The 144,179-nt window shown below is 39.3% G+C and overlaps 3 protein-coding genes and 1 pseudogene across 5 annotated transcripts; 2 read left to right on the forward strand and 2 right to left on the reverse strand.

The window, feature by feature from the left end:
* Window positions 1-18,230: 18,230 nt before the first annotated feature.
* Window positions 18,231-23,684, reverse strand: LOC118801726. Of its 2 annotated transcripts, XM_036562087.1 has the most exons (6): window positions 23,549-23,684; window positions 23,231-23,284; window positions 21,802-22,290; window positions 21,660-21,695; window positions 21,478-21,552; window positions 18,231-20,197 (listed from the first exon to the last, which is right to left on the reverse strand). In XM_036562087.1, the coding sequence occupies exons 1-6, from the start codon at window positions 23,557-23,559 to the stop codon at window positions 19,138-19,140; spliced, it is 1,725 nt and encodes a 574-aa protein (XP_036417980.1). In that variant the 5' UTR covers window positions 23,560-23,684; the 3' UTR covers window positions 18,231-19,137. The 2 variants fall into 2 exon arrangements, with proteins under 2 accessions (XP_036417980.1, XP_036417981.1); XM_036562088.1 differs by lacking the exon at window positions 23,231-23,284.
* Window positions 23,685-24,054: 370 nt separating this feature from the next.
* Window positions 24,055-27,231, forward strand: LOC118801720 (annotated as a pseudogene).
* A 5,821-nt stretch (window positions 27,232-33,052) lies between these two features.
* On the forward strand, window positions 33,053-56,163 carry gtpbp1 (GTP binding protein 1). 2 transcript variants are annotated; one of them, XM_036562082.1, is made up of 13 exons: window positions 33,053-33,572; window positions 36,903-37,014; window positions 37,418-37,598; window positions 38,557-38,905; window positions 39,284-39,407; window positions 41,697-41,811; window positions 43,062-43,206; window positions 44,265-44,447; window positions 44,575-44,710; window positions 46,470-46,648; window positions 48,336-48,500; window positions 49,891-49,941; window positions 54,911-56,163. In XM_036562082.1, exons 1-13 carry the CDS (start codon window positions 33,381-33,383, stop codon window positions 55,007-55,009), a joined length of 2,031 nt encoding a protein of 676 aa, XP_036417975.1. In that variant the 5' UTR covers window positions 33,053-33,380; the 3' UTR covers window positions 55,010-56,163. The 2 variants fall into 2 exon arrangements, with proteins under 2 accessions (XP_036417975.1, XP_036417976.1); XM_036562083.1 differs by lacking the exon at window positions 49,891-49,941 and having other exon boundaries at window positions 33,054-33,572.
* A 2,548-nt stretch (window positions 56,164-58,711) lies between these two features.
* On the reverse strand, window positions 58,712-99,813 carry sgsm3 (small G protein signaling modulator 3). Its single transcript, XM_036562085.1, has 21 exons — window positions 99,651-99,813; window positions 87,553-87,605; window positions 86,421-86,506; window positions 86,070-86,133; window positions 85,016-85,227; window positions 83,090-83,197; window positions 81,825-81,968; window positions 80,390-80,585; window positions 79,748-79,893; window positions 75,863-76,096; window positions 74,754-74,936; window positions 71,281-71,436; window positions 70,796-70,850; window positions 70,663-70,712; window positions 70,392-70,544; window positions 69,234-69,304; window positions 67,927-67,975; window positions 67,757-67,842; window positions 65,301-65,423; window positions 64,081-64,141; window positions 58,712-60,050 (listed from the first exon to the last, which is right to left on the reverse strand). Exons 2-21 carry the CDS (start codon window positions 87,557-87,559, stop codon window positions 59,967-59,969), a joined length of 2,268 nt encoding a protein of 755 aa, XP_036417978.1. The 5' UTR covers window positions 87,560-87,605; window positions 99,651-99,813; the 3' UTR covers window positions 58,712-59,966.
* Between the last annotated feature and the right edge of the window lie 44,366 nt (window positions 99,814-144,179).

The following is a 144,179-nucleotide window of genomic DNA, read 5'->3' on the forward strand; positions in this document are numbered from 1 at the left end:
TAGTTTTCTATAGGAAATACCTTTAAATATAAGGAACTTTAGCTGTTTAACTGGCAAAGAAAGTGAAAATAGTTCTCTGGTTGTAATTAATGTAATTACCAGAGAAATATAAATCAGTGTAAAAGGCCTAAACTGGATAAACTGCTGTTGTTGCTAATTATTGTAATGGTAGTAATGTACTATACATGTGTCAGTGAATTTAACAGGAGTAGATCAGTCATTAATAATGACATCATTAAGGGAGTAATAACTGTTACTTCTTAAGTCTTAAGTAATCAGTTTTAATATTTGTGTTAGATTATGCAGATTCTGATAAATCCTGCTTAATGAGACCCTCTCCTGTTTACCATCACTACCTTGTTAGGAGTTGAGTAGTTGTCTACAGTTTGTCTGAGCTCTGACAGAGACGGTTTCCTGTGTGGTTTCTCTGTTGTAGATTCTAACTGACAGCCTTCTTGCAAGTATGAACTGATCTTAGTCGAGGTGGTGAAACTACACAACAGAAAGAAAAGCAAAACGTGATGAGCTTATTTAACTGGGTCAGTCTTTATGTCGGCTGGCTTCTTCATTAGCCTCTCTGCTGAGCAACGCTGGACTAGTAAGTGTACAATCTTTTCGTTTTATCTCTGTGTATCTTGTAGTGGTTACTGTATTACAGATTAAAAACTAAAGGTTAAATCCCTGTGGTCTGTTTTTCTGACATGCCATGAATGCATCATTTGTTACAATGCTTTATGAGTGTTATGGAAAGTGCTGTTGACAGTACAGTCACATGCAAAAGCTTACATGTTTTATTGATCCTCTACAGGGAATAATGTTAAACATGGTTTATTTCTACAAATTTTATTTCTATTTATTTGCTAAGGTTAACATACAAAAATAAAAGGCAACATAACTTTTGCGAGGCCACATTTCATGTTTTTTTTCTTTTTTTAATATGTGAAATTTAGCAAATAAACACTGATGGTGCATCAACATTTAACATTCGCAGTCTCTCTAGAGTCTCTCACCTAGAAAATCAATAAAACATATAGTTTGACCAGGGGTGGCCAAACTTTCACATGCACTTTTATGTTTTGGAAAGCATCTCATACCCCGATCAGGCATAACATTATGACCATGTCCTTGTTTCTACGCTCATTGTCCATTTTATCAGCTCCACACCTCAGTGTCACTGCTGGACTGAGAATAGTCCACCAACCAAAAATATCCAGCCAACAGCGTCCTGCAGGCTGCGACTTGTGACCACTGATGAAGGACTAGAGAGAGGATGACCAACACAAACTGTGCAGCAGCAGATGAGCTATCGTCTCTGACTTTACACCTACAGGGTGCACTGACAAGGTAGGAGTGTCTAATAGAGTGGACAGTGAGTGGACACAGTGTTTAAAAGCTCCAGCAGCACTGCTGTGTCTGATCCACTCAGACCAGCACAACACACACTAATACACCACCACCACGTCAGTATTAGTGCAGTGCTGAGAATGATCCACCACCCAAATAGTACCTGCTCTGTGAGGGTCCATGGGGGTCCGGACCACTGAAGAACAGGGTAAAAGGGGGCTAACAAAGTATCAGAGAAACAGATGGACTACAGTCTGTAACTGTAGAACTACAAAGTGCACCTATATAGTAAGTGGAGCTGATAAAATGGACAATGAGCGCAGAAACAAGGAGGTGGTCATAATGTTATGCCTGATCAGTCTATATTATGGTTGAACATTCTGGTAACAACTTTATTGTGTTCATAATCGTTCCTCAGTTCCCTGTAAACACCTGTAGTTTACTCTGAGGAAACTTCTTCTCTACTCCAGAGTTAAACAGTCTGATCTACATCTCAAGATAAAGATCTGACAAAGAACTCAAGCAAGATGGATCTTCCTGAATGTCCAGCAACTGCGATTCAAATAGAACCAGAAACCAGGTTAGTAGTTTAAGCTACAGGTGGGTCATCTCTTGTTTTCTTTTCAAAAGTGTATATAACCTCTTTCCGCCGCCCCCCAGTGGCCATTCCACTGGCAGAATGGAAACTGATTCCATATTTTTAATGAACATCATCAAACAAAATATTTTCCCTGTAACTCTGTTTTCAGATGAATTAGGATTAGGTTGTTTTTGTGTGTGACTCTGTGTTGAGCTGCTAGTGAGCAATTAGGGGTGAAAAGGGAGGGGTGAGAACATCCTGCTGTGAAAACTGTTCACACCTCTCAGCAAAGACAGACATGCCGAGATAAAACAGACAACTGCATATCAGAGAATCCTGCGAAACATACTCATTACCATTAAAATACATTCCATAAACATAACTGAAGAAAAAATACATAGTTTAACTGAGACTGCATTTTATTGCTACTGTGAAAAGGAAACATACTTTAAAACATTTTTAAATGTACTTAATTTATTAGTTTGGAAGAACTTTTGAGAATATTTAAATATTAAAATAATTAATTATTTATGATTTTGATTTACTTATGATTAAAATATACATAAACCTAATTCTAAAAATGTTGGGACAGTGGGTACAATGCAAATAAAGCAGAAAGCAGAGATTTATAAATCTACTTTAACCTGTATTTGAACAAACAGTGTACAAAGAGAAGACGTAATGTTTTATCGTACCAGTTTTGTTGTTTTATTGTAAATATGTGCTCATTCTGAAAGTCAATTTTAAAAAAAGTTTGAACAGGAGCAATGTAAGATTAGGAACATTGTTAAATATTCAAAATCATCTTAAACAGGTGATTCAATTGTACTTAAGTTTAAAAGAAGCATCTAGGAAAGGCCGAGTGCTTTATGAGCATGGATGGTCGAGGCTCGCCACTTTGCCAAAAAATGCATCAGCAAAAAGTCCAACAGTCCAATAACACTTCTCAGCCAGTGATTACAAAGATTTTACATATTTCACCTTCTACTAGGGGTGGGAATCTTTAGGCACCTCACGATTCGATTCGATTACGATTTAGAGGGCTGTGATGCGATTATAAAACGATTATCGATGCATCTCGACGCATCTTTTTTCTCTATACAGGATTTCTATCTTCCTACTGTCTGAGGACTTGGTAGTTTTAAAGCAAAGTATTTGTAATGATCCATAACGTAAATGCATTATGGATCATTAGAAATACTTTGCTTTAAATATCTAAAATATCTTTTATTAATAAATCAAATGGAAGTGATGTGGCAAGTGAACTAGAAGGCTCTCATTCAGAGACGCTGCTGCCACTCATCTGCGATAAAATTCTGATAAAAAACTCCGGTTTTGGTCTCGTTGTAGAGTGTGTGTGTGTGTGTGTGGGTAATTTCGAGACTGGACGCTGAATCTCGGCTCCAAAGTGTGCAGCATAGCGCGAAAGCCCTGCTTCTCAACGACCGAGAACAGACAACAGACAGCAGGTCACATAGCCCCGAGGTCCGGCCTCGCCAGTAGCGAACGAAAAAACAGAGATTAAGACAAACTTTTGCAGGACTTATTCACATTTATAAGCAGCGCGGTTGGTTAAATCTGCTGAGAGACTGTCTTTCTCTAAAAAGTTGTGAAAATGAACTCGCTTCTCTTTCGTATTTTCCCGTTCCACCTTAAATGGTGCAGCAGTTACAGTCGGCGCCTAAGGCAGAATTTAAGGTGGAACGGGAAAATTAGAATAAGAAGCTGGCGAATGAGAAGCGACTTCAGCCTCGTAAAACAGCCGGACGCTGAGACATTTTACAAGAAACTCTTCTAGATTTGAAGAACAGTTTCCTGAGAAAGATGAGAGGAAAGCGGCTATAGCTGAAGCTTAAAGCAGAGCGAAGTGAATCTGCACTCTCGGTTATATTTTAGCCCATACTACGACATCAGCACACACTGAGACACACTGGACATTAAATGTTGTGGCTCCCAAGGTGGTTTGACTTTGCATAAAGGCAAAATGGCTCTTCTGATCATTTGTGTTGTGACTCCTGATCTAACCTGGCTTTAATGCAGAGGGAGCCGGTCGGGTTTCACGCTCCTTTCTCGTAGTGTTTTTGTTATGTGCCGCCGCAGACTGTCCGGGCGCTGCACTTACCCACTTCCAGTTCAGCCTTTTGCGTTCCGTCAACATTACGTTATAAATTAAATATTTAGAAAATCGATTTTTGACGTTGAATGAATCGATTCAGAATCGTTCACGTCCGCATCGCGATGCATCTAAGAATCGAGTTTTTCCCGCACCCCTACCTTCTACACTGCATAATATCATCAAAAGATTCAGGGAATCCAGAGAAATCTCTGTGTAAAGGAATTCCAAAAAAACACAAATGAATGCCTGTGACCTTCGACCCCTTTAGACATCAATGGATATCACCACATGGACTCGGGAATAGAAACTGTTGTCAATAGTCCATCGTTGTATCCACAAATTATTTTGCACGTGACACAGCAGCATAGAATCAGAGAGTGCGGGTGCTGGACTGGCTTGCTTGCAGTCCAGGACTGTTTCCTTTTGAAAACATTTATTAAACTCAAAATATGATGAAGGCCCCATATGGCTGCACAACTAAAGTCTTGTAGAACTGAAGAATGGCAAAAAATTATGCTTTCAAATCTGTATCAGTTTGTGTCAGTCCCCAAACAATGATTACGTGCTGTTAAAAGGAAAGCTGACACAGTGGTAAACATGTTCCTTTCCTAAATTTTTAGGTGGGCCTAAAGTTTTATTGCACACTTCTATAACAGAGGAATAACTCAGTCAGTTTACAGCCTTTCTCAGTACATCTGAAACAAAAAAAGAAAAAGAAAGCGATTTGAGGGGTGCTAAGTAACATCTAAGCTTTGTATGATATAAATATACTAAAAAATGAGACAAAAAATTAGACTGAATGAGACAATGTGCTGGACACTGACAACAGCTGTGAGATGTGCCTTAAGATCAGTGCCCAAGCCCAAAGAATCATGGGAAGTGGCACGACCTGGCTGGCTACACAAGTCTAGTTGCTTGAAACCAACATATAACTAATTGCATCATGAGTTGCATCATGTAAAGCTTCTTGCAACTCATTTGAAACTCAGCCGCAACAGTTGCAAGCGTCTCAAATTCTTGAAACAAGTTGACAAATGTCACAAGTTTGTTGCAGGAAAATGGCACTGATTTGTGATAAGAACATCCCAGGGCTTTCAGTTTACAGGGTTGTTGAACCTCCCCTCTCACTGATCTTTCTTTTTGATGTAGCCCAGATCTACTGGAACAAGTGAAAAAGTACATCACTGACACCTTCACCGACATCAAAACAGTGAAAGACTTTTGTGACAGAGAAACAGAATGGACCTGTCAGAGGGAGTTGGAGATAGAGAAGATGAGCGCCCCCAAAAGTTGTAAAGATGCATTCTTACTTTTTTTCGGCTCCAATAAACTGAAGGACAAGCTGGAGGACGGTCTGAAGGACACTCTGGAGGGTCTGAAGGAACTTCGTCGCTTCCTGGGTGCACTGGAAAGGCTAGCAGTCACCTCACAGTTTGTGTTCATGGATACGAGATTCCCATTGGAGGGAGTGAACACTGAGGCTGTACGATCAGTGATCTCAGCAGCCAGAACTGTGTCTCCGCTCCTCATCCACTTCAAGAGAGATGATAGAGCTTTCTTCTTACCCGAACTTGACAACGTGGACCTTCTGGTCCATCAGCTACACAAATACATCTGCATCACAAATTGGCTGTGCAAGAAAATGAAGTGAGTGACTAATTTAGTGAAACCACATATGTTATTATATATCATTTTGCAAAATAATAGTGTAGTAGTACAATCACTATCGGCTTAGATGAATAATAATAACTATTGTTATCCGTTATGTCATTTTCTTCATCTTATTATTTTTATGATAGATTTTTATTTAGATTTTTATTTTTATTTGTTCTGGAATACCATAGCAACCATGTAGTTATAGTCTAACAACTACCTTGCAAACACCATAGATACTATAGCATTCACATAGCAAACTCTAGCAACAACCTGGGATACTGTAGCAACCATTTAACAGAACCATGGAAACCACTTGGAACACTATAGCAGTCATCTAGCAATTATTGGACATGTCATAGCAACCACCTAGTAACACCCTAGTAACCACCTGGAACACTATAGAAATTGCCTAGCAACCCAGGGACAAAATGGCAACCTCATAGCAACACATTCGCAATACAGTAAGCACCTAGTAAATCCCAAGCAACCACCTTGGATGCTATAGAAACCACTAAGCAACTGAAAAAGCCATAGCAATATCCTAGCAAACACCTGGAACACCATAGCCACCACCAAGCAACACCCTACAAACCACCTAGTAACATTCTAGAAATCATTTAGCAACACCCTAGCAACGACCTAAGATGCTATACAACTACCTAGCAACAACTTAGTAGCTACCTGAAATACCATTTTAATCCCATAACAAACCTTAACGATCGCCAGAGTTACCATAGCAACCACTGAACAACACCTTAGCTATAATGGGGAATTGCTTAAGCTGCTCATTCACTCTGCATTCTCTTCAGGAAATGCACTTCTCTTTTTTCATCTACAGATCTAAGAAGAAATTGCAAGACACAGGCATTCCAGAGTGAGTTTCATCGAAACATACAGATTTTTCTTTTTGCTTCAATAAGATTTCAAAATATAAACCAAGCTTTCTGATTTTTTTACATGTAAAAAATCAGCGACCCCTCACAGCTCAGCTTGAGTACAAGTAGGTTCACAGAAAATGTGGGTGATCACCTGAGCCAGCTGAGCAGAATCAGGTAAGAGCACCTCATGTCATCAAAGTTTAGTCGAGTATTGCTCCTGTTGGATAGTTTTGATTTCACATTCTGTCCTCCCAACGGTAGTTAATAACTTATTCCCTCTCTTTCAGAACAGACGAGTCATTCCGGCTGACGTTCTTAGTTAATGCTCAAGAGTTCAATGCTCAGGAGTTCAATGCTCAGGAGTTCAATGCTCAAGAGTTCGATGCTCAGGAGTATCACCGTGAAATGTCCAAGTCTCTGGTAAACCTAGAGGAGAATGCAGCTGGGCTGGACCGGATGAAGGACAGGTCCAGCATCTTCACTATAATAGGTAGTCTTGTTGGCTTTATAGGGGGTATCTTGTCCCTCAGTGGCCTGGCTATTCTCCCTGCAGGGAAGTCCCTGACCCTCACATGGTGGGGGGGTGTGCTGGGGCTCATAAGTGGAGCCATTAGCTTGCTCATAAGCACCACAGAATTTGCAGTCAATAAATGTTGTGTAAAAGACGCCAACAACAACATCAACAACTTTACGAAGAAGATGCAGAAAACTGTGGATTGTCTAGAGCAGGCAGCTAGTAGTCAGCGTCCAGCGCCACACCTGGACGAAGGTAATATGGAACTTGGAGCCATGAAAGCGATGAATTATTGTCGGACAATAATCAAAGGTTTCGATGCCATCACGGATGGAGCTTCAGTTCTGGAACCACTGGACTTTTCCAAACAAACCACATTTGTGCTTCTTGCAGGAAATATTCCATCCATTCTTATAGATATTGTTTTCTTTTGCAAAGAATTTTGGAGTATAGCCAAAAAGAAGAAAAGCGCAGTGTCTCAGTTCATCTGCTCCAGAACAGCTCTGTGGCGCTCAGAAATAGAGGCATTGAAAAGGATTTATGACAGTCTGTGTGAAGGGAAAGAGAGGTTCCAGGAGAACATGAACATACTAGAAAGAGACATAAGGGAATTCTAGAGTATTTACCACTAAAATGTCGGTAAGAGTAAAGGGTGGTTTAATATGAGTAACAAGTGGTTCAGTTTGATGAATTTCCACCGATCCCAATTTTGATTACCTTGAGGTTTATTTCTATGCTTTATTTGCTGTCTGATTAGATTGTTGGTCTCCTTAGTGCATTTTAAATTGTGCTCTGGTTTGATGTGGTAGTTGCTTGTGTCTCTTTGACACACATATGTATTAAAGGTAAATATACATGCCTTGTTAAGATACCTGGGGTGTATTTTGTGCTTTCAGTGGTTGTTTACTGTCCTAAACTAGTTTAAATCAAGGATTTTTTATGTAATGTTTTGAGAACAGGATGCAGTAGCCTCTGCCAATGTGGTGATAGACATCATTTTCAGTGTGATAGCACTGGATGAGGACAAAGACTGTATTTCCTCGGCGTCCGGCTGTCACGTTTGAGTTATAATTGATGCCATAGCTAATTTGCTGCTTCGCCTTATAACTCACAAGCGATTTTGCCTTGCTTGCTAGGTCTGTGCCGTTTATAAGGGATTTGCTTGTCTTCCCTGTGTAGCTGTAGAGTTGGCTCCTTGTATCTGTTTTTTTTTTTTCCATTTGGAAGCTTTTGGTATCTTAGTATTTAAAAGAGGAATTCCACAGATGTCACCAATGTCTGCATGATAAAATAATTAAGATGTGAACAGAGTCATTCACAATGGTTTGGTGTGTCTAGAGAAAGTTAGTCAGTCAGAATTGTTCACAGTGGTGATGATAGGAACCAGACGTCTGAAGAGTTTAATGCACCTAATGCATGCCAGCCAATGCAAGCCAGATGCCTGAGATGTTGATTTATGATGTTATATGATGTTAGAAGATTTTGACCTATATTTTTGGTGGAGAGTCCTGAAAGTTAATCTAATATTTCAGATTCATCACTGTTTCACATTATATCATCAACATCACATACATAATCTCAGAAGACATCGCTGGTGGTTGTGAATAGTAAATAAAATGTCTATATTTGTGTTGTAGACATGGTGACCCCTGGTTCCTATCACCACCACTGTAAAGTCTCTACAGTCAACCATTGCACACCAACCACTCTGAATGACTCTGATTACATCTCAAAGATTGAATTATACATGCAAAATGCAATTTCCTATTAACGACCTATGTTCTATATTTCTTTGTCTTTTTATTTCTATTTGAGCTCTTCTATTAATTATTACATTTGAGTTCTTTTATTAATTATCACACTTTTTTCATTATTGTTTTTCCCTTTCTTTTCATTAGAGACGCATCTAATGACAGCTCCCTCAAATCCTTTTTATCCCAGTGTGTTTCATTTTATTTTTGACCAATCACTAACAACAACATAATGGAATTTTCTTGATTTGTGTATTATAATTTTTAGTGAGCTGTATATGTGCGTCTCTGCTTTCTCTTTCCATACTTGCCCATGCTGGGAACCCTTTAGTGACTTTAATTCTAAAGTTTAAAATTAATTAAATTAATTATTCTTTGCAGTGCGATTTGGCTGCTGAAAATGAATATGATATGCTAATTTTGCCTGCATTGCGTTTAGCAAATCAAGCTAGAGTAAACATGACTTAGGTAGCAAAGGGGAAACAACTGCTGTCTTTCTCTTCTTTAAATCCATCACAGTTTAAGGTAATAATGAAAACATCATGTTCTGTAGATGAAAGTTCTCTCCCTCTCTCCCACTTCTCCCTCACAATTCTTTTCCAGCAGGGGGCAGCTGTTTTTTTTTTTTTTCCCTTACCCTTCAGGGATCAGGTGACCAGAAGAAATACTTAGTATTAGCATGCGAATTGTTTGCTCCCCAGTAATGTTTTCATGAAGGACAGGGGAAAAACAGCTGCTCTCTTGTGGTTGAAGCTCCACAGTGATTATTTATTTTTTTTTTGTATGGCTCCCAAAGGATAAGAGGAAAAAATAGCTGCCCCCTGCTGGTGAAAGCTGGCGTAACATACTAAATGTTATCTGGCACACTTATGAGGGAGATTTTTATTCAAGGTTTTTGATGGGTGAAATTGTTAAAGTGATGCTAGAAATATTTTATAGTCATAGGGAAAGAAAAATAAACAAAGGCGCACACTTAAACTTTTCTTTTTACCTCATCCTTCAGGGTTTCCATCTTGATGACAGTGACAATTGGAAGAGAAAATATTTGATTGGATAAAGTTTATATGTTCTGAGTGGGAAGGCAAAGGGTAAAGTAAATGTAGCTCTAAGGTTACTACCCAAGGTAGCTTGCTGTGTCTGATCCACTCGTACCAGCACAACACACACTAACATACCACCACCACATCAGTGTTACTGCAGTGCTGAGAATGATCCACCACCCAAATAGTACCTGCTCTGTGAGGGTCCTGACCACTGAAGAACAGGGTAACAAAGTATGCAGAGTACGGACTACAGTCTGTAATGTAGAACTACAAAGTGCACCTATATATATATATATATATATATATATGGTAACTTTACAGGAGAAGGAAAAAACCTACTTTACTTTTAATGGAAGTCAATGGAACCAGACTTCTTTCCAAATTCTTCGTAAAATTAACACACAACAAGTATTTTCAAATTATGTCAAAAACTGAAAAATCACAAAAATGGAGGTTTTCTTCTGACAGCAGCAATATATATATATATATATATATATATATATATATATATATATATACACGCACATATAATCAATCAAATATAATCTTCAAAAGCAAAAATGTGCAGAACTTTGAATGGAAACATAATTTACTAATCACTGCTTTCTGTTTTTATTACCATTTTACATGCTGTCTGAACTTTTTGGGAATTCAGCTTGCACACTGTTTTGAACTTCAGTAACAAATATGCTAAAAATCATGGTTTGTTATGAAATATGAATATGAAATATTATCATTTTTAAGGCTGATTTTGAGAAAGAGTATTTGAGTCCTTGTTTATAAATACCAAGCCTGTAAATCACTGTTGGGGCCAGTCCTAGTCCATACACAGCATTGATAAAAGCAGACTCTCCCACACACACTACAGCTGCCACGTCTGTCTGTGCCCACACCACAGCCCCCACTTCTGAATCTGTGTACTCTTTCTCACGCTTTGATGTTGTTCACTTCATGAACCTTTGACCAAACTTCTACGCACGCAATGCACAGCTGTGTTTCTCAGTGTCAGCCTTGAGAGCCCATGCACAACAAGCAGCCACAGAAAGCTGCAGAAAAGGCTTAACAAAGCCTCTCACAGGTATTGTGAGAGTGCAAGGCGCACGCTAACTCACACCCTACTGTAAGGTAAGTTTTCATCCATTGAGGAAAATGTATTTTATGGGCCTTATTGCTGATGGGTGCCCTCAACATAATATTCAAATTTAGAAATGTTTTTAAACTTTTATACTGGGCACCATTGACTTGCAAAAAAAACACATTGGTCCATCAGGTAGCTATTTTTTTTTGTTGTTGTTTTTTTTTTTACAAAGTATTTTCACACAAGCCAAGGATATCGGCTCTGTTACCATCACTCACTGAATTTTTTGTGTCATGATTTTATCTAATAATAAAAATCAGTAATTGGTACGATCGGTGGTATAATTCCATGGTATAGCACTCCCTCTCATGTATTATTGCATGAATATTTTCAGCATATTTTGTGATTTACTGATATTAATACCATAATGTCTTCACTACACAACACAGGTGACAAATGTTTGGGTGTCCCTTGTTAAATTCCATGTTGTGTTGATCTCCTAATTGAAAAGAAGGCAACACATCCTCCAGAGAACACACTTCTGCTTGTTTTTTTTTCTGAATGTAACATTTTGTGGAAAAAAACATGTAATGTGGAAAAGTTATGGCACATTTTGTATTGTGTGTTTTTTCCCCAAAATGTTAAACTCAAATAGTTAAAAGCAAATATATAGACGTGCATTAAAATGTGCAGAATTGTGTTCTGTGTAGAGGATGTGCTAATTTATTTTCAATTAGAAAATCTACAAAACATGGAATTTGTCCAGGGGTGCCCAAACTTTTGCATACGACTGTATTTCTCAGTATAGCACTCCTCATGTATATATTTTCCTCATATTTTGTGATGATTTTATTACCACAGTGTCTGACACAAGATAACTGGGTTGACATCAGTAACAGAGTTGTTGATCATGATCTGCAAATGTATAACTTTTCAACTATTCACAGTAAACTTGATGGATACAGTGGATTTGAAATGTATTCATTTTTTTGAAACTTCTACACACAATAAACTCATAATAACCACTAGAACTGTAAATCCCATTACTTTACAGGGTTGACAGTATATTTTCAGCCTCTGCTGGCCAATACGCCTAATGTGATGAAGGACATGGGAGCCACTGATGTAGTTTCACATGTATGAAATCTTCCTATACTGTCTGAAATATAGTTAACAGCACTGTGTGATTGTTACCAGCAACTAGCATTATAAAACATAATAAATTAGACACAACAAGGCTGGAATCTTACTTGCTCTCTGCAGTTGCATTCCCTCCATAGAAATGATGTATCATAATTTTTCAAAGTTTTTCAGAGTAACAAGGTTGACAGACGATGTAGGGACATACTTATATTTAGTCATTTGTGATATTATGTATGAATTAAATATAGGACGGCACGGTGGCGCAGTGGGTAGCTCTGTCGCCTCACAGCAAGAATGGCCTGGGTTTGATTCCCGGCCAGGTGACCAGGGTCATTTCTGTGTGGAGTTTGCATGTTCCCCCCGTGTGTGCGTGGGTTTCCTCCCACAGTCCAAAGACATGCAGTCAGGCCGATTGGACATGCTAAAATTTCCCCTAGGTGTGAATGTGTATGTCTGTCTGTCTGCCCTGCGATGGACTGGTGACCTGTCCAGGGTGTATCCTGCCTTCCGCCCAATGACAGCTGGGATAGGCTCCAGCGACCCAGAAGGATAAGCGATTTAGATGATGGATGGATGAATTAAATATAAAAAACACATTATGGAAGAAAGAAGTTTGGATGAACAAACTGTTCTCTTGTTTACGTATTTGTTAAAATTACTAATACAAATCTGGCCACACATCCTTTTTTTGTATAAGCTGTGTAAAATCACTTTGGAAGTGAAGATAAGTTCTACAGACTGAAGAGTCTTGTGCCCAAAAAAACTTTCAACATTCTTAGTGGTTGTGTTCGTTTGTGTTAATTAACTCTTAATTTATGAATATAGTTCATAACCACACCTTCTGTCTGTCCTTTCCAACCTTGGAATCACTGGCTCTGTGTGGAAGTGGTTTGAGTCCTATCTGGAGGGTCACTCTTATCAGGTAACATGGAGAGGGTCCACATCCTCTCCATGCAGGCTCTCCACTGGTGTCCCACAAGGCTTGGTGCTGGGTCCTCTTCTCTTTTCACTGAACACTCGTTCTCTGGGTGATGTAATATCCTCTCATGGCTTCTCTTACCACTGCAACGCTGATGACACCCAACTTCTGCTATCTTTCCCACCTTCTGACACTCAGGTCTCATCTCGGCATGTCTGACTGACATCTCTTCATGGATGGCAGCTCAACACCTGAAGCTCAGTCCTAGCAAGACTGAGCTGCTACTCATCCCTGCAACTACAGTTCCTCATCATGATCTTGCCATCTCATGCCAGTTATCGTTCTTAGCTTATACTATGAACCTGACTCAGTCATGCAGGTTTCTCCTGTACAACATCCGGAGGATTCGACTCTTTCTCACTCAAGAGGTCACCCAGGTGCTCGTTCAGTCTCGTGCCATCTCAAGGCTTGACTACTGCAACTCGCTGTAATGTCCTGTCGTGCTTTGTCCTTGTCTTTCTCTGTTTTAGCGTTGATATCTTGTTTTCCTTTGTCTTAGCTCCACACCTGTCAATGTTCTCAGCTGTGTCTCATCTTGAGCGTTTGTATATATACCCCTTGTTTCGGTCTTGTCTTTGCTTGGCATTGAATGTGAATGTGTTCTGGATTGTTCTGGATTGTGCACAGATCAGTTGTAGCTTTATGTTGTTGCTTTAATTTTGCTTCTTAGTTCTGTTTCTTTTCTTGTTTTATTCGTGTTCTAGCTTGTCCTGCTTTTGCTCCTGTTTCTGCCATGGACATCAATGAAACCAACTCGCTCTTGCATCTTGCTTCATCTCCTGCTCACCCAACGTTACATTCACTCTTGGCTGGCCTTCCTATGCGGCCATCAGGCCCCTGCAACTCTTCCAGAATGCAGCGGCATGGCTCGTCTTCAATCTTCTTAAGTTCAGTCATGTCACTCCACTGCTGCGCTCCCTTCACTGGCTTCCCGTAGCTGCCCAATCAGATTTAAAACCCTGATGCCTACAAAGCCAAAAACAGACCAGCCCCTCCCTCCCTGAAGGCAATGGTCAAAACTCAAACTGTACCTCGAGCCCTTCGAGCTTCGAGTACAGCTCGGCTTGACCCGCCCTACTTCAAGACGTGTGGAAGACGAGCATCAAGGCTTTTCTCTGTCCTGGAGCCCAGGTGGAGGAACGAACTCCCACTGGCTGTCCGAAGCAGAGTCTCTCACTGTCTTCAAATGCAGACTGAAGACACGTCTCTTTACACAGCACTTAAGTGAGCACTAATTTAGGTACTTATTGAAATTGTTTTGTACTTTGTACTTCTATTTCTTTTTCTCTGGGTATCAACATCAGCAGCAATATCTGAGCTCAGGAGAAACTTTTACTCCTTTTAACCTATTTGTGCTAGCTAAGATACTTTCTCTGAGTAGACAACAAAGCACTATTGTCGCTCTGGATAAGAGCGTCTGCTAAATGCTGTAAATGTAAATATAATTCACTTTACCAAATGTTATTTTTGTGGCATAGCATACTCTCATGTTTGGATGCATTTTACATGTAATTCTTACCATGATGGTGTTTTGTGTTTACGTTTACCAGTTTAGCCTGGAGCCATGAATGCGAACAGAATGGCAAACATACATTAAGCTGAGTCCTCAGAAATGGCTGATTCTAGTCTTATCTAAGCCATTTATTTATATTATTTATATATATATATATATATATATATATATATATATATATATATATATATATATATATACATATATATATATTATTATTATTATTATTAAATAATATATTATTTATATATTTATTATTACTGTACAAAACAGTCCATTTAATATAATCTGAATTGTTTTAATCAATGCCAACTCATTACACAAGGAAGAGTATTTTGCATGAGTTTTTGATTCCATGATTTTTTAAACTAATTTAAGTTTACAGTGTAATTATTTGCAATAAGCAATTTGAATTTAGATTTTCTAAAACATTTAGAGAGATAGTGACCCTTTAACATCTCAGGGCTTTCAGTTTACAGGGCTACTTGAGAAATCCCCCTCACTGGCCTCTCTTTTTGATGTAGCTACAGGAACAAACAGAAGAGTGCATCTCTGACACCTTCACCTACAAAACAACAAAAGACACATTCTTAATTTCTTTCTAAATCAAGAAAATGAAGAACGAGCTGGGGGAACTTCTGAAGAACACTCTGGAAGGGCTGGAGGAGCATCACTTCCTGGACAAAGTAGAAAGACTTGCAGTCAGCTCACTGTTTGTGTTCATGGATAAGAGGTTCCTGCCAATGGAGGTAAATGCTCATCTCAGCACAGAACCGTGTGCCTGCTCCTCATCCATTTCAGGAGAGATGCGGTCTTCTTGTCTGAGGATGGGGTCCTTTTCTGCATGGCTATCTTCATGTCCACGCCAAACCCACCTCTGGTGTTTGTTGCCAAAAAGCTCTATTTCGGTCTCATCTGAGCATAGAATACAGGTCCCACTGACAGTTCCAGTAACGTTTGGCCATAGGTACTTGAGTTGTGTTGGTCCTCAATGGCTGAGGCTTTCTTCTAGTAACCCTCCCAAACAACTTGTGGTTATGTAGGTGGAGTCTGAGTGTAGTTTTGGAGATGTTCTGACCCCAAGACCTAACTTATGTCTGCAATTTGTGGTGGTTGAAGATTCTCCAACACAACCATCCTCGTCACTGTGCGTAGGGGCAAAATAGACATACATCCTCTTCCCATCAGATTCATAACATCTCCAGTTGCATTAAACTTCTTCATTAGCTATGAAGGCATTAAACTGTTTAGCTCACCGTTGAAGAACAGGGTGACAAGGTATGCAGAGAAACAGATGGATTACAGTCTGTAACTGTAGAACTACAAAGTGCACCTATATAGTAAGTGGAGCTCATATAATGGACAATGAGCGTAGAAACAAGGATATGGCTTTAACGAAGTAGCCAATTGGTGTATATACAAGGTTCCGAAAGAACCCCAGGAAGATAAAAAAAGAATCCTTTATTTAGAGTCAAGTCAAGTGGTCTTTACTGTCATTCTCAGTATAACTTGTATACAGTGGAACAAAATGTTGGTCTTCAGGCCTCACAGTGCAACAACGGTGAAAGAAGCGACAGTAAATACACAGAACAATCAATCAAAGCTGTTGCAGAGTCTAGACTTGGTGCAACAGATGCTCCAGTACCTTCTGCCAGATTGCAGGAAGATGAAGAGCCCATGGGTGGGGTGGGAGAGGTCGTCCACAATGCTGGTGGCCTTGTGGACGCAGCCCTTGTGATAAGAGGTGTCAATGGTGAGTAGAGACACCCAGAGAGTCTGATTTTGTTTGAATCTTTTAACACTCCACAGTTCACCTGCACTGGTTCCTCTGTGTGTTCCTGAGTCCTTGATTAGCGACACGGCCCACCTTCAAACTGTAATTGACGTGTCTTAAACAAATCCTAAACAAAAGTGGCAAATTTTACTGCACAATTTCTATTTTTTTTAGTTTAAATATTAAATGTGCCATATACAGGCCACATTTTACATTTTATACATTTTTTCCAGTACATTAAATAAACAGTAACTATTTATTAAAATTTGAAAAGCATATGTATATAATGTATATACTTCTTTGCAATTACAATTTTATATGCTCATGTATCTGTCACTATTAAATAAGCATAAAATAAATCATAACTGTGATACATAATCCATTTTAATGCTATTAAAAATACTCTGAACAGGTTCTGAACAATCCTGTTACTGAGTTTGCTTTAGCCAGGAGTGGACTCTTCTTAGCTTAGCTTATGTCCAGTTAAAGCATGAAGATGTTCTCCTCTCCCCACAAGAGGGCGTCAGAGTCAAACATTTAGAAACCTAGACTTAGAACAGTTTTTCTTATTCTTAATGTTTTAGATATTTTAGATATTAGATATTTATTTATTATTTAGTATTTTATACATTTAATGTTTTACACATTTCAGAATAATGCTGAAGGCTCAAAGTTATGAAATAACGTGGAATTGAGCTGTGTCATACACTGATGTGCAGTGGGGATTAAAAGTCCGAGACCACTAGTGAAAATGCTGCTATTTAGCATTTCTTTTTATTTTACATGAAAGGTTTCATTACAAATTTCATTAGCAGCATAAAAACCTGAGTGAATCGTAGAATCACTTTTAATTAATTTTAACATGAATTTCAGAATTTAGTTTGTCCACCTTTTACTTTAACGACAGGGTGCACTTGATTTGGCACGACTCTGATCACAAAAGCCTCTGAAGAGCAGATCAAAACCACCTAAAAGGTCTAAACATGAGCTTCAATAGAAGAGATAAGGAAAGCTGACCTTTTTGTAGAAAGGCCTCAAAATGGTCAGCGTTATTTGCTTAAATGTGAATAGTGACCAAGAAAGAGTGTAGGATTGTCAACGTCTTCTTCGTTTTATTTGTCAGAACTTTTCTTTGTTTTACATTTTTCATAATTCTAAAATGTTCTGTTCATTTCCAGGTTCATTTTAAATAAAAAACAGTCCCACATTTGTGATGTGGTCTTGGACCCCACTGTACAACAATGTACAAATGAGCTTAATATGCAAATGAGTTAGTTACATGTTGCATAATCAACACAGAAAAGAACACGGCCAGTTTCAGTAGAAAGGAAAACTAAGGACAGAACTGAAGGTCACGAGGAAACAACACAGCGATGCATCACCCAGAACGAGAGGTACAGTAGTTTTAGCATGACTTGGCTAGAAAACAGCTGAACTAAGAGGGACACAGCAGAGGAATAAAGTATCTTTGAAGTATCTGGGATTTGAAGGTTGACATGGAGGTAATGTGATGCCCACCACCAGCGCTGCATGTGCAGAGCATCATCAAGGACTCCTCCCACCCCAGCCACACACTGTTTAACCTCCTCCCACCTGGGAGGAGATACAGAACCAGTTGGCTCAGGTCCAGATTCTTTCCCTGCTGAACTCCACACCACTCCATTAATACTCATACTTGTATGTTGCACACAATATTTATTATTTATTATCCTTTGCATTTCCATACAACAGACTGTTCACTATATATAGAATACAACACACAACTGCTTACCCTAACAGTGCGTAACATACCGTATATATTGTATTTGTAGTATTATGCATATATATATATATATATATATATAAATGATTGTGTGTATACTGTTCATATAGTTATATATTCTCATAGATATGTCATACTTATGCCTGTTATTGCACATTTGCACTATGCTACTACTTCTGGTAGATGCTAACTGCATTTCATTGCCTTGTACTTGTACTGAGCAGTTATATAGATTTTATGAAATAAAATGTTCAGCTTAGGTTGTGGATTTTCATGTTTGGTATCAGTTAACTGACTCTTCACAGGCTCACTGTTTTTCAGTGAAAAGGTACGAGGTGAAGTAAGTTATGCTGAGACTAGGCAAGCAGTGTTAGCTGAGGTGTTAAATAGTGAAATATGGCAGTAACTGAGTTAACTGAGTTGGATGGAAGGTTTTATGAATCTTCTCTGGTTAAATCTGTCAGTGTCTGAGTGAAATAACCCTTTGTAAACAGTACATGGGCCTTAAGTGACTTAGGCACTTGATAGGCACTTAAACACACCAGCTAGGAAAAACAACTGTGAATAAAAGTGGAAGTTAAGTTAACATATTCAGATCATTTACTCCACTTATTGTTTGGGAGTTTCTATGGATCCAGTAAGGCTAATTTTATCATTGTTTCATTGTTGGGCATCACTCTTGAGTTGGTTAACCCTTAGAACCCGAAGCCCGCAGGTAAATTTGTGATCTAAAATTAGCCTAATACATAAACATATCAAAAAAATCATTTACATGTCAAATCATGGTATATCTGAGTAGCCCAGGGTCTCCTGCAAATAACAACATATGGCATGTGTGACTGAAATACTTTAATACTATATCATTACAATTGTAATAGTAACTGACCCAAATACCAAACAATTACGCCAAATTACCCAAGGTTCTAAGGGTTAAGATACCCCCCCCCCCTTTTCATCTGATTTAAGGTTAAGCATGACAAGTCTAAAAAACCACAATAAATTCTTTTTAGGGACGCGTAACGTATGTGACTATTTGTAGCCATATGCAGTATAAGTACAGCTGGCAATACATTAAATATTCCATTAATGCTGAATGCCACTTGTTCATTTGTGACCTAATCATTTCAATAATGCTAAAGGATTGCTGTAGAATTTCAAGGTTGTCCTGGAACGTCTCTTTTCCTTTACACAGACGGTCATGGATCCTATCCCATGCCTCTAACTCTGAGCGCCACAGAGCTGATCTGGAGCGGATGAGCTGAGACACTTCACTTTTTTCCCCTTTGGCCAGACTCACACCTTCTTTACAGATGAACAGAACATCTATACCAATGAAGAGGGCGTTTAGAGTGATAAACCCGGCCCTGGCTGCTTTTGTCATCGCCAGAGGAGTGCCCTTAGCCAGCCGACCAATGTCAGGCAGGTCTGCAGCAAGGTTGGGGATGTTCCGAGCTGCTTTAGCTTCCTGAAGGCCCATACTGACCGCAGTCCTCGCTACCTCCTCAGTCTTCAGAGCCTTCATGGCTGAAGCTCCATCCACAAGGGCATCAATACCTTTACTGACTGTTCCAGCATGAATGATTGCTTTCGCAGATCCAAGTGCCGTATTACCCTCATCCAGATGTGGTACAAAACGCTGACGTCTAGCTGCCTGCTCTAGACAATCTAGAACCATCTGCACATCCTCCATGAATCTCTGGAAGACATTGTTGGCATTTGCCCCATGATGGCTATTGACTGCCATTTCAGTGATGCCTGTGACTAAGCTAGTGACCCCGCTGGTGACCCCTAACCCAACCCCAGTGAGCGTGAGGGCCAGGGACGTTCCTGCAGTGACGGGGGCAAGAGCCAGGCCTACGATGGACAAGATACTTCCAGCAATGCCCACTGAACTGCCCGCCACAGTGGAGATGCTGGAACCCATCTTCATCCTATCCAACTTAACTGCAGTCTCCTCTAGATCTGACAGGAACCGGAACATCCTGGAACGACGTCCCCTGTATGTCTCACTGAAGCGCTGACCTTTCCCATTAAATAAGAATGACATCCTGAATGACTCGTCCACTCTGAAAGAAAAGGGTTACATTTAAAAAAGCAGAGTAAATGCAAAACCATGCAACAGGACCAATCATATCATGGAAAACCAAATTATTTTAAAAATAAAGATGTAATATTCACACCATTTTGTTCGTACTGTCCATAAATGCAAACTAAGCTGCAAAAACAGCTTTTGGAATTCACTGTTTTGTGATGTCAAGGAAACCAACACATCTACATACACTATATAGCCAAAAGTACGTGGACACCTCTTCTAATTATTGAGTTGAGTTGTATCAGCTGCACCCTTTGCTAACAGGTGTATAAAATCAAAGACATAGTCATGCAATCTCCATAGACAAATGCTGACAGTCGAATGAATTCGTAGTGAAGAGCTCAGTGATTTTAAACATGGCATTGTCATATGATGCCACCTTTGCCACAAATCAGGTCATGCTAGATCTGCCCCAGTCAACTGTGATATTATTGAGAATTGGAAGCATCTAGGAGCAACAAGAGCTCAGCTATGAAGCAGTAGACCACGCAAACTCACAGAGCGAGTGCTGAAAAGTGTAGTGTGTAAAAAAAAAAGTTTCCAAACTGCTTCTGGAAGCAACATCAACACAAAAACTGTGCGTCAGGAGCTTCATGAAATGGGTTTCCATGGCCGAGCAGCTCCAGATAAACTTAAGATCACTATGCGCAATGCCAAGTGTCGGCTGGATTGGTGTAAAGCACGCTACAACTGGACCCTGCAGTAGTGGAAACGTCTGCCAGTCTGATGGATGAATCTGGGTTTGGTGGATGCCAAGAGGACACAACCTACCAATATGCATAGTGTCAACAGTTAAATTTAGTGGAGGAGGGATAATGGGCTGGGGCTGTTTTTCAAGGTGATTTTAGGACATTTTAGACAATTGTATGCTTCCAACTTTGTGGGACAGTTTGGGGAAGACCCTTTCCTGTTCCAGCATGACTGAGCCGCAGTGCACAAAGCAGCTCCATAAAGACATGGTTTGAGGATTTTGGTGTGGAAGAACTCCAGTGGCCTGCACAGATCCCTGACCTCAACCTCACTGAACACCTTTTGGATGAACTGGAACATTGACTGCAAGCCAGATCTCTCGTCCAGCATCAGTGCCTGACCACACTAATGCTCTTTTGACTGAATGGGTACAAATTTTGGTACGTAAACCCATACAAACATTTTAAATGGACTACAGAGGGAAAAATAACATTCAAGAAGAATGTAGGATTTGGGTCCTTTAAAATTTCAAAATGAGCTTAAAAACAGATGAAATACTCTTACCTGATTTTGCTCAAGCGGCCAATTGCATTTTTCATGGATCCATTTATGGTGAAATTAAATCTTGATGAAGATTTGCTGTTTTTCCACATGTAATAAACCAGACAGAATATACGTTAAAATATGTATTTAAAGAAGAAAAGAAAGAGTGTGAAAAATGTTACATTTATATTGATGACACTTACTCCTGTAGGTCTATAACATCCAAAGTGCTTTTGGACCTGTGGAGAAGAAAACATGAATATTTGAATATTTTCATTAGAATAATTGCAATATTCAGAAGAATACTGTAAAATATAGTGTGGTATATTTGACTTAGTTGCTTACTTCATTCTCTTGCAGAGCTGTTGTGTGATGAGGACGTATTTGTCCAGCTGGAAGGCCAGGACGTCCACATTTCCCAGCCTAGGCATGAAGAAAGCTCTATCATCTCTCTTGAAATGGATGAGGAGTGGGGACATGGTTCTGGCTGCTGAGATCACCGATCGTACAGCCTCAGTGTTCACTCCCTCCAACAGGAAGCTCTTGTCCACGAACACGAACAGTGAGGTGACTGCTAGCCTCTCTACTGCGTCCAGGAAGTGATGAAGTTTCTTCAGCCCCTCAAGAGTGTCTCCTAGAACTGCCCCCAGCTCGTTCTCCAGCTCCTGCTTTCTGATACAGCCTAAGAATTCGCCTGCACGGCTTTTGATGTCTCTCATCTTCTTTAGCTCTGTCTTCCTCTGAGTGGTCCATTGTTGTTCTGCGTCACAGAAGTTCTTGGCTGTTTTGATGTAGCTGAGGGTCTCTAAGATGTACTTTCGTAGTTGTTCCTCCCTGTGCAAAAAAAGGGGTTCTTTAAAGCAATCATATAAACTGACCACCCTGAAATATTACACTATGTTCTGGGCATGTACTGGACATATATCAGTGCAGTATTTGCATGTAGAAGCCATGCAGCCCAATTCAATACCACTTTTAACAGGCCCTCGTCCACTTGGCCTTGTTATTTCTCCATAAGAGAACGTCCAGCGCCATCTTTAGGGCTGTTCTATTACGTTATCAGCTCGAGTGAAGTTTATTAGATTAGCCCCCGGAAAGGCGAGGGACCGAGTGAACACAAGTGACGACTTCAGCGTCAGAGTTTGCCCAGAAATCATTATGATCTGACACATTTTCCTTTTCAAATCTGTAAATAATGGCAGGCAGAGATTCATAAGCCATAGCAGTAAAATACTTAGTCAAAATGCTTAACACTTCACAATCAAACATTTGACCTGTTGGGCTACAATCACTCTGCTAGCTTGCTACTTAGCATGCTAAAGGCTACATGGCTAACAACAACAACAGTAAAGGCACCCCATCAACGTTTATAGCCAGACAAACTAATTTTTCACACATTTTAGGCACATTATGTATGTGATCCTCAAAAGTTTTGCATTGCAAGGCTTGCTTGCCTTGCTGATTAGCTCACTGAGGCTAAACTAGCCAAGGACTAGCTATAATCCACTCTATATAGGGAACAGGGAGCCACAGCTGCTTTCAAAACCGCATACTACTTTCATGAACAGCAGACCACCTTTAGAGCTGCATTCATTAGTATAGGATCTACAGTACAGTGGTGTGTGGTTTTGGATGCAGTGACAAAAAGTAGCCTTGCATCACACCAGTATTTTGGAAAGTGTTGGGTCAAATGTCCACTCACACTCATGGTTCCAACAGCCGTATTGGAATTACACATTCTAGTTGTACAAGACTGTTTTCTTCAACTACTCACCTGGTGTCCATTTGATTTCCTCTGGATTTGAAAAGACTGAAGAACTTCACAAAACTGAGAAAACACAGTTGAGCTTTAATGATAATGTTCAGTTGTTTTCATGTTTGCTTGTTATTAAAACAAACCAATAACTACAATATAATCAAAACTATTTGGTCATAGTGATCCTACAGCAAGCGCCCAAAATTCTTGGAAAACATGATCAACAACATTTTAGGAGATAACAAGCAGTGATGTTGAATATCTAAATGTGTAAAGGCAAGTTGTCATGTATTATATGATTATTATGATTAGGCGTATGTAAGTCTGTGCACTTACTGTTGTCCCATTTTGTCCAGCTAGAATGGGAATATTCCTTTGGATTTTCTGTTCTGACGGTGCGACTCTCTTTCACGTTGTTAAACTGAACAACGTCAGTTTCACTTTCCGTCCTGTTATTATCTGCTTGCCAGGCTCTCAGCTACACCTACTGATAAGCGACTTAACCTTTGTTCTCTCTTTTATAGCTGAGGTTCTGAGCTTTGGTCTATGATTGAATGCTGGAGTATTCCATGTTCTCCCATTAGCTCTAGACTTATTATTTGCTTTACTATTTAAACGCAAACAATTTTTCTTTTTTCCGTTAAAAACCTGTATAATTCAGTTACAGTGCTGTGGTGTACCTCTGCTGGCCTGATTGCAGCATTACGGTTGTTAGATGTATGAACAGTTTATCACTGTGATAAGTCATTCCACAGCACAGTGGTGTTTACCCACGGTCTAAAACCATCCAGTCTTGTGGACGATATTGAATATCTGCTCGAGTCCAGCAGCAAACATGGAAAATGGAAGGCGCAGTTAGCTCCCAAGGTCAGCAGACCTCCTCAAACAACCAGTGGGAAACCTGCGCAAGCTCTGCTTGGACTTCAGTCTCAGATTCCTGCCCAGGCAAACCATAATTAAGCCCAGCCAATTATTATAGTCAATTATATACTCCCTAAATATTCACTCTCATCAACAATTGCAGGGACTGGTGAAGAGAGTGACATGGAGGTTTCCAGAAATTCCACAGCCACCAAAACAGCCGCCAGTGCAATTTCAGTTAAGACAACCAGTCCCTCAAAACAGTGTGGCAGCTGAGTGTGGGGAGAACACAGTTTAGGTGGAAGTGAAGCAGGATTTATTTGGAACTGAGCAGCTGCTAATGCCTTCTGCTTTCTTGCTAGGAGGCTGTGGTCCATCAGGACAGGATGTTGCTGCAAATGTTCTTGTTTTGGAGTCTGAACTGCAGGCCTGTAACAGCGCTTTAAGGCCTTGGCTAACAAATGGCTTCCATTGTTAGTGTAACCAAATCTCGTTTGCATTGCTTGACCAAACATGTTAACATGGCTAACCATGACAGAAGCTGGAACAACTCCTTATGTTTTCCAGATGTCTGAAGATGAGCTAATCTATAGCTTTGTGCTAACCTTCACCCCAATGACTATTCCAGGCACTTCCATCATTAGAGTTAGTGGTGATTCATTTGTTTTGCAGCACTATTTCACGGAAATATTTAATTCTGGAACTACAAACGTGTCTTTAAACTGATACAGGACAATGAATGTGAGCAGAAATGCACTGATGCCTGCATGGACACCCTATGCTGCTACTAAGGTGGTGAAAGAACAGCTTGTTTTCTCCTTGAGGGTCATGACAGGTTTGCTGAAGTTAGTCTATTTATAAAGTGTAGCGTCTTGGCTAAAGACTAATTGGTATAGTGGTGATGTTGCCTGTACCTACCTTGTTGTCCACTATGCTATCCTTTCAATCTCATTATAGCTGTAGTATATACAGTATATATAGACGTGGCTTCTTGCAGATGACTGGAAGTATGAGTGGCCATCCAACCAGTATTTCCTAGGAGACCTCTTTAACATTCAGGCATTGGTGATGCACTGCAACCATGTACCTCTCTATGTGTTTGTGGATAGCTGTGTGGTCACACCGGTCAATGATGCAAACGCAGTCCCTCGATACTCAATAATTGAGAACCATAGGTGCTTTTAATTCCTCTGATTTGACTAACTGTACAGTCCTCTCACTAGGTGTCTGGATAATGCAAATATTACAGGCTCAAGCTCCTGTTTATATTCCAAGATCAGGATGACAAGCTGCAGTTTCAGTTAGAGGCTTTCAGGTTCCAGCAGGACACAGTGGTAATGCATGCAATGGTGTACTATGGGTTCACAAACCCTGTTTTAATGTTCCTTATGACTTTCTTGGCTTTGCTTCATGACTAAGTTGCAGGAGATGATAAAAAGAGTTTTTTAATAGGAACAAGCTCGGCTTTGCTAGGCAACTGCCTATAAAGTACCTGTGTAATTAAGAGACCCTTAATAGTCCCACAACGGGGAAACTTCACCTCTGCATTTAACTCATCTGTGCAGCGAAACACTACATACACACTAGTGAGCAGTGAGCACACTTGCCCGGAGCGGTGGGCAGCCCTATCCGCAGCTCAAGGTTAGGTGCCTTGCTCAAGGGCACTTCAGTCACGTACTCTTGGCTCTGGAGATCGAACCGGCGACCTTCCAGTCACAGGGCCGGTTCCCTAACCTCCAGTCCACGACTGCCCTTGTAGCCTGTTTGGAGTCCCTGTGCAATGTGTGTAACTTTTTAAAGTTGCTTTGGCTTAAGCTTCAAGTTTTAGATTAAAGAATGGTGGATTGCCTTTTTTCTGCTAGTAGTGTAGCCTTTAGCTTGCTAACTAGCTATCAGACCAAAGCTGCATCAGTAGTGTTGTATAATGCCTGGAGCAGTTTGCTATGTAAATCCCAGTTTGAACATGGCAAAATCAGTTCTAAAAAATTAAGCATTACGTGGCTTGGACAGTTTATTTTATGCTAGAAAAGAAAACTGTCTTTTGGTTTATTTATTTCATACATGTGTAAACTTGTGTTGGATTTCCCCAAGGAGAAAAGTTAATGGTCATGCTTCAAAACAGTATTGAAATGGAGATCATGTGTTAACATCTATTGAACACTGCTGGGGGGAAAAATGCTTAGACCAGCATGAAGTCTGTGCTGGTCACCCAGCATGGCCATGCTGAAATACTGGCATCTGAAAAACGACACAGCTTTGCTGGTCAGTGCTGGTTTTTCTAGCAGGGATGGCCTGATCAATCTCTCCTTTCTGCAGCTCTGCATCACATAGTTCCTGAAGGTTACTGATGCTGAGAGCAAGGCCTGTTCCTGCTAAGAGGAATGTTCTTGCTTAACCCTTAGTAGTGGTCACCAACCCTCCTCCTGGAGACTCTTTCCTGTGAAAAAAACATCAGGGTCCAAAAAGATGACACCAAACCAGTAAGGTACTTGAATCATGTAGAATTGTCTATGATCATTTTACTTCAGATTTCTTAGAGCTTGTGTTGAAATTCTTATTTAAAGTCAGAAAATATCACTGGTTTAAGACATTGTGGCTGGATTTAAGTATTTGATCAGATCATAAAATTAGCAGAACCCAGCAAGAATCATACCTAAAGAATATTTACAACCTTATTTGGAACATTTTCTTGAAATGAGAATGCTGAGTTCTGAAATGTTGAAAGTGCAGGTGAAGGGGAGGAACAAACCGAGCTGCTAATGTGGTCCACACGGGTGGTGAACATGGCACAACAGCGCCTCCTCTACCTCAGGCGGCTGAGGAGGTTTGGCATGAACCCCCACATCCTCAGAACATTCTACACATGTACTGTGGAGAGCATTCTAACAGGCTCCATCACCACCTGGTATGGGAACTGCACTGCCATCGAGCGGAAAGCTCTGCAGAGGGTGGTGCAGACGGCCCAGCACATCACCGGGGTCCAGATCCTGAACCTTCTGGATTTTAAAGGACTCCACCCACCCAAGCCACTGTCTGTTCTCACAGCTGCCAAGCGGGAGGAGGCACAGAAGCATGAAGTCCAGAACCAGCCGGTTCCCAGACGGTTTCTTCCCCGGGCCATCAGGCTGCTGAACAGCCAGGAGTGTATCGGTCTATAGGGCTGTCACTACACTTCTGAATTATCATCATCATCATCATGATGATCTCCACAGACAATCCACACCACATCCACACCTCAAACAGACTCATTCTGATCTTACTGTATTTATAGCACATCTATATCTGCACCCTACACACATACATATATATATGTATATGAGATGCAGAGTACACAGTGGGCAGTGTGTATATACATGAGAAGCATTCTAACTGTGCATCACTCCGCTGTCAGTTGGTAACCTATTACCAGTTGGTATTCTATTGCATATATATATATATATATATATATATATATATATACACTGCATATATGTAAATGTGTACAACTGTACATATTATAGCTTTTAGTTCATAACTTATATAACTAACTGCACAAAAACTGTACAATGGAATAATGCAATACTGTGTACTGTGTACTGTGTGCATACTGTGTGTATTGTGTGTTTATTGTCTGTGTATGTATGTTAATATATATATTTCAAAATGGTAACTTTACAGGAGAAGGAAAAAACATACTTTACTTTTAATGTAAGTCAATGGAACCAGACAAGTCATTTTGTGCCGTTTCTTTTGGTCCATTCATCTTGAAACAATGTAAAGGACAACACGTGTTTTCAAATGATTTCAAAAATTTAAAAACGGCAAAAAATGGAGATATGAGGTTTTCACCTGACAGCAGCGATATATATATATATATATATATATATATATATATTATTATATTTTGGTAAATATTTTTGTATATTTAAGTACTACAAGGGGTTACGCACCTAAGATTCTCACTCACCTTCACGTTTGTGTAAATGTGATGTGACAATAAATGTGATTTGATTTGATATTGTAATGGAAAAAAATGAAATTAGCAACCCAGACAATCATGAAAATGAACAACAGATCTTTCTTTAATTTTGAGTAACAGTTTGGTTCATAGAGCTAAACCTGATTTTTGCTTTTAAAATGCCTTTTTTCCTTGTGTCCAGTAGCCAAAAGGAATGATGGGAGAAACACTTCAAACTACTTAAACCTGCAGCAAACCTCCATAGAAGGAATTTAGCTTCTAGTGCCCCCTATAGGCCGTCATAAAAAGCACCTATGAGGATGATGCAATACATACATTGTCACCTGAAAAAGCCGGTGTTAAAAGCTTCCTCTATTATGACTTATTTAGTAGCTGAATTGCTTCCCAGAGACGCATAAATGCTTCCTAACTCTAGTTTGGGTTGCAGTTTGGAATTGGCAAGCCTTATATTTTGCAAGTGGGCCCACTGTGGAATGAAATGTGAAGGTATTACAGTACATCCCGAGCATAGCCTGGGGGTTCTGAGCATTTCTGGGTGGAACTGAAGGTCTGGTTTCTTTAGGAGATCAGCAGCATATGGTGATGACCAGGTGTGTAGCTGCTGTGAGACAAACTGTGGCTTAAGAAAAGAAAGATATGTGTTTTCTGGAGGCAAGTCTACATAAAGGCACATTTACAGACGCAGCTGACCTTGCCTGATTCCAATTTTTCTTTGGCTTCCTCCAGAGCTGCAGATGGGTGCTAATGTTTTCCTGGTCACAGAAAATGCTGTCATTATTTGGCCATAATTCCTTTTTTTAAGATACTAAGTCAAAATGTCTAGAGGCAGGATTTAAAAGAAAGAAACCATGAAGTGTGTTACTGTTTGGTTTAGTTCTAAACTGAAGGGCAATATCAGTTTGGATGAGTAGCTATAGCACAATCAATGACAACAGCCAATTAAGGAACAGGTAAGCAGTGGATTTAATGATGTCATTTGATCCCTCTTTCCAGTGTTTGTAAGAATCATAGCAACAGCATTTTGGACAGGTGGTTCTGTGACAGTTTATTGTTGTATGTGTTTCATCATAGACAGGGTTTTGTTTCTTTAGGCTGCCTTAATAAAGTGTCATAACCAGACTACGGTGATGAAACAGCAGCGCAAGTTTGAGTGTTCACATGAAGGAAGAGCGAACATGAGTATTTAGATTTGAACAACATGAAAGCCCATTCCTGCCAGGTAGAAGACAAAAGTTGACATTCTGGCAACAGTATGTCAACATTCTGATTTAGGATCTCGACATAATGACTTACTATGTCCAAATAATTTCCTTGATATTTTGACTTATTTTGAAATAATGACTTACTGTGTTGAAATAATGGCTTAGTAATTTGAAATAATCACTCACTTTTGACATTTTGACTTATTATCTTGAAAAACGACTTCTGTCACACTAATGACTTAGTGTCTCTAAATAAACGAATTACTGTGTTTAATGGTTTAACATCTTGAAATAATTACTTACTTTCAACTTGACTTTTAAATATCATAAAAAATGAATTATGTCAAAATAATGTCTTAGTATCTTGAAATAGTGAATTACTTTTTCAACATTTTGACTTAGTATCTCTAAATAATGACTGACTTTATCAACAGTTTGACTTAGTATCTTGAAGAAATGCATTACAGTGTCAAAATAATGACTTTTTTTCTTAACATTTTGGCTTAGTATCTTGAAATAATGACTCACTATGTTTAAATAATGGCTTAGTATCTTGAAAACATTATGTACTTTTTCAATGTTTTGACTAGTATCTGGAAATACACTGGAAATACAATACATTATTTTACAATGTCAAAATAATGACTTACATTTCAAAAAAGTAATTCATTACTTCAGGATGAAAAGTCATGTCAAGATACATACACACACACACACACACACACACACATCATCTAAACGGCTTATCCTTCTGGGTTGCGGTGGGGTGCTGGAGCCTATGTTATGTCAAGATACTAAGTCAAAATTTTGAGTAAATAAGGCACTATTGAGCATATTTTTCTTCTCTACCTGATAGGAATTGACTTCCATTGAACAGTAACTGTCACTGTGTTGTGAAACGCTACCAGCATCACCCTTTAGTTGTTTATGTTTCAGCACTCCTCACTGCTGAAGCTCTTGGACATCTGTATTTGTAGCAACAGCATATTAGATATGTAATTTGGCAACACTGTATTGTTGTATGTATGTTTGTGGTCATAGCAGAATAGCATAGCAATGTACAGTCTGTTTCATCAGACAATAGTGATTGGTTGCAAGTCTGTTTCATCAGCTGATTGCGACTGGTTGCAAGTTTGTAGCTAGTTTCAGTGTCTGGTGGGTGGGGTTTAAGCAGACTTTGGGTTGGAGGTTTTAGCTGGACTTTAGTTCTGAGCTGAGATATTGTTCTTGGCTCTGATTGGAGGAAACTGACATATTATGGCTGACTCAGTTGGAAACGTGACCTTTCCCTTTAATTTGACCTACCATATGTAAACACATTTCAGTCCTTCAGAGTGGTTTGATACTAAATTGTTCACAGTGGTGGTGATAGGAACCAGAGGTCCACCTCTGAAAGCTCCCTTAGAGAAAGTTATTAGATGAAACGGTTATGAATTCACTGCCTGATGTCTGAGACACTGTTTTATGTAAATGTGTTTCCTAAAATCCATTCATGGTGGAGGTGTACATGCAGGGTGATGTGAGGCAAAATAGTTCCCAAAGAAAACTTATTTCTGTCAGACTTATCACTACCATCAACATTCCATATAAACTCAGAGGACACGTGTAGGTTCACTGCTGATTTTGGATAGTAAATAAAATGGCTCTATATGTGTTCCTGTCATTTGTGTATATTTGGTTCCCATCACCTCCACTGTAAAGAAATCTGAGTCGATATGTTTCTCTACAGAGAACCATTTCACATCAAACTACTCTGAATGGCTGTTTATACTGAATTTTATGGAATTCCCCAATGAGGAAAGAAACCAGGCCCTTCATAAGCTGGTTTAAGGTGATTGTGTGTCATCATTCATTATTTAGTTTGAGTGACTTGAGTGTCTTAAAGGGGAATTCCATAGATTTTTAAAAAGTTTTGCATAATTCTGTCACTGCGATGTAACCAAAGTCATTCAGAGTGGTTTGGTGTAAAATGGTTCGTTGTAGAGAGACTTACAGACTCCGATTTCTTTACAGTGGTGGTGATAGGAACCAGGAGTCCCCATGTCTACAACATAAATATGGTGTGGAATCAGCGAAGATTAAGACAGGGCAACTATTGCACTTTAAAGACAAACACTCTTTTATCGCATGGGCGGCAAGAGAGAACCAAGTTTTTTTATATGGAATGTTTAATAATGGCAAAAATGTGGAAAACCTGAAAAAATAAGTTTTCTTTTTAACTATTTTGCCTCAAATGCCCTGCATGTACCCCTCCACCATGAATGGTTTAAAAGTAAACTTATTAACAAGACATTTTAGGACAAAGCTAGCATTAAACAATGTCTCAGGCATCATATTCATTACTGTTTCGTGTAGTAACTTTCCGTGAGGGAGCTTTTAGAGTTGGACGTCTGGTTCCTAACACTGTGAACAATTCTGACTCGGTAAGTTTCTCTAGAATGGAGCGTTTCACACCAAACCACTCTGAATGACTCTGTTTACATCTTAGTCATTTAATTATGTAGAAATTTTGAAACATTGGCGGAGTTGCCCTTTAAAAATTTCTGGTCACTGGGAAATTTTATTCCATAATGTGCCACAATAAAAGTGTCAGCATCAAAGGTGTCATAATAATACAAATCATTATCATACAAACGGTAATAATCGCCTCACCTCAATGTTTTCTTAGCTAAACATAATTTATTTATTGAGTCTCATAAATGCCGTATTTATTTTTATTTTATTTATTTTATCATTTTCCTTTTGTTTAGTTGATGTCAGTGGTAGACGGTAACTAAGTAAATGTAATTCGTTACTGTACTTAAGTAGTTTTTTCGTGTATCTGTACTTTACTGAAGTTTTTCCATTTTGGGTGACTTTTTACTTTCACTCCACTACATTTCAAAGTCAAATATCTTACTTTTTACTCCACTACATTTTGTGAAATCTGCCGTTCCTTTTGGTTTATGTGTGTATAAAAACGTAACATTGGCACAGCGCACTTTGTTTTGAGCTTGTTTTGACCTGTTGGACATACCGACCCAGTGCAAGCAAACGGTTCAACATCACTGCAGCAGTGTAAAATTTTGGGAGAGTCTATTCAACATAAATGATGAACTAACCTAACTTTGTGTAAATAGACCACAATATAGAAATATGTACACATATGCAGTTGTGACTGACGTGTCTTTTTTCTGAATTTATACAAACACTATTTCATTTTATAGCAAATTTGTTTTTGCTAGTTTATGTTTATGAACAGAGACCTACAGATGCAGTTTAGTAAAGGAAACTCATTTGTGAAGTGAGTTGTGAGTTTAAAGCAAGTTTTTATTAAACTTGTAACTAAGTTGCGTTAAGTTAATTAATCTTTTAGTACTTTTACTTTTGATACTTAAGTACATTTGAAGGCAAATACTTTTGTACTTTTACTCAAGTGGAGGTCTAAATGGAGGAACTTCTACTTTTACTGGAGTAATATTTTTCCTTGGGTATCTCTACTTTAACTCAGGTACATGATTTGTGTACTTTGTCCACCACTGGTTGATGTTGAATATATATGTCCGTAGTGATCTTTAGTATGGATATCCATGTTTGTAATATTATGTGTATGTTATTAAAAAAATTATTATACCCAATTATAGAAAATACTGATTTCGGATGTTTGAAATCGCCACTAAATTAGGTTCACACCACAACAATCAATCAATAAATAAATTTGAGAATATGTAAATATTATACGTGCTCTGATTGGATGTCAGGGGTCCGTGTACATGCGTCACCGAGCAAAACGACCACTGGCCAATGCGGCGGCTGAATAATAAATAAAGGGGCGTGGCTTAGACGCTACACATGCTAGCTGTTTTTATCTCCAACTACAAAAACAGTGAAACGGCGGGCGGCGGGTCTGTAGTTGTCAGTTCGCGCTGTAATGTCACTCACTATGTAACCAACCACTGATAGTTATAAATACTCCTTTTCTACAGTTTTTAAGTTTGGTAGCGGTGTTTGGATCTGACCGTGCGGCGGCGGGCGGGCCGGCAGGCAGGCAGCTGTTGGAGCGCAGCTCGGTTCACAGGAGGCGGATTTGCTGCATCAGCTCATATTCGGCTTTCAAAGCAGCAAAAAAGAAGTCGGTTTGAACTTCTTGCACGCTTTAAACTGAACAATGACCTCGTTAACGGCCGCCGAGCCCGGCTTGAGTCCTGTCCCGATGGCCGCCGCTGAGTCTTTGGTTCCTGCGAGTATGTTTGCTCCACCGAGCCGGGCTTGTGGCGAGGACGGCGGGCCGGAGTGCTTCGAGGACGGCGAGGCTCTGAACGGCGAGGCCGGGGATCACGGAGTGGACTTCTCCAGCAAGGTCGCTCACTAGGACGAGGCTTGCTGTTCGCCAGCTTCTTGTTCGAAATTTGAAATTTCCCGTTCCACCTTAAACGGCCTCAGGCGCCAGAATGTAACTGCTGCACCATTTAAGGTGGAACGGGAACATTTGAACAAGAATCTGCTGTTAGCTTCGTCTCACTAGGCCTCTGTAGCCGGCTTAAATGAACGCGGGGCCAAAATTAATTGAACACTGCTTTTATTCACAACACATTAACATGTTAAAATATACAGTCTTAACATTTTTCATCATTTAGCCCGTTTGTTTACTTTGTTTACAAACGAGCCGGATAGGTGTGTTAGCTAGTTAGCTTAGCTGCTTTACACCGTTTAGCTGTAGGCTAAATAGCATTAGCTGTGTCAGCTAAACAAAATACAACCGAAAATCGTACACGTCACTAAAAGTAGTGGCTTGAATGGGACCCGTAAAAACTGCACTTGACCCCATGAACCAAGTTAGCTCACGTTAGCTTCCTGGCTAATGTTGGATAAAGTTACTTAACAGCGCAAACATTTACTGTTTCATATTCATCCAGCTGACCGGCCACAACTGACCTACTGCTTCTTTAGGCTACCATAATAAAGTGCTGTCTTAACCAGGCTACAGTGATGAAATAGCAGCGCAAGTTTGGGTGTTGACGTGGAGAAAAGGCAGATAGGAGTGTTAAGATGGGAACAGTATGGAATTCCATTCATTCCTGGTGAAGGGAAAAATCTTTTAATCCTCCTTCTCTGTTTCTGGAAATAATATGTCAAAATTTAGACTTAGTATCTCAAAATGTTGACTTGGTATCTTGGAATAATGACTTACTTCCTTGATGTTTTGAACTTTGTGGCCCGAAATATTGACATGTCAGTATAATGATCTTGACATGACTTGCTATGTCGAAATAATGACTTAGTATCTCAAAATGATGACTTGGTATCTTGAAATAATGACTTAGTATCTCAAAATGATGACTTGGTATCTTGAAATAATTAATTACTTTCTAGACATTTTGAACTTGGTGTCCCGAAATATTGACATGTCAATATAATGATCTAGACGTGACTTACTATGTTGAAATAATGACTTAGTATCTCAAAATGGCTCTCTGTCTTGACAGTTTGACTCAACATCTTGACTATATTAAAAATAATGCCAAGAAAGTAATTAATTGTCTCAGGACAGTAAGTCATTACTTCGAGATAATTCAAAATATTGAGAAGTCATTATTTCTACATGGAGTGCATTTACATGCACATAATAATCTGATAACTGCAGAAAATCTGATTTTGTCAGTAACTGGTTCAGCGCGTTTTGAATGCACTTGGGTGATCAAATAATGGGGAAACTCCAGGTCTACATGAGTCAGGCGGTAATCGTATTTCTGCTCTGCAACCAGCCAAAAAACGGACAGAATAAGACGTGACATAAATGTAAAACGCAAACATCACTTTTATACAAAAGTCACTTCACTGGAAAATGTGCATATACATCATCTAGAATATTAGATGAATATTAAGAATATTCAGCTTCTTGATTTCGTCAAGCATGTGGTTGAATTCAGCATCACTCCAAAAGTGCTTTGTTTTCGCCTCACGGGTGCTGTGTTTCCGGCACGGCGCTCTGGACATTTCGCTCATGTCCAGGCTGAGAAAAACGAAATAAATCGGAGAAAGAGTATACATGCACTATACTGAGTTAAAGTCCCCTTTACATGATTTCTAGGCCTTAATCGGGTCTCAGAAATCAGGCTGTGCTGTTTATAAGATCACTTGAATAATCAGTATGGAGTGTAAACACACTGATTATAAGTAATTTTTGAAATACTAACAAAATTGAGAAATATGTCACAACGACAAACAAAAAACAAGTCATTATTTTGAGTCAGACTGTTGAGAAAGAAATTAAGTCAACATAATAGGTCAAAACTTTTGAGTAAATAACACAGAAGAGTTCTTAAATGCTATCAGCGTCAACATTTTGTTGATTTTGTTGTTTCCTTTTCAGCACAACTCAGTGTTGAAGCCCATAGACAGCTGGATTATTAACGTTGGTTCACTGTAACCTGTCAATACCCTGTTGGTCCCATGGTCATGGGAACTCAGCCAGGTGTTTTGAGATTAACTGTGAAGTGTATGACCACCTCAGTATCTCAGAGAAGAAGCCAAGCTCTTTTACATCCATTTGCATAACATATGATTCACTGGTAAACAATACAGTTGAGGAAGTGATGACATCTGATGCAATATACTGGAATGAAAGGCAAACAGGGTCAGATTCCTCCAAGTGTGTTGTGTGTTATCAGTCTCCTTAAAGGACAAGCCTGTAGGTTTTCTTTTTCTCATAGATACGTATGTGTGAAAAAAAAATCCCGTATTTCCAAAAAAGTAACTTTACAGAAAAAGGAAGAAATATTCTTACATTTATGCAAATTAATATAACTAGATTTTATTCTTGTTCCATGAACTTGCATTTAAAGTTGAGAACATTTCTTACTTCTCCTGTAAATTTACCATTTTGACAATATAAGTTTTTGTCACAACATAAAAATAACAATTTTGAAGAGTTTGTAGAGTTTTTGAAAAGATATGTGTGTGTGTGTGTGTGTATATGTATGTATGTATTTGTATGTGTATATATATGTGTATGTATGTATGTATGTATGTGTACGTGTGTGTGTGTATATATATATATATATATATATATATATATATATATATATATATAAATGCACACATGTATCTTTTCAAAGACTAAAAACTTTAAAATTATTTATATATATATATATATATATATATATATAGATAGAGAGAGAGAGAGAGAGAGAGAGAGAGATACATACATACACTTGTTGTTGGGACCAAACCATCTCCATTTTTGTCCTTTTTCATTTTTTGACATGATTTGATAAATGCATTTGCCCTTTATCTCGTTTCATGATGAATTCATGACGAACAGGCCAACAAAAATGGTCCAGAATTACGTGAAAATAAATTTCTCCATTTACTTCCATTAAAAGTTAAGAACGTTTTTCATTCTCCTGTAAAATTAGCTTTTCAGACGAGGTTTTGTTCTAACAGCAGTGATATGCAAGTGTCTGTGTATATAGTTACACAGACAGACTGACATAATTTCAAAAGACCTGACTTTTCGTGCTTTTCTTTATATGCACATGAGCTCACTATGGTACAGAACAGGACTTCAGGGACTCATGAACAAAGTCTCTGCTGACCGGCCACATAAAAGCTGCGGGAATGCTTTGAACTGCAGTGATGGCAAGACTTGAAAGTGACACTCGATGTTTTTTCACTGTGTGTTTTACAGTTGGCACTTGTCAGCCCCAATGGAGAACAGTATGACTCGTTACTACGGCAGCTTCGTGAGAGGATGGACGAGGGCTGTGGGGAGACCATTTATGTAGTGGGAGTGGGCTCTGGTAAGGAAATGAATGAGTTTAGAGTAACGACCAAAGACTTACCTTTTAGGTAGCTGATGACGTCTTTCTGTATGTAGTGACATGAAGCTATTTGGCCACTGTATTTTAGTCCCTCCCATGTTGTAAAATGTATGTAAAAGTGTTATTTTTATGTTAATTTTCAAACCAAAATGTATTATGTTTAGAGATAGCATATCAGTGTTGATTGGTGTTGCTATGGGGTCGATATCAGCAGAAATCCTGTAACAGAAGCAGCACTCAGACACACCGTGTGATGTGATGTTAGCTGTCTGGTTCTTCCAGTGAGGTGGTGGAGTGTTTGAGTAGATTCAGCATCACAGTCATGCTTTTACATGCTCGTCTTCAGTGAAGTGCTTTGATTAAAAATAGCTCTGTTTCTCAGATGGAGGGGACTACGGTCTGAACGAGAGCGATATGGAGGCGTCCGTGGCCACAGTGCAGTCTCTGTGTGAGCAGATCGAGGCAGACCTCATCCTACTGAGGGAGCGTACTGAGGCGGGCGGTCAGGTCAGAGATTACCTCATCCGACGCCGAGTCGGAGAAGCTGACTTCCTGGAGGTCCGGTGAGTGCTCGTGCTGGAGGAAGACACCGGTTCTGGGGCTATGCAGACAGTTATTGTTTTTCTTTAAGGGGCCGTTTCCTGCATTTTTCTAGTATTTTATTTTTTCTTCTTGTGGTCCACTTAACGTTTGTGTGGATTTATAAAAAAAATAAATTGTGTGATTAGGAATTTTTTGCATGACTGTTTTCCAACCAGTTTTTATTACTTTACCTATGAATGATATATGTAAATGAGCTCTGTTCTGATTGTCCCTGCATTTATAACTTTAGTGTGAGTGTGCGGGGCTAAGCTGCCTTAGGCAGAATAGGTGGATATATGTAAATGAGTTGGTTCTGACATCAAAGAAATGATGGTGTCAAAACAGGCTGTTTTTCCATATATGGAAACAGTAGGTTTTGAAACTTTGACAGTGTTTACATATTACTGTAAATGCTGATTTTAAAGAAGTGGGGAAGGTCTGATTATCTATGGTACGGGGCCTATAAATTGAGCCTTTGGGGAGAAACAGGAGTTAAGGGACCGTGTGGGCTTGGAGTGACGGGTGGTGGTTGTGGCATAGGCTTCATATGGAATAATGCACATGTTCATGGATGCTGTACTCATACATGCTAGTTTTAAACATGAGCCTGCATTTAATTTATTACATACATATTTATATATAATGCTAATTACAAATTAAATTACATTTCAAAAAAGTTTCTTTCCTTAAAAAAGACAACACTCACTTCTGTTCAAATTTAAATTATAATAAAATATCTCCTCTTCTACTTTAGGACACATGTGGTATCATTTAGAATTTGTACTTTTGGGAGAAAAAGAAAATATGAGATGGTTTCATGGTTTTTACACTTATAGGTTCAAGGAAAAAAAAGAAAATTAACTAAAGAAGGTAAGAAAGTACAAATGAACCTTCAGAGTAACTGTGCGGCTGATGTTCCTCTCTGGCTGTTTCTGTCAGGGTGGCTGTGGTCGGGAATGTGGATGCGGGGAAGAGCACTCTTCTAGGCGTGCTGACGCACGGAGAGCTGGATAACGGTCGCGGCTTCGCTCGGCAGAAACTCTTCAGGCACAAGCACGAGATGGAGAGCGGCCGCACCAGCAGCGTGGGCAACGACATCCTGGGCTTTGATCAGGAGGGACAAGTGGTCAACAAGCCGGACAGCCACGGAGGCAGCCTGGACTGGACCAAAATCTGTGAAAAGTCCTCAAAGGTGATCACGTTTATCGACCTCGCCGGCCATGAGAAATATCTGAAGACCACCGTGTTCGGCATGACCGGCCATCTCCCGGACTTCTGCATGCTGATGGTGAGAACCGTTTTGTTTTTCATGTGTCAGCACTGCACTGTAGAGACGAAATACTGGTATAACGATTTTATTAATACATTTTAAATTGTACTTTGCGTTTATGTTAAAACGCTTGGGTAAATCAGTGATGTGGTAAATATTCGCCTGCACTGTTTCACTCAAAATAATTTACTTTAGTTGGATTACATGAATACTTTGATTCCTCAGAATGCCCACACAAAGTCATCTGCAGCTGTGATTGGTCAAGATGCGTACAGTATACACTGATTGTTTTGATTTTATTAGAGCAATGCTGTGAATTAGAAAATTCTTGAAAATATCTAGAAAACTGGGGGAAAAATGTGTTTTTCAGTTATTTTTCTGTGAAACCCCTTCCAGGTGGGGAGCAATGCAGGGATTGTTGGCATGACCAAAGAACATCTGGGTTTAGCGCTGGCTCTCAACGTGCCCGTGTTTGTGGTGGTGACCAAGATCGACATGTGTCCGGCCAACATTCTTCAAGGTGAGCCTCATATATTGCCATTACTTCTTTGTGATAATGTTTTATTTTATTTTCTGTCAAACAGCTCTTTATCACAAGATTACAAAACAGAAGCAAAACAAAAACAACCCCTTTCCCTTCCCATTCCACCAGTCTGTCCAGCCATCCCCTCAGTCTGTACATTACATTGCTGACAATACATGAAATAAGGTTTCAGTAAATGGAATTAGATGAAATAAAAAAAAGAAAAAGAATTATGACTGTTTTTGTGCATAAAACCACACATAAGTAGAAAAAAAAGAAAAACACAAGGAAAATGTTGGTTATGGGCTTTTATATGCTGCCACTTTGCTCCTGTCAGCTTCAGTGTTAGTGATGGGCTCTAAACTACCAGAAGAACAAGTGCAGCCTTTGTTATTGTTGTTGTTAATTTTATTAACATTATTATTATTAATAATAATAATAGTATTAGTAATAGTAGCAGTAGTAGCTCTGTTAGCACACATGCTGATACATTTGGACACATTATCAGTGATAGTCCTGGAGGTGTCAGCAGATGGTCTAGTAATGAATGGTTCCTAACTCTAAGCAGACAAGCTTAATCTTTGACAAATAAAAACTAAAGTAAAAGGGGTGGGTGACCTTAACAGTGTACTGTGGAAATTCACCACACAGTCACCCAAATAAAGCCCTGTTGGAGGTGTATTAGTTTTGCCAGAGGATGTCCGGTGACGTAATTTGTACATGAATGATTTGAACGGCTGATTCGTATGGGATAAAGGATTATCATCTCATTAATGTCAGCATTATGCAACAGGTGCCATACTTCTAAACACATTGTGTGGCCAAATGGCATGTAGACTAGGGTTAGGCTAGTGAAGTGGGTTCATTCAGCTTATCAAATGCCACCCAACAAGACAAAATGCCTTGTGAGAGGTACTTTCGAGACATTTAATTTTTCCTATGCTTGTAATTCAGCCATCACCAGAAGTGTTGTGGATTTCAGTCATCTAGTCATAAACTTGAGGATTAAGGAATTGAGTCAAATCAAGCTCCATTTTAGCTGCTAGCCTTGTTTTCAGGTCACAAAAAAAAAACAAAAAACCAGACAGATGCTGCTGTTGCCTGGTTTTGTTATTACATTACTGAGATGTGGACTCGAGCAGGACTGCAGTAACTGAAGGAGCTCAGAGTTCAGCTTACTTAGCAGGCTTAAAGACTACGTGCATGGCAGATTTCTACTGGATTAAAATCACTGATCTCATTGGTAATCAATCAGATTACAGCAGCTCCCCAGATCAAACTGATACAACTGTAGTGGATCTGTTTCTGGCACAGGCCTACAGCTGATCTAACTCAGGAAGGGACTGATGATTGTCCTGTTCAGGCTCTGCCTACAAAAGTGTTCTTTCATAGCTGCTGTTGGGAGGTTGGACAAGCTTTACAGAGTGCTGGCAAAAATCGCATTGAACCTAATGAGAAACTGTAACATAAAAACCTGTACAAACAAATGTTGAAACTAAAACAACTCAATTTAAAGTTGGTAATTTCAAATGATATTTATTTTCTATGCATATGAATGGTCCACACTGAGGTGCTAGCACTGTGACATATTCATTGTTGTTTCCAACCTGATTAGCTACAAAAACATTGTCCAGCTTGACTCCAAATAAAGCCCATGGTTTTCATTAGGATTTCTAGGTTTTTTTTTGTATCGTGGGTCTTAACCTCTTATTCTCCAGGGTATATTTAGTTTTTTCCATCTGAATTTTCATGACCAATTCGTAAGGCAAATTATGCAGTAACTGTGTGAAATAAATGTAAATTTTGATTTTATTTATTTATTTATTTTTTGGTAAAAGCCCCCCTCAAATGAACAGAACATGTTTTATGATCCAATATATTGCTATGTCCTTACAGTTTACTGCTGAAAGCCAAAAATCTTAGACACTCTTTGTATTTTTTTTATAAAAATAACAGAGGAGATCACTGAAGAGACGCCATCTGTTTATAATTTATAGCCCAGATTTGTGGAAAAATGGGTCGACTTTCAGTAGAAAAAAAAATTGTGAGTTCAGCTTCTTTTACTATAAGGGTTTAAAATTACATCACCCATCTATTTGACTGGAAAGAAGACAGTTACAGCCCTCATACAACCCCCACCTTTAGAATGTAGCTTATGAAATATGAAAGTTATGAAGAATATGACTAAGTGTGTTTTGGAACCACCGGTGGTCTCAAGAAGTTGCGACCCCCTGGTGTTGGGACATTCAGTAAGTGCTAAACTAATCAGTGGCGCTCGTTTCACAGAGACCCTGAAGCTGCTGCAGAGATTACTAAAGTCTCCCGGCTGCCGAAAGATCCCGGTCCTAGTCCAGAACAAAGATGACGTCATAGTCACAGCATCCAACTTTAGCTCTGAAAGGTAAACTGTTCTGTCCTCATCTTTTCTAGGGCTGCACGATATACCGTTTTATCGACGGAGCAGTATCAGCCCACAATACTGATACCACAGGAGGCTGCATTATTTAAATGAGCCCTCTAACATCGTAACACTGTCTTACTCTGTGCTGTGAGAATCCTGACCAATGGGTCATTCCACAGAAAAGTCCACTTTTCTGTCTGTCCATAGGAGTCACTGGTGTTACTGATCCTCATTGGTGTTACACATAATAAAGGAACACCAGAGACATTTTTAATGAATAATGCATTTTACTAAACGGCTGCTACAGATCATCAAACCACATGTTGTCAATCATGGAATATCCACTAAAATATGTAATTTAATCCATTTGTATTCTATTTTTTCCACAATTACCTCAGAATAAAGTCGGTCACACCAGTGACTCCAGCTAAAAGCTTCATATGAAATCATGAGCTAAATGAGAAAATCTCTGATAACTGAAAGACACAGTGGACTCACCATGAGCTTTTCTTCATAGATCCTCAGAAAATAAGTAAAAGGAAGTCGAGTGATGTCATCAGTGTGACTTTTATTTAAAAATAAGAGATTTTTTTGTTACGCAGTAACACCAGTGACACGACTCCTGGGGACCACAACTTTTATTGTATATTTTATAATATTAATTTGGAATTTGTTTTCTTTGTCATTTAATTTATATATTCTATAGTCATGTATAGATTATTGTATTTAAAATTGCAGAAAAACGTTTTAAACTTCAAAATATGGCACTCACCATTTACACATGACTGTGAGGATGAGCTCTTCTGTGGTGCTTGGAATTCTCGATAATTGATTTAAAAACTAATATTGCTAAATTGATGGTTCAAGAAGGCGTAATTGTTAAAATAACTTTGTTTTATTTTAAAATATATAAATAACTTGTAACCCTAACGTGGGTTTTAGTGTAATATATTTGTAAACGCTAGGGACACAAAAATGGACGTTTCTGTAGAATGACCCCCGTCACAGATGTTCCGCATGAGTGTTCTTTCAGTGTTATTACACAGCAAACATCGTTAACTTTGGTCACAGTAACGCAGGCCAGATGTTCACCAGTGTCAGTATATTGCACGACACATCGCAATTACAACACTTATAGAAGTCTAAACACAGCACTAGTAGTTGTGTCCGTATCGTGCAGCCCTACTGAGGCATTGTTCATCTCTGCGCTGTCTGTCTTCAGCCCTTGTGTATGTTTGTTTGTCTTGCAGAATGTGTCCAATTTTCCAGATTTCTAACGTCACAGGGGAGAACATGGACCTCCTCAAGATGTTCCTGAACCTGCTCTCCTCCAGAACGTCATTTAAAGATGACGAGCCTGCCGAGTTCCAGATAGATGACACCTATTCAGTACCGGTTAGTGCGTTTTCTTTATTTATTCTGTCCTTGTAGAGGTGTAAACAAATCTCCAAACAAGGGATGTCCAAACTTTTTTCAAAGAGGGCCAGATGTTAAAATACCTGAAGGCCGTCATATTATTCACAAATGATTAAAAAGATTACGTTTTCAATATATCAGCGCACAGAATCTGAGTTTTGATGCATGAGGCTTCTTCTATTGTTGGATTGTTCATTCAGAACAGTTTAGATCGATAAGCATTTATAATAAATAATTAAGTTGTTTGAGTAACAATATATCATGTCTAATGTATTAATCATATTACTATTTAAATGTTTTTTATTTGTTGAAAAAAAAAAATATATATAAACAGAAATCTGTAAATGTTTGGTTTTGTTAATGTTTTTTATGTATCAAATAAACGCAGTGTAGCCACGTTTTTGTTCGACCTTAAAGGGTTAATATGTACTGAACTACTGAATTTGCTCTGATAAGTTTTCCATTTCGCCAAAATCACCAGTTTTCAGTGTTTAGCTTGAGCTTTATGTCTGTAGTCTTGACTAAATTCATTCACTAAATGAAGCTGCAGGTCTGGTCAGCTGCCACCATCAGGTGAAAGGGAGAACTGCAACGTAGTGGCTGGTGGACCACTTAAAATGCATTGTAAAACGGAAGCCGGGGGCCAATTAAAATCTGTCTGTGGGCCACATTTGGCCCTCGGGCCGGACTTTGGGCGCCTCTGCTCTAAACTCACAACAATTCAATTAAATTACAGTCCTTTAGCAAATGAATCCTAATCTCACATTCCAACATGATATGATTCAGTTATTTTGGTGCGATTCAGCAATATGTTTTAAAAATACTCAGAATACACAAATATGACTTCAAGGATTATTCACATAGTAGCAGAATATAGAAAATACAATTGGCAAATTTTTGGCAAAAAAAAAGAGTGTTATTTGCTTTCATTTCAAAATGGATGCAGTTGAATCAGTGCAACCTAGAGATGAATGAAAACGCCTACTGTATGCGAACACAGACAGAAATGCACTCTAAACAGCCTGTCTCTCTGTTAGGGTGTGGGGACTGTAGTATCCGGAACCACTTTACGCGGATTGATACGGCTGAATGACACCATGCTGCTGGGGCCGGATCCTCTGGGTGCCTTCATCCCCATAGCTGTCAAATCCATCCACCGCAAGAGGATGCCCGTGAAGGAAGTTCGTGGTGGTCAGACTGCCTCCTTTGCTTTGAAGAAGGTATCAACGTGGGCAGTTAACATTAATGGTTGGCCTGAAATGTTACATATATCATCATATCTTCTGTATGAAAGGCACTCTTATGTCTTCACCTCTTAATTTTCCTCTTCCTCCTCCTCCTCCTCAGATAAAGCGTTCGTCTATAAGGAAAGGGATGGTGATGGTGTCACCCAGGTTAAACCCACAGGCATCGTGGGAGTTTGAGGCAGAGATACTGGTGCTTCATCACCCAACGACCATCTCACCTAGATACCAGGCCATGGGTGAGAGACTATAACTTGTTCATTTTGAAAAATAAAAAAAGGGAAAAGACTGGTAGATGCTGATGATGGGCATGTTGGGATGGCGAACTAGCAGGACTTTAAATTTAATTTAATTTTAAACAGTAACTGTACAAGGAACAGTAAAAAGTTTTTTAAAAAAAAAAGCATTAGTTAATAGTAGCAGTAAAAATATATAATGTAATATATATGTAGTGGTTTATTCCTTTTACTCTGACAACAATTAAGTGACCCCTCAATCAATCAACGTTTATTTAATCTTGGACAACATTGAGGTTGACCCTCATTCACAATGTTGTCAAGTTGATACAGAACAAGTTATTGATAATCAATCAATCAATCAATCAATCAATCAATCAGTGGTATTAAGTGACCCTTATCAGTCCCAACGGGGAAATTTCACCTCTGCATTTGACTCATCCATGCAGCGAAACACCCACATACACACTAGTGAACACACACACTAGGGGAGCACACTTGACCGGAGCAGTTGGCAGTCCTATCCACTGCACCCGGGGAGCAGTTGAGGGTTAGGTGTCTTGCTCAAGGGCACCCCAGTCGTGTATTGTCGGCTCAGGGGATCAAACCAGCAACCTTCTGGTCACATGGCTGGTTCCCTAACCTCCAGCCCATGACTGCCCCTAAAGCCTGTGACTGCCCCTGTCCATGGACTATTATGGACCATTAATTGGCCTTTAGGTTACAGTAGAGTAGAATTTCTGTGTGTACCTATATGACAGGAAAAAAACTTTCCTTTTTTTGGGTTGTGAAAATAAGTTAACATATCCTCTACAGGGAACACACTTTTTCTGTAAATTTTAGTGCACAGTTTCTGTTTATTTGCAGAAAAAAGTGTCTTCCCTGTAGAGGATATGTTAACTTATTTTTATAACCCCAAAAAAGGAAAGTTTCTTTCCTGTCGTATAGGTACTCAGAAATGTTACTCTGCTGTAACCTAAAGGCCAATTAATGGTGACAAATGGATGTGGCTTTGGAACTCACTCACTCATCCATGTTTAGTATTCAGTTCTCCACAAGGGGGAGCTATTAGCATGCAAGTTGCTTTTGAAGAGTAGAAACTGCAATGAACCCACACCAGCAGGATCTTATAAACGCACGAGTCACAACTTTCAAAATGAGTTTAAATGCTTTGTTACAAAAAGGTGTCGAGTTACTTAGTGTTTGATTGCTTCGTGTGTGATTTTTAATGAAAAACTTTTAAAAAATTATTCGGTGGTATTAAAACATAGTAATACTATCTTTTATAAACAAGAAAATAATGCATGTTGTCATCTTCGTCGATTAAATATGATACTACATAAATGAAGTCAATGAAAAATTAGATTTTATTGATTAAATTTGATTAATTTGTGCTCCACCTTACATGCAAATAAACACTATAGATACATAAAAAGACATTCAAGAAATCTTCATTACTGCTTGAAGTTTTCTAACAAAAAAACAAGCTGTGACTGAACTTACAGGATGCAGAGCACAATAACCAAACAGAGAATTACTTAATTAAGGTGAAAATCAACATTAGTTCACTGTGAAAAGTCTACAGTTTCTATTTTTGCTCTTCATATGACGACTACTGCTTCTTTAGATTTATAGACTTTTTTTTTTCAGATGTCTGTGAGCAGAAAAATGTACTTTTCTGACTGCAGCTTTACATTTTCACAGCTTTCCATAAGTTACCTGGTGAAGCCTTTCTAAACATATAATCCTTTGTTTGTTGCAGTGCATTGTGGCAGCATTAGGCAGACAGCAACTATCCTGACCATGAACCGAGACTGCTTACGAACAGGGGACAAGGCCACCGTTCACTTCCGCTTCATCAAGACCCCCGAGTATCTGCACACAGACCAGAGGCTGGTCTTCAGGGAGGGCAGGACCAAGGCTGTGGGCACCATCACTAAGGTCAGTGTCGCTGAAGAAAGGGTGTATTTGAGGCTGTAGGAACTGATTGTAGTCTCATTTCTATGACGTTGCCAGTTCATTAGGTACACTGTATGTATCACTGCTGGATTGTGAATCGTGCACCAACCAGACGAGCGTCTCTGGTCAGAAACTGACCATTGATGAAGGGCTAGAGGATGACTGCCACAAGCTATATCAACAGATGAGCAGTCAGTCTCTAACTGTACATTAGATATATTGCAATATCAAAGATGCACAGTAACTTTATTATGGACCCTTTAAAAAATACCATCACTGCAATGTAGTCAAACAGGTTGCCGTTTCAGTTGAGGTGTTTTTAAGATATGCAGAGTTTCTCTGGCCTCGAGCATCAATATAGAGGTTTGTTTGTTTATTTATGAATCAATTTATTTATGAATTTATTTATCAGTTATTTTAGTGCATGTGTATAACTGCCTACACAGTAAGTAGGCATTTAAAAATGACATTGAAAATATAGTTTGTTTAGCTTTAAACATGTAGTGTTTTTTTGTTTGTTTTTTTTAAGTACAATATTGTGATGTCATAAATCTGGGGGTTGCAATATGGTCCCACTCGTGTAGCACAAAGTGGTGCAACAAGACATATGAGGGGATCGCAAAAAAAGGTTTGCATCATAAAAAAGGTTAAGAACCTTTCTTAAACTATGATAAAAGGTCAAGGAATTGTGAAATAAAAATTTCATATCAACTTTGTCACTGCTGTGCTGAGAATGGACCACCACTCAAATAATATCTGGTCAGCGGTGGTCCTATGGTGGTCCTTTTCCTTTGTTTAATGGAGTTGAGGGGCTAGTAAACTGCATCAAAATGTAGGCTACAGTCTGTAACTGTAAACCTCCATATATAGTAGAAGTTCCTGATGAAAGGATAGGTGTACTTGAGCCCAATCACACTTCTTCTTTTTACCCCTACCCCTTGTTTTTGCATGTTGCCCTACAAAATGGGACCCTCAAATTAAAAAAAAAAAGAGCATTACTTTATTAACAGCTACTAGCGCTGCTCTGTAGGCGACCCTGCCAGTCTGCAGTGACAGCAGAGGAGGGTAAAGTTCAGCTCCTCACTGCTGGGCTTTAGTTACATTTAGGGAATCATATGCCTTCAAATAGGGGCAATTATTTATTATCACCCACCCCTAATTCTTCAGTGATATGAAGCTGAAGTCAGATATTCACCAACTTCTTGTTCAAACCTTAAATGGTGCAGCAGTTACATTCTGGTGCTTCAGCCGTCAGAACTGCTGGACTATTTAAGGTGGAACAGGAAAATTACCTAGCTAGCTTCCGAGACATTAGCATGCTATTAGCATTTTTTTTAATGCTAGTAACGAAGAAAACGACCATAATACACTGAAACGACATTAAACTAAGATAATACAGTGGTTACTAACATTTGTGGGTTTCTCATGCAGCCATCTTGCTGGCTTTTCTTTTTTTCTCATAACGCTCCGTTTGGAGGTCCATGTAGCCCTAACACTTCGCCCTACCCCTCTATCTCAACAAGAATCGGGACAGCCTACCCCTAGACGAGAACGTGCAAAACAGAGGGCTAAGGGCTCCTCTTTACATCTCCCACCATGATCTGTGTTATTGTTTCATCATTTTTGTAGCTACTTGTTGTTAAAAGTTCCTTTTTCTTTCCCACAACAGCTTCTTCAGTCAACAAATAATCAACCGTCAAACTCAAAACCTCCACAAATCAAAATGCAGTCAACAAAGAAAATCCCACCCAAGAGAGAGGACGGAGCAGCGCCGGCCAATGAGGAGGCAGCGAGCACCGGGACAGTAGCCAGCACAGTAACAGCGCAGCAACAAGTAAGTCTCAGAAGGAACGTGGTGTTTCGTGGAATAAGGAAAATGAATCATTTTGAAGGTGTTTTTCAAGCTAATCTCCATCTGCTGCATCTGTAGTGCAAGATCAGTTAACATGGACTGTTATTTTGATGGCCTTTTATGTACTTCGGGACAAAAGGACAGAAAATGACTCGAACCACACTTACGCCTTCGGTTCACTGCACGATTTTTGAAGTTTGAACAGATTATAAAAGACTGGGTGTCTCACACTATTCGACTGGTTTTTGCAGATTTTTTTTTTTCTTTTTTGGCGACTGAAATATTGGGGATCACTCACTAAACGATTAGGGATCACACACTACTCAACTTTTAAGCTGCAGCTGAACCGAACAGAGCTCACTGAAGTCGCGCGAACTCACGCAAACTCTCGCGTTCTCCTGTTACTAGGAGACCCAGATAAACAAACGTGGAGCTGTTTAAATGAGGTTTACGGATTTAAAAATGTGATCAGTTTGGTATTTTTAGAGTTTTGAACATACATAAACTCGATTGCGCTCGTGCCTTAAACTCAGCTCATTAAAAAGCTTCGCTCCACACGTGAGAGACTTTACGCCATTTTTCTTTGTTTACTTGCTGTATTTTCTTCTTTTGCGCTCTGTTTTCATTGGTTGTTGCAAGAATCCGCTCAGATTGAGTCATTGACCAGTTTACACTAGATTACACTCAGAGTCAGGTCAAAAACTTTACTCCAACTGGTCTGAAACGCGATCGGGAGGCCAAAATCTGAGCCTGCGCCCCTCACGCACGACTCGACTCCCTCTCTGACTGTCAACTCTGACTGACTCAGAAATCTGCAGACTAGAGCCAACCAGCACAGACTCAACCTCTGAGAATCTGGACTAAAACTGGGGTGAAAGCCGTGTAGTGTAACCCCGGCTTTATGGAGATTTGTCAGCACCCCTGCCCCTTGGCTTCTATTATCGGTGTGATTTGTTGGTGTAGTACAGGCAAATGCTTCGAAATTGTCCATATTAACTGACCGTCTGATGGAGATTAGACTGAAAATCACTAGATGTTAATTTAATCACCAAAGGGAGTTAAATGTTTTTTTTCCAGGTTTGTTGATATGCATAGCTCTAAGCTTAATAGTCAGCTGCTAGTAACTTTCAGCCATGCTGTCGTCTGTTTTTCCTGTTTCACTAATGTGTTTGTCACTGCTCCTCTTTTCTTCACCCGAAAACTCCACAAATTCTCTTATTTTATCATTTATCCATCTGCCTTACCCCAAATTTTTCACTATCCACTATTTTTGCACTCCTTGTTTTGGCTCTCCGTTCGTCCTTCTTTTGCCCCTTCCACTCGTTTTGTATTTTTTATTTTTTTTCGTCTTAAATCCTTCTCGCTGCCTCAGACAGAGGGGGAGGAAGACCCTCAGGCTAAGGAGGGCAACAAAGAGAACAAGGTAAAGTCTAACCATAAAACGACTCACTCGTTTCCAGCATGAGTGAGAAGATAACAGTACTTACCTGAGCACAAGACGCCAAACTTCAGTTTGACGTTTTAAAGGAATATTCCAGCATCTTCACAAATCATATCAGATCTCAGACAACTTGGATAATCAGATCATTACAGTATATAGTGTTTCATTTTATTCATGTTTTCCTCACAGCATCTTCAGAAATGTCTCGATTTGGCCTCAACACAGCATGATTGATTGGTGAACAGGTTTAATTTCACTACTCTATTAGGAAGCTGATTAAAGCTCTTATTCAGAGTGTATTGTTGGAGTTCGGTGTTTAATCCCGACGACGGCCGTATTTGATAATGTCCAGTAATACTTGATCAGGTTAACACAAACTATGCTGCATACTTACGCTGTCCTAAGAAAGGAAGAACAAAATCATACTGTAAGATTGAACAGTGAGCGATTTGAATGTTTTTACCAACATAAAGATGTCAGTTTTCTTCAACAGCGTCAGTCCACCTCTCCTCCGAGACCTGTCTCATCTCCGAGTCCGGGAAATGATGTCACATTGTTTTTGAAAGTCGCTTGCTTATAAAATTAAATTCAACATGGCGGACTGCACAGTGTAAACTATACAACAAGCGAAAATATTTTTGCAAAACGACTTTCTTTTCATATTTTTGATACGATTCTGTAGAATATTTAGACGTACGCCAAACTTCAGTCACAAGTATATATTTGTGGAATTTTAATATCACTATGGTTGATTAGTGCATCTGCCCAGCTAATGTTACCGAGGCCATTCTCAGAACCTCCATCAGGCTGACCGGGGTGTAGGCAATGTTTATGTTAATTATAAAACATTCAGTGACTAAGAAAACCAGCTAGATGTTTAGATTGCTAGCGAATTTGCGTTACATTTTCAGTCGTTTACTTTTAGGGCATCTCTTTTGTCAACAAAATCACGTGTTTGTTTTCTTACTGTATTTACTAATAACAGCCTGGCTTAAGTGTTTTAATAACAACATTAAAATCGCTCATTTTAAAAACTGTTTACTTAACTACGCCATAAACAACGGAAAAATATAATTAAAGCAAGCATTTAGTTTTTTATTCAAGAGAAAAATCTCGGGCTCTATTTGTAATACCACACCATGGCAATAATGGCAACAGCGCCACCTCCTCTCTGGGGCCTCAGATAGGTACCACAGGAGAGGTGAGCCTCAGGAATGAGATCTGTGTACAGACTGTTCTCGTTTTCTTGGTATTAACATTTTCAGTTGGCATGAATTATTCCTGAAGAACAACATAATACAGTGTTGTTTTCAAACTGATCTTTGCTTTGCATGTTGTTACTGTCTAAATCAGCTAAAGCCGCGGTTACACTGCACGACTTTTACCCCAGTTTTAGTCCAGATTTTCAGTCTGGCCGAGTCTGAGCTGGTTGGCTCTAGTCTGCAGATTTTTGAGTCAGTCAGAGTCGACAGTTGGAAAGAGAATCGAGTCGTGTTTGAGGGGCGCAGACTCAGATTTTTGGCCTCAGACTCAATCTGAACGGATTCCTGCAACAACCAATGAAAACTGAGAGCACGAAAGAAGAAAATACAGCAAGTAAACAAAGAAAAATGGTGTAAAGTCTCTCACATGTGGAGTGAAGCTGGTTAATGAAGCTGGTTTAAGGCACAATAGAGTTTATGTACATTTAAAACTCTGAAAATACCGAACTGATCACATTTTAAATCCATGATTCTCACTTAAACATGTTTACCTGCTGCTTCTTTACTGTGAAGCGCAAACGGCAGAGAAAACAGCAGCAGCAGCTCCACCTTTGTTTGCGTCTCCTAGTAATGGGAGTTTGCAAGAGTTTGCGAGAGTTCAGTGAGCTCCCTTCGGTTCAGCAGCAGCTGAAAAGTTGAGTAGTGTGTGATCCCTAATATTTTAGACACACAAAAAATCTGAAAAATCCAGTGGGACAGTATGAGATGCTCAGTCTTTTTATAATCTGTTATGACTTTAAAAGTCGTGTGGTGAACCGAAGGCTCGACATGACTCCTTTTTCCCCTTCGAGCAGTGGTTATATACTGTAAAAGAGTTGCCACTTTATCAGAAACACTTGCCATTTTGGTGCACGGTGTAGGTTTACAGTTATACACTGTATCTTTGCGTACTTTATCACCCTCCCCACCCCATCCATCAGTGGAAAAAAGACCACCACTGACCAGAGATGGTTTGGGTGGTGGTAAGGGTGGGCATTATGGCAAAACGTGTAACATCTAATACTGGATCTTTTCACAGTAACATAATATGCATCACAATATTTAGTTTTTCTGAGGTTGAAACGGACGAAAAGCAAAAACAAGTAAAGCAGCTTAGTCTGTTATTGTGAACCTACACAGTGAACCTATATGGTGTTTCTGATAAAACGGCCTATACGTGTCTAATAAACTGTCTGTTAAGTGTACATTTCTGCCTCTCTGTCTCCCCCTGGAGGGCATTTCACAGCAAGATTTCTGTTAGCTGGAGAACTTGAGCCTAAAGAGAGGACTGTCCAATAGAAATGTCTCTTCCTTTTGGACAAGCTTGACATTTGGCTCAAGTTAAGTGGCTAATGGAGAAATCCTGCTTTGTAAAACGCCCTCGGACTGCAAACGGGTCATTCTCACAAAACTGTCTCAAAACATGCTCATAATTATGAATTTCTGAATCAGGCGGATTAAAAAAATTGTGTATCTTTAGTAGATCTGCTGGAGCTCTATATGGTACAGCAAAGAGTTAGTAGAGTCCAAGTTTTATTGCCTTTTTTACGCAAATTCTCATGACTGATTTTATCTATTATTATTATTATTAGCATTATTATTATTACTATTATTATCATTATCACAATTATTTTATTATTTTTTAATAGGAAATCGCAGCTTGTATTACTTTAACTTTCCTTCAGACTGTAAAGATGTGAACCACACACAATGTTAAAAAGGAAGATTTCAGTGCTTGTCAGTGTGCATCATGAGATAAAATGGTTTTGTCTTTAATAACCGTGTAGTTACATATGAACAACATATGCAACAACAATGTAAATGTATTGATGATTTACTCGGGTTACAGATGGATTACTGAAGTACACCTTATGTAATTACACATGCATATCAACTTCAGTTTTGCCTCATGTAATTACACAAGTCTGTCTTAGCAGATGTAACAGCCTATTCTCTCATATGTAATTACACAAGGGTAATAACATAAATGTGATTACATTTGTAATCAGACTGGAACAGCAGCTTTTTTTCAGAAGTCTTTTCCAGCAGTAAAAGGAAGTTTGTAATAACTTACATTAAGACATTATTACACTGTATCTGCCAGCTTTCATAACATATAGCGAGCATTTATGTTGCTAGTGCTGAGACACTGTAACCAGTTTCGGCTTTAAACCATTCTGTAATGTGACAGAACAGCATTAATTAAATGTTGCATTCCCCCCCCAAAGCAACGTCTATATTACCACTCCATTATTACACAGTACCTACATAACAACTACACAGGAGCTGTCCACTTATTTTACAGTGTAATTAATTCTACACTACAGTAAGGTTCCTGTGTAGAAGATACACTTGTGTAATTACATGAGGCAAAACTGAAGTTGATACATGTGTAATTACATAGGCTGTACTTCTGTAATCCATCTGTAACATTGACTAAATCAGTAGTGTTGTTGCATATGTTATTCATGTGTAACTACAGAGTTATTACATATACTTAATATAAAGTGGGACCGATAAAATTGCTAAATACTATATTTTGGTCACGCTTTATTTGGATGGTCCCCTGTAGATGCTCTACAGCTACTTAAATCATTAACAAACTTTCTGGTGATCCTCAGTTGATTATCAACAACATTAGGATTAGGTTTAGGGTTTAGGGATAGATTTAATGAACTCTCTCACACTGATCTTCAAGTTCAGTTGAATTTAATGGAAGTTTAGTTGTGTAAATGCTCAGTCTGCCTTTCAGTAACAAAGCATCTACAGTGAACCATCTAACATTCAACTTCAAGTTCAGTGGCATTTCATGACTATTCAGTTGAGTGTTACTTAAATATATACTGAACATTTACAGAGAATCTACAGTGGACCATCCAAATAAAGTGTTACCAAATATTTTAACCTCTTCAACTCCTTGAGACCACTGGTGGTTCCAAAACACACTTCTTCATATTCTTCATAACTTTCATATTTCATAAGCTACATTCAGAAGGTGGGGGTCGTATGAGAGCTGGAACTGTCTTCTTTCCAGTCTAATAGATGGGTGATGTAATTTTAAATCCCTTATAATAAAAGAAGCTGAACTCTTTTTTTCTACTGAAAGTCGACCCATTTTTCCACAAATCTGGGCTATAAACTATAAACAGATGGCGTCTCTTCAGTGATCTGCTCTGTACAAATTATTTTTATAAAATAATACAAAGAGTGGCTGAGATTTTTGGCTTTCAGCAGTAAATTGTAAGCATATAGCAACGTGTGTATAAATAAATAAATGTAAATTTTTATTTTATTTATTTCATGCAGTTACTGAATAATTTGCCTTACGATTTGGTCATGAAAATTCAGATGGAGAAACCCAAATATACCCTGGAGAATAAGAGGTTAAATAATTACCTTTTAAATACCGTATACAGATTATGACAAATATTTACAGATTTATCTTTAAGTCTTTATGTTGCAGTCATGAGAATTTACTCACAAACTGCAAAATGTTACTAAAAATGAGTTTAAAATCAGTTAAATCATCCAGGTTTATGGTGAATTATTCGAATAGGCAACACTGTTTGCACAACCCGAAAAAGAAAACGTTACGCCTGTGATTTTAATCTTTAATCATCTCAGTGTTGACGTTGGTGAGAATAACCCGAATGGAATACAGTGTTTTTTCTGTCATATGAATCTGAATCTGTATGTTTTTCTCCTTTCAGCCAAAGTCTGGAGGAAGGAGACGAGGAGGCCAGAGGCATAAAAGCAAATCTCAAACTAACTCCACAGCGCCTCCTGCTGGTGCAGTCGGGAGCTGCTAAACTCACTTTAGTCCTCCACTCCATCAAGTGTCTTTGTAGCTTACAGAGCATTGAAGATTTTCATGATTTTTCATGCGAAAGAGGTTTTACAGTCGGCCGCGCCCCCAGCTTCTCATTCGTTTTATGCTTCACGTCGAAACGGACTGACCACTGCTTCTTACAAACGAGGAGTCCAAACAGAACCAACATGCAGTGTCGAGGAGAATTTTAACTTATTATGAAAATGTGTGTTCTTAGAGGTTTACGCTGTAGTTATTATAGTTATTAAGAACAACAGAAAAACCCGAAACTGCATGATGGTTCTTTTTATTACTGTTTTTTTTTTCTTTTTAAAAAAAATCCTGGTTATGCTGCCTCTTCTGAAGAAAGGATAATCGTTGAAATGGTCAGGAGGAAACATTGGCCTTCTCCCATCAAACGTGGCGTTGTGCACTGACTAGGTAGCTCATTCTAATAATGTTTTTTTTTTTTAAGATAATCCTGTTTTGAGTTCTTAACATTATGCATTTTTGTGAAGACAAGGAAATTAGTCCAATTATAGCAAAACAAAAAAATAAACCAGAATATGCTTCGGCACAGTGTAATGATCAAAGCATTAAAAGGCGTGAACCAGTAATTGGAAAGGATTTCCAGAATTCACAGCACCAGAGGACCAAATGTGTCTTGGTTTTTCTGTGGAATTTGACTGATTAAGGGGCCATTTACCCCCCCTCCCCCATTAAGCTAGCAGTGACACATTAGGATGCACAAGCAAAACATAGATTCAAGTGGCGAAACTGAACACACACATCTTATTGTAGCACAACTGTTCAAGCTAAAGATGTTTTATGTAGCTCCCATTTTATCAAATGGAAATGAAATACCACCGTTTCACAAAAACAGGCGTGGACTGCAGATTTAAAACGTAACGCACATCATTCACAACCCAAACAGCCCTTTTGGTAATAAACGTCCTCCGTGTGAAAGCTGAATTCCAAACCAAGTAAAAGATGTTGCGGCCATTAATGTTTCCACTGGTTTTACCACTCTTTGGATTTTTGTCATCACAACCCTGAAGGAAAAGTTCTTGGACCATCATCACTGTTTACATGTTGTGAAACTGCACACCATTTTTCCAATGATGCTACAAAATAATAAACTGGTGGTAAATCACACTTGTCTCAGGGTTTGTTGGTTCCCCCCATATATATATATATATATATTATATATATAAATATAATATGTGTATTACACACACTGATCAGGCATAACATCATGACCACCTCCTTGTTTCTACTCTCATTGTCCATTTTCAGCTCCACTTACTATATAGGTGCACTTTGTAGTTCTACAGTTACAGACTGTAGTCCATCTGTTTCTCTGCATACTTTGTTAGCCCCCTTTTACCCTGTTCTTCAGTGGTCAGGACCCCCACAGACCCTCACAGAGCAGGTACTATTTGGGTGGTGGATCATTAACACACCACCACCACGTCAGTGTTACTGCAGTGCTGAGAGTGTGTGTTGCGCTGGTGTGAGTGGATCAGACACAGCAGTGCTGATGGAGTTTTTAAACACCTCAGTGTCACTGCTGGACTGAGAATAGTCCACCAACCAAAAATATCCAGCCAACAGCGTCCTGTGAGCAGCGTCCTGTGTCCACTGATGAAGGACTAGAGGATGACCAGCACAAACTGTGCAGCAGCAGATGAGCTATCGTCTCCGACTTTACATCTACAAGGTGGACTGACAAGGTAGGAGTGTCTAATAGAGTGGACAGTGAGTGGACACAGTGTTTAAAAAATCCAGCAGCACTGCTGTGTCTGATCCACTCAGACCAGCGCAACACACACTAACACACCACCACCACGTCAGTGTTACTGCAGTGCTGAGAATGATCCACCACCCATATAGTGCCTGGACAACAGCAGCCTTGTGGTCAGAAACAGTGCTGAATGGAGTAGAGGAGGGCTGCTACACTGTCCAGCAAATGATGGACTACAGTCTGTAGCTGGACATGTACATAGAGGAGCTGTAAGGTTTGTGTTTCTAATAACGTGGCCATTGAGATTTGACATGGTGATGATGATGATAGACACATGTCTATACCCTCATAGGCCACTGCCCCATGACCTGGGCTGTATAGCCTCTGTGTGACCACACAGCTTAGCAGTGAATTGTTTTGTTTAAAAAAAAAAAAAAAATGGGTTAAATAAAAATGCAAACGGATTTTCACCTTTTTTTAATAGTTCCTCTGATTACATTTGCAAGACAAAGCAGATTCAGATACTTCATGATAAATCAATGACGTCCTCTTTGGCTCCACAGAGGCCGAGCGCAACCCCACATCAGCTGCACTCCAGATTCTACACTTCAGAGAAATGAAATGTACACGAAAGAGGTCCACGTTCCAGCGCCTAATCCTGCTGTACACTATAATACAGGACACTGTCGCTGTCCTAAAACGTCTCTCTGAAACGGCACAGAAGAAGAAAAATAATATTCTTAACTTTCACAATGCAAGTCAAGTTATTCTGGGTAATTCTGGACCACTTCTGTCATGAAATGTTCATATAATGTAAAGGACAGCCAGCGTTTTCAAACAAAACAAAAACTGGAAAAGGAAAAGTACGAGGTTTTGAAAGAACAGCGACAATATGCTGGTTCTACTCTCTACTTCCACCACCTGCTACCGTTTTTCATTTTTATCTTTTAGGCCTACAAGTAGTGCTGAGGAAAGGTGCAGAAAAAAGACATTCTGATGTAGCTACACTGTGCAAGTTAATTCCAAACTAAAGGGGAAAGTTTCAAGTCATTCAGAGTGGCTGTTCTAGAGAAACCTGCCGAATCAGAACTGTTTATAGCAGTGGTGATAGAAACTAGACATCTGAGGAGTCTTTAAAAGCTCCTGCACAGAAAGCTGTTACATGAAATGGTTATGAATACGATGCCTGAGACACTTTAGTTTTGGCCTTAAATGTAGTATTTAAAATCAACACTGATCAGGCATAACATTATGACCACCTCCTTGTTTCTACACTCATTGTCCATTTTATCAGCTCCACTTACTATATAGGTGCACTTTGTAGTTCTACAGTTACAGACTGTAGTCCATCTGTTTCTCTGATACTTTGTTAGCCCCCTTTTACCCTGTTCTTCAGTGGTCAGGACCCCCATGGACCCTCACAGAGCAGGTACTATTTGGGTGGTGGATCATTCTCAGCACTGCAGTAACACTGATGTGGTGGTGGTGTGTTAGTGTGTAAACACTGTGTCCACTCACTGTCCACTCTATTAGACACTCCTACCTTGTCAGTCCACCTTGTAGATGTAAAGTCAGAGACGATAGCTCATCTGCTGCTGCACAGTTTGTGTTGGTCATCCTCTAGTCCTTCATCAGTGGTCACAGGACGCTGTTGGCTCGATATTTTTGATTCTCAGTCCAGCAGCAACACTGAGGTGTTTAAAAGCTCCAGCAGCACTGCTGTGTCTGATCCACTCAGACCAGCGCAACACACACTAACACACCACCACGTCAGTGTTACTGCAGTGCTGAGAATGATCCACCACCCAAATAGTACCTGCTCTGTGAGGGTCCATGGGGGTCCTGACCACTGAAGAACAGGGTAAAAGGGGGCTAACAAAGTATGCAGAGAAACAGATGGACTACAGTCTGTAACTGTAGAACTACAAAGTGCACCTATATAGTAGGTGGAGCTGATAAAATGGACAATGAGCAATAAAACAAGGAGGTGGTCAGAATGTTATGCCTGATCAGTGTATACAAGTAGTATCCAAAGTAAACTTGAATGATGAATGACGTGTAAATTAGGAAAAATGGGTGTAATTCCCCTTTAATGCTAACTGTGATTTAAAGTCGTCAGTCATCAATACAGTCCAAAACGGGACTTCTGAAATGGTTTCTTGAAAAGTGGTCCGACAACAGTGAAATATGACCAAACACGAACAAACATCACTTCCGAAATGAATATACATTATATACAGAGCTCGTGGTGCAAATTTTAACACCCCAAAGTGGTGCTGTGCAAAAAACAAGGCAAGCGCCAGACACTGGGCTAATCCTACACAAACACTGGTAGGACTACTGTCTAAGGAGCTGAACGAGGTGAGCGTGTGTGACGTGAATATCCACAGAAGTGTATTAAGAAAGTTCATTCATCGCTCTGTGCATGCCCTTAGTAGTGCCATCCAGGATAAAACCCTCCCTGTCCTCAGCGAGGAACTTCAAATTCAGACAAAACCTGGTGAAGGAATGTGGAGATTTTATGCATTTTGAGGTACAAACCTCTGAAGTCGTGTCGTTCTGTAGTTGGCTATATTAGAAACGTCAGGTCTGAGCTGGTTTTGTCTAACAGAAATTAATGGAGTTTTTGAAAATCGCTGCCATCACACCCTGTTGCACACAGTTAGACTGACAGCCTCTCCAGAATACCGAAAAAACCCACACTGACCAGCAGGCTTTGACAAATGTGGTAGTTTGTTGCTTTGCCAGGAGAAGACAACAGTTTTAGCAACTGCTGTGGTTATATAATAGTGTTCATTAATAGACTAAAGGCTGCTGCACACTGGACGTTTCATCTCACACAGCGTCCAAAATTTCAAAACCAGTGTTTTTAATGGAGGTATGTACATTTTAGTTCACCACAGGGTGCGATGGAGGCAATTTTCGAAGACAACATTGACTTTTCTCAGAGAGAAAATCTGCTTATACCTAGAGTTTCTAATACAGGCGGAACGGTGACTTTTCCAATAAGTGCGAGTGCACAAAACTGGCCACTGGTGAGACACACTGGTATCTGTACACTCGAACACTCACTACTGCAACATGATTATGTACAGTGTTTCACAAAAATCAGTATCACTCCTAACACCTCCTCCGATCCTGCGTTTAATTTTTTTGCCCTTGGTTACGACGAGTGAGGGTGTCCATCTCACACGCTGTGGGTTTGAACTGCAGTCTAACCATCGATGTCCCAGCTGAAGAGATGATGCTTCACCAGCATGTCCTGAACCCCCTCCTTCAGGGGCTTCTGCTCCTTTTCCTAAAGAGAGAGAGAGAGAGAGAGAGGGTGAAAAGGATAGAGAAAGGAGTGATGGGTACAGAGAAAGAGGGACAGAGAGAGACAAAAAGAAGAGAGGAGAGAGATAGGAGAGATGGAGAGAAAGGGACAGAGAGAGGGAAGGATAGAGAAAGAAGGAGGGAGGAACAGAGAGAAGGATAGAGATAGGAAAGAAGGAGAGATAAAAAGAGGGACATAGGGATGGAGAGAGACAAGGAGGAACGAAGAGAGAAGGACAGAGATGGGAGAGAAAAAGAGAAGGATAGAGATAGCAGAGAAAGAGGGACAGAGAGAGATGGAGAGAGACAAGGAGAAAGGAAGAGAGAGAAGGACAGCGATAGGAGAGATGGAGAGAGGTAAGGTGGGAGGAAGAGAGAAAGAGAAGCATAGAGAGGGGAGATGGGGAGAGAAAGAGGGACAGAGAGAAAGATGAAGAGAGAAAGAGGGAGGAAGAGAGAGAGGGACAGAGAGCAGAGATGGAGAGAGAGGGAGGGAGGAGAGTTAGAAGAGATGGAGAAAGGAGAAAAAGAAAGGTAGACAAAGAAAATTAAAGGGAGGAAAAGGAAAGGGGGCAAGAATGAGACACAAAGGGGGTTGAAAAAAGAGAGAGAGAGAGAGAGAGAGAGAGAGAGAATATGAATAAACAGCATGACGGTGAACTTCATAGTGTTTTCATGGTTATTGGAAGTGCATGCAGCATCTAATAGGACGTGTACCATGTGCTGCCATGTAAGATCACTAATATGGTAAAAGTGTAATATATATGTAATAAGCGCATGAAATTCATCACAATATTTAATTTTTATTTTTTTTTGTCCCCAATAGTATCACATAGAGCTGGGCCAAGGTTTTTACAATACATGATGCTTCGTATGTATTGTTTCTGTCATCTGATAAATTAGAACAAAACAGGGCCACATTTTAAAAATACTGTCAAAAACTGAATCAAACTGTATTCAACACTGCACAAACTGTGCTGCACTAAATCCAATTAAACACAAATAATTAAGCTCTCTTTTTAATCAAACATGCAGTTCTAACAGGATTCACTGACGATATCCACAAAATGCTCAGAACAGCATATTGTGACATACTGTGATGTAATTTATCATGATAATGATAAATATTGTCATATTGCCCAGCTCTACAATCAAGCCTATGAGCTTCATTTAAAAGACTACTAGAAACAGTGAGAAAAACGACTAATAAACTAAGATGGGCTGCCATCCAATCAGCTACTTGTTACTATGCGGTTTATACCAACACTGGCTGTTGTTGTTTAGTCTCTCTGTTGCTCATTTATGAAGCAGGCAGTTGTTTAGTCTTCTAAAAACAGTGACTATAGCAATTATTCAGAAAAGACATGATAGAAAAGAGTATTGTGACTTATCAGGATCATGTTGCTCGCCCTAATGCCCAACCATCCCAACCAATCACCGCCCACAGTACTGAGACACAGCCCATGCACAAGTCAAGCTAACCAATCCCCTTAGGTCACGATAGAGATAACCATGGTGCTTTTACAGTGTGCTTAGCTAAAGGTCACTATGGAAAAGGCTCCTGCTAATGGACACGTTTTTGCCTTGACATTTACATTAGCATTCTCAGGTTTCCCCAGTGAACACAGAGGCACCACTGAGTCAACAAGTGTAACGTCTCAGCGAGCTTTTCCAGTCGAGACGTAAAGTACATTCACCCTGGAGAGGACAGGACACAAAGCATGTTCCACAGACTCTTTCACAAGGACGTTAGAGAACAAATGCTGAATGGCGAGCGCAGAAGGGAACCGTTCATTATGCAAACCAAGCCCGGTCACCTGAGCTGCTGTTTATCAGGGATTTTGTGAGCTAAAGTAATTCGGCTGTGCGAGTGTTGAGACGTGGGTGAAGTGTGGCGTTTGTTTTCGTGGTCAAGTGGCACAAAGGTGACCCAACCTGTTCCTCTACTGAAGATTAGGGCGGTCAGAAATAAAATGAGAATTTTCCTCCTTGTTTTTTTTTTGGTTTGTTTATTTGTTTGTCAGATATTTAAATATATCCAAATTCAAATATGCAAGTCAGAGACGACCCTTCATTTATGTAATTTCCAGTCAAGATGATCAATAAGTAGAAATTATACATTTTCAGCCGTGGAAAACATATTGATCAGAAAATTACACGGAAACTTTGCCGACAAAATATCTATTTATTGTGTCCACGCTTTACTGTTATTGCAGCTTCCATTCTTTTCAGGAGACTCACTTTCAGCTCCTCAAAGAGTCTGCAGACACACCTCCAAAGTTCAGTCTTAGAAGTTGGTTGATTATTTTCTGAAGTAATCAAACACATTCAGTGATGCTGAGGCCTGGACACTGGAGTGGTCAGTTCATTGTTCAGCTTCTTTGTTTGATGTATCTGTCCTTTTCTCAGTGAGGGCCTCTTTAGGCATCCCAAGTGTTAGGAGTTTTGTAAACTCCTGTTCCCCCCCCCACTTATTTTCCTTTAACTTTGTCCTTCATTAAGTAGATTTTCTTATATCTAATGGCTTAAGGGTGGTCTCAGACTTTCAAATAGCACTGGAAGTAGAACAGCTAACTACTGTAAACACCAGGGGCCTCATTTCTAAAACATTGTATGTACAGATTTGATCTTAAAAACAGTGATATGGGAAAAATCCTGTTTAAGTAGTAATTTATAAAAAGTGAATTTGACTTGGACATGTGCGTAGATTAGGTTTCCAACCTGACGTACGAAGGCAACAAGAATTGTGCTTTTATAAATCAGTCGTGCCCAAAAAAGTGAGAACTTAAGAATTCAAGTTAAATTTTAAGTCTATTTTATAAATGTGCCAGATTTCTAAGTCAACGTTACGTCTCTAACATTCACTACCTTATTAATATTATGTTATTAATAGCTTACTGTGCTACGAAGTGTCCATATTCAGAGTTTTGGCCTTACTTTATAAAATCATGAATAATATCATGCTTCGTTCAGAATGACTGAGCTGCAAAAAAGCTGTCAGAGCGAACAATTCAAAGCTCTAATTGAAGCCAAAATAAATAGTTTTGTTTGTTTATGGTCAACAATGTTCGTCCCTTGGTTTGGTCATCACCATCTGTGATAATGTGTAATTTACTGGCCTGTAACATAATAAAAGCTGCAGAAGAGGCTTTAAACATTCAAATCACTGTTGTTGGAAGAAAACCTTGTATCTCCAAAATGGTAACTTTACAGGAGAAGGAAAAACCTACTTTACTTATAATGCAAGTCAATGGAACCAGACTTTTTCCCCTCAAGTCATTTTGTGCCATTTCTTTTGGGCCATTCATCATGAAATTTTCACACAGTGTAAAGGGCAACAGGCATTTTCAAATTATGTCTAAAAACAACAAAAAACTGAGATATGAGGTTTTCTTCCGACAGCAGCAAGATGGACATTTTCTACATTCAAATGTGCATTTTTTTATTGGATTTGTTACATATTCAATTGACAGCCTTACTTCATGTGAAAAAAGTAAGGTTTAACTATGCAGCTGTGAGAAAAATAATCCCAAAACAAACACCAACAACCCAACAAAACATCTTTAGCTAAGAGCCTGATTGTTTGCCAGTAGGAATCTGTAAACTCTAATGTCTTGCTGAGCTTAGTAGGTGCCCATGCATAGTTACGGTTTCTAAGCTGAGACTGGACAAGCGCTATTTAGGGGCGAATGTCAGCAAAAGGATCAGCAGATTAATGGAAACAGAAGAAGCCAGCAGGGAAGAGGGACACACCCAAAGCTATAGCTACTACCACCACGGTTACTATGGCAGCGAGTTACCAGGGAGCAGCTAACTGGTTGCCAGAGTTACCTAGATGTCCCAACTAAAGAGGTGATGTTGCACCAAGACATCCACCACTTCTGATTTCAGAATGGGTAACTTCTGGAACAGCAGACACACACAAATGCACGTTATCCTGAGTGCGGCCGGTGCGTCTATGTGAGCGTATGAACGACAGAAAAGTTGAGTGAATGCAGATCAAGATAACTCACCTCTTTTTTGGCAGGCAATTCGCAGTCTTGTGAGAGACTGAAGGCAAATTTGGAGAGAACTCTGAAACAGCATAAAAACACACACAGACTCATTGATGAATAGTGGGAACTGTAAAATAGTAGGGTGTAAAATGCAAAAATCTAAAAGTGCATTAATTTTGGAAAGTTAGAATCAATTAAGATTGCTTGGAATATTATTCAATAATATATATAATAATAATATTTTTTGGCCAAATAAATTATTTCAAAAGTAAAAAACAGAACGTCTGAATTGTTTAACTATCAGGTTTCTAAACAGGGATTAGTATCACACATCTACAACTCTATTAGAAATAACATTTAAATGGGAATGGGAACTGAACCAACTTGGATTCCATCCTATGTGACACCGTATATGGTCTAACCTGACTATTACCTTGAAGAATCTCGCTCATCAATTAATCAATTTTAAATGTATACATAGGGCCGACTCCACACCATACTTAAGACATAAAATGGCCAGGGTTGCCATACCCTAATTGTACTTCAATGCCGATTCTGTGGCACTTCTTTGCATATGTTTTGGGATTGCACTGAGATTAGCAAACTCTGGGACTATATATTGTAAACATTGTCTCACATGTGAATTCCTATTAACCTCGTATTCTCCAGGGTATATTTTGGGACGTCTCCAAAACCCTCAGTGTTTGAAGAGATTTCTAAATAAATGTCCGAACGCGGCCGCAGGAGAACGAGGCTGCAGCGTCAAAGAACAGTTAAGAGTCTGAAAGCAAAGTTTAAAGAATCCGAGGACGCAAACCAAAGAAGTGACCGCGGCCCTTTTTATGGCTCCAACACATTCTGGGTGATGAGCCCGGTTTTCAGTCAGTGGCGTTCGTTGGCAGTCATGATTGTTTACCTCTTGATGAGCCACGTGAAGCAACGTGAAGCTTTGATCTTTTGTGGGTCAGTTTAGGAGCTGATCTGTTCAGACTGATGTCTCATACAGATCACATTTAAAACATAATGTGAACATCCAAACAAAAAAAATCGGATTTGGTGAGAAAATCAGATTTGGGCCACTTTTACCTGCTGTGTGAACGCAGCCTTAGTTCCAGTTTAAGGAAGCAAAACTTGGACACCAAACATGTCTTGGCTGTTCAGCTACACTGGGAGTGGAAAATTGTGTACACCTATTTTTTGGGCCAAACCCAAGATGTTACTGATGTTGCTGTTTTCACCTGAGCTCACACTTGATCTGCACCCAGCCGGGACTGCGCAGGAAAGACCAGGGCTGGTACCATTTCTCTACTGCGTTTATACTGGAGCACAGAACCTCCAGCCACAGGTGCAGGACCTGCTCACTGCAAAAGACAAACGCAGGCAGAAACAACATACATGAAGTCATCAAGAAGTAAAAGTGTTTGTGTTAGGGCTCGGATATCGGCAATGACTGACAAATAACAGGATTTTGATCCTTGACAGGCGATAATCATCCATTCTGGGAAAAAACTGACTGAAAATTTGACAGTCCTGAATAAATTTAGAGTTGCACAGCATGAACAAAGTAAAATGAAGCTGTTGGATATTGTAGAGACAATGTGAAATGTGATAAATAATTATTTAAATTATTACTTTTCTTGCACTGCAATTTGTAACCCTACAGAAATGCATGTTGAGATTTTTCTGTAATGCTAATCCGGGTAGATGTAGCCTCATTTTCTACATTTCTTAAAAGTTCAGGTATCTGCATCAGCAGATATGTACATAACAAATATCGGATATTAGTATTGGAATATGGTTCCCATATCGATGCATCCCTAGTAATTTGATCCATTCTGTTACCGCTGCCCTTATTGATGCATTTATCACTGAAACTCATATGGCAATAATGATAAAAACATGATTTATTATGCAGCCCTAATTTATATGCCATGTTTTATACCAACAGTGGGCTTTAACATTTCTGCTACAGGTTTACAAGAGTGAGATAATTTATTTAAACATTTTTCACATGGAACAAGCGTCCCAATGGAACTGTAATATTATGAAATGTATATGAAAATTAAATCCCACTTCAAATCCCAGATAAAGACTTACTAATTTTTCTCTTTGTCCTGCCATGTCATTGTGCTGTTGTCTCGCCAAATCATGTTACATTGCTGTGCCCTTCCTCTGTATTGTAAGTTATGTTTTCCTGTTCTGTTTTCGGTTGAATGGCCATTTTTTGTGGCTCCTTCATAGTAATGTTTTAATGACCTTTTTTCTCCTCTATATGTTCTATTATTGATCTGTAAGTGACTGAGGTCGAGAAAGACACTAAACACAGATACACTGTCTGTGTTTACATGCAAAGATTTCTGCCAATCCGATTGAATACAATCTGATTATAGATTAAGACTGAGGTGCTTATATACTCACTCTACTCAACAATCTGATGGAAAATCTCCGTTTACATGTGCACCACAAGTAATCAGATCCAAAATGACGCATATGTCTGGAGTACCAATTAGTATATACGTTACCATGACAACCAGCATCATGTGAGTCCAGTCAAAGTGAGATGAGCAGCAGTGACTTTAAAATGATGTCAGACACAGGAAAGCGTCCTTCACATGTCCTTATTAAAGAAGGCCGAGAGGAAGACGTCGTGTTCTGAGACACATAAGCTGGACGTCCGTCCCACCGCCGTCTTTTAAAGACCAGAGCATAAACTTCGTCTCCTCTGCAGACCAGTTTCTGCTCCGCCATGTTGAACGTTACAAACTTTCACTATGACGCGACGAACATGATCAGAACGGACTTAAACTTTCCGATAGGGAATGTAATCAGATACAGACGTTTACACAGATATTATTCTTCTATTTAACGGATTATTTACAGGATTACCCACCTCGATTAATCAGATAGAAATTGTATTACGAATGGCCTCAGTCGGACTAGTCTGTTCTGATTGAGGTGTTTACATGGACGTATTCTATTCTGATTGAGCCATTAGTCGATTATTAACAGTTTATTAGGCCGCATGTAAAACGTGGCTACTGATGATGATCATTGTAGACGCTTTTGACAGTGGACAGGGATGAGATTGGGCTCACTGACAGGTCTGCGGCTACACGGCCCACGTGCAGCAGGGTGCGATACGCGGTGTGTTGTGACACATTCCTCCTGTAGCCAGCATTAAAGTTGGTTTCTGTGACTTGTGCCACAGTAGCCCATCTGTCAGTTCAGACCAGACGGGATGGCCTTCTTTGCCCCTACGTGCATCAATGAGCCTTGGACGCCCAACAAAGCACTGCCTTTTCGGACATGCTCCGACCCCAGTCGTCTGGCCCTTGTCAAAGATGCTCAGGTCGTCATACCTGCCCATTTCTCCAGCATCCAACACGTTGACCACCAGAACTAACTGTTTAACTATTAACATATCCCAGAGTATCACATGCACCGCTGTTCCGAGATAATCAGTGTTATCCGCTTCATCTGTGAGCACTTGTAATGTTTTGGCATTATGTGTATGTGTATATATATATATATATATATATATATATATATATATATGATTATGATGGTTTCCCAAAGTTATCTGTCATAAATTCTAGACTGCTACTATGATGGAAATACGATAATGTATTTTTTGTTTTTTTTAGATACCACCCAGCACTAGGTGAGAATGAAGAGTCAAAAGGGAAAGGCTTACTTCAGTCCCACACAGATGAGCGAGCGGAACTTGACATCCATCTGAGCATGAGCGGAGTCATGGCTCATATTGACAGACTGTACAGCCTGAGGAGACAGAGAGTGGGACAAGATTTACACAATGCAGTGAATATTCCCTCAGGGAGGAAATGAGTCTCATTAGTGACTCACTCTGTACAGAAGCTCCTCAGGAGTGAGCACCTTCCCATCTTCATCTAACCTGGAGACACAGAGAGAGAGAGAGAGAGAGAGAGAGAGAGAAATATTTAAATATACATAATAACTAGGGATGCACTGTGTTAGTGAATCATATCAGTTAAAAGGAAAAAGTTGAAGTGACACTGGGTTACTCCGCTGAATTATCTGTATTTTATTTCATTTGTAACACTAATACAGGTGGATTTAGTCCCAACTTTAGTCCCAACTATTTTATAAATGTGTCTATAGCAGCAGAGTCATCAACAAATGTATGAAGATGTATTATATTGGACATCGACCCAAAATTCTCATACTGGTGCATCCCTATCAATAACAATCATGTATTAAAAGGTCAGTGTTTTTTCAGTACTACAGTGTGTTCTCTACACACAAAATACTCTTTAGCTTCTTTATTTAAACAGATCAATACAACATGGCATAACTGTGCATGTGATTTGACTTGGAGGAGCAGAGATGCAGTCATTAAAATATCTACAGGTGAAAAACATACAAGTGAAGACATACTGTATGCTCATTGGTATATTAAAGCTATTTAGCTAAAGAGTCTTATTGAGTTGACTTGACGATGTTTTATTATTATACAGTCTTTTGTCACAGTCATAGTTGTTGAGCTAGAACCACAAAATTTTGCAGGTTTATAGAGCCTATACAGGAGCAGTGCACTTGTGCTTTTAGGATCAATCAGCGCTTGTTCAGGTATGATCTGATCTGTGAGGATCCATGGGGGTCCTGACCACTGAAGAACAGGGTAAAAGGGGGCTAACAAAGTATGCAGAGAAACAGATGGACTACAGTCTGTAACTGTAGAACTACAAAGTGCACCTATACAGTAAGTGGAGCTGATAAAATGGACAACACCTAAGTAACCAGATGGAAGTTCATATCAACGGCTTTCTTATGCCAACTTAAAGTTCATTCACAAACTTTCTGCTTCTAGTTAACTTATTTTTACATTTTTGAATTTTTTGTATTTAAAATAAGAAAAATCAAAATTAATTTGTAAAACAAATCAAATCTCATTAAATTAGATGATGTCTTAAAGGGCTGTAATCCAATCAGCTACTTGTTCAATTATTCTTCAATGGTTGTTGTGATTTTCAGACTCTCTATAATTGGTCTAAATCTGTCTGTAAGATCCATGCAGTTGTTCAGTGTTCTAGACTACTGATTACACCTATGATATATTCAAGAAAGCATACTGTGATGTAATTTATTATAACACCATCATATTGCCACTTCCTGTTCTGAATGTAACTCACCTGTAGGTCTTGCAGAGCACCAGTCTAGAATAGACTGAGTTAAAGTCCCTTTCAACCTCCCTGCTGGCTGCCTGTAATCAAAACACACATATGCAGCCAATTAAGTACAATTTTATATTGTTTAACAATCAGTCTTTTTTCTTAATTTGAAACCAATTTGGCTGCAGATTAATGTTTACATGATTTTAACAAAATTTAGATGTGTTGAGAATGATGAATGGAGACATCTAATGATGCATAAAGCTGTAGAGTATTGAGAATCAAGTTATAATAAAAGTAATATCCAAAATGCCTCATATTTCAAAAGTGATGACAGCTAAACAGATAATTACAGTGTAATATTTAGCATTTAATCACTTTTGTTGTTACCAAAATAGTTGGAATACAAACTGAAACATCTAAAATACATTTTGGTGTCTATAAGAGCTAAATCTACATTTTAGTTCCTTAACAAGCAGCTTGTTGCGACGTCAGAGTAACAGCCTCTGCTCACTCGCTGCACAGTCTGCTGTAAGCCTCACCTTTTAAAGCACAGACTGAGCCATAAAACTGCCACAATATCAAGTTTAGCTCAGTTTTGTCAGTTTTTGCCAGATCAGTATTAATGTTGTTTTGTTCCAGCCAGTCTGTAAAGCATCTTACAGCCCATTTAGTTTGGCGAATGGATTTGGGTTCATTTCTGGCTGATTCCAGGTTGTTTAGCTGTTCTTCTGTCACAGCTGCCGACTGAAAAGCTGCTCAGTGGTGATGACAGTTTGGGAATTTAGTGTCGTCTCATCTTCAGAGTCTGACCAAATCGGCTGTCGGTCAAATGTGATCGTAAAAGTATCCATTTTCTGTTTGTGGCAAAGTAAGAAGTAAAAACATTCAAATGGCTTGAGCGTCTCCTATAGCTGTCAAACTCGTTGCTTAGCAACAGCGTCTCAGCAGAGTGATACAGTGTTTGTGAAAAAAACTTTTTTGTTATGGCGAAATAACAGCACAGTTAGAACGCTTCTCAACCAATCAGCTCCCGTGGCCGGAACTAACTGTCCTATAATATTATATATAAAAAACCACAAAATCAATGACAAAATTCTGAGCAGTACTGTATTGTAAACTTATGCATGAATGTTTTATATAAAAATACTGTAGTAGAGGAGATTCTAGCCACGTCACCTCCTCAATGAAAAGCCAGGGGTGGCAGGGTCCTCCAAGTATTGAAGGCTTCTTTAGGCCATGCTGAAAAATGGCCTTCAGCGCTGGACACAGCGTACCCCGGACCAAATCTGTTATCGCCTCCGTCACAGAGTCGTCTCCTGCCAGGGAATACTGACACATACACAACCACTGCTATAAATACAAAGCTAATACATATAAAAGGTGTTGAGCCAGTGCTTTATTTACATGAACCACTTTCAACAACACATAAAAACAGGTATTCACCAACCTCTTTACTCCGTTCATCCAAGACTTCGACAAATTTAGCAGGAAACCAACCTGTACACAATAATAAACAATGGTGGGTGAGGACGTTTTCCATTAGAAATAAAAGGCTGCAGAGCGTTTTCAGTAGCTCTTACCCCTCAGACCGTTCAGCTCCCCCACCCAACAGTGCTCATCCTTCTGGGAGATGATCTGAGAGTACACAGACAGAAGATAAGTAAGAAAAAGAAGTTCAGTTGTATGAAAAAAGGCAGTGTGAGTTGTCAAAGAAACATAAAATGGCTGTCATTAGTTATTAGTTATTAGTTCATTTCTCACTGAAGAGCAAGACCATCCTAAAACCACTTCATGTAAACAGAAACTGACATCTAATTTATTCAAGCTTGTTTAGTCTGATTTATATTTAAAGAAAATCACAGAAAACAAAAGAAAAATATGCCTATGTCCACCAAAACAGCCCAAAATCCAGCAGGACACAACCATCCTCATCTTGAGTGTTATAAGCAGGTTTTCTCTCATATTAAATAAAACATCTAAGATACCTGAAGTTATTATTATGCTTAAAATAACAAAAAAATTCTAAATATGACAAGTGAACTTTTGGACAGAACCTAATACTTACAGTGATGATGTCATTTTTCCGAAAGCCCAGTTCGTCGTCATCATGGCGCTCAAAATCCAGCAGGGCCTTGGCCCGCCTCCTCCGATTCCGAGATACGACCAGGAAGTTCTCGTGGTCCCTCTGATGAGACTCCATAGAGTAGTCTGGAGTCAAGTCCTAGAGGTGGACAGCAATGTTATAGTTATCATGATAAATTACACCACGATACACAAAACCTCAAAAAATTAAGTATTATAATTAACCCTTGTGTGGTGTTCAGGTCTGTGGGAAAAATTACGCGATTTATTATTATTTCAACCTCAGATTCTTGGCCTTTGCTCATTTTCTGTGAAGAACATATAAAATACTTCACTCTGTTCACCCCCCACACATTTATATTACACATGTGGTGTTGGGTGAACCCGCAGGGAACAAAAGTGTGGAGGTGCTGTGTCCTTCACTCTGTTCTCCTCCTACATGGCCTGCTGTAAGTGTGTGTGTCTATGTGTGTATGTGAGGGTGGACAACACAGACAGGCTGCTGACTGGCTACAGCTGCTAAAGGAGAACGCTGGACATTCGTGATATTTTAAACATTTGGTATTTTTACATAAATTATTAAGGTTGTATTGATTAAAAAAACAATAATGCAGTGGGTCCACCAGACCACTGAGTAAAACAATATCAACACCACACAAGGGTTAAGTAAAAATGCACTCCAGTGCTGCGCTCCCTTCACTGGCTTCCTGTAGTCGCACGCCTCAGATTTAAAACCCTGATGCCTACAAGGCCAAAAACAGACCAGCCCCTCCCTCCCTGATGGCAATGGTCAAAACTCGAACTGTACCTCGAGCCCTTCGAGCTTCGAGTACAGCTCGGCTTGACCCGCCAACCTTAAAGACGCGTGGAAGACAAGCATCAAGACTTTTCTCTGTCCTGGCACCCAGGTGGTGGAATGAACAGAGCAGTTCAGCGGACTGAAGACACGCCTCTTTACACAGCACTTAAATGAGCACTGAGTTAAGTACTTACTGAAATGTTTTGTACTGCACTGCTCTGTGTTTAACTCTGTTTCTTTTCTCTAGGTATCAACATGGACTTCTGTTTCTAGCAGTATCTGAGCTCAGGACTGGCTTTCTCTCTAACCTACTTGTACCTAGCAAAGACACTTTCTCTAGAATAACAAAGCACTTTTTGTAAGTCCCTCTGGATAAGAGCGTCTGCTAATGTAAATATAAATGTAATAATGTTAATTCACACAAACAGAATCCGCACCGTTCTTCTGGACAAGCTTGCCCTTTGTTTCATTTGCATGTACCCCAGCTATCTTTGCCGGACTGAAAATTTATTTATAATTTTTTAAACGGCGTTCAAACTACGCATGTACAGAATTTATTCGTTAGTATTGTTTTGTTTGTATATCCAACAATTAAGTGCAATTTTTTCTGTTGTACATATTTTTTAATTAACCATAGCTTAGAATGACATAATACAAAAGCGGTGGTTACCAAAGAGTGACCGATTCTTTGCATATCATTAACGCTTATTTAAATATTCATCAGACTCCATAACATCAATTGTCAGCTTATGGCTAATAATACATCACAAACATGTCTCTGCATGTTTCTACTGCCCTTATCAAATCATGAGAGAGATATAATATGAGAGAGAACAGTGACATCAGCAGATCTCCAGCGTCTGGATGACTGACAGTAATGATGCGTCCGTGGGCGGCTCTGGCAGCTGCCAGACAGTCGAGTAAATTAGAAAACCTGCACCTCCAATTCTGGGGCTGAAGCATGACGATAAGCTCATGTTTAAAGGAACAAAAAATCAGTTTGAGTGACTCATCTACAGTGACACTGTGATGACTCACACTGCTGCAGTGGCTGGAGCTGCAGCCTGACAGGCTGATGCAATATAAATAAAGCTTTCACTGATTCACTGATTTGGGTGTGCTGAGTACATACGAGTCACATACGGAGGCCCAAGAGGAAATACGTCTGCGCTCTATAATCATCTGATGACACTAAATGAAATACTGTGGTATGCTACTGTTCTTGTATTATCACTCATTACACAATTATTAACTAAAAACAAAACAGAATTAATAAAAAAAATATACTGCAATAAGCTTTGCACAATAATGCCAAATTATCTGCCCCCATCATTTTAAATACATGGAATTCTGTTTTATAAATCTATTCTATTACAGCTTTATTCTAAATATTAATTTCATTAATTTTTTTTCTTTCTAATTCTTGTTATTAATTGTACAATAACTTGATTCCAGTCATTAATTTTATAACAACTTCATTCTGATTATTAATGTTATTGCAACTTCATTCTAGATAATTATTTTATTATTAGTTCATTATCAGACATTCATTTTATTACTACTTAATTCTAGTCGTTCCATTAGATCAGAGGTCGGCAACCCAAATGTTAAGAAGAGCCATTTTGCCAGGTTTCAACAAAAAATCTACCACCTTGGGAGTCACAACATTTCATGTTCATTTTATTGAAGTGACATTTCACCATCTTGGCTGTAAATATGTCTCAGGATGTGTTAAAGTCCTAGTATACGCTAAAAATATAATATAGACCAAAACGCAGCTTTAAGTTTAGCTTGGCTATAGCTGCTTATCTTCGTTTCTTGTAAAATGTCTCTTAACGTTTGACTTTTTACGAGGCTGAAGTCACTTCTCATCCGAATTTTCCCGTTCCACCTTAAAAAATGCCTGAGGCACCAGAACTTAGTTAACTATGTAGCCAACTGTTGCACCATTTAAGGTGGAACGGGACAATTCAAACAAGAAGCTGGCGAATGAGAAACTGACTACAGCTTTGTGACTTTTTAGCGTTTGTAAGCTTCTCGTTGCAGATTAAACGTATCAGGAAACAGCTGGAGTGATTATAAATGTAAATAACTCCATTCGTCTCCAAATTATCAATGTTCATCTTAAAATCTCTCTCTTTGCGGTTTTGTTAACTACTAGCTAAGAGAGATTGTCTGCATTGCTATGGTGACCAGCAGTCTGCGCTGATCTTCAGGGTTAAAGGGTGAATTATCAGTTCTACATTAACTGCAGCGTTTAAGTTGTTTTATTGTTAAACTGTGTTGAACGACCAGCAGAGCTTTATTTTACTGCAAAGGAGGATTATTTTATTTTTACTTACAAATCTAATTCTGCTGTGGAGCCTCAACAGGGCAGTAAAAGAGTTGCATGCTGCTGACTCTGCATTAGATTCATTCAATAGTCATTGAGCTACAACTTCTTTCTGGATATTAATTCTATTAGAACTTCATTCTGTATATTAATTCTGCTCACATGTAAACTTGTGAATTTGTACTGCACAAACATTTTTCAACCATTCTATAAATGCATTTGCAACTAATTTGAAAACTGATTCCAAACTTTTTAAAGAACTGCAACTGTGAGTGACTGGCTCAGTGTTTGTATGAGTGGACTAACTGAAGGCTGAGGGACTGACCATGGTGCAATGTCGGGGGTCCAGGCAGTGGAAATGTTCCGCAGTGCGGGTGATAGCCTCTCTCAGGGCGGCTACCAGCTCCGTCTGTTTGATGTTTTTGGCCTTCAGTGCTTCAGCCTCATCTTCCCCGAACAGCAGCGAGCTCAGCGTGGACTTCCTGCGCAGGCTCTGTCTGCGGACCACCTGCACATTCACAGTAACCACAAATGTAAGCATGAAGTTTGCTTTTTAAGTTTTGCGCTGGAGCTATGAGGCTAATGTAGCTAACAGGTCATGGAAACTGAAAAGTCTAGTTAAGTAACTCAATACTGATATCACTGTTTTCAGCTATGCAAAGTACTTTAGTCCACTTTACTCCATGGTGATAACAGTGTGACATACAGTGTCAAAATCCACATAATCACGTCTATTAGACTCTATTAGTGTGATGATTTAGGTATGCAATTAGCACCATGCTACTTAGTGGGGTATAAGTTTCCATTGCTTGTTAGCTACATTAGCCTCATCGCTATTGTGCATTTAAGTGGAAACTGTTGATTGTTTTACTAAAATTATCACTTTAAATTTCACCAAATTAACCCGACGGCCCAAAGTCGCTCATTTAAATCTGCCACCAGACAAGCTGCGCTGTGTGCAACAGTATAATCACTTGATCAATTTCAGTGTGTACAATCTGAGCTTTCTGTGTCCTACTGTATTTTCTGTTAACCCATAAAAGATGTACGAGGCTTCCTTTATTATGGGATGCAGTGTCAGAACTGAACTCATTCAGAGCACAGTTTGAATCAGTAAGCATGTATTATTGCTCTGTTAATCAGAGTAACAATAAAGCATGACTGATGTGTGATATGGTTCTATTCATGTGTTTACCTGCTCAAAAGGGTAGTTTGAGACAAAATAATAATAAAAAAGATTCTGATTGTTAGATTCTGTACATATCAAAATGAACACAGCATCAGAAATCACACTATTAACAAAAGAATATATAAAACGGCAGAAATAGCCACGTTGCATCAGTGTTGAGGCAATGTACCGGCCACCTTGATAGCCTGCTATGTGGTGTCTGCTTTGCCCTGTCTGGTGTTGGCTGTGCCTGAGCTGGCGCTTGCCTTGTTGAGGTTGGTGTTAAGCGAATGAGAGTTGTTCGAGTTGAGCTGGGCCTGTTCGGCCAGGATGTAGGCCAGGTGTTTGTGTCTGTGAGCGTCCAGCGTTTCCTGAGAAAGTGAGCCAGCCAGCCTCACGGCCTCCCCGAGCACCGCCGCCCCATCCTCCAGCTGACTGGGCAGGTCAGACAGCGTGTTGAAGATGGACGCCGAATTCTCTGATGACACAAGCTCCTCCTCCTGCCAAGAAAAGCCAGAGAGGGACGAAAGGTGAAGTTAAGAAAGATGTCAGCTGGCTAAAAGTGTTAGTAGAGGTGGGTGATATGATATACCGGCATTACGAACAATATGCAGCGTGTCCCAAAAAAAAGTGACATCATTTCAGAGTCTAATAACAGCCAATTCTCCCTCAAATCTCAAATTTTAACAAAATGTGTAAAAACTAACCAAGTTTAAATTTTTAATGTTTTTTTCAGGTTGAAGAACGGCGTTCACTAGTAATGAAAAGGGATTTTGTGTGTTAGAATATGCTCGAACACAGTCAAACGAGTGAGCAGCGTGCATTTTCGAGAACATTCAATAAAAAATGCCTCAACTGGAAAGCAGATTTGGACACGGCACAAAAAATTCAAAGAGGAAGGCTGTCTGTGCAGCGCAAAGGGATCTGGACGAACACCAGTATCGGAAGATTTTACATTTGTGAAGCTGTGAAATCGGTTATAAAATCTACATCCCTCTGAATCTCTTGTTCGAATTTTAAAAAATAAATCTTGTATTGTTCAACATGAAGCCTATTTAATTTTGCCTGGATATGTAGTTACTCAGATATTCACATCTCAAATTATGTCAATTTTTTTGGGACACCCTGTATAACATACCATGATATTGACAAAATAAGCTTGTTTTGGCAATTGGACTTTTAATAAAAAAGTGGCACATTCAGTTTTATGCCGATCATTTCCCTGATAAACAACTTAAAATTAAGGATTAATTTCCAATGATGCATTCAAAGTACTTGTGTTTGTCTTCATTAACCGATTAAAATCTGCCCTCGGAGTAGCTGGTGAGCGTGCATGTCCATGCTGGTCAATAAAAGGATCATCATGTGGAACCGGAGTTTTCTATGAGCTACCTTATTGCCTATTACTGTATAAAAACCTCCAAGCTGTCTTTATTGTCGGATGCACTGCAGTAGTTTCTGAGGAGGTATTTGCTCACTTTAAGAATGCATTCACAAAACAGTTATTATTAGGCCCTTATTATTATCAGGCCTACCAGTGGACCCAAAGTTTTATTACGCACTTGAATAGCCTAAGAATAGCTCCACCTGTTTACACTGAAGACCCTGTACTTACTGAATAATAAGCCTTAATATGTAATAAACCTGAGATTTTAAGGGGTTAAGCATAAATGGTTGTAGGGACGGCTACAGTCACTAAGAAACTAACACAATGATGGAATAAATATTTAGGCTACGTTCACATTACCAGGTTTCAAGTGGCACAAATCCAATTTTTTGTCCTCATGTGACTCAGATCTGATGTTTTCAGGGCTGTGTGGACACAAATCTGATCTTTTCAAATCCGACCTAATCCACTTTCATATGTGGTCCTAGATCGGATACGTGTCCAATTTGTGGTCATGTGACCTTAATGTGATGCTCAGATTGGAATTCATGTGCTTTTTTTTCCACTGCACGTGACCATCATTCAGCGTTACCATGGCAGCAGCGCCGAACAGAAGTTAAAGCCTGTAAATGGTGGAAAAGTAACACATCTCACCTTTTTCCCTTCGTCTCGCTCTAATAATGAAGCTGAGAGCTGATCAGAGTTAATTATCTTCTCAGCGAAGCTCGTTCTGCTCGTTAGTCTGTTTGCCGACGATGCCAGGATTCATTCACGTGACATTACTGAGTAGGATGTGTGCATGCAGGTCATTTCAGGACGCCGACTCGTTTACATTAATGACAGATTTAAATCACTTACCTAAACGAGTGTGAACCATCGTGTCAGAGACATTTGAGCAAAAGATCGGATTTGAGCAATGAGGCTTGTAATGTGAACGTAGCCTCAGTCTCTTTCCTCTGAACTCATAGTGAAGTTTAGTCATTTTGCACTGACTATAAAAGGTTAACAGCTTTAACTACGTGTAGTTTACATCATTTTAACTGTGTGAAACTCAGTTAGTGAAAAATCACTAAAAACCTTATTCAAAAGTTATGCAATGGTCTGGAAGAAATATGCCCTTTCAAAGTAATGAGATGTCAGTCTAAGCCTTAAAGAGATTCAATCCAAAAGTTTTTTGTTTTAGCCACTGACCTTCAAAATAACTGAGACCAGCACTATATTCTGTAAAGCCAATTCAAAGTTCTGAAGCCCTATTTAAACCACAAGACTGAAGCTCATGTGCTTCACACAGTGGCGCTGGTAGATAAAGACACAGTGTTTTAATTTCCAAAGGCAGCGCTCAGGGGCGGGTCTTAAATATAGCCCACTGAGGATGAGCTAAAGAAGACAATCTGCCTTTGTGCCTTCATCACTCGTCCACTTAAAAGACTGAAACTAGCTAACAAGAGGGCCTATATTAAAGGAAAGAAACACACTTTGTCATATTCTAGCTTTCAAAACTTTCATATTTCATAAGCTACATTGAAAAGGTGGGTGTGATATGGGAGCTGGAACTGTCTTCTTTCCAGTCAAATAGATGGGTGATGTTATTTTAAACCCTTATAATAAAAGAAGCTGAACTCACAAATTTTTTTCTACTGAAAGTCGACCCATTTTTCCACAAATCTGGGCTATAAACTATAAATAGATGGCGTCTCTTCAGTGATCTGCTCTGTACAAATTATTTTTATAAAATAATACAAAGAGCGTCTAAGATTTTTGGCTTTCAGCAGTAAATTGTAAGCATATAGCAATATGTGTGATCATAAAACACATTCTGTTTATGTGAGGGGAGCTTTTACAAAAAAAATAAATAAAATAAAAAATTACATTTCAAATTTATTTCATGCAGTTACTGAATAATTTGCCTTACGCTTTGGTCATGTAAATTCAGATGGAGAAACCAAAATATACCCTGGAGAATAAGAGGTTAATGTGATAATATATTAACGCCACAATTTTTTTTGCCCGAATTTGACCCTTTGAACCATCCAATAGCAGCGCAGCCTGAAGCCCAGCTGCTGAGGCTGCATGTTGCTACAATATAATCTGCGATTGCAGCCCTCGTGTTTAAACACAGCTTTTAAATGCCTTTTAAAGCTTCAGCACCTTCAGCAGACTACGCTGTACTCACGGGAGACCTATAGATAAATCACTAGCAAAAGCAACAGCAAGGTGTAAATCTCTAGATCCCCTTGGAGAGCCTCCACTGTGAGAATCCACAAGCTGTATGAATGAGAGTGAGAAGCTTGAATCATCAAGTTTGACGCAGAAAATAATTTTCTTGAATTATTGAGAATATTAAATACATTCTGATGAAGTTTATTTTGTCCACTTATATATATATATATATATTTGACAAAATGCAATGCTTTTTAAACAGAATACATCTTCTTTAGGCAACTAATCAAGATTAATTATACAAATAAAGCCATTAATCACAATTCATTACTAAAATTCATTATTTTTCAAAAGGGCTGTCAAAAAAATTACATATTTCATTGAGATTAATCTTAATATTCTGTGTAGTTAATCATGATTAACTGCTTAACTTTGACAATAAGGAAAGAAGTGCATTTTGTTACAGCTATATGAGTAGAAATAGGTTTGGTTTGGCAGGTGGACTTTTAATTAAAAGGAAGAAAACAAAAATTACTGACTTTTCCATATCAAACATTATTTCGTATCGAGGTGTAAAAGCTACAACACGAAAGTAAATACACACCTTGATTTTGAGCATGCCCAGTGTGACCTGGAAAAGCACGATGGATCCCTCGTAGAAGAGCAGGTCCCAGATTCTCAGCAGGATCCGGATGTCCACCACGCTGGCGAAGGAGGTGAGGAACCAGTGCAGAGTGATCAGAGACAGCTCTGCGGAGCAGAAAGACACAAGATCACTTATTTAATCAACTTCATTTTAGGTTCAAGTTCATATACTGACCATATCAACACTGCAGGTCAAAAAACATCCACCTGCACTCCCAAAATGTCTTATGAAATCAGCAGCTTAAAAAAGGTTAATCTGCTGCAGTAACAGCCTCCACTTTTCTAGGAAGGCTTCACACTAGGTGTTGGAACATTTCTGTGAGGACTGCATTCAGCCAGAAGAGCATTAGTGAGGTAAGGTACTGATGTTGGATGATCAGTTCTGGATCACTCCACCTCATCCCAAAGGAGTTGGATGGAGCTCCATCACTCCAGAGAACGCAGCTCCACAACCCAATGCGGGGGGGCTTTACATCCCTCTAGCCCAAGCTTGCCGTTGGGCATGGTGGCCTATTCTATTCTTATTCTACTGGTCAACGCTTTTCTATGGAGATCACATGTATTTTAACACCCTGGTTCATCAGCTGTGTGCGTGTCTCACCGATGTCATGCTCCTGCAGCAGTCGATCCAGGCGGGGCAGGTACTGCACTATAAGCTGTCGGAGAACGCGCTGGTCCGTCTGTACCCCCAGCAGTGTGGAGGAGAAGTAAGATGGAGGCAGCAGGTCCTCAATCAATGCACACATCATCCACAGAGCATCCTCTTCCTCCAGAAACAGCAGCAAGCACGACACCACCTACATGAGAAAAGACCACGGAACAAAAGATAGCAGTTAAAGTGATTGTTTGGCCCAAAATGCAGCTGTGAGGCTAAGGTAGTTAACAAGGAATGGAAGCTTATTAACCACCAATTAGCACTGCACAAACTGCGCCCCGGGTAGTATTTAATTAAAGCTCTGCAGAAGGAAAGCAACGTTAACACAAAAAGTCTAGAAAATAGAATCACATCTTGATCTCAGAACTGAAAACTGTATAGAATCTGAAAATATGACATATTTTTTTAGACCCCTACATAAACCACACAAGCAAGTCTGTTAGAGATTACTGAACAACTCCAAACTGCCTGAGGCAAGTGTGTGATGGCATAAGGTTAGCACCATGCTAACTGGTGGATTAGCATGCAATTAGGATCACATTAATTTGGCGGGTTAGAAAGCTCTGGACATAAATCATGTCTTGGCTGACTGACTTCAAATTTTTGTGGCAGAAAACTGTAAATTTCAATTGTCACTGCGCTACTTTAAAGAAGCAGTAGTTTTGAATTGGATTCTACAGACATTACAGCAGTAAATACAGTCGAATGCAAAACTTTCAGCACCCCTGGTCAAATGACAAGTGAAAATAAGTTAACACATCCTGACACATACAGAGAACAAAGTAAAATATTGCATAGTGCACAATTCTTTTAATTTACTTTAACTAACACATCTGCGTGGTCTGCGTGGGTTTCCTCTGGGTACTCCGGTTTCCTCCCACAGTCCAAAAACCTGCAGTTAAGATAATTGGATATGCTAAATTGCCCCTAGGTGTGAGTGAGTGTGTGATTGTGTATGTCTGTCTGTCTGCCCTGTGATGGACTGGCGACCTGTCCAGGGTGTATCCTGCCTTCCGCCCAATGACAGCTGGGATAGGCTCCAGCACCCCACCGCGACCCAGAAGGATAAGCGGTTTAGATGATGTATGTATGTATGGACCAACAGAAATTATGCAAAATTACTTGGAAAAAAGTCTGGTTCTGGTTGGTGTGTGTGTGTAAAATATGCCATAATGTTTCCACTGACAACATTTTATGTGATTTTTTTTTACCCAATATGTTACATTCAGCAAATAAACAGTAATTGGGCATTACAATTTGCAGAAGTTCTCTGTAGAGAACGTGTTAACTTGTTTTCACTTAGAAAATGCCCAAACCTTTGCATACAACTGCATGCAAGATAAAAAGAGAGAGAGCGATAAAGAGAAAGAGTGTTTCTCACCATGCCAGTACCCTGGCAGTAGCCGATGTCTGGGTAGAGCCATGCCAACCCTCTGAGTACCCGCCTGAGCCTGGGCACGCCAACACTCATCAGAGTGCTGAAACACGCATTAGTGGGCATCGTCCGCAAAAGGTCCTTCTCTATCTGAGACGGAAATGATAACAAGCATGTAAGAGACAGGCATGAAAGCCAATTCTGGGATTAATCTATCAAACCTAGAAGATCATTTGTGTGCGGATTAAATTTTTCTCCAGAATAGTTGGTGAATGTCTATGTCCACGTTGGTCAGTAAAATGGATCAGCATGTGAATTTGGAGCTTTCTGTGAGCTGCAGTGTTTCCTATCCCTGTATAAAAGAAGCTCTATGCTGCTTTTGTTGTTGGATGCACTGAGCAAGCATATGCACAGATACGTTCAGAACGCAATTTACATTGCAATGGAAATGCTTATTATTGATCTGTTTCATCAGAGTAACAATAAAAGTATATTCTTTGTTTGATCAAGTTGCTTACATATCAAAATACACTGATCAGGCATAAAATTATGACCACCTCCTTGTTTCTACGCTCATTTTCCATTTATCAGCTCCACTTACTATATAGGTGCTCTTTGTAGTTCTACAGTTACAGACTGTAGTCCATCTGTTTCTCTGATACTTTGTTACCCTGTTCTTCAGTGGTCAGGACCCCCATGGACCCTCACAGAGCAGGTACTATTTGGGTGGTGGATCATTCTCAGCACTGCAGTAACACTGATGTGGTGGTGGTGTGTTAGTGTGTGTTGCGCTGGTCTGAGTGGATCAGACACAGCAGTGATGCTGGAGTTTTTAAAAACTCCAGCAGCACTGCTGTGTCTGATCCACTCAGACCAGCGCAACACACACTAACACACCACCACCACGTCAGTGTTACTGCAGTGCTGAGAATGATCCACCACCCAAATAGTACCTGCTCTGTGAGGGTCCATCGAGGTCCTGACCACTGAAGAACAGGGTAACAAAGTATCAGAGAAACAGATGGACTACAGTCTGTAACTGTAGAACTACAAAGTGCACCTATATAGTAAGTGGAGCTGATAAAATGGACAATGAGCGTAGAAACAAGGAGGTGGTCATAATGTTATGCCTGAACAATGTATATGTGACAACAGCTTTAGGATTAAAAGGATAAAATGGTGCTTTTAATGTTGTTCAACCTAACAGTATGCCCATCATCCATCCGTTCTGTGATCGCTTGTTCAATGTTTGTGCCTGAGACAAACTGTACCTGTTTGGCTGCTGTGGTCTCATCATTTGAGCTGTTTTTAATGATTTCTCTGTAGGAAATCTCTGAAGTCCTTTTCTTCTGCAGGGCCCCCGATAGACGCATCCATAACTAACAGATGGAGTTAAAGGGAAACAAAAAACCACAAGCAGATCATGAGATACAAGCCCATCAGCTGTTTTCCCATGATCACAGACACAGACCGTTCTAAGGCATTCTGTTTAGAAGCTCTAAAAATACTCTGAGTGGCAGAAACGGTGCACATACTGCATGACTAAGCCCATTTACAAGCATCTGTAAAGCAGGAAAATGGTTACCATAGAGAAATTACATCAGCATATGACACAGAACAGCCTGATGGCCCATAATAAACACAGCAAACACCAACAAACACGACTCAATCCGTCTCAGATCCCACAGTCAACACGAACCAGAGAGCCATACTGAAGAAATATTGTATGAAAGGGGAACTCCACCAGTTTTTTCTAAATTTGCATGATGAAATGGTTAAAATGTTAACAAAGTCATTCAGAGTGTTTTGGTGTGAAATGCTCAGTTGTAGAGAAACTTAGAGTCAGAATTTTTCAGAGGTGGTGATGGGAACCAGACGTCGAAGAGTTTAAGGCCTCTGAAAGCTCCCTCACATAAAAGTAATATGTATTCTTAACCACAAAATGGTTAAGAATACACTGCCTGACATCTAAAACACTGCCTTACGACAGCTTTGAGAAGGTTTATGCTTAAAACGTTTTTTTTTTTGTTTTGTTTTTTTTTAATACATTCAGGGTGACTGGGTACATGCAGGCTGTTGAAATGTTATTAGTCCCCACAAAAGATGATTTGATCAGATTTATCACTATTTTACCATCAACACTATATATAAAACTCAAAAGATGTGCACAGAGTCAATGGTTTTGGATAGTAAATAAAATGGCTATATTTGTGTACACATTGCGACCTCTGGTTCCTATCACCACCACTGTGAAAAAAAAATAAATAAAAAAATCTTAGTAACTAAGTTTCTCAACAATTAACCATTTCACACATACCACAGGACTTTGTTTACATCTCAGCCACTGAATTTGGCAGCAAATCAGTTGAATTTACCCTTCAAAGTGACTCCTCTTTAAATAATTGTAATTTTGCAAAATTATTTACTTAAATATTATATTATTTTATTTTAATTAATTACAAAGCATTATGTTAATTGTTACTCATGGCTCAATAAAACAGGACATTTTCTGAAAAAGAGCAGATTCTAAACTTTGACTCCTTACCGCATCTGTTACTCAAAAAAAAACAGAATTTAAATCATTTTATTACAATATGCATTTCAACTTTTGCAAAAACAGCAACTATCAGCATGATAAAATATTTTATATACATGGCATCTACAGGATGCTTTTGATCAACCTATGAATAAAAAACACCCTGACAAAATTAACTGCTTTGAACATCTCACTTTGGATAAAGGACTCTCTGACTTAATTTCAGAAGGTTTAAAATATAGTTATAACAGTGTGTATATATAGTTTTAATATATAGTTTTAACAGTGTGTTAAAACTAAACCTGCCATGTAGAAGCTTAAGCCTGGATAGCTCTTACTGTGAGTTCACATGCATCAAAACAGTGCTATATTACAGCCACAGACAAGGAGATTAAAATAATATATGAGTGAATTCTGTTTTGTGTCAAGAACTCTTTTGTTGCAAATAGTTACCTCTGTGGCACTAAAACATATGGGAATTGCTATGGGAATATGAGAAGCATGTTGCACTGGAAACTGTTTAAATACATGAAATAATCTGTTTTACCCTGTGTTAGGCTGCGCCCGGCACTCCCTATGTAATTAATCATCTTACTAGAATTAAATAATAGAAAAATGACAACAGGTTTTAGGGTTCGTTAACGGACACGGTGGTGCACACCTGTGGTCTCATGCTGTGTGGAATTCCGCCCAGTATGAGTGATCGGAGCCGTTCGGAGCGCGGCAGGCTCGGAGAGATTTTGTCCCAGGTGAGGTCGCCCACTGTGTGGTTGTGGGTAAACTCCAGGTGGGCCTGCCAGCGCAGCCTCTGCTGTGGGTCTTCTCTCTGTGGAGCTCCATCCCCCCGCAGCCACTCACGTGATTCTACGCCATCTAACACATAAAGCACAGGGAGTTCACATTTGATTAAGTTTACATATTATGGAAAACTCAACTTTCTCATTGAAAAATGTAGTTTAATGTGGTACATAAACATCTTTAAATGTTCATTCCTCAGTCCATATATGTGAACTGCAAAAGCTGTAGAAAGCAGTCATTTACATATATCCACCTATTCGGCTGACAGCAATTTAGCCCATTCATACTGAAGTTATAATTAGGGCTTCAGCCTGGACTGTAGGCTATAATGAACGAGGCACAATACAGGGCAGCCAATCAGAATAGAGGTCATTTACATAGTCATATGCAAAGGTTTGGGCACCCCAGGTCAAATTTCATGTCTTGTTGATTTTCTCAGTGAAAATAAGTTGACACATCATCTACAGAGAACACAGATGTGCACATTTTAATACATAATTATTGTTTATTTGCTGAATTTAACATACTGGGAATATATAAAACAAAATGTGGCCTGTGCAAAGGTTATGGCACATTTACATGGTACATTTTATTGTTTAATTTTTATGTTAAACTAGGCAAATAAATAGAAATTGTGCACTGAAATTAGCAAAAAATGCCACATTTAAGTTTGTTCCCCATAGAGGATGTGTATACTTATTTAAACACAACATGTAATCTGATCACAGCTTTTAAACCTTTGCATATAAATGTATTTTGCAGCTTGCTTAATTCAAAGGGATAAAAAGAGGCTAAAAAAATAGTCATGTAGAAAAGAATCATGAGTGTTTTGATGTATAAAACAACACAAATGTCATAAAAGGGCTTCATTAAAAAAATAATAACACTAAAGACATTAGAAAAGTCTTCAAACCTACCTTCACTGTCAATCCTGAAGCCAAATTCATCATACTGAGGTTCTGATTCCATATTCTGGTCTTTCTGTAAAGGCCAGAGCGAAAACAACAGCAACAGACAAGAATACTAATTAATATATATAAAATATTATATTATTATACAACTAATGATAATACAAACGTTTTCATAACATTAAACTTTCTCAGACTCAATCTTCCTTTATAAAAACACACATGACATTTCAGTCTACAGGGGCTATTTAGCACTTTTATATTTGGGTGCTGAATACAGTTTTATGAATTTTTAAACATGACAGTGTCATAAAACAATCACAACTGAGGGATTTACATACATTAAAAAATGTAAATTACCTGATAGTACTTGGCCAGGATGTCCTGGGGCCACATACTGGGCGTGAGAGCCGAGAAAGGGCCCCCAGGGGCCGGAGTGTAGCTACCTGCAGAAAAATATGAGACTGGATTACGAAGCTGCACAATATATCATTTGTTAATCATCATCTCTGCATCAGCCTTCACAACACTGATGCAGCAGCAGTCTGTAATTTACAAATGAGCCTATAACTAAATCACTGAATGTTTTATCGTATGTTTTGAGCACCATGACCAATCAGAGATGCTCTGTGGCTGGTTTGGCTGAATCAAGCCATTCAAATGACCCAATAATGGTGAGGTGCATTTGCACAAAATCTGCAGGCCACTTAAACCCAACATCAAATCAAAAGCTTTAAGTATATCGCAAGGCACACTGCAATTACAATATGTAGCAACATAATCTCTATATTATGGGTGGGAGGCCACACAGTACGATATTATGACGATACTTAAAGCTACACTATGTATGTTTTGAAGATGTGGAGACCTCTCTGGTGGAAAAGCGTAATTGCAAGCACTGTGCGGAAGAACAATCTGAATGTCAGCTGTGCTTCAGACCCTTAGCAGACGAATCTGATGACTGTGTAACTCAGTCAAAACTTGGTGAAGGAAGCGTCTTCCGACGATGTCAGTGAGTTATTTACTATCTTCATCATATCTTCTTGGGTATAACGCTGATTTTAATGTTGACACTGAGCCGGACCTTATTTCTGAGCATGCGTGTGGCGTCAATAGAAATATCGGATAGGCTGGCTGATACGCAAAGTTTAATACTGATGTTGAAAAAGAGATGCGCTTTTTAAAGCCTCGTTATTGTGATTTGACATACTGCTTCATACACACTTCTTGATTTATTACTTTTGGCTGCAAATTTTATACCCTTTAGAAAATGTATCTAATAACATTTACACTTGGTGTTTTGTCCATATTGTGTGGCTCTACAGAATAAGAAAAACAGCAAAAGTGAGAGCGTCTGCTGTGAAGAAAAACAGAATGAATCAATGAAAAAATGAGTGGCTAATTCAGTAAAACGGTCTAAACTGAACATCTTCAGTCTTAGTGTTCAATGAAAATGCACATTTAAAGCAGAGAAGAGGTCAGGAGGACTTACCTGACATGCTGGCAGAACTGCGGAGTCTTTATGGTTTGGACAGAAGAGCTGGACTGAGGAGAAAGAGAGGAAAAAAAAAAAAAGAGTCAAAGGTAGTTCCACTGACCCACATTACAGAGAAGACATTCTTATGCAACGCCCTAGACAACTTCATCAATAGCACATGAACAAACATGACTTGATGACCGTGTTTTAACCTCAGAGCCTGAAGGAATCATCAGCAAAACCTTATAATAACATAACATCACAAAATATCGGAAAATAAGTCCTGTAGCTCTATTTTTTCCATTTTCAAAAATTTGAAAACAGCTGCTTTTTACATTGTGTGAAAATTTCAACACAAACAGATCAATAGAAATGCTCCAAAATTAATTAGAAAAAAAAATCTCATTAACTTACAGTAGCCACGTTTAAATGCAGCCTGATAATCCATTAATAATTCGACTAATAGTTCAACTGGAATAGAATACGTCCATGTAAACACCTCAGCCTGAATAGACTAGTCTGATTGAAGCCATATGGAATACAGTCTCTATCTGATTTAACGAGGTGCGTAATCCTGTAAATAATCCATTAAATAGAAGAATAATAACCATGTAGATGCCTGTATCCGATTACATTCCCTATCTGAAAGTTGATCATGTGCGTCACGTCATAGTGAAAGTTTATACCGTTCAACATGGCGGAGCAGAAACTGGTCTGCAGAGGAGACGAAGTTTATGCTCTGACCTTTAAATGACGGCGGTGGGACGGACGTCCAGCTTATGTGTCTCAGAACTAGAACGCATGCAGAGAAAATCTTGGTCACAGTTTTAGTTCCAAACCATACAAGCCTTATTTGAATTCCTCAGTAAGTAACAAGAACAACACTGAGGTGAGTATAATTAACCATGTAAACCCATCAATAAATGGACAAAATGGTCAAAAAGGAAAAGTATTTGCGGAACATGACAGTGGACGTCTGAGACGCGGAGTAAAGTTGTATGGACTGATGGGTCTAAACTTAAAATTGGGACTTCTTTGATTGTTAGAAGGAGAAAATTAAGCCAACTTGAACTTTGGAGGTGTGGAAAAATATGCCTGCAGATTTCTCTGAGAAACTCAATGTGAAAACTGAATTAAGGCGGACAAAGTAAATAATAGGGGTGGGAATCTCTAGGCTCCTCACGATTCGATTACGATTCAGAGGCTGCGATGCGATTATAAAACGATTATCGATGCATCTCTATTTTCTCACTGTGTGAGGACTTCGTGCTTTTAAAGCAAAGTATTCGTAATGATCCATGAATTTACTTCCAATATCCTTAATTAATAAATCAAAGGGAAGTGATGTGGTAAGTCAACTGGAAGACTCTCACTCACTGCTGTTGTTTGGAGCATGAGACACTGGCTGCCACTCATCTGCGATAAAATGCGCTGTTACGGTGACATAAGATCCTGTGGCACTGGATGCCCACGCCTCACGTTACAGCTATTCTACCCCTTTTCTTCAGCGATTCCATAACTTTGGTTTTGGTCTCTTTGTAGAGAGTGGGGGGATCGCTGTGTCAGTAAAATATCTTTGAGACGTCTGAGAACTGGCGTGCAGACTGCAGGTCACATAGCAACGCACTCTCGCCTAGCTAGTAACTAACGAAAAGGCAGAGAGAGAGACTTAAGATTTAAGATTTATTTAAGATTTATGTTAAATCTGCAACAAGAGACTGTCAAACACTAAAAAGTTGCGAGGACGAAGTCAGCTTCTCCTTTGAATTTTCCCGTTCCACCTTAAACGGTGCATTTACCACCTTTTACGCATTTACATTCGGCGCCTCAGTCAGACTTTAAGGTGGAACGGGAAAATCTGAACAAGAAGCTGGAGAGTGAGTAGTGACTTCAGCCTCGTAAAACAGTCGAACGTTGAGACACTTTACAAGAAAATATTCTACCTTTGAGGAAAAGCGTCCCAGCAGAAATTGGAGGAAAGCGGCTACAGCTAAAGCTTAAAGCAGAGCGAAGTAAATCTGCGTTTTTGTTTACATTGTTTAGCCCATACTAGGACATCAGCACATACTGAGACATACGGGACATTAAATGTTGTGGCTCCCGAGGTGGTTTGATTTTTGTTGAAAGGACAAAATGGCTCTTCTTAACATTTGGGTTGTGACTCCTGATCTAACCTGGCTTTAATGCAGAGGGAGCCGGTCAGATTTCTCGCTCATCCAGTAGTGTTTTTGTTATGTGCCGCCACAGACTGTCCGGGCGCTGCACTTACCCACTTCCAAGTTCTGCCTTTTGCGTTGCGTCAACATTACGTTATAAATTAAATATTTAGAAAATCGATTTTTGACATTTGTCAATGTCCACGTCCGCATCGCGATGCATCTAAGAAACAATTTTTTTCTCCCACCCCAACTAAATACTGAAGAAAGTTATCCTAAGTTGTGGAGGTTTCTGTGTAATTTTCTGTGAAATATGTTTTCTGATATGATAAGTCATGAGTTATGCCTGATCGGTGTATTATACATATTACAGTTGTGATTACATTAAAGACACACTGGCAAATCAATAATGAAAAATGATAATTTTTGCCAAAATAATTTTTGTTGTTGAATCATGGAACACGTGAACACCTTGATCCTATAATTGGTCATGATGGTCACAGCACACAGTAAAAACCACTGTGATTGGTCAAAGGACTTGTGCAGCCCTGTATATGTGTTTTGCTGGAGAGTGAAACCTCTAAGTAGGTCAGACATTGGAAGAATAGATTCTGTAGATTCTTAATCTCTGTTTTGCCTCCTGTCCTCTATTTCCTCACTTTCCTTCCTGTAAAGTAGGTTGCTTGTTTCCTCATCACTTGCCTTATCCCCCCTGGGACTGTCATGTTTTGGGCAGACCTAGCAAGGTAGGTAGATTAACATCAGTGGTCTTTGCGTTAGACCTGTAGCCTGCGATTATAATGTTTATTTACCACCATTTTCCTATCATTACAATTATATATAAAAAGCTCAAGAGAAACGTGGGTTCACTGGTGGTTTTGGATAGTAAATAAAATGTCTATATTTGTGTTGTAGTCATGGCGACCCCTGGTTCCTATCAGCACCACTGTAAAGAAATCTGACTACGTTTCTCTACTTTCACATCAAACCACTCCGAATGACTTTGTTCACATCTGAACAACTAAATCATGCAGAAGTCTTTTTTTAATCTGTTAAACTCCCTTTAAAGAGATGTAAACAATCAGCACGCTCAGCTCATCTCCCTTCCTCCTGCTCTCACAGCTCCTGTCTTATCTAATCTTTTAAAGGTGTATGCATAGACATATACGCTCAGCGTAAAAACCAAGCAGTGGAAACCACCAGATGTTGTGATATCTACTCCATCTCAGTGTAATGGCGGAAAACAGAAACAGAAAGAGGCCAAATCCACGGTTGTGATCAGTAGATAACTACTGAGCCGTAGAACAGTAAATAAGGAACAGGAGGAGTTCAGCGAAAGCTCAAGAAAGATACGGCAGTAACGTCACGCACTGGTGACACATTAAAGGAATGGGTCAGCCAAAAATGCTAATGTTCCTAACAATGAATGAAGGCGAATCTTCACTCATCAGCCTTGTTCAGATGACACTGTGCTAACTTCATGTTAATCATGGCAACTAGATTCCAAATACAGATATACAGCCACCCTTGCATGCAGGTTTACACGATTCCTTTCAGCTGGGCAATACTAGGCTACTTCGTGACGTGAGCTGCCATTCACGTTAACAACAAAGCAACTCAGTGACTTTTAAAGGAAACATTCTCTCATAAACCATAGGCTACGTTCACATTACATGCTTCATTACTCAAATCCGATCTCTCCGACATGATGGTTCACACTCGTTTAGCTAAGTGATTCAAATCTGTCATTAATGTAAACAAACTGGTGTCCTGAACTGACCCGCATGAACACATCCTCCTCAGTAACGTCACGTGAATGAATCACGTGCATCATCAGTAAACAGACGAACGAGCAGTACGAGCTTCGCTGAGAAGATAATTAACTCTGATCAGCTCTCAGCTTCATTATTAGAGCGAGACGAAGGAGAAAAAGGTGAGATGAGCTGCTTTTCCAGCGTTTACAGGCTTTAACTTTTGTTCGGTGCTGTTGCCATGGTAACGCTGAATGATGGCGCACGCGCAGTGTAAAATGTATTCCAATCTGAGCGTCACACTAAGGTCGCGTGGCCATGAATCGGACGCGTATCTGATCTAGGACCACATATTATAGTGGCTCAGGTCGGATTTGAAAAGATCAGATTTGTGTCCACACAGCTCTGAAAACATCAGATCTGAGTCACATGAGGGCAAAAAAAAAAATCAGATTTGTCCCACTTCAACCAGGTAATGTGAAGGTAGCCATATTTGCTCAGCCCCCTGTCCCTTACCACAAATGGGTCAGTCAGCCAAGACGTGTTTGGAGACTGAAGTTTGCTTATTTAGTTTTGCACTGGAGCTACAAGGCTTATTTAGTCTTTTTCGACTTTCACAGATTAAATTATACTGCATGCACAATGCTAATTAGTGTTGATGCACCAAAATGTCAGCCACTGAAAATTTTGGGGCAGAAAATGTTCAAATGCTGCTTTCTGTTTTCAAGTTAAGGAAAAAAAACAAAAACAAAAACAAAAACAAGGTTAAATAAGTCTACAACAAAGTCTCCAATCTAAGACATTACAAATAACTTTACTGGTAATGAAAATGACAGATAGTGATTAAATGCTGTTTGCTTCTTTCATTATCTCTGGTCAATGCTGATACATTCAAACAGTTTGAGCTGAAGCAGATCAACAGTAAAAATATCAGCCATGTATAACTATTTAAAACAACAGAAGCAGAAAGTCCCTGCCAGCTCCCCAATGCCATCTGTACTAGTTTTTGAGTGTACAGATGGCGTGGGGGACCAAAAAAAAATTTTTTTTAATCACAAACGAGTCACAGAGTAAAGTATAAAGGATTTCATGGCACATAGTGGTGGGCAATATGACAGTATTTTATCATTATCGTGATAAAGTATGTCACAATATGCTTTTCTGAGCATACTGTGGACACCAGTTCCACTAACTATACATTTCATTAGAAAGTGAGTAATACTGAGCCTGTTTACTTAGATTTGGTCAGTGCAGTTTGTGAAACACTGAATAAAAATCAACGCAGTTATCAGGTTATTATTATAGTATTATTTATATGTGGCACTACAGGAGAAACTAAATATCATGATGCATATCATGAATCATGAAAATGTCTTGAATACCATGATATTTTTGTCATATCCATTATCTCTACTGTAGCCTACAAACTTTCATTATTTTAGTTTATTTTATGCTGTTTTTATTAACTGTCTGCTTTTTTCAGTCTTCAGTTTTTGGCCCAGTTTGTCCTGAATTTCATTTTTGGCTCCAGCCAGGAATCTTCATTTCAGTGCATCACTACCACCTGTTAGCTAGTTTAGTACGGAGGACCAGATTTGCCAAAATTAAAAATAAATGACTCAGTAAATTAATAAATATATTTGATTTGCAAAGAATAATGATGAATATAAAAACAAATATACATAAAAATTAATATATTACTAAATAAAATTAATATGTCTGCATTTACTTATGTATATTTAGTGTATTTTTTTGTTATTTATATCTTTCTTTATTAACATTTTTTATTAATTTATTTCCATACCTCTTCAATTCTATATTTATTTCTCTATTTATTTATTTCTGTATTTCCTTGTCCTAATAAAGGGCTGTCAATCAATGATGTCACTGTGTCTTAATCTTCCTATCGGTTAATCGATATCAGATTCTGTAGATCGACTGTGCATGTCTTGCTCTATTACTGGTAACTAAGGACAAGACTGTACAACAATGGCTGCTTACAGGCAGCAGACAGTCAGAGATCTGAGAGTCTCGGCTGATTTGGCTGAAAATGCAGATTATTTACTCTTTCGTATGGAGGCTGTGGGGACAGTTTGGTCCATTTTGCTGCCTCTGCTGATACAGAGGTCGACCCTGCAGTGTTCAGAACTTGGGGGGAGGTGGTTCAGCGTCTTTTTCTGCAAAATTCAGATCACCCAGACATTCGGACGCCCTTCTCACGTATGGCCCGTGGAAGCCATCGCAAGTTATTTATCGGCAGGTTTGTCTGTCTGTGACACTGCAGCTCTTTATGGAGAGAAAGAACAGTTTAATCAGCTCTTCTCCTCCTAGTCTTGATTGCTAAGCTTGAACGTGAAAAACACGCCCGCTCATTATCATATGAACGAAGAAATACAGAAATAAATAAATGAATTAATGAAAAACAAAAAAAAAATTAATACATTTAAATATAACGAACAATTGTAAAAACAAAAACAGCATCAATAAAAAAATAAGTAATACAGAAATCAATAAATTGAGAAATATATAACTGCAGAAAAGGGAAATGTGTATAATTACAATCAAAATAAGCAATATATACTTTATTTTGTTATTTTTATTTATTGATTAATTTACTGAGCCATTTATTTTTTAATTTTATTTATTGTTCTTTTTGGCAAATCTGGTCCTCCATAGTTTCAGCCTCACAGCTTTAGTGTAAAGCTAAAGAAACAATCTTCAGACTCCAAACATGTTGGCTGACCGAGTACATTTGGAGCGAGAGAGAACTCTGGGTAAACTATATTTTTCTACAAACTTTATCAGATTAAAGATGAACAGGACTCCAAACCCACCCAGACTCAGAGGAAGGGCAGGGATTCATTCACTGAGGTACTCTAAGTGGCCAAGGGGAGGGAGAGAAGGAGCGCTGTAAATGACTCACTATGTTTTGTGACTGAATAAACAGCAGGAAGGAAGAATGGAAGAAAGGGAACGGAGGATTTACCCTTTGATGTGGCTCAGCTCATTAAAGAAACCTTCAAATCAACTCAAACCCTCACTGGCTAGAGTAGCTAACATACATGGGCATTTTCACCAGTCGCTGTCTTTCTCGTACATTATTTGTCAGGAGCTCCTCCAAGAGTAATAGTGGCTTATCCATGTTCTAAGGCTCCAGCAGGATCTAATGGCCTGCCCTGTGTTCTCAGTGAGAAGGGTGTGAACCACCAAGGACAAACAGAGCCCAACCTCACCTGCTGTATGCAAAGAAGCATAGTTCAAGTGTGCAAGGAGTTCCAACCCAAACGGAGACAGAAACCCACAAGCTTTTAAGAAATACCAAAACAACAACATTTGGGCTTTAAGACTGAACGAGATTCAATGCGTTTCAGGCCGAACAAAAAGTGCAAAGGAGCTTTATCTCTCTATATTTCATGTAAAAGGAAACAATTTTTAAATGATAATTAAATGGTTGAGATGTATGTATAGCGTTTTATAGTTTATACTTTATGGTGCACAATTTAAAATACACACAAATAGACTAAGATAACATACAGTGCAGGGAGAGGCAAAAAACCTGATAGGCTTATACAGAGCCTCCACCTAAATAACAATAAAATTACACAATATAATGGAAAATACAAAATAATATACAACATAATAATGACATAAAACAAACATCAAATGACTTAAATATCAGCATCGACGTAATACATTAAACAAAAACATTTAAATGTGTGTTGTGTATGTGGACAAGAGCATATATGAGATATAAATACATGTTTGTGAAATGATAAAGATTTAAACAACCTTATTAACTCCTGAGCAACAATAATAATAAACAAAACAATAAATGAAGCAAATGCCAAATAGGAAAGCCTGTTCCATATTTCAGTGCCCATAAATCTTATTGAAAATTGACCTCAACAATGAGAAATTTAGGAGGATGAAGATCTTGACGAGTTGAATATGTATGAACGTCTGATTTTGCTGTGAAATAATTGTTAAACTGCTCTGGAAAAATCCCTTCACTTGAATATATCTTATAAATAAAAACACCTATTTGAAAAATACTGATATCATAAATAGTAAGAATCTGAAGTTTCTGAAATAAAGGAGCAGATGACATATATAGATGTAAATAAAGTCGTTCGGAGTGGTCCGATGTGGCATGTTCCATTCTAGAGAAACTCAAGTGAGTCAGAATTCTTCACAGTGGTGGTGATAGGAACCAGACGTCTGAAAAGTCCCTGAAAGCTCCTTTACAGAAAGCTGTTATGCTGTTTTGTGATTAGGTGCTGAGCTAAAAAGTACAGGGTGATTCAAAAAGATTCGTCCGATTTCAAAGCGCCATATTTTTACAACCGTGAGGCGCCTAGGAACCAATCACAATCCAATTGAAAGAGGGGGTCACAGAGTTTCTGACTGTCACCAGAAGATGGCTCCCTTCAGTCTGCAAGGAGATGAGACCCCCGAGCAGAAAACGTTCTGTGTTCTCCACTTCAATAACAGTGAATCCGTCATAACTGTGCAGCGTGATTTTCTTCGGCAGTGAACCTCCAACAGCTCAGAGCGTTCGTCGTTGGTTTCCACAACACAGGATGATCATCGAAATCGCACTGAAAGAGCCGTGAGTGCAGCGACACCCGACATGCTCAATCCAGTATGGGATGAATTTGACTATGGTGTTGATGTTGTACGTACAGCTGGAGGAGGTTCATATTAAGCCCTTGTAAAATTACATAATAAACTTTATGCTCACTTAAACCATTTACAGTTTACTGCACTGTTCTGTAACGATTTAAAGTGAAATAAATCTTTTTGAAATCGGATGAATCTTTTGGAATCACTCTGTTATAAAAAAATTTTAATTAATTCTGGTGGTGAGGTACATGCAGGGCATTGTAAGGCAAATTAGTCCCCAAAGAACACATTTTTACATTTACCACTATTTTACAGTTGTAAACATTACATATTTAAACTCAGAAGACGTGTACGTTCACTGGTGGTCCTGGATAGTAAATAAAATGTCTATATTTGTGTTGTAGACATGGGCGACTCCTGGTTACTATCACCACCACTGTAAAGAAATCTGAGCCAATAATAAAACCATTTCACGTCAAACCTCTCTGAATGCCTTTTTGTTTACATCTCAATCCACTTTAAAAAGAAAAACAATCAGTGGAATTCCCCTTTTAAAGCAGGAAGAGGTCCTGAAACTAGACTGACTCAGGTTTGTCGGACTCAGTAGACACTGGATAAAGTCTTAGAGGCAGTGACACTTGCTAACAGAACACTTTTCAATACCGCTGAGAGACACCATAACCAGTAATAATAATTAATGGAGTGAAACTGATGGTCCTACGATATGGAATGTGCCGTATCTGGCAGCAGCGTATATTTTTAGTCTTAATGGTGAGCAAACACAGAGCTCGACTTTGCTTAAGCAAACAGCAGTTAAAAAAAGGAAATGAAAAGATGTGACCATCCCAACCACTACACACAGGTGACTGATGACTGTGGATGCATGATCTTTCGCATTTGTACAATAAATAGCTCACATTAGTACGTTAGCAGCGAACGGAAATGACGAGGGCTTCAACTGATGATTAGTTCTCTAATTATTCAATTTATCGACTATTAATCAGCTAACTGAACCATAACGCCTTCTGCCTTTTCATCTTATTTGATTTATCTTAAGTTTCTCTCTCCATGACAATCCGTTATTTTTCACGGTGCAGTGAAACAGTAGAAGCCATATCGCCCCCTACACCTCCTGTAGTGTATTACAGTCTGTCAGAGTGACTGTGTGGATCATATGAACATTATAGAGCTTTTTAAATGAAACAGTAGAAGCCATATCGCCCCCTACACTTCCTGTAGTGTATTACAGTCTGTCAGAATGACTGTGTGGATCATATGAACATTATAGAGGCTTTTTAAATGAAACAGTAGAAGCCATATCGCCCCCTATGCTTCCTGTAGTATATTACAGTCTGTCAGAATGACTGTGTGGATCATATGAAAATTATAGGGAATCCTGAGGGAATCCTACCAATTTTTGACCGATTTAGATAATTATCTGCATAATTCAATCGTTAAGATGTCAATAAAGTCTTTCAGAGCGGTCTGATGTAAAATGCTCTGTTCTAGAGAAACTTGAGAAACCAGAGTCAGAATTAATAGTTGGAAATATTGTGTTGGACTAAAACTTATATTTAACATATATGCGGGATGAAGACTTACATGCAGGGCTTTGCAAGGCACTCAAAGAAGGTTTTTTTTTGTTTTTTAATTTACTCTTTCACCAGGGCTGCACATGTAGCTGGTAAGGTCCGGGATGATGTTATTGAAAAAACTTTATATTACAATACTATAAAAAAAGCTTCATGATACATGACACAATGCAATCAGTGCCAGCTTTTAAAACAGCTCTCAAAACTGTGCGTCCAATGAGTATTGATGCTCTTTGCAATGAAACCTGAAATTGGTCAACCGTACGGTAAACTGATATATGGCTTAATATGGCCAATCATAAAGGGTCAGGCATATATTTTTAAAAACATATGCATGTTGTGTACATATATGTATAAAATAATGGACATATACACTTAATATATAGATCATACATATATGTCTGTTGCATGGTTAAATACGTTCATACATCAGTTACAACTGTTACCATGTTATTTTATTTTTGAATATTAAATTATTTAAATGTGTCTGGGAGCAATATTTTCATTTATTTCATGTTTTAATGATTTTATTGCATAGCTTACAGTAAGAATGTTTTTAGAGTTTGGTTATACAGTAACACAGAATGTGTATAAAAGCCTTATATTATGTAACATGCATCCAAATATATGAATGCTTTCTGTCATATACTGTTGCATATGTTGATATATGGCTAAAACATGTCCCATATTTGAAAATAGCCAGTTTCAAATAAATTGGCATATATGTCACATAAATGTCCACGTGACTAATGTAAGTTGGATATAAGAGAAACCCATGTATGCTAATATGAGTCATATATTTGGAACCTATATATTGCCATATATCAGATTTACGTATCCACGATATAGTCAGAAAAACGTACTGCGACAATATATCGTCATACTGCCCACTCCTTCATGTGCAAAGAGCTTTAGTCTCCTTTAGCAGTAACCCAGATTTGTGATTATGTTGTCTAGTTTGTCTAGTAATCTAGAAAGCAAACCTATAGGGGCTACAGGTGCATCGTGTTCAGGTAAAGTTGTCTCTCACCAAATTTCACAGGTTTTAGAGGCCTTAGACAGACATATTTCCTTCTGAGTCAGCGTCATAAAGCCTGGCAAACCTGGTTATACGCGTACAGAGTCAGCTTGCAAAATAACAAAGCAGCCACAGTTCACAACACACAGGTAAAAGGGGAAGTTCTGCATGATTAAATGGTCAACATGTAAACAGAGGCATTCAGAGTGGTTTGGTGTAAAATGCTCCGTTCTAGAGAAACTTACCGAGTCAGAATTGCCAGAAATGTTCACAGTGGTGATGATAGGAACCAGACATCCACCTCTAAAAGCTCCCTCACAGAAAGTTACAACATGAAACGGTTGTTAATACGCTGCCTGGTGTCTGACAAGATTTTGGTCTACGTATTTTAATCAATGCATTTTACTCCATTCACGGTGGAGGGATACATGGAGGATCCATCATCGGTATTACATATAAAAGCTCAGAAGACACTTGTAGGTTCACTTGTGGTTGTACGCATTGTAGACATTAGGACCTCTGATTCCTATCTGTCACTACGACTGTAAAGAAACGTGTAAAGATCTGTGTTGCTAAGTTTCTCTATACGTGAATTACTTCACATCAAACTACTCTGAATGTTTTGTTTATCACTCAAGCGCTGAATTACGGAGAGGCTTTTGAAAAATCGGTGGAGTTCCCCTTTAAATCTGCATCTGTGGTAGCGGTTTAACCAGCTGGAGAATCGAGTCAACAGATGCTGGTTAAACCATAACGACACAAGCGGGCTAACCAGACCGCAAACCGGGAAAAAAACACAGAAAGGGCGAAGATATCAAATAAAATACTCGTTGTTTGCATTCAGACATGACTCGCCGTTACACCTGCCTCTATATCGACCGTTAGCTCGCCCTGCTAACCAGTACTGCACCTTCTGAGGTAACTGTTAGCGCTCAGGCTAGCTATCAACCCTCGGAATAAAACGCCGTCTTACCTTTTATACCATGTTTTACTCCGTCACGAACAGCTCGGCAGTGTTGTGCAGCTACGTATATATTTTCTGTGTATATCACAGGTTTATATGTGCCTTTAAATCTCACTGTTTGCTGTTGATGTTGAGCGTATTAGCTTCTGCATCACTGAATGACTGTTTTCGCGTCACGCACCTGATCGTGCTGCGCGTCTCAGGTCTTTGTCCCTCCGCTCACCGAAGTAGTCCGCAGACAAAGACGAATAAAACACGACGTGCCGTTGCAGTTTGGGAACAATTAGCTCATATATCATGCGTGCCTTTGTTGGAACGAAATAACAGTGACGCTGCTGACATCTCTGAAAACGCTTAAAGGAGTTGCTGTCTTTGTTTCGTATCCCTCCGCCGCTCCTATAAAAGCCAATGACGTAAGTGCTGCTCGTTTGATGATGTGTTCATTCATTCTTCCTGCAGGCTGGACTGTTTGCTCACTCGTGTTGGTTCATCCGAGTCGTGCCAGGATCTTCTTGTACACTGTGTGTGTGGTTTTAGTGCATCATGGTCAGTTCAGAATAATACAAAATGGAATTATCTGGTTGACGTATTGATGTGTGCAGGATCAAAAAAAAAATATATTTGTACAAGAAGAGGTGGGTAATTATAAGTGTACTCAGAACAAATCATCTTACTATTATTTAGGGGAGAGAGAGAGAGAGAGTATGCTGTATGCTGTTTGCTGAGAGACAGATAAATAGATAGATAGAACAAACATTATTAAATTGCAGAATTACAGCAGCAATAAAAAAGCTATCAATAAACTATAAACAAATCAGTGTGATGAGTGTCATGAGTGAGATGATAAAACGATGATGTGTGAATGAAAGAACTTCCTTTACTTTTAATGTAAGTCAATGGAACCAGACTTTTTTCCCAAGTCATTTTGGGCCGTTTCTTTTAGTCCATTCATCATGAAATTTACAAACACTGTTAAAGGGTAACAGGTATTTTTAAATTATGTCAAAAACAGAAAAATTACAAAAATGGAGATTATATATATATATATATATCATTTGTTTATTTATTTGAATTAATATTGTGTCTTCCCACACAGGAGAAAAATATGTGTACATATGTTTCCTCGTATTAAAAATGTATGCTTACAGTATGTATAATTCCTCATATTGAAAATAAATGTCTTTAGCACTATAATTCCAAATAGTCCTGTTGAGTAGAGCACCTGCACCACAGTTTTGAGTTATCAAATCCTTGAGTGAATTTGAGAAAAGATCCTCTGAAAGTATGAATCTGTGCTGTCCAGAATGCAGATGGGCCTCAGTTTAGGCCTCCTTTTGAGAAACCGTGAATAATGGTCTTCTTTGTCAGCTGCAGTGGGGCTGTTATAATGATATACTGTGGCATGAAACACAATAATCATCAAACCAGTTCAAATTTAATCAGTCGGATCAGCAATTTTTAAAGCGATGATGGAAGTAAACAGCCTATTGCTGCTGTCTCTGCATGCATCAGGATAACACAGGAGCAACATGCAGAGTGCACTTGGTAGCTTGCTAATGCTAGTTTGCTTTGCTGGTTGTGTATGTTTGCAGTACTATGCAAAAGTCAGAGATCATTCTTTATTTAATTTAATAGACAAAGAAAGAAATATGCATAAAAGAATAGTGCTTTGTCCTGTAACACCAAAACTGGACATGAGATTTTATGGACAAGCTAAATTTGTGATTGTGATTACTCATATGATGAAAAGCAGAAAATGCAACCAACTTCTAAGACTGAACTTTGGAAGTGTGGAAAAATGTCTGTGCAGATTTTCTTTGAAAAAGTGAAAATGAGTCTGCTGAAAAGAATTAAAGCTGTAATGAAGGCGAAGAATGGACACACTAAATACTGAAAAAGTGCATGTATATCGCTATTATCATTTTTATATTATATTATTATTTTGATGTTTAGTTGTTAAGGCTTCTGTGCAATTTTCTGTAAAATGTACACATGAAATATAAGTTCAGGGCGAATGTCTGTAAATACTTGTTAAATGTATGTTTGTATATATTATATTTTGGGGAGGTCTTCAAAACAAAAGTCATATTTGGTAAAATATTGTAGCATCACCCTACTGGCTCACTCTGCCATAGATGCTCTGTAGGCGTGGCCATGCAGAGCGACATGCAAGCACGCTCATGAGCGCACCCTATGGAAAAGGTACTTATTATTACTGTTGTTAATGTTGCTTGTTGTTAGTTTCAGTTATGTGTCTGTCAACGCTACAGTGGTGTCAGAAGTGTGATAGTGCCCTTGAGCAGGCTGGAGTGGAAAGACGCCTCAGAGAACTTCAAGGCAAGCAGCGAGAGAGACAGAACCCGGCGAAAAGACTGCGGCGACGAGGACAGCACCAAGTAGTTCCACTGCAAAGCCGGTGTGGGCGGGCTTGACGACGAGGCTGGGGTGGAAAGGCTTGATGTCAGAGATGGCACGGCGAGACAGGATGCCGGTGCTGGCAGGAGGAAGGTGGGCAAAATCCTTGAAGGCTTAATGTGGAAGCATCACGGCGAGCAGTAGAGCAGTCGGTGAGCCAGCTTTACAGGGAGAAAGGACACCGTCCTGGGTCATGCCACAGGCTCCACCCGGTGGGAAGATGGCCAGGAAATTCAGCAGGTTGTGGGTCGAGTGAAGTGTGGACGGCTTTTGACTTGCTCGACATCACAGACTGGCCACTTTCTCCACTTCGACCGGGCGTGCTTATGCATACTGAGAGGGGCACATCAAAAGGTGTGAAGGCGACCATTGTCCAGCTCAGGTCAGTCACCAGCAGTGGAGGCAAGGCCCAGAATGCATGACTGGCATAATGGGGAGACAGTAGATAGTGGTCAGGTGGATCACCACTGTTGCTGCGGTTATTTCACAGAGAAACCATAAAACTACTAGAGTAGATGTACAAAAGTAGGAGGTCCAAATTACTACTTAAGTACTGAGTAACCTATAGTTACTGCAGTGGAACCTCATAGTGCATCCAGCACCTTCAGCACAGGAACTGAAGTTTGGGCTCCATTCTTCTCTTTTGGGCTCCTCATTATGTAATCCTGCCTTACCCACTGTTGCCACTAGGTGTCAGCCCACTGTAAGTTGTATCGCAGTAGGTCTAAATGGGTCGCCAAGCGGGACCTCATTACAGGAAGGAGCCCACAGGCTACTCCTAAATCTATTTTAGCCAGGTCATACTTCACTCAAGATCAAATAGAAATAGAATATGGAGGAGTGGAGGATGTGGAGAGCGGGACAGTTGGGAAATCAGAAAGGGAAACTAGCTCTAAGGTTCATCCAAACAGAGACTTGAACTATATGTGTATGTGGTTCAAGGCTAAACCTCACATTTTAACCAAACTTTCCCATATATTCATCAATTGGGACTGAATAAATATATTTGTTGGAGGTTTTCTACATTATCCTGTCATCTGGGATCGATCTGCCACTAAAAACTGAGGTGAATAATGTCACTAGCAGAGTGTTTCCACACTGGAATGTCTTTTGAGTGCATATTACAGGTAACATGAGACACTTTGTTCGACCACAGATCCCAACAATACAATTTATTTGGTGAGTTAATGAGCCATAAAGCTGAATAGAGCTGAGAACTGGAACTGTTGTAAATGAGATACAGGATTCAGTGTGTTGAATCTACATTAATCTGATCCAGTTTCTTGGTTTATTTAAAGGGCCCATATCATGAAAAACATAATATCAAAATTTCCTTGCTTTTCCAAAATAATTTTATGTAGTGTATAAGCACCGTTCACTCCATTAGACTTTGAATGAGTCAGCGAATCAGAACAGAGCTTATTTACATTATGTCTTAAAGGCACTGTAACAAACACAGCCAAAGGGATAAAGAGAGTTTGGAAAAATAGTCATGTAAAAAAGAATTATGATTATTTTTGGTACATAAAACCATAAAAAATGTCATAAGTGGACTTCAGAAAATAAATAAAATACAAAAAGAAAAATGTACAGTACAGACCCTTTTAATAAAGCTGTATATATGCATGCAAAGTGACTGTACAACACTTTTACTTGGGCTATATTTTTATGTATAAAACATGTTGTACAAATAATAGTCATAATATTTTCTTATATAATTAAATAAGTATTTTATTTTAAGTGAACTTTGTTTAAAGTATTATGTAATAAGTAAAGTAATGTAACAACAACAGCAACAACAAGTGAATCACTGGGAATTAGTATTGCAGTATTGGTGAATCAGTAATACAATAATAGTGAGTCAGTAATGCAGTATTAGTGAGTCAGTATTGGTGAATCAGTAATACAGTAATAGTGAGTCAGAAAAGCAGTATTAATGAGTCAGTAATGCAGCATTAATGAGTCAGTATTGGTGAATCAGTAATACAATAATAGTGAGTCAGTAATGCAGTATTATTGAACCAGTATTGGTGAATCAGTAATACAATAATAGTAAGTCAGTGATGCAGTGTTAGTGAGTCAGTAATGGAGTAATAGTGAATCAGCAATGCAGTAAGAGTGAATCAATGATGCAGTATTAGTAAATCAATAATGTAGTATTAGTAAATCGGTTATGCAATAATAGTAGATGGGTAATCCATTATTATTAAATCCATTATTAGTGAATGGGTGATGCACTATTTGTGAGTCAGTAATGCAATATAAGTGAATCAGTAGTGCAGTATAATTGAATCAGTAGTGTTATATAAGTGAATTAGTAATGTCATATAAGTGAACCAGTAGTAATATAAGTGAACCAGTATAAGTGAATCAGTAGTACAGTGTAAGTGAATCAGTGGTGCAGTATAATTGAATCAGTAGTAAAGTGAATCAGTAGTGCAGTGTGTGTGGTTTGATCATTTGTACCACAGCTGCTCATTAGAGTGTATGCTGCGTTCTCAGTCATATGTGTGTGTGGTGTGTGTGAGGTGCGTGTGGTGTATCTGCCTCTAGGTAATCCGTAGATGAATCCGCACAGGCCATTTCATCAAGCACTGTAAAATACAGCCTGAGTCAGCAGAACAGCAGTACAGCAGCACAGCGGCCTCGGAATCCTAATCAACTCACCCATCATGAGTACACATATAGATGGGTGGCAGGGTGGGCGGGGGTGGAGGGGGGGTATCTGCGTGCTTAAATATTCAGCAGCCATACAACAATGTACAATCCATTTAATCACTAATGTTCTATAAAAGAAAGAGGAGTGAAGAAAGAGTAAAAGAGAGAGAGGCAGTATGTTAGGGGGATATTAAAAAAGAAGAGAAAATGGAGAAAGAGAAAAAGAGTGACAAGGAGATAGATAGATAGATAGATAGATAGATAGATAGATGAAAGAGAGACAGAGAAGGAGAAGTGAAAGAGAAAAGGAGAAGAAGCAAGGATGAAAAAGTGTGTGTAAAAGAGAAAAATTGAGAAGGGGAGAGAGAGAGAGAGAGAGGGAGAGAGAGAGAGGAGGGGAGACACAGAGAGAGAGAGAGAGAGAGAGAGAGAGAGAGAGAGAGCTCTACACTCTATATGCATTGCCTCATAGGAAATAAGTACAAATCCTCTATCATATCATTTTATTACTGCACCCCCCCCACTCTCTTCCTTTCTCATCACATCGCTCCCCTTTCACTCTCAGTCCCACCATCCTCCTGCTCCTCGTTGTCTTTTACAGCACCCTCATCCCTCGTTCTTCCTCTCCATCCACATTTCCTCACCTGTCAGAGTGTGGTGGATCCACACTGAGGACATGAGCATCCAGCAGCTGTGTGTTTTTTACCACAGGAGGTAACTGTACCATGCAGGATAGTGAATGGTGTGTACAGTGTGCAGGATTTATGTGGCAAACTTTATTAGTGCTTAATCAAATTTCTTCACATCAGAAATTAATAAATAAATAAATTACATATAAAAGTTGCCTAAAGTCACGTTGGATTGAACTGTAGTATAAAAGAAATTGTTTTTAAATGCAAAAGTAAAACATTTTTGTAAAAGTTGAATTTACACATATTACAAGAAATCAGCACCTTTTGGTATCATCCTGCATTACAAGAGTGCAAGATGAATTACAGTGTGTAACATTTTAATTGGCACTAAAGGACTTTTTTTTTCTTTTTTGGGCTTTCAGAAATCTGGTTGTGGGGGTGTTAAGGATAATGAGGGGTCCAGCTCTGAATGATCTGGGAAAAAAACGGCCAATGTAATGTTTTTTCACCTTTTTTCCACTCATTTAGACCAGAAATGACCACCGCTGCAATAATGCTAACTTTTGCTAGCTTGTCTATGGGGTTTCAGTGTTATATTACCACCAAGCAAACAATAGAGAAAGTTAACTTTCCCACAGTGGGTTTAATATAAAACCTCCTTAGATGAGTTCAGATATCTGTATGCATAGATAATCGTGCCCATTCCATTCATACTCCTGTTCAGAGGTGTAAAATTCAGGTCCAGAAAGTAAAAATCCTTCCCAGGATTTTATTCCAACGGCCTGGCTTCTCTAGTTAGATCAAACCACCAGCAGAGCTGTCCAGGCAGTTGGAACAAAATCCTGGAAAGGATTTTTACTTTCAGGACCTGAATTTTACACCTCAGCTGCTGTTGTAATTCTAGCAAGTTTCCATATTTAGGAGAGTGTCGTTACTCATTAAGGCTTAGTAGTTTCGAAAAGAAGGCATACTGTATTGGTATCAGTATCAATATTGGCCAATACTCAACTGTCAAGCCAAATGATTCTTGGGGCCGCACTGTGTCGTTCCGCTCTGATGCGGCTCATGAGACCGGCTATGGTTTCTGTTGTGCTGCTAAATCAGAATCAGGAAATACTTAAGAAAACAACACAAATGAGTGGCTAACAGCTAACCGCTAACAGGCTTCCCAGCGCAACACAACATCTTTTTTAGGTTGGATTGTGGTCGCGATGTCAAATGACCTAAACACAGTTTTTTAACATCAAATAACGATGTGAGATTTAGGTGGAGAGTATATATTATATCGATATAACATTAAAATGCGACTTGAATTTTTATGCATTTTAAACAGTATGTTGAATAATGGTTGGGGCTTGCAACTAAAATACTGCTAAAAGTATATAAAGAGTGCATATCAGCATTTCTGTTGACATAGTCCTAAACTTTAATACTATATATATTATAATAGCTATACAGAACCCACCTAAAAACCATTTGATTCTGTCAGTCACTCGGTCAGAAATCGGTCTCTCAGTGTGTTTTCAGACTCTTTATCCTCTAAATGGGTGTTACTTAGTGAAACTGATCGTGTTCTGCAGTTGAATATGTTTCTGGCTAATTTTGCTGGCATTAGCGTTGCCCGGTAGGGTACAGCTCTAAGCACCACAGAACAAATCTATTTTTATAATTCTGTCTCTTTAACACAAGCCATTCGAATTTGCGCTCTTAGATATTATATTAGTCCTCTGAATAGATGTTTTTAAGCATCAGTTCGCTGAAACCGAGTGTGTGCTGTGGCGGGAGGCACCATACACTTATGTTAACTTAGCTTAGCAAGCTACAGCTTAAAACACTACAGAACAGGTTCAATCTTGGCTTTCTGTCACTCCACCACCAATCAGCCCACTTTGCTCTCACTGTTACGATAGCAGAGCACCAGTTAGTCAAATGGAAACTGTACTGGGGTGTTTTCTAAGCTAAGTTAGCTAGGAGGAGCCAGGTAGCGTTAGTTTAGCTTGGGAGCTACAGCTCCAAACAGAACAGGTTTAATGTTGGCTTTCTGCCCCTCTAACACCAGCCAGGTGACTGTGTTTCCTCAGATTTGAGCTATTATGATCTAAACTTGTGCCAGCTGCTTTTGTTAGTCGGAATTTAACCATGGTGAGCAAAGCTGGCAGTATGCCAGGTAAGCTAATGCTAACAGTCGCTCTCTCCTGGTTATCAGCACCATTTAACAATTAGACGGTGAAACCTTGACATTTATTGAATGGTGGATTTAAAATCGTGCACTGCTTAAATTTATTTGGCATCTGTTTGAGTTAACTGAGCTTATTTTATGGTTTTTGGGTTTGAAATAATGCAGCAGCCCAGATAGCGGGCAATAAATCGGTCCGCTGGCTTGATGAGGTCGGCACCCCACTGACCGTTTGCCACTGCTGAACCACCCTCGGACCACCCAGATTACTGTCCTGCATACAAACTCTACCTAGTTTTTAATTTCCTCAAACAGATTTTAAATGCACACAGACTTTTATTTTAGAAAATAAAACAAAATAAAAGGTAAATATTACAAACGACTGAGAGAAAAAAAATAATGACTAGGCCTGATGTAAAATGATTACATAGAAAATGTTGCTGACACTGAGGTAGATTAAAATGATTTACTAAACTTATTTACAAAGTATAACTTAAGAAAGGAAGGAAGGAAAAATCAGTAAATTGGACTGTGAGTGGAAAATGAATGATGATATGTGAGATTTTGCCTATTACTCTGCTTAACCACTGGTGGGCCGCCTGGAAAACGCTGAGCAAAATGTCAGTGGACCACCAGCTTTGCCATCAGTGGGCCGACAGTGGTCCACTACCTTCTTGCTATCAGGGAGGATGCTGCGACACAATACTGACATAAAGGCAGAACCAGTCAGTGATAGCTACGTCACTGAGTCATCCCATCAAACGCTTCCTCGAGGCTAACTATGCTGAAAAAAACTTACTGAGCCTGGTTTTTAAGCATTCGGTGTTGAACCATGTCTGTGTGGAGAAGCCACTGGAACGGTGACCCTCGAAAATGTTCCTCCCTGCAGTAAAAAAGAGGCCAAAGTTTCAATATCACCAAAAGCAAAAGTGGTATCATGAGATCTCTGTAACTTATTATAGCTCCCCACGCAGGGCTGTACAATGTGACAGTGATGTTGCACTTAAATTAATTATGTGCAAATACAATTCTGTGCATTCGCAGTCACACGCATGCAAAAGAACTTTATGTGTACATATATCAATTAAATTATTTAGTTAAAGGGCTCTTTTCTCTTGTAATTTATTTTGCTCACATAGATCCGCTTATTTGCTTAGTTTCATGTGTCAAAGACAGTCATAATTAATTTTTGCTTGACTTTTTATGCCTAGAACAGGCATGTCAAACTGGGGGCTTTCCTGGCCAAAGTGCTACAGAGATTAGCATTTACAGATTAGCTGATGAGCTGATTCAGGTGTGTTTAATGAGGCAGAGTGCTGAAGTCCGCAGTGTTTTGGCCTGCAAAGACTGGAGGCTGACACGTGCCTTAGAATTAAACAGGCTGTATTCGTTACTGTGCCTTTAAGACTAATATATGAAAATGAGCTCTGCTCTGATTGGCTGCCCTATGTTGTACTTCATTCAAAAAGTAGGCCAAGCCAACACTCCTTATAACTTCAGTGGCGACGTGCCCAACACTGCGGTGACTATGCTGCCATCGCGGTGCTGCACAGCCCTTATGTAACCTGCTATGATGTTGTAAAAATTTCCCTGACCATCAAAAAAGGCAGCCAGGTGGGAGCCCACCGAACATTTGTGCGCAGTGGGAGGATAACATCATGATCCAGGCCTGGCTGCAGTCATCCTGACCTCAGAGGAGAGACTGCGAGGGTTTGATATTTAAAGAGAAGAGAGAGAGAGAGTCTTCACTCTCTTTCCTCCGTCACAGTCCTTCATGCGCCTGTTGAATCGATGCTATTGGAGCTGGAGGACGTGAGCGGGCTGCGGGAGCGACGGGTGGGTGCTATTGACCCACCCGGGCCACTTAATATTTATAGAGTGTGAATCAGCAGAGAGAGAGAGGAAAAAAAGAGAGAGAAAGAGAAAGAAACAGAGAATAGTGAGGGAGAAAAAAAGGGATAGAAAGTGACAAAGAATAGTGAGGGGTGGAGAAAGAGAGACAGAAAATAAAGAATGAGAAAAGCAAGAGAGGGAGATAAGAAAGAGAATGAGGAAAGAGGGGCAGAAAAAGGAAGAAGAGTGAGAGAAGAGAGCAGAGAGAAGAGAAACAAAGTCAAAGAAAAGAAAAAAGACAAGGAAGGAAAAGATACAAGAAGAGAGAGGGTGAGAGAGAAACAGAGAGAGAGAGACAGGAGGAAGATAAAAAGGAAGAAGAGAGAGAGAAGGAAGAAAGAGGACAAAAAAGAAAGAGGAAGAGAATGAAAGAGTAAGAGAGAAAAGAAGAGGGGAAGGAGAAAAAGGAAGAGAGGGACAAAGAAAGAAGAAAGAGAGAGAGAGAGAGAAGAAGAAGAGAAGAAGGGGAGAGAGGAGGAACAGAGTTAAAGAGGAGAAAGAAGACAAAGAAGGAAAAGAGAGAAGAAGAGAGAACAGGCAAGAGAAAGACAGAGAGAAACAGGGAGAGAGAGAGAGAGAGAGAGAGAGAGAGAGAAGAAGAGAAGAGGGGAGAGAGGAGGAACAGAGTTAAAGAGGAGAAAGAAGACAAGGACGGAAAAGAGAGAAGAAGAGAGAACAGGCAAGAGAAAGACAGAGAGAGAGGGTGAGAGAGAGAGAGAGAGAGGGAAAAGAAGGAAGAAAGAGGAGAGAAAGAAAAGAAGAGAAAGAAAGAGTAAAAGGATAAGAGAGAAAAGGTGATGGACAAAGAGAAAAGCAAGAGAGAGAGAGAGAGAGAGAGAGAGAGAGAGAGAGAGAGAGAGAGAGAGAGAGTAAGAAAGGAGGACAGGGCCCATTTCCAGCTGTGAAAAGTCAAAAGTTTGGAAACATTAAGAGTTTAAAAAATATTGAAAATATTTTAATTACTATTTCATTTAATATATTTGCTTCAACCTCTTGTAAGTTTTCTTGTGGAGTGTTAAAAGTTCTCTGGTGGGCCCAGTTTTTTAATTGGCAGTACAGCACAAACCCACCGAGGCCACTGCAATCATACAGGCATTTTCAGCTCTGTCCAGCAGGTGGCACTGCTGCATTCCTGAAAGAGTTTCTACATGTGTTTGGCTGTCTCTTTTCTCATGATGGCGTATGTATTTAGGTAGAACTGGATAATGGAATTTCAGTATTTTTATGGTACAGACCGAATTACAACACTTACTATTGAGCTCTCTAACATTCTGTATCGTTTCTATACCAAAACTGACCAGGTTTCATTCTTATCAGCGTCGTAATGTTATTAATTTCAAAATAACGTCAACAGAAGCTTCTAATAACTGTGAACAGTGAAGAATAGTTACATAATTTAAGCACCTCTTTCTGCAGACCAGCTAAAGCCAATTAACTTAATTAATATAAAAATTATTAAAATTAATATAATCACAAAACAATATTTTACCCTTGTAACTCTGCTATCAGCTGATCTAGAACACTGCTGTCTCTCTGTGTGTGAAATGCTGCTAGTGAGCAATGAGGGGTGAAAGGGGAGGGGCCAGTGTCCTAGTTAATCTAATAAGAGAGTAACAGGGAAAATATTTTATTTGATTATTTTAAAGGTGCACTATGTACGATATGATTTTTTTTACTAAAATTGTAAGAAGTAACTACTGAGTGAGGAGAATTAAAACAGGCTAAAATATGGTGAAAGTATGCTGCTGCAAATCACCCTGTAAAGCCTGAAACAATCATTTAAAAGTGAGAAATGTCGGGTTGGGAGCTTATCAGACCACTTCATACGTCTTTACATATTAATGTCACACGCACAGACTCAAAACGAAGGTCTGGCTCGAGGTCTCAAATGAAAAATCAGCATTAAACTAGCTACGTTTACATGCAGCCTGATGATCCGTTAATAATGTGACTAATAGCTCAATCGGAATAGAATACGTCTATGTAAACACCTCAATCGACTAGTCCAATTGAGGCCATTCGGATTACTGTTTCTATCTGATTGAACGTTGTGGGTAATCCTGTAAATAATCCTTTAAATAGAAGAACAATATCCGTGTAAACGTAAAGTACGTTCTGATCATGTTCGTCGTGTCATAGTGAAGGTTTATAACATTCAACATGGCGGAGCAGAAACTGGTCTGCAGAGGAGACGAAGTTTATGCTCTGATCTTTAAAAGACGGCGGTGGGACGGACGTCCAGCTTATGTGTCTCAGAACACGACGTCTTCCTCTCGGCCTTCTTTAATAAGGACGTGTGAAGGACGTTTTCCTGAGTCTGACATCATTTTAAAGTACTTAAAAACACAAGCACTGCTCACTGCTGCTCATCTCACTCTGACTGGACTCACGTGATGCTCGTTGTCATGGTAATGTCTACACTAAGTGGTGCTCCCCGCATATGCATAGTTTTGGATCAGATTACTTGTAGTGAGCATGTAAACAGAGAATTTCCATCAGATTGTTGAGTAGAGTGAGCATAAACACCTCAGTCTTAATCTGTAATCAGAATGTACTCATCCGCTCTGGGAAGAAGTCCGAAGCACAATTCACATTACAAAACATTCTTCTGCAGGGTGCATGCAGTTACACATTTCCACCAGAGAGGTCTCCAAATCCCCAAAACGTACATAGTGCAGCTTTAATTAAAAGTATTCAGTGACCACTAGGTGGCGTACAGAAAGAGGCTACAAATGTATTGATGTGTTAGCTGGCTCAATGGTTTTCACATCACAACACATGATGTAAACACAGTCACGTGACAGTGTACTGAAATCAGCACATTAGGCTAATAATATCTGGGGATCAACAAATGAATCTGTAGCTGTGAATCTGTATAAAAATACAACATACACGCCTGTAAAATCTGTAAAATAATGTACTGAATGAGACGTGATGTTGATCATTTGGGAGTTTGGAGGCAAGACGTAAATAATGAACTATTGAGCTACACTGAATGGAAAAATGAAGTTATTGATGGCAAATTGATGAGATTCAACATTAACATTTCTATACCACAACAATTTTGATCAATGTGTTGCACTTTGAAATGGTTTTTGATGTTTTTTTTGATGCATTTGATTTCTGTCTTTGCAGCTGAGTGTATCCTCTTGCTGGTGTACTGTCACTTTAAGAAGTCCCTAGAAGAACCTACACAGGTGAGGGTAATTTGTTTAGGTCTTCAAAAAGGTAGCGGGTTGAGAGAGTTGCTTTAAGAGCACTGATGACAGCAAGAAGCTGAAATGTTTGCTCGCGGTGTGTCTGGCTTTTTGAGCTCTATTTAATGGAATCAATATGTGTCTTTGCTAGACTTGTCTGACTTTTCAGCAGTGTGGGGGCAACACTTTTCCCACTCCATTTCTATTCCTGAACAGTTAAAGGGCTCAAATGAATTTCAGAAAAATATTATTGCAGAAAGAAGTTCAGAAAAACAAACTTTTCTGAAATAAAGGAGTCTGATGTACTCTGATAACAAAGTTTCCAAAATGTACCGTACAGTCCATATATGGACACTAAGTGGCAAAAATGGCCCATTTTGAATATACTGTTTTTGTGATGTCGTGAAAACACATTTACATGTATTCACCTATTCAGTCTACAGCAGTTTAGCTACAACTGAAAGGCCTATATTACATACATTCATATGTAGTATTACACATATACGCTAGCCCAGCATCACAGACTGAAATAACCTGTTTGGGTCTGCCATCCTGATGCTAATGAATATATTCATTTTTCAAGATCTTACAGCTTTCGTGTAGTGCAAAATATAATTTCCTGTTGATTCTGGTGGTGATGGATGTGTAGAGCGGTGCTCTAGGACACATCAGGCGTGAAAAGCTCCACCATATTAACTGCTTAAACTTCTTATTCAGTTATTAATATTTAGTTATCAATAAAATGTACTAAGAAGTGCTAAGAATTATTCAGAATCTACTATGAAGTCAATTATTGCTATGAATGTTTTAGTGTTGGCTACAAATTATATATTAAATGCTATGAATTTTCAGTATCTTTCATGAAATATTTAGTATCTATGATTAATAATTCAGTAACTACTATGAATTATTTGGTAACTAATATGAATTTCTCAGTAATTACTATGAATTATTTAGCAACTTCTACTAATATTCAGCTACCACTATGGATATTCAGTATCTTCTATGAAGTATTGACTGTTGATCTAATATAAATTATTCAGCGCCTATTACAAATTATTTAATAACTGCAATGAAGTATTCAGTATATACTATGAATCATTTTCTTGTCAATAATTGAGGGCACTACTATGAATTATTCTCCAACTACAATGAATTATTCAGTAACTATTATGTATTATTTAGCAACAACTATATTCATTATCTTTTATGAAGTATTGACTATCTACTATAAGTTATTCATCACCTACTACAAATTATGTAGTAGCTACTGTGAATTATTCAGTATCTACTATCAATAATTCAGTAACTACGAATTATTTGGTAACTAATATGAATCTCTCAGTAACTACTATGAATTTTTTAGCGGCTTCTACAGATATTCAGTTACCACTTTGGATACTCAGTATCTTCTGTGAAGTGTTTAGTACCTCAGTGAATTATTCAGTGTCTGTTTTGAATTATTCTGTAATTATTTGGTAACTAATATGAATTATTCAATAACTAGTATGAATTATTCAGTAGCTTATGTATTATTTAGTAACAGCAATAAATATGAAGTAACTGCTATGAATATTGTGTATCTTCTAGAAAGTATTGACTATTGACTATTGGTCTAATATAAATGATTCAGCGCCTATTACAAATTATTTAATAACTGCAATGAATTATTCGGTATATACTATGAATCATTTTGTTGTCAATAATTGAGGGACTACTGTGACTAAAATGCATTATTCATTAACTATTATGGATTATTCAGTAACTATTATGGATTATTTAGCAACAACTATGAATATTAAGTAACCACTATGAATATTCATTATCTTTTAGGAAGTATTGACTATCTACTATAAATTATTCAGTGCCTACTACAAATTATTTAGTAGCTACTGTGTATTATTCAGTATCTACTATTAATAATTCAGTAACTATGAATTATTTGGTAACTAATATGAATCTCTCAGTAACTACTATGAATTATTTAGTGACTTCTACAAATATTCAGTTACCACTTTGGATACTCAGTATCTTCTATGAAGTGTTTAGTACCTCAGTGAATTATTCAGTGTCTGTTTTGTAAAATTATTCTGTAATTACTGTGTTAGTAGGTAACTACTATGAATTATTTAATAACTATAACTACTATGAATCATTTTGTGGTGAAATATTGAGTATCTACTATGAATTATTCTGTAACTATTATGTATTATTTAGCAACGTAGTGTTTAGTAACTACAAATAATTATTCAGTGTCTGTTTTGAATTATTCTGTAATTACTATGTTATTTGGTAACTACTATGAATTATTCAACAACTAGTATGAATTATTCAGTAGCTTACGAATTATTAAGCAACAATAATGAATATGATGTAACCACTAGGAATATTCAGTATCTTCTACAAAGCACTGATTATTGACTATTGGTCTAATATAAATGATTCAGCGCAATAACTGCAATGAATTATTCGGTATATACTATGAATCATTTTGTTGGAACTGCTATGATTTATTCCGTAACTACAATGCATTATTCAGCATCTACAACAAAGTTCTGAGTATCTATGAATTATTTAGGATCTTCTATGAAGTTTGTATGTAGTATGAAACGTCTGTATGTTCTGTAGTTATGAGCGTCAGGTGGAGTGCACTGTGAAAGCGCTCCTCTGCAGTGTTTTCACACAGAGAGAGAAGCGTGTCTGAGGGAACAATGCGAGGCGGCCTGGTGCTGAAAATATGCAGGGCGTGAGTCTGTTTTCCATGTTGCATCATTACTCTGATCTGGCCTCCCTGCGGTTGAATGTGGAAGTTTAAAGCAGATCCACAGCCGCGTTCAGTGGAGAGTCTCACCCAGCATCACGCACGTCAGGCCACCAGGGTGTGTGTGTGCAGAGACACAGTGAGCTGTTTGACTTCTGTGTGTGTGTGTTTGTGTATTTAGCTTTTTGTAGGGACCGAATTCATTAAACAGATACAACCCAACACAAGGTGAACATGGATGTTCATGTAGGTAAACAGGTTCATGTACTTTTGGTCACCGTCTTGTATTCGCATTGCGAATTTATCTGAAATTTTGAAAGCAACTGGACAGATACAACATCTACAACCATCACTCAGTTATAATATAGAAGCAGTGTAAGTTTTGGGAATGTATAACAACATCTGAAGGTTGTGGTTTGGTTTTGATTGAAGGCATCATGAATGCTGATAAATACACATGAAGGTTAAGTGACCCTTATTAGTCCCACAACGGGGAAATTTCACCTCTGCATGCTGTGAAACACACACTAGGGGGCAGTGAGCACACTTGCCTGGAGCGGTGGGCAGCCCTATCCGCAGCACCCGGGGGGGGGGGCAGTTGGGAGTTAGGTGCCTTGTTCAAGGTCAAATACTGTTGACTCGGGATTGACCCGGCGACCTTCCGGTCACAAGACTGATTGCCTAACCTCCAGCCCATGACTGCCCCATGTTTGTCTCATGTACTGAATGTTTGATTGGAAAGAAATTCATTCTACAGAATATTGATAACGACCCTAAGCACACTGTTGAGAAGATCAAGATGCTTTGAAAGCTATCAAAGAAGCTGGTGTTCTCAGAACAATGGACTGACCAACCAAGAGTCCAGACCTCAACATCACTGAATGTGTTTGGGATTATTTGGATTGTGAGGAACAGAAAGTGCAAAACCAGCTTCTAAGGCTGAACTTTGGAGGTGTGTCTGCAGATTTCTTTAAGAAACTGAAGTGAGTCTCCTGAAAAGAATGGAAGCTGTAATAAAAGTAAACAATGGACACATTTAATATGAAAAATTGACATAGATAGTTGTTGATGCTTTTGTGTCATTTTCAATAATTTCTTTTTTTCTGATGCTAAAGATATGAATCTTGTGCGTGATGATGGTTTTGACGGGTGTTCAAAAAATGTAAATCTGAACCAGTGGAAGTTTTTTTTATTCATAAATTAATGAAAAACATGCACATGTACATAAATAAAACATATCATCACTCTCCAATGAAAAACAAGTATCTCCAAAATAGCAACTTTACTTTCAATGCAAGTCAATGTAAAGAGATTTTATTCCAAGTGATTTTAGAGCATTTCTATTGGTCCATTCATCATGAAGTTTTCACACAATGTAAAGCACAGCTGGTGTGTTGAAATTATGAAATTATGAAAGGTTGACAAAAATGGAGATACATGACCATATGTACATTTTATCATGCTGATATTTGCTGTTCTTTTTTTGTAGTAAACAATAAATTTACCAGTGTTTGTGACTCTTTTCACTATTTATATAGATGCATATCGCTGCTGTCAGAACAAAGGTTATATCCATCTTTGTCATTTTTCAGTTTTTGCCATACTTTGAAAGTGTCTGTTGTCCTTTATATTATGTGTAAATTTCACGACGAATGGGCCAAAAGAAGCGGCCCAAAATGACTTACACTAAAAGTAGAGTATGTTTTTTCCTTCTCCTGTAAAGTTACCATTTCGGTGATATGAGGTTTTAGTCCGACAGCAGTGATATATTTGTACATATTCAGGTGGGAAATCTTGTCTCATTGAAACAACATAGAATTTATTATGTTTTGCATTAGTTCACCACTTTTTAGCAAATGGAACAACAAACCCATCAGTTTGTTATAATTAACTATGGGGTCAGTTGTAACATTTGCAGTTACTCAGTTTTCAGCTGATTTGTTCACAGATGGTAGGTGCTGGAAACAAAGTTTGTGTTTTCATTTGTAAAATATTTCATTTTAAAAATACTTTGGAAAAAAAACTAAAATGTGTCGGGCTGTAATAGGCAAAACTATATATTTCATATATTATCATAGTCATATTATAACCAAAATAACATGATTTCATCTTGAAGAAACTACTAGTTTCATATAAACATGATACAAATGTTTGTTTTGCCAAAAAAAAGGATCAATTTAAATTATTTTTGCAATTTCAGCCAATAAACGTACACTTGAAGGTGCACTACCTCTTATTATTCCCCTCTGTGTGCTGTTCAATATGTAATCATGTTATTGATATCGCTATATGATTACAGTTGTATGTAAAAGTTCTGGCATGATATGATGGGTGATATCAAAACCTTTGTTGGTTGAAATTAGATGCAAAATTATTATTTTCTAAATAAACATCAATTTGTGTAGTAACTTTAACATACTGTGGAACCATAAAAGCATAAAATGTGGCTTTTGCAAAAGTAATGGCACATTTTATGTTTATTATTATTATCAATAATAATATTAACAATAATACTATAATAATAATAATAATATGTTAATTAATTAAATTTGCCATTATAACAATAATAATTTGTTTGTTATTATTATTATTATTGTAATCTGTAATAATAATAATAATGATAATAATAATAATGTTTGTTATTTACTTTGTCATTATTTTTCTTTACTTTAACTTGTCATTAAGCTGTATTATGCTTGTAATCTACAACAACAACAACACAACAACAACAATAATAATAATAATAATAATATAATATATTTGTATGTTAAACTCTGCAAACAAACAGAATTTTTGTGCTAGAATTTACAGGAAAATGACATATTTAAAGTTTCCTTTCACAAATCATTTGAAGGGGGTGTTCACACCTTTGTATACGACTGCGTATATGAAAAATAAGAATTTTAAAAATGCCAAAGAAACATGCTTATAATTCTATAGGCCCTGTACTGTGTGATGTTACGGTCAGTGATTACATTAGAATAAGTGACGAGCTCTGCGGCCTGTCCTGTGAAGGAATCTGACGGGCTCTGACAGGCTTTAATCCATCATCCTGCGGTGGATTACATGTCTCCCGCTCCATCTGTCAGAGCAGGCCCAGCGTCGCTTTTTCAGAGGCGTTCTGTCTCAGTTTTCGTCTGCAGACCTGGACAGTGAGAATGCAAGGTTTGTATGTGCACATTGAGGACAGATCTGTGTGATGTGTGGACATGTGCCATAATGTGCCAAAATTGCCAAGATTATTATCGATTATCGGTTGTCCTCAATTTTTTTTTTATTAACTAATTTGATCATCCTCAGTGGTGCAGTTCAGATTACAAGCATAATGCAGCTTAATGACACGTTAAATTAATACACAAATGTATTTTAATAGTGCAGTTTAGGGAAAGCCTGGCCGCTTCCTATTTCTTCCATTATATCAAAAACATGAACACTAGAGGGCGCCCAAGATGAATGGTGGCAACTGGAGCTAAACTGCTAACAGCTCAACGTTAAATTTGTTTCTATCCATTTATACGGGACCTTCCTTCAATTTTGAGAGCTGATTAGATGGAATTACTGCTACTGAGAGCTGATTGGTCGGCATTACTGCTACTGAGAGCTAATTGGTTGGCATTACTGCTACTGAGAGCTGATTGGTCAGCATTGCTGCTACTGAGAGCTGATTGGTTAGCATTACTGCTACTGAGAGCTGATTGGTCGGCATTACTGCTACTGAGTGCTGATTGGTTGGCATTACTGCTACTCAGAACTGATTGGTCAGCATTGCTGCTACTGAGAGCTGATTGGTCAGCATTACTGCTACTGAGAGCTGATTGGTTGGCATTACTGCTACTGAGAGCTGATTGGTCAGCATTACTGCTACTGAGTGCTGATTGGTCGGCATGACTGCTACCGAGAACTGATTGGTTAGCATTACTGCTACTGAGAGCTGATTGGTCGGCATCAAAGGTCTAACTGTGCACCTTAAACACGTTTTTCCAGGTAAAGAGTTTGTATTTATACCTTTTCATTACCGAATGTTTTAAAACAGAACAGTAAAATAAAAAGCCTGGAGACGAGACGGGGTGTGTGGAGTCAGTACAGCTTAGAGAATGTTTCAATGAATTATGGGACAGTTATGTTCCCTGATTAAAAGTCGAAGAGGGGTACTGCCTCAGTGGCAGTTTCGTACCTTTACTTCTGAGAGTCTAGTTGGCATTACTGCTACTGAAATTATAAGACATTGTTAGAAAGTCCTATAATTGGAGATCAAAAGTGCTCAAAAATATAACAGCATTGTTTTGCACAAAAGTTCCCTGGGTGCTCATTCATTTTGGAGTCTCTTGAGAGCACCTCAGAGATTATTGAGTGGCCTCATTACATTCTATTATTTTATTTCTCTTAATTTAAATCACATCTGAATATCTTCTTCTCCACCATGGCACAGTAAGGGCATATAGAGGGCGCTCCGCTTTGAATGCCAAAATGAAAAATGAGAAGACATCCAGCCTTGTGGGCACACGCAAATGAGGACTACAGGAACGCAAGCGCACCAAATGGGATGCGACTGCAATCTTTCAACATCCATCCAGTCACACCAGCATTCCGATTCCAGCGACTTCACAAAACTTCTGGACAATTGAATGGTTAAGATCTAAGTCATTCAGAGCGCTTTGATGTGAAATGCTTTGTTCTTGAAAAGCATACCGAATCAGAATTGTTCACAGTGGTGGTGATAGGAACCAGACGTCTGAAGAGTTTAATGGCTCTAAAAACTCCCTCATAGAAAGTGCCTGATGTCTTTTATGAATGTTTTGAGGTAACCATACTTTTAAAAATATCCATTCAGAGTGGAGGGGTACATGTAGGGTGACCCCTGGTTCCTATCACCACCACTGTAAAGAAAGAGTCGGTAAGTTTCTCTACTTACCGACTCTTTGGTACGTAGAGAAACTCTCTACTGAGCAACCGAACCACTTTGAATGACCGTATACATCTCAAGCACTGAATGATGAGATATCAGTGTAGTCATAAATGTACAGTAAATTGATGTATTTCAGCCACTGTGTGGGTTTAAGAGTGTAATAAGGATGCAAAGAGAGAGAAAAACAACAAATACAATCAGAGCCCCACCAATGGACACACGCTGGTGTGCTTTCCCCGCATGCCACAGTCTCAATAAAATCCCATTTACTGCTATTGTGGAGTGTGCCATTATGTGCCGAGATGAGCTTTTACCACTGCGCTGTAAATCATCCCTCGCTCCATTCCTCCCTCTGTCCTCCTCTCCTCCTCCGCTGCAACAAATAATCCCTCTATCCGCATGCCTGAGGTACGGCCCGGCCAGCCGGATGCTGAAAGAGTGCAGTAATAAAATGTCAGAAAAGGCAGAGTGGCAGAGTGACAGATCGATGAGCGGTGACAGGGGAATAAACGATGAGTGATGGAGTGATGGATGCTGCTAAAGAGGGGGAGGGGATCTGTAGCTTTACAGAAAGAAATCATTATTAATGAACGTCAAAGAATGATGGCTAAGCAACACATAGCAGTGCTTTATTTTTTAAGCCTGCCAGTTTATTGTGCTTCCAAGTGCGGCGCGTTACTGAGAAAAGGGATCTATTCCAGTAACAGCATTACTGCTAAATGTGCTAAGGGCTATATGATCATGATACTTGAGGGCATTTTCTTTCTACACATGATATCACGCTCATCTGAGGTTGAAAAAGTGGGAATGGAGAGCAAAACTGCAGTGTCACGTTTAAAAAATCTGATTTTTTGGAATCAAAAAATGCAATAATAACAAACAACTGGTAATAAAAAGGGAATAAAATCAGAAGTGACCCAAAAAGGAATTAACAAGACCAACAATTCTAATCCTAGTTCATTTTCTACTTGAAAAGACCTGAAACAGTCATTATAATCACAACTAAATGATTTTAGGTCCTTTTATGCAATTCTAAAGTGTCTAAATTGACTAATTAGCTCCTTTGCTTGCTAATTAGCTTAATTTACCTAATATGAGCCTTTTTAGTTATGTCATCTCATGTCAGGGGTGTCAAACTCAACCACTAAAAAGGCTATTTAAAAAAATCTCAACAAATCCGTGGACCATTAAAGAGTTGTAGAAGGAGAATAGATAGATGGAGTTGTAGAAGGATAGATATCTAGATACAGAGTTGTAGAGCTGGGGTGCCAAACTCAACCACTAAAATGACCAAATTAAAAAATCTCAACAAATCAGTGGACCAGCTGTGTTATTATTTTAATTTTATTTAATATTTTGCCATTGCTTGTTCAAAATATGCCGAAACTACAATGGCAAAAAACAGGCAGTGAATACTTGACTGATTCCAAAATAATTTTAAACCAAAACAAATTGTTTTATATAAAACATCACCTACATTAACTGCAGATCACTGTTAAACCTCTTCAAACGTCCCCAGTGTACAGTGGGTTTTTTTAAAACTGCCCTTTTGCTTAAACTGGATACCTGGCATCGTTTTTTTTTTAATGTGGAGCTGTTCCATTGATCATTGTTGGGAGCACACAGTACATTGCAGTGCATGCTGGGGATTGTAGTGCAGTTCATGGTGAAATGGGCTAATATTAATAGAAAATTAAAATAATTTTCTGGGCTGAATAGGATTGTGCCACAGGCCTGACTTGGCACACGGGCCTTGTGTTTGACGCATTCCAGCACATTGTGCTTCTTATTACTATGCAGTTTATGCCGTTATTGGTTGTTCTGACTCTATAATTGATCTAAATGTGTCTGTTTTATGATCCATGCAGTTGTGCTGTGTTCTGAAAGTGCTCACCATACACATCTTTATAAAAGCTGTCATTGGGGAATACCATCCCATTAAGGCGCGTACCTGGTCAGCAATGATGTTTAGGTAGGTGGCCCGTGTCAAATTGACATCCACACGAACCCAGAGCTCAGGGTTTCCCAGTAGAACACCGCCCAGAGCATTACAGTCCCACCTGTTTTCTTCTCACAGTGCATCCTGATGCCATCAATTCCTCAGGTAAATGGCAGACACTTGCCAGGCCGTCCATATCATTTAAAGAAAACAAGACTCATTGGACCAGGCAATCTTCTGACATCACTCCAATGTCCAGTTCTGATGCTCATGTGTCCATTGTAGGTGCTTTAGATGGTGGACAGGGGCTCTCTGACCAGTCTGCGGATACTCAGCCCTATGTACAGAAGAGTATGATGCACTGTGTTGTGACACCCATAACTATCATTAAAGATTTCAGCGATTTGTGCCACAGTAGCCCTTCTGTTAGTTCAGACTAGATGGGATAGCCTTCACTGGCCAAACACACCCTGTCACTGGTTTGTATTATACAGCAGTAGGTACTCTAAACTGCTGACCAGGAGTATCCCACGTTATCACTGTGGCGTTTCAGAGATGCTCTGATGCAGTGATCTGGACATAACGATTTGGCCCTTGTCAAAGTCTCTCAGGTCTTCACGCCTGCCCATTTCCCCTGCACCCAACATGTCGACTATAAGAACCACCTGTTCGCTTACCATTTAATATATGCCAGAGTATCACATGCACCACTGTTACGAGATAATCAATGACATCTGTGAGTGGTCATAGTGTTTTGGCTCATTGGTGTATGTCTGTTTCTTAATGACCAGTTCACAACCAGTTATTTACATCAGTGAATGTCCAACTGAAACAGCAGATGTTCTAACATTTTGTGCACAACATTATGAAGCAGACTAAAATAAAAAGTCACTTTTGGTAATAATCTTGAACAAGAACCAAACAGATAAAACTGGACCCTTCAGTACTGGACTGATGGTCAATGACCATTCCAGTTTTATGGAGCCAAAGATTCCAGTGCATTGTGCTTCTTATTACTATGCAGTTTATGCAGTTATTGGTTGTTCTGACTCTCTGTAATTGATCTAAATGTGTCTGTTGCTCTTTGTTCTAAAAGTGCTGATCATACACATCCTCAAAAAACTGTCTTGTGACATATATAACCAATAACAAGCACATCATGAAAAACTGAATTTTTATCTTATAAATAATGTTGTGATGTCATTTAATTATAACTGTGAACAAAACCTCATATGTCTATTTTTCAGTTTTTGACATATTTTGAAAATGCCTGTTGTCCATTGACATACATTAAAAATAAAGTGTGTTTTTTCCTTCTTATGTAAAGTTTTCATTTTGGAGATACGAGGTTTTGTACCGACAGCATTGATGTATACTTATTCAGCCCACAGCAGTTTAGCCCCACCCATTCACACTGAAGTTATAAAGAGTGTTGCCTTTTGAGTGAGACAAAATACAGGACAACCAGTCAGAACAGAGCTCTTTTACATAGTCATCATTTACATCTTAAAGGCACAGTAACACGCACAGCATGTTTAATGTAATGTAATGTAAGGGGTAAAGAAAGGTTGGGAAAAGGTCCTGGACAAATATATTACAGCTGTATTTAGTACTTCTGTACAAATGTCATAAATGGACACCAAGGGAAAAAATAAAGTGGAAAAAAAATGTAGAAACTGAGAGTTGGCTATAGGGCTAATGAGACAGGCATTAAATCTGTATACCCTTAAATGGCCAGGTAATGGACAGACACACACTATGGGCACACAGATGTGTTGTAACTTCCCTCAAGCAAGATCTCAACATTTGTAGAGTGACAATGTCTACATTGAGACAAACGGACTGACTGAGCTGGGGTGAGTTAAAAGTAAACATTGTTACCATAAAGACTGAATGCAATAAGCAAGTGAAAAATCCATTAAAACACAGGAACACGAGGCTGTGTCACCTTGCTTTAGTCCAGCAAACAGTGAATCATTACGGTGGCACTAGCGCACTGCAGTACATTAACTGTGCACTGAGCTATAGTGGCACACACAATGAGGATTAATATGGATGTTAGTGCAGGGTGAGAAAGGAGAAAGACAGACAGACACACAGACACACCACAGAAATGGATTATACGGTGTCTGTCTGCTTCAGTAACAAAGTAACAGTGACTTGCATCTTAGAAGTGAAAGCTTTGCTAGTCATTTTTGGCCATTATAGCCACAGTAGTATCTTGCTGGCAGATTCAATTAGTTATTAACGTATATACACTGGCCACTTCATTAGAAACACTTACCTTTCACTCACTGGCCAATTTATTAGAAACACCTACCTTTCACTGGCCACTTTATTAGAAACCCCTACATCTCAATAGCCACTTTACTAAAACCCCCCACCTTCCAACTCGCTGGCCACATTATTACAAACTCCTACCTCTCACTGGCCACTTTATAAGAAACTATAATTCTCATTGGCCACTTCATTGGAAACCCCTATCTTCCATTTACTGGCCAATTTATTAGAAAATATACTTCTCATTGGCCACTTTATTGGAAACTCCTACCTTCCACTCACTAGCCACTTTACTAAAAACCCCTACCTTCCATTCACTGGCCACTTTATTGGAAACCCCTACTTTCCATTCACTGGCCACTTTACAAAAAAACCCTACCTTCCATTCACTGCCCACTTTATTAGAAACTATACTTCTCATTGGCCACTTTATTGGAAACTCCTACCTTCCACTCACTGGCCACTTTACTAAAAACCCCTACCTTCCATTCACTGGCCGCTTTATTAGAAACTATGCTTCTCACTGGCCACTTTAGTGGAAACCCCTACCTTCCATTCACTGGCCACTTTAGTGGAAACCCCTAGCTTCCATTCACTGGCCACTTTAGTTGAAACCCCTACCTTCCATTCACTGGCCACTTTACTAAAAACCCTACCTTCCATTCCCTGGCCATTTTATTAGAAACTCCTACCTCTCACTGGTCACTTTATTGGAAACACCTACCTTTCATTATTAAAAAACCCTACATTCCACTCACTGGCCACTTTATTAAAACCCCCTACATTCCATTTACTGGCTACTTTAATGGAAACCCCTACCTTCCACATACTGGCCACTTTATTAGAAACCCCTTAGTTTCTGGCCAAAGGGCCTCTGTCGATCAGATATTATTTGGGTGGTGAGCAATGTGCAAAATACAGAGGGTTTCTGGGGGGTCTGGCATCCCCCGATTAACCTCTTGAATTCAAAATCAAAATTCTGGCGGGGTTCCTGAAAATTATTATATTATGACGTTATGTTCTCATTGTTCAATGTACTTCACCCACAATCGACGAGCTTCTGTCTTGTATGTTCTTGACTAACTAGAACTGCAGCACTGATCTGCCTCAGGGTGGTGCTGTAGCAAATTAGTTCATGCTGTTGGCCCTTCACAGCCTAGCGACTGTAACTATGCCTGGGATGCCTCTGAAAATGTACAACATGCTGTAACATATTTGTAAATCTGAAAACTTGCCCAATTATCCCATCGCTATAGTGAGTGAGCAGCCAGCCTGGATTAGCGAGCCAACATGGGACCCCCTGAAAACCAGGGGGTATTTCGCACACTGGTGGTGGAGCGTGCTCAGCTCAGTGGTAGTAGTGCACAACTGTTATTGAAGAATGATGTGGAGAAATATGATGAGACAACTAATTTTTATTTTTTTTATTTTTATACCAGCTGAAATAAAAGAAGCTCTGGGTAGTGATCTCTGCTTTACATGCCAGAATGTTTGGAACAGAGTCTCTAAAACTGTCAAACCTTTTCTGTGAATTTTCTCTCAAAAGGCAAAGACTGGAGAAGGTTAACTTGTGGTCATGCTGTGCCACTGACTTGAAAAACAGCACTTAACTTGCTCACCTCTGCAGCACAAACCTCACTGACACCACTGGCCTTTATAGACGTGATATCCGCTACATAAGAACATATGACCATTCCTGTTTACGTAAGCAAAGAGTCGGGGTCAGGAATGGGCCCTCAGGGATACATTCACTCCATTATGCAGCAATGATATTCAGTGACTTCAGTAGCAGAGGCTCAGAGTCATTCTCCAGCCAGCACCAGTGTTATGCAACCCACGGGAGACGTCATGTAGGTGCGTAGTGAAGGGAGCGTTCTGAGGACACCGAGTGTGTAAATGGTCAGGTGAAGTGAGGCCAAAACCCTGCAGAGCTGAGGGTTCAGAGTCGCCACTGCTGTAACATAGGAAAATCTGAAGCAGGCAGATTCAAACTCTATGCGGGGAATCAGTGTTTTCAGTTTGCTTGTGGGTAAATATATTAAAGAAATACTTCACTGTTTGCTGGACTGCAATTTTACCACTGTTCAAGATTCTAAAGGAAATTTGGTTAAAGTATTGATCAAATTATGGCAACAAATCTAGATAACAAAGGCAGGATGCGAGTCCCGAACTCGGCTGTCACTGGGGCCCGGGGGACGGATGCATGGCACAATCCCCAAACCAAAGAAAGGAGACAAGAAAGAATGTGTCAACTATCACGCAATTTTCCTAATATCTCATGCCAGTAAAATTATGCTTAAGATCATTTAATGAAGCCTCACATTGAAAGAGAACTGCCAGGTGTAGAAGCAGGATTCAGGAAAGGCAGAAGAACAAGGGATATCATTGCGGATGTACGCTAGATCACTGAAAAAGCCGAGGAGTTCAAGGAGGAAGTCTTTGACTGTGTCAACCATGTAGAATTATGGAATGTTCTCAGGAAAATGGGAATACCAGAGCATCTCCTCAGCCTAGTGAGGAATCTCAACACTGATCAACAGGCCACGGCCCTGTTTTCAGCAAATTAAAAAGAAAGCTGCATGATGGACTGTAAACTCAAGTCTTCTAAGTTTCTCCTGAGAACCCTGAAAGTTATACTGTATATTGAAAGCCTACATTTAGCCAATGTAACAAATGTCCAAGTCCCAAAAGTAAAAACTGAATACATACCCAATGAACAATTATCCCAATAGTCTGTAATATTTGGGTCCAGCCCTAGATTCAGGTTTGGTTGACAAAACATCAATAACCTTCGATATGTGGATGATACAACACTCATAGTGGAAGGCTTGAAAGCCCTTATGAAGAAGGTTAAAGAGCAGAGTGAAAAGATGGGACTATAGCTCAACATGAACATGTCTAAAGCTCTGACAACAGGAAAGACCACTAACTTTACCAATGATGCAGAAGATGTGGAGATGGTGGACAGACTTTTTCACTCAGAAAAGTAGTGCTCAGCAGAAAAAGAGTGAAGGAGCTTGAAAAGATCTTTAAATACAAAGATTTGTATCTACAGACAAAGATCAGAACTGTCCAGGCTGTGGTCTTCTCTGTGGCTCTTTATGGCTGTGAAAGCTGGACAAATAACAAAAACAGGAAAAATATTGATGCCTTTGAACTTTGGAGTTGGCCAAGACATTTGAGACAGCAAAGAAAACAAATGGACCCTCCAACAAATCCAGCCTCACCTTTCGCTCGAAGCCCAGATAGCCTAACTGAAGCTCTTACTTTGAACATATTCTGAGAAGAAGGTTTGGAAAAGACCGTTATGCTTGGTACAGCTGAAGGTAAAAGATTAAGAGGACAAACCAGCAACAAGATAGATTGATACAATCAGAGGAATCATGAACCAGCCTTTCAGAAGCCTGAAGACCCAAACAGAAGACAGGATATTGTAGAGAAACACTATCTGGCTGCCAGGAGTCGGAAACAACTAGAGGGCAAATCACTGTAACACTGGACCTCAAGTGGATTTTTTCTTTTAGAAAACAGTGATAAAATACAAAATCCACAATATCTACTACGAGTAATTCCGAATATCCTACAAATTATTCATATTTACTAAGAATTATTTTGTATCTCTTATGAATTATTCAGTCGCCTTTATGAAATATTCAGATTCTACTATGAATTATCCACTATCTATAGCTTCTAATAGAGATAGACTATCTCTTATAATAACTAGTAGTTTTAATCCCTCAATCCATTCTTTTCTGGCACTGAATGGAATAAGAAAAATCCATTTGTGGATGCACACATTGTGTTTCTGGTATAATAAATTCCTCATTGACTGCAGGGCCCAGTCCAATTTGTTGCTGTGTCACTCATGGTCAGCAGTGGACTGGCAGTATTGTCTCAGCCGAGCATTTTCAATTGTAGCTACTGCACAGCTTCCATTTTTGGCACCGTGTGATGACCTCAGACTCGGCTGAGTGGAATCTGGATTACTTATTTATTGTTTTTTTTTTTCCTTTTTTTAAACTGTAGCTCTCGTAGTGGGACATCCATCCACATGCACTTGTACTGATGAGAAAATCAAGCTGCCTCAGATTTGAAAAAATCCACAGGTGTTTCTGTCCTTCTTTCCACAGTGAGAAGACAACTCAACCCTATGGCTCTGAAAGGATGTGTTCTGTTCTCAGAACAATGGACTGACCGCCCCAGGGTCCAGACGTGGAAAAATATTTCTTTGAAAAACTGAAAGCAAGTCCATGAAAAAGAATGGAAACTGTAATAAAGGTGAAGAGTGGACACACTTAATACTGAGAAAGTCTAATATTATATTTAGTTGTGTAATTTTCTATTAAGCATGTTTTCTGTAAAATGAATAACTTGTATTTAGTAGCCGTTTTGACTGGAGATTACATAAATGAAGGGTGGTCACTGACTTTTGCCATTTGTTATGTGTTAAATAGAAGAAAGTTTTAGGCCTTCCGACCTTTTTTATTACAATTGTTCTAAGTACATGCATTTGAAGGCACATGCAATATGTTTCATCCTCAGATTTTGGACAAGTATCATTAGCTCTGCTGTCATCAGTTTCATGATCAGTCACATCCCCTTTCAGGCTTTCAGCTGTCATGCAGTTTCTGGCAAAATGAACAGCTGCCTAATGTAACCATCCATCCTCGAGAAAACGATAAGGCATGAGCTACTCAGTGCTGCAGTGCTCGATCATTTATTGGTGCTTTTCTACATAACTAGACTAACAGAACTCTCCACAGCAATTACAAACAACTTAGTGAATATCAGGCATGATGATAACACTCTTCACTGGTCATCTGCCTGTTAACTCTGGTTACACAACTCTCACCAGTTTTGACTTACAAAACTGGATTTTCATCTTCGTAAGTGAGCAAACAAGGCAACATTTACATATTTCATTCATTCATTGTATTGTTCAACGCTAACGTTATACTGCATTCACAAGTTACAGTTTTCAAGCTAGGACCACAAAGCTTGGCAGGATCATAGAGCCTACATAGAGATGGTGCATGTGTGATTTTGGAACTGATCACTAATATGGTTTTCGTACAGCGTTCATTTAAACACAGTTTTCCCCCATTGGACTGAATGGTGGAATGTAAAGAAAATTCAAGTCTAACTGACACAAATTATCACAAAAGATATCTCTGATACTGCGTCCATAGATATTACATACAGGCACACAAATACTAGCACAAATATATACACACATATTGGCAACCACCTGGGACACTATAGCAGTGGCCGAGCAACACTTTAGCAACCACTTGGGATAACAAAATGATGGCCAAGAAATACTTTAACAACCACCCAGGATACCATAGCAATGCCCTAGCAACACCTAAGCAACCATTTGAGATGTCATAGCAATGTCCAAGCAACACCTTAGCAACCACCTGAAATACCATAGCAATGGCCTAGCAACACTTTAGCAACCACCTGGAATAATATAGCAATGGCCAAGCAACAACTTAGTAACAACCTGGGATAATATAGCAATGGCCAAGCTATTCCTTAGCAACCACCTGGGATACCATAGCAATGGCCAAGCAACACTTTAGCAACCACCTGGGATACCATAGCAATGGCCACGCAACACTTTAGCAACCACCTGGGATAACATAACAATGACCAAGGAATACCTTAGCAACCACACAGGATACCACAGCAATGCCCTAGCAACACCTAAGTAACTAACTGAGATATCATGGCAATGGACGAGAAACATCTTAGCAACCACTTGGGATAATATCGCAATGGCCAAGCAACACCTTAGCAACCACCTGGGATACAATAGCAATGGCCTAGCAACACTTTAGCAACCACCTGGGATATCGTAGCAACAGCCTACCAACACCTTAGTAAACACCTCAGATAACATAGCAACACATTAGCAAACACCTGGGACACCATAACATTGCCTAGCAACACCTTAGCAATCACCTGGGACACTGTAACATTGCCAAGCAACACCTTAGCAACCACCTGAGATTTAATAGCAATGGCTTTGTCAAACCAGCCTAAAGATCATTCACAAACTTTCCCCCAGGCGTGTTTAAATGGTATTTTTATTGCAGCAGTTGTACAGGATTGTTTGATGTAAAGAAAGCCGCAGTTGCGCCGTCCAGTTTAATGCCCTAAAGCTTTCATACATAAACTGTAGACACATGCATTATACCTGCATGAGCAGCAGGAGTTTTCAGCTGCTGTAGAAAGCCTCATTACAATAGTATAATCCACAGTTTGTTTACTTTGCTCAAAATATTCTGCAAATTATTCAGGAGAAAATGGAAGCAGCTTCATCTTAGACAAGGGTTTAAGGGCTATTTGTGTGTTTTGAAATTAGTCCTGCATGGTCGCTGCTGAATTTCTAGTTCATAATAATGAAAGCTGGACAAAAAGCCCCCCTTAGCAGGCCTCGCGGGGGGACTCTCTGAATAAAAGGAAACGAAAGTGGCTTTAAAATGCCTGGAAACTCCGAATCAACCCGAGTGCCTCTGCCGCTCTGACTGAATCACTCCCTGATGATGATAAATCAAACGAAAAGGAAAGTCAGTTTTAGAGAGCAACCCTCTTAAAGCTGCACACATACACCTCCGCCGAGTTCAGACTGTGGTCAATATTATCAAAGCCATTTCTATTCAACAGTCTTGCCGTCTCAGGAGAAATGTACTTACGCATATAATTGCCTGTGAATCCTTTTCCCATCATCAGGTACTAATGCATTTTTAATACGCTGCACTGATGCAAAGCAAACTGTATCTGTTTGCCTTAGATTTAAAAAAAAAGCCAGACAATGTGAGCTCACAACGTTTACGGCCTGCGATGTTGTTCAGAGTCAACTGTAGCTTCTATCCACCAGCCCCCTAGTGGCCAATCTTGGCAGAATGGAAGTCAACTCTTTTTCTTTTTCTTCTGTTCTTCTCCTAATGCAGCCCAAACCACTTGACGTATAGACTCTGTTCAAACTTCGGTTTGTACATCATTTCAGTGGGATGTGTTCTAGGTATTTTTCATTTTTATAACTTTTGCACTTTCTGAAATACTTTCGGTAAACCTTGTTCACTCATGTGGTGGAATCTTGACAGCTCGATTTGCAACTGCTACTGATGATGTCATAACACCCTTGAAGCTGATTGGCTCTGCTTGTTTAAAGTGATGATATTCCTAATCCTGCGTTCACATGTTTGTGTTGAAAAAAAGTCATTCCGTACCTCATAGAGGTGTGTGGCCAAAGCGTGAAGCTACGCCAATGTTACCATGGTGACCGTGGTGCCGGCAAAGATGGCTGATTATCAAAGGAGAGCTTTATTGTTAAATTAAAGTAGAAAACTATGACGCCATTTTAGGGCCACTGTTAAAAAAATATAAATAATAGACTACAAGAATAAAGTCGTATTTTTTAGAATAAAATCGTAATATTTCAGGAATCAAGTTTTAATACTTCGATAATAAAGTCGTAAAGTTACAAGAATAAACTTGCAATATTTCGAGGATAAAGTAGGCTAATTGTAAGGGGAGCTGCCATAACGCGTTGGGGTCTCGGTTGCTGTACTGGCGACGACAGACGCCGAGCGTGCTGGGGTCATCATTCGCATTGTCTTCAGTGCAACTCATGCCCTCTTTGAATGGCATGGAGGTGTAACCACTGATAGCCATGTAGGTGCCACTGCCTGCGATTCTCCTTCAACAAAACAGATGGGTTCCTCCGAGTCTGTCTGGTTCTTTACTGTAAATAAACACAGTTTCTTGAACAGCCATTTCAACCATTTCTTCTTCGAGTATTTCTTTGTTGGTGAAATCAATACGAAAGTCTAAAAACTCCTCAAAACCCCTCATTTTAACAGGAGGAGGTTGTTACCTTCCTTTTTCCTTTTTCCTTTCAAAGCCTTCAACTACAATATTGCGGCTTTTCCTGGTAATAATATTATGACTTTATTGTCAAAGTATCATACTGTATGACTTTTTATCTCTAAATATTATGACTTTATTCTCAAAGTCTACTCTTTTCATTTTTTTAACAGTGGCCCTAAAACACTGTCGTGTGTACACCACTGTGTGCAGAACATCACCACTTGAAGTGGCAGAACTTTCCATTGAAAGCAATGGAATATCCAGTTTGCCGTCGTCCGTCTACTGCAAACATGATCACCGTATAAGACCCTTATGTGGAATACACGCAAATTTTCCAGCATTCCGTAAACAGATGCGCTAAATGCTAGACTCACTAACGACTCTTCTGTTCACAATCAGATTTTCCACACACATCGTGAAAAACAGACGTTGCATGAAAAATATCACGGTTTACACACCGCTCTCCTTTTCAGTCTTCCATGGACCTTTTCTCTTTCTGTTCTATCTTTTTCTTCATCCTTTCATTCACATTCTCTATTTCTCTTTTTCTTTACTCTTTCAGTCTTTTGTCTTCCTTTCTTTTTTCTTTCTCCTTCTTTATTTTCTTTCTTTTTTCTTTTTTCCAGTTCTCTTTTTTCTTTTTTTCTTTTTCTCCTTTTTTCTTTCATTCCTTCTTTCTTTCTTTCTTTCTTTCTTTCTTTTTTCTTCTTTATTTTCAGTTTATTTTTCTTTTTCCATTCTTTCTTTCTTTCTTTCTTTCTTTATTATTATTATTATTATTATTATTATTATTATTATTTACAGTTGATTCTAACATTGAGACCTGTCCAGGGTGTATCCTGCCTTCTGCCCAATGCCTACTGGGATAGGCTCCAGCCAGCTGCGACCCAGAAGGATAAAAAAGCGGTTTAGAAAATGTGTGTGTGTGTGTGCATGTGTGTGTGTGTGTGTGTGTGTGTGTGTGTGTAACATTGATTTTAATGTACTGTAAGATCCAAAAGCCTCTTCAGATCAGTGTATTTTTACTCTCCCAGATGACTGTGTTATCAGTGTGGAGTAAACAGTAGAGCTGAATAATGCAGGAGGGTCATCAATATTGATAGAGTGTCCAGCTGCAGTGCTATAGCCATAGGGGTGTCCTCATCGGCAAGGAACCTGCAGCCAGTCTCCAGCGGCATAGTTAAACACCTCTATCAACACGGTCTCCTGCAGCCCTTTGGGTGCAGTAAGGCTCTTCTCTCTAGGTTTCTGTGTGTTTACGGCTTGTATTTGGTCCCAAAACACGTCCAAAAGAGTTTCAGTCTAAACCAACTACTAACAGCCGTATAAGACCTGGCAGACCACCACAACTGTCATAAACACTTCATAAAGCTTTCATCTCTGAGAGAGAGGAGAAAATCAAGCTGCTTCAGATCTGAAAACATCCACAGGTGTTTCTGTCCATCCTTCCACTGTGAGAAGACGACTCAGCGCTGTGGGTCTGAAAGGATGTGTAGCTGTTAAGAAGAACCTCACTGAGAAAAGGAGACGGACACATCAAACAAAGAAGCTGAACAATGGACTGACCACCCCAGAGTCCAGACCTCAACACCACTGAATGTGATGCAGAAAATGCAACCAACTTCTAAGACTGAACTTGGAAGACTGGAAGTGAGTCTGCAGATTTCTTTGAAAAAAATGAAGGGAATGGAAGCTGTAAGGAGGGTAAAGGGTAGACGCGTTACTGAACAACTCGGCATTATATTTAGTTGCTGAGGCTTTTGAGTAATTTTCTTTTAAATATACAGCTGTTTGCAAAAGTTTCAGCACCCCTAGACAAATGACATATTGATATTCTGAGTTAACACACTGTGACGCTGGGTGAACGAACCATGAAACAAACAGACAGGTATATATACAAGATGTAACAGGTGAAAGCAATTACAAGTGACTGAGATCTGATGACGGGTGGATAATTGGCTGGCTGGGTTACGTGACTGACTAATGCATCTTGGGAGTTGTAGTCCGTAAGTGAATTAGAGTTTGTCTTAGAACCGGGAAACGTCATGCAAATAAATAGAAATTTTGCATTAAAAATTACAGAAAAATGTTATATTATTATATATAATAATATTATATTATGTTACTGTAATATAGAACCTACGGCCATTTTTAAGTGAAATAAATGAAGGGTGGTCTCTGACTTTCACACAGTACCATAAAAACAATGCCGCTAATTATCCTGTCCTTCTCAAATACCTACCATAGCTGAAAACTAAACCTGAATGAATCTAAACTAAATTAAAATTTGGCCTTAAAACTAACTAAAATTAAACTGCAATATAAAAAAAAATATAAAAAAAAATATTAAATAAAAATAAAAACTATTTAACATTTTTTTGTGTCTCTGTCCCCACCCTATCTCTCTTTCTTTCTCTAACTGTCTTTCTCTCTCCTTCTATCCCACTGTTTCTCTCCCTCTCTCCCTCCTCTCTCTCTCTTTCTTTCTTTCACCTCTCTCTCCCTGCTTTTCTCTCTCTATCTCCCTCTCTCTCTCCCCTCTCTCACTGTTTTTCTCTCTATCTCTCTCTCTCTCTCTCTCTCTCTCTCCCCCCATTATGTCTCTCCATCTATCTCTGTCCAGTCTGATGACCTGCAGCCTGCTCTCTTCTCTTCCAAACATCCATCTCCATCTCCTCTTGTCTGAACCTGAACATCAGCTCCACTGCCCATTACCCACCACCCCTCAGTTCACTGCTGCCCAGACAGGTAATGCACTTCAAGCGTCTAGACAGGTGAAACTGGATTTCCCTCACTTAAGTTTATAGCAGCTTAGCCACGCCCATTCAGCCTACAGCAGTTTAGCCCTGTTCATTCAGCCTATAGCAGTTTAGCCTTACCCATTTCAGCCTACAGCAGTGTAACCCCACCTACTGAGCTTACAGCTGTTTAGCAACACCCATTTGAGCCTGCAGCAGTGTAACCCCACCCATTGAGCTTACAGCATTTTAGCCCCACCCATTACTTTATAGAAGTTTAGCCCGACCCATTCAACAGACAGCACTTTAGCCCCACCCATTCAGACTATAGCACTTTAGCCCAACCCATTCATTCTAAAGCAGTTTAGCCTTACCCATTTCAGCCTATAGCAGTGTAACCCCACCTACTGAGCTTACAGCTGTTTAGTCCCACCCACTGGGTGGGATTATTGGAATAGATGTGGGAAGATGATTAAACGTTGTGCTATTCCTGGCTGTCAGGAAGCAGACGGATCACTGCAGCCTTCCAAAGGGTCGACGTGTCTGAAAAGAGAAGTTTATTTTTTCTGATATTTCTGAGGATTTCAGTCCTAAGCAGTTTGTTCCAGCCTTGCATACTTCTGAAATAAAGGGGGATTCCACTGATTTTTCAAAATTTGTCATTCAGGGTGGTTTGGTGTGAAATACTCCGGAGAAACTTGCAGAGCCAGAATTGTTCACTGTGGCGGTGATAGGAACCAGACATCCACCTCTAAAAGCTCCCTCACAGAAGGTCATTACATGAAGTGCAAATACCTGATGCCTGTGACATTGTTCCCATCACCACCACTGTAAAGAAAGAGTTTCTAAGTTTCTACACAATTAACGATTTCACATCAAACCACTGTGAATGACTTTATTAACACCTCAGCCACTGAATTACAGTGAATTCTGTGGAATTCCCCTTTAAGAAAAATGCAGGGCAGCCAATCAGAACGGAGCTTATTTGGATATATCAATCATAAAAGTATAGGACGGGCTTATTAACTGGTAATGTAAGCCCAGTGCTGAGCACGCTTTGAACAGAAACCCCTACCACACATCATTCCCTTGTCTGATTTAATTGCACAGGACGTTAAATGACTTGCCAGTCTTTTAGAAGTCTATATAAATGACGCGACTACTTCACAGTCAGCTATGACAACATGTCATCCTCTTTATGAGATTTGTGTGATTTATACCCATAATAAAAAGATTTTTTTTGGCCTGCAGAAGAATTTATGTTTTTTTATAGGCTCTTCAACACATCTTTTATTCAGTGTCATCTGTACTTGCTGTAAAAATTGTAAAATGGTTATATTTCCCCCTTTTGAGCAGAATCATACTGTATCTTCAGGCTTACGGTATTGCCTCAAAGCAATATGGACCCCAAGGTTTCTCCAGTCTCTAATGGCAACAGTCTTACGCAAATAGTCATGAGAAATACCGTCATTTAGACTGCAATGGTATGTAAATATTTGATATGGTGGGTAGTGTTTAAGAGAGTAGCGTGCCAAGATGCTTCGTGAGAAACTGTCTTAATAACCATCAGAATGGCACACCTGCTTCAGCGGCTTCAATATGAGCTCAGCTTCTCATGTTTTCCCAGTGAGCGAGGCAGCGGATGATTGTGAACGTCTTTTCATTCCCGAGAGCAGGTCTTACACGCTTTTTCTCCATCGCGCACATGCATTAAAATGCGCACGCAGTCATACAAAGCAGCCCTCCACAGGTAAACAATGTCCTTATGCAATTCCAAACAGTATTATTATTATTATTACTGTCGCCAGAATAACATTAGGGAACAATGAATATCTCATCATGCGCACGCGTACACATGCACAAATGCACGCATTGAAAAAGCACCTCGCAGCAGGCTCATCCACGGGTTTTTTAAAAAGTTCTGCATAATTGAACGGTTAAGATGTAAACAAAGTCATTCAGAGTGGTTTGATGTAGAGTGTTGCATGATAAGGAAACTCACACTTGTTTACAGTGCAGGTGATAGGAACCAGACATCTGCCTCTAAAAGCTCCCTCAGAGAAAGTTGTACATGAAATGATTATGAATTCACTGCCTGATGTCTGAGCTATTGTTTTATGATAGTTTTGAGATAAGATTTTGGGGTAAAACCTATATTTTTGTGGTAGAGAGGTACATGTGGGGTGTTGTAAGACAAAACAAAGCTATTTTTTTCAGATTCGCCATCAACATTACATATAAAAGCAGAAGCAGTGAAGGTTCACTGATGTTTTTGGATAGTGAATAAAATGGCTATATTTGTGTTGTAGACATGGTGACCCCTGGTTCCCATCACCACCATTGTAAAGACATCACAGAGTACAAAATTTCTCATTAATGTCTTATGCAGCAATTTTGAAGAATGCATGCAGCTCTATGCGAAGCTCACTCACAGCTTGTGGATGCTCAAAAAAAGGAATTCATTGAAAATGTATTATAATCAATTCTAGATAAAGTGAATTAGATCAATTATCTTGTTGTCACGCCTCCCCCCGGCACAGCTGGAACTACAGCCGACTCGGCCGCCTCGGACTACATTTCCCAGAATCCCTCGCTCTCTCAAATAACTCACGACTCATCTAGATCCACCTGTCACCATTCAGCTTCTCCAGACTTCTAATCACATCAACCTGTTCTCCTGTGTGTATAACCTGTTTGTTTGTATCTACTCTTTGTGAAGTATCGTCATCTTTAGCTGTGCCTACCAAGCTTTTCTCCCTGTCTGTTAGCAACTTTCCATGTATGACCTGTTTTCTGTTTATGACCTTGGTTTTTGTCATGCTCTTTTGCTCTTTTCTGGATCTCTGGTTTTCAAACTCATTTTTCTGGTTAACAACTGTGATTTTGGATCACCCTTTTGTTAAGAAAGCTCTTAACACTAGCCTCATCTGCGAGCGTCTAGTTCTGTCTGCCCCCGTTGCGCTTGTAACAGTGGTGCATGTCAAGGTCTGGCATATATTAAGTAGTAGGCAATCAGTCGGTTTCTCGTAGTTGATGTGGGAGAAATGGGCAGGTGTGAAGACCTGAGTGACTTTGCTATACCCAGACAACAATCTCCACCATGGCAAGGCTTCTAGGGGGTCTCCTGGTCAGCAGTGGAGAGTACCTACCAGTGGTAGTTCGAGGATAAACAAACTATGATCCTATCTGGTCCTAACTGACAAAAGTCTACTGTGGCAAAAGTTACAGAATTTTTATTGTGTCACAACACACAGTGCATCACACCCTGCTGCATATGGGGCTGTGTAGCTGCAGACCGGTCAGAGTGCCCATTCTAACCCCTATCCACCATGAAAGTGCCTACAATGGATGCACAAGTGTCAGAACTGGACCTTGTAGCGATGGAACAGGTTGGCCTGGTCCGATGAATGCTGATGATGCACTGTGGGAAGAAGACAAGCTGGTGGAGGGAGTGTGATGCTCTGGGTGACTTTCTACTGTGAAGTTCTGGGTTCACTTAGACATCAATTTGATACGTGGCACCTACCTAAACATCTTTGCGGACCTGGTACACCCCTCAATGGCGATGGCATTCCCATTGGCAACTTACAGGACTTAAAGGATCTGGTGCTAACATCTTGGTGACAGAAACCTCTGGGCAACTTCAAAGGTCTTGTCTCAGAAGGTTGGAGCTGTTTTGGTTGCACGCAGAGGACGAACAGTATATATTAGGCAGGTGTTTTAAAGGTTTGACTCATTGGCGTATTTAAAGAAAAGTACCGAAAGCATGACGAATCAGGCTTCACTATCTGGCAACCTGATGTACAACTCTGGGTTTGGTGAGGGAGGGATCATGGTCTGGTTTTCAGGGTTTGGGCCTCTTAGTTCCAGTGAAGGGTGATGTTAATGCTACAGCATACGAAGACATTTTAGACAATCATATGCTTCCAAGTTTGTGGCAGCAGTTTAGGGAAGACCCTTTCCTGATCCAGAGTTTGGCCAGAGTTTAGTGTGGAGGAGCTCCAGTGGTCTGACCTCAACACCTTTGGGATGAACTGGAATGTCAATAGTGAACCAGGCCTTCTCCAACATCAGTGCCTGACTTCACAAATGCTCTTTTAACTGAACAGGCAGACACACCCCAAAAATCTTGTGGAAAGCATTCCTAGAAGAGTGAAGGCTGTTACAGCCACAAAGTAGCTTATATAATAGTCCATATTAATACTCATAGTTTAGGAATGGGATGTCCAGCAAACTCATACAGGTGTGTTCGTCAGGTGTCCACATACTTTTGACCAAACAGTGTACATAAAGCGTGCAAGGATAGATAAACAGAGTTCGACAGATTGAGTGATTAACCTCACCACTGCAAGTGAATCCCTCGCGACAGGAAAGAAAGCATGCTCATTAAAGTCAGCGTAAGCCGGAGGTCCAATTAAACGCCTGTATGTAGTGAGCAGTATCTGCTGTTGCTTGTTTTGACTTTTGAGGACAAGAGCATGACCAATCAGCTGCGGATTACATCCGCGATGTACGGGGGGTTTAATACCAACACCATGCTTTAACCTCGCAGTCGTGCTGGATAATGGTGAGGTTATGTAAACGGGTCACTTCTGAAAGCTTCACCACCTCATTAGTGAGCGGCCCTGACTGAAGACCTTCAGAGACCTGTAGGAAAAAAAGTTTCAGATGTAATTGGTGTTCGGCGCCGGTCTATATATAGCATAAAGTATGCGCTGTTATCTTACTATTTCTCATATTTTACTCTTGTATATGATTAGTTTAGTGCTTTCAACAGTGGAGAAGGAACTGAAGCCCCTCTCTGAAATATGTTCATGAATTTATTCAGCTTTGCTTGCAGTTCAGAGCAGTTAGCGTTAGCAATAGCAAAGCCTTTTATTTTCTTAATTAGCGATGATTATAACTCATTTAGCAAACGTTGTATTTCTAAATGTCAGAGGTGATTAATGGAGAATACACAAGAAAGAATATATCTTTGAATTCCTTGGGAAAACAGCTCATTATCTTCATGTCGGACCCTGAGCTTCAGGAACTTAGCACACAAAGTTTTCAGCATTATTTAGCTAAGAACCCTTCTGGAACTGATGTGTTTGGAGGCATTTGCTTATAGCCGAGAGAATGTACGATGTCAAAGTTACACAAGATACCAATTGAGACTGTCGAACAGTCTTCAAAGGCGAAAGATTTTAATCCCTTTATTAAAAATGTTAGCATGACCTGCCTTAAGGTAACCAACGCAGTTTTCTTTCATTTTAAATAAAGCCACTTGGACTCCTTTAGTTAACAAACATTTTACACCCAAATGTCAAGTAGTGAAAAGAGGATATACAAGAAAGAACATGTTGAATTTCTTAGAAATATGTTTCAGTGTCTTCTTATGTCAAATTACTAGCATAGCAAAGGAATAGCCATTAGCATAACCAAGCTACAAATCCATCCATTTATAAGCTACACTGTAAGTCCTATTCGTAAAGCTGAGAGGATGTGATCTCAAAGCTGGAAGTTTTCATTAACTTGTGTAGCAAAGGAATTAGCTTTAGCAATTTACCTCACAGAATCATTAGGATGGTGAAGCTAAGAGTCCTTCTGGAAGTGATATGCTAAGAGGATATGTGACGTCAAACATTACACAGTATACAGCTTCAGGCTAGTACAGTCTTCAAAAGTGGAAATATTTCATTACCTTTATTAAATATGTTAGCAGGACCTGCTATCATATGCTAACAGCATTATCTACTAGGGTAGTTTTATTTTTAAATGGTGCTGGTCGGAATCTCAAACATCGTACTTCCAAAAGTCAAGTAGTGAAAAGAGAATGGACATGTTTCAGTGTCTTTTTGATGGCCAAACCACTAGCGTAGTGAAAGAGTAAGCTTCAGAAATGTAGCGCACAGAATTATTAGCATTACGAAGCTGAGAGTCTTTCTGGAACTGGTATGTTTGGAGACATGTGCTTATAGCCAGGAGGATATGTGATGTCAAACATTATACAATATACAGACTGAGGTTAGTACAGTCTTTGAAAGTGGAAATATTTCATTACCTAATTTAAAAATGTTAGCAGGACCTGCCTAATGCTAACAGCATTATCTACTAGGGCAGTCTTATTTTTAAATGGTGCTGGTCGGAACCTCGAAGATTGTCCTTCCAAATGTAAAGCAACGAAAAGAGAATGTACTAGAAAGAACATGTGTCCGTGTCTTCTTGATGGCCAACCTTCTAGCACGCTATGAATCCATCCAGGCAATGTTTGACCTCAAAGCTGAAAGTTTTCATTACTTTTATTAAAAAGGTCAGCCTGCTTTAGGCTGAGCAGCCGTACGCATTAGCTGAGTGTTTTACATTTTAAATGGTGATGACTGGATTTGGTTAGTTACCAAGATTTGTATGATTTGTGGTGTATCTTTCTGGCAAATGTGCAAGGCATCAAACTGATCCCATTTGGAACCATATACATATAAGAGAATGTGTGATTTTGTTACACTGTATACACTGTTAAACAGCCAATGTTAGCAGGACCTGCCTTGTACTAAGCAGCAGTACCTAGTGAGGCATTATTCTTGTTAGATATTGTCAAATGCTGTGTGTGTGTGCGTGTGTGCGTGTGTGTGTGTGTGGGTGTGTGTGTGTGTGTGTGTGTGCTCCCCTGTAAGTAAGTGTGCTGCCACTTTACATCGGTTTTTCATTTGTTTTGTATTGTTTGTGTGTATGTTTTGATGTTTCCCTGCTGGCTGAGGAGTTTGCCATCATACCCACTGAGACAGTAGCTGAAAACAATTTTCCAACCGAAACTCAGGAGCTTTTTGGGCTGTTTGGGTGACGCTACATCACAGCTGTGATGCAGCCTGGACCGGCCGCTTGAGTGACGCTGTATCACGGCTACGAGGCTCTCTGGACTGAGGCCTGATTAATATGACATCGCAGCCTGGTTGACACTGCACTGCAGCTGTGGGGCTCCCTGGACTGGTGGTGTTCGGCTGCATGAGCAGTGCTACGCTGCAGCTACGAGGTCTTTCGGGCCGGCTGCTTAAGCGACGCTACATCGCAGCTCTGTTGCTGCCTGGGCCGGCCACTTGGGTGACGCTACACTGCAGCTATGAGGCCTTTTGGGCTGGCTGCTTAAGTGACACTACATCCCAGCTACATGGCTGCCTGGGCCAACTGCTTGGGTGACGCTGCACTGCAGCTATGAGGCTGCCAGGACTGGTGGTGTTCGGCTGCTGGAAAATGCTACCCATTTGTGCCTAAGGACATTTTTGGCCTTCGAGGCTTCCTGGGCTGGCCTCCTGTGTGATGCACTGTAGTGAGGTGTTCGCCTGTGGCTAAGAACTTTTTCCAGCCTTGCAAAGTGACTCTATACCGTGGTCAGTGAAATCCTCCCCGCTAGCTGTGGGAACCATGGAGTGTGTGAGTGTTCTGTGTTATGTATTGTTGATTATGTATTTTGTTACTTTCTGAAAGTGTCCTTGAGTATGGGAAAGGCACTATGTAAATAAAAGTGATGATGATGATGATGATGATGATGATGATATATGTCCAAAGATGTAATGGAAGGAGAATATCTAAGAAAGAATGTGTTCAGTCCTTTGGAAACATGTTTTAAATATCTCCTTGTTGGCCTGAGTTCTAGTGTAGCAGAGTGAGCTTCAGAACTATAGCTCACAGAATCATAAGCGAGCTACTAATCCATACATGCTATATTTGGATCACATAGCTGAGAGAACGTGACACCAAAGCTGAGGGTTTTCTTTACATAATGTTAGCATAGCCTGCTTAATGCTAAGGAATCGTACCCATTAGCAGCGTCTTTTACTTTTGATGACTGGATTGGTCTGATCAGCCCTACTCCCAAACGTCAGGGAAAGAGAAAGTAGATTTCATATCAACAAGAAAAGTGTTGGTGCAACTTAGTGCATGGAATCATTAGCATCATGAAGCTAGGAAGCCTCAAACTGACCCCACGCTATATGGGGAACCATATGCATTTAGGAAAGAGAATGTGTGATCTCAGAGTTACACCGTATACAGCTCGAGATTGTTGGACGATTTTTAAAGCACTGAAAGTTTTCATCTCCTTTATTAAAAATTTCATCACGGCCTGCCTTATGCTAAGCAACAGTTCCCAAGAGAGCTGAGCCGGTTGAAGGTTAGCGGAGCCAGAGAGAGAAAATGAACAGCATAAAGAAGAAAGGAGGCAGAAGGAATGGTAGAATTGTAGACCTCCCAGGGGTATGTAATTACGAGCCATAAAAGTGTGGATTCTACACTTTAATGTTGGCGAAATGAGAAGGCGGCCCGGCTAGCATGAACCATGGCTGCGGCTTTAATCACTTTCTTCATTTCTCTTTTTTTTTTTCTTCACTTAGTTTTCCACTGCTTACTTTTTTATCCACCAAAATTCTCAGGCAGCTCTTTATTTTGCTATTTTATGGACACAATAAAGTTTTTTTATTTTATTGTTATTATCATTCTTAGCCCACTACTGCACTAAATCGTTCTGATCTCATCTTATGCTAACAACGTTAACATTCACTTTGTTTTCTTCAGGCTTGTTTACGGTCATTCTTTCCATCATTTATCTGAAATGCATTTCTTGGAAATACTGCTCTTGGAAATACTCTTGGAAATAAGCAAGGTTTTCTGGAATAGTGATGTGTTTACCTATAATTTAGCTTCAGGTTAACTTTATCCAACCACTCAGGTCTTCTGCAGTCAGCAGGAAACTAGTGCTTCATTTGTCTGGGTTTCCCACGTGTTCTACACAGTCCTGACCTCTTAGTGCTTGTGTGTGTGTGTGTGTGTGTGTGTGTGTGTGTGTGTGTAAGGTGCAGCTGTTTGTATCGTATGCTTCTCAGGCTTGTTATTTATTTATTTGTTTATTTACACTTCCACTGGAGTTTCTCCAGGGGTTTCTGATGGATGCATCGTGCCTGTTCGTACATGCTCACACACCTGGGCTCAGTGTATGTGTGTGTGCGTGTGTGTGTGTGTGTGTGTGTGTGTGTGGGTTAGTGTGTGGAGAAATGGATGGATGTATTAATCAAGTGCGTCTCAGACATGAACAG

The sequence above is a fragment of the Colossoma macropomum genome, unplaced genomic scaffold (assembly GCF_904425465.1).
Source record: "Colossoma macropomum unplaced genomic scaffold, Colossoma_macropomum, whole genome shotgun sequence".
Lineage (NCBI taxonomy): Eukaryota > Metazoa > Chordata > Actinopteri > Characiformes > Serrasalmidae > Colossoma > Colossoma macropomum.

Bases quoted from the DNA above. Each gene is read 5' to 3' on its own strand.
- LOC118801726 (XM_036562087.1), bottom strand. The intron at 22,291-23,230 runs GTGAGTAGTTGA...TTTTTTGCACAG, and splicing joins GGAAATCAAATGGACACCAG to GGAGGAACAACTACGAAAGT. The intron at 21,696-21,801 runs GTAAGCAACTAA...TCTTCTCCACAG, and splicing joins CAGCTCTGCAAGAGAATGAA to GTCCAAAAGCACTTTGGATG.
- gtpbp1 (XM_036562082.1), top strand. From the start codon at position 33,381: ATGACCTCGTTAACGGCCGCCGAGCCCGGCTTGAGTCCTGTCCCGATG. The intron at 37,599-38,556 runs GTGAGTGCTCGT...TGTTTCTGTCAG, and splicing joins GCTGACTTCCTGGAGGTCCG to GGTGGCTGTGGTCGGGAATG. The intron at 44,448-44,574 runs GTATCAACGTGG...CCTCCTCCTCAG, and splicing joins CCTCCTTTGCTTTGAAGAAG to ATAAAGCGTTCGTCTATAAG.
- sgsm3 (XM_036562085.1), bottom strand. The intron at 76,097-79,747 runs GTGTGTATTTAC...TTTTCTTGGCAG, and splicing joins TGGGCATGCTCAAAATCAAG to GAGGAGGAGCTTGTGTCATC. The intron at 64,142-65,300 runs GTGAAAACAGCA...ATGCTGTTTCAG, and splicing joins CAGATCAAGTGTGAGCTCAG to AGTTCTCTCCAAATTTGCCT.